This window comes from Phyllostomus hastatus, unplaced genomic scaffold (assembly GCF_019186645.2).
Source record: "Phyllostomus hastatus isolate PE091 unplaced genomic scaffold, TTU_PhHast_1.1 phas_contig_17, whole genome shotgun sequence".
Lineage (NCBI taxonomy): Eukaryota > Metazoa > Chordata > Mammalia > Chiroptera > Phyllostomidae > Phyllostomus > Phyllostomus hastatus.
The window spans coordinates 29,932,867-30,077,045 of NW_025333664.1; the positions used below are offsets into that span (position 1 = coordinate 29,932,867).

The 144,179-nt window shown below is 39.3% G+C and overlaps 1 protein-coding gene across 4 annotated transcripts; it reads left to right on the plus strand.

The window, feature by feature from the left end:
• The first annotated feature begins 18,876 nt into the window (after positions 1 to 18,876).
• SNAP25 (synaptosome associated protein 25) lies at positions 18,877 to 97,953 on the plus strand. 4 transcript variants are annotated; one of them, XM_045833319.1, is made up of 9 exons: positions 18,889 to 19,017; positions 48,608 to 48,697; positions 68,839 to 68,974; positions 70,746 to 70,787; positions 77,863 to 77,911; positions 84,639 to 84,756; positions 88,399 to 88,524; positions 91,215 to 91,359; positions 96,672 to 97,953. In XM_045833319.1, the coding sequence occupies exons 3-9, from the start codon at positions 68,903 to 68,905 to the stop codon at positions 96,738 to 96,740; spliced, it is 621 nt and encodes a 206-aa protein (XP_045689275.1). In that variant the 5' UTR covers positions 18,889 to 19,017; positions 48,608 to 48,697; positions 68,839 to 68,902; the 3' UTR covers positions 96,741 to 97,953. The 4 variants fall into 4 exon arrangements, with proteins under 4 accessions (XP_045689277.1, XP_045689274.1, XP_045689275.1 ...); XM_045833321.1 differs by lacking the exons at positions 48,608 to 48,697; positions 84,639 to 84,756 and adding an exon at positions 84,360 to 84,477 and having other exon boundaries at positions 18,877 to 19,017; XM_045833318.1 differs by lacking the exon at positions 48,608 to 48,697 and having other exon boundaries at positions 18,877 to 19,017.
• The last annotated feature ends 46,226 nt before the right edge of the window (positions 97,954 to 144,179 follow it).

Here is a 144,179-nt window from a genome sequence, read left to right on the forward strand (position 1 = left end):
AGTAGTCACTAGCCACATGTAGCTATTTAGATTTAAATTTAAACTAATTAACATTAAGTTTATTTTTAATTATATTTTATTGATTATGCTATTACAGTTGTTTCATTATCCCCCCTTTGCCCCCCTCCACCCAACACCCCCCTCACTCAAGCAATTCCAATGCCATTGTCCATGTTCATGGGTCATGCGTATAAGTTCTTTAGTTGCTCCATTTCTCACACTGTACTTTACATCCCCATGGCTATTCTGTAACTATCTATTTGTACTTTTTTAAATAAATATTTTATTTATTTATTTTTAGAGAGAGGGGAAAGGAGGGAGAAACAGAGGGAGAGAAACATCAATGTGTGGTTGCCTCTTGTGCACCCGCAACTGGGGACCTGGCCTGCAACCCAGGCATGTACCCTGACTGGAAATCAAACCAGCAACCCCCTGGCTCACAGGCTGGCACTCAGTCCACTGAGCCACACCAGCCAAGGCTTATTTGTACTTCTTAACTCCTCACCTCTTCACCCATTTCCCTGTGCCTCCCTCTAATCTGGTAACCATCAAAATGTTCTCTGTATCCATGATTCTGTCTCCATTTTTCTTGTTTGCATAGTTTATTCTTTAGATTCAATTGTTGATAGATATGTATTTATTGTCATTTTATTGTTCATTGTTTTAATCTTCTTCTTTTTCTTAAATAAGTCCTGTCAACATTTCATATAATACTGATTTGGTGATGACGAACATCTTCCGTTTTTTCTTGTCTGAGTAGCTCTTTATCTGTCTCTCTATTCTAAATGATAGCTTTGCTTGGTAGAGGAATCTTGGCTGTAGGTCCCTGCTTTTCATGACTTTGAATATTTCTTACCAATCCCTTCTAGCCTGCAAAGTTTCTTTTGAGAAATCGGCTGAGAAACTTATGGGAACTCCTCTATAGGTATCTAGCTGCTTTTCTCCAGCTGCTTTTAATATTCTCTCATTATCTTTAACCTTTGGTGTTTTAATTATGTGTTTTGGAGTGGGCCTCTTTGCATCCATCTTGTTTGTGACTCTTTGCTTCCTGGACTTGCATGTCTATTTCCTTTACCAAATTAGAGAAGTTTTCTTTCATTATTTTTTAAACATATTTCCAATTTCTTGCTCTTTTGCTTTTCCTTCTGGCACCACATGTGGATATGGGATTAGCCCATTCTGCATCTACTACCAGTCTGGATGGATGTTGTTTCTTTAATTCTGTACTTGTCAGACTTTCATTCAACTCGATTTCTGACAGTTCTGAGGGATGGTTGTTCCCTCTGAGGGATGGTTTCATTGTAATTTTGATGTGGTTGCGCAAGGAAGTGAGCTGTCATCTTGACCAAAATTTAAAATTAAACAAAACTTAACATGCTGTTTCCCAGTCACACTAACCATATGCCAAGTGCTAAATAGTTCCATGTGACTAATGGCTACTTACTGCACAATGTAGCTATAGAACCTTTTCTGGCCTCACAGAAAGTTCTATTGGATGGCACCAGTCTAGAAATTGTTTCCATATCAGTGTGTCCAGCTTTCTAGGTGAAGTTATCTCAACTGTATTGGGTAGAAAACATGATAAACACTTTTTAGGAAGTCAAAAGATGACCTATATTTTGCAAAAAAATTAGACAGAGGCATGCAGCTTCTTCAAATCAATTTTACATATTTGAAATGTCAGTCTACCATGGAAAGCTAAATTTCACATCTCTAATATGAACAAATTCTAACTTCCTGGAGTTCAGTGGTTATTATAGATTAAAGGTTTAGAAATATAAACCTTACATCTTCTAGATAAAGAGGGAAGACAAGCAATGTAAGCCCCCCCTTTCAAGTAACAACAGAAACAGGAATAAACTGGAAAAGAACCTTGCCTATTTTTAAGGGAATTAACTTCAGGTATTTATAATTTTAAAGAATAAAATTCAATATTACCTTATTCAAAGCAATGAAACATATGTATATTCCTTCTACATGTTAACCTGTAAAATATTGCATGATTTTTTTACCCAAGGGGAAGAGTTAGTCAACCCCAGACAAAAATCAGTTGTCCAGGATCCTACTCCATCATTGTCTCAGGAGAGGCAAGGACTCTACCTGACCATCAGAGTGGCCATCTGGGCTAGTTGTTAAAACTGTTTATAAAACCTCTAGCTCCACTTCTCTAGGAATGCAAAAGACTCTACTTTCCCACTACATAAAGTAAGAGAGGCCACATAACTTGATTTTCACAGTTCAATATGAGCAGGAATGACATATATCTCTTCCAGTGGAAACATTTAAGTGCCTGTGCTTGGCTGATTCCCCCTTTCCCCAACACTGACAGTCATAGAAGCCTATACTGTAGGCTATAATGTTCATCAGTGGAAACATGTTAGTGATTATAACAAAGAAAGTTCCTGCTAATCTGTATTGGACAAAAAGCCAGTAGAAGAATAAACTTTTGTTAGATTAAGCCATTATGAACATGAGGGTGTTTATTATCACAGGATAATCTAGCCTATTCTGACCAATACATCATCCAAATCCAAGTCATGTGTTTAAAAATATAAACAATGGGTTTTGAGTCCTTTGTTTCTATGACTAAAAATGGAAAAGCTATAACTAGTGGGACCGAGAATTAGAGACAAGCGATCACATTTAACAAAATTTGTCCTGGGCCTGATTTCCTATAGGCATTAAGTGCAGGAAGAAAAAATACTTTGTCTGTTTGAGTATAAATATGTAGAGAGGTTTATTTAAAGTCTGCTATAAGCTTAGGCCTCTTTTCCTGCCCAGTTGAAGTAAACAAAAATAGTGTATAAGCTGTGTATTTATAAGATGCCTATTTTACAAAAGCCTTAAAATCTTCATTCCCCTATTTCTAGATATGCTGCTAAGAGAATTTTTTTTTCTCTAAGAATAAATAAACCATCAAGATTAACATTCAACTTGCTGAGTCACTTGCCGTCTGCTTGAATTTTAACTACAGGGATCTGAAGGCAGCAGGGAAAGAGAGAGAGAGAGAGAGAGCCTGATTCTAGAAAAAGAAGAAGAAACATTAAGTCAAATGGAAAAATTTGGCTAAGACATCTATGTTCTTACTCTGTAGTAGTATCCCCGAATGAAATATTTTAATAAAAACAGCAAGGTTTGACTGGGTTTTATTAGGGGAAAGTACAAGGTCATTAGAGTGAACAGACCTAAGCTTTTTCTTTCCCAAGGCCTCTAATATTAGCTGTCTGATTTTGAAAAAGTCAGCTTACTTTTCTGAGTCACAGTTTCCACATTTATAAAGAGGGAACAATAAAATTTACCATATAAATTGGTAAGGAAAGATATAATGCTATAAAATATATTGAAGGACATAGGAAAGTGCCTGATACCAAGAAGAAATCATAAAATGTTTCTCTCTTCTCTCATTTTCACATCATTGATTTAATTCTTCCAGAAAGTTTCTTTCGCATAAGGCTTCTTGAAGACTAGCTGTAGAAGGTCAAACTATAGTTCTAATTCTGCTATTTATTGGAATACTGTAAGCTTTTTTACCTTCCTTATCATTTAATAGTCACATAATTCTATAGGTTTATCCCCATTTTAGGGAGGAAATAGAGGCTTGAAGAGAATTAAAAATTTGCCTAAGTTCATGCATAGAATCTCCTAGTAATCTATTGTCACAATAATGTATGTTGGATGCTTCCCCCAAACTCAGTGAATCATAACAACAGCCATTTGGTATGGCTTGTCAACCTGTGGGTCAACCAGGCAATTCTGCTGATTTGAATATGCCTCAGCAGGGCCCACTCAGGCTATTGCATTCTCTCTCTAGTTTGAAAATCTCTCTAGTCTACAGCCAAAAGAACAATAAATGTCTGGCTCCTTTATTGAGTAAAATGCTGATCATAGGCCAGCTAACTAATCTCCCTGAATCCTAAGCTAGAAATTTCCTTTGCTCCAATGCCTTAAACCAGTGTAGACCTGGAGCAGGAAAATGCTGAAGTCCATGGTTCTGATGGAAAGGCTGCCTTCATCCCTATGCTATCCCTGAGAGAGGTGACTGATAACAGGACAGAGCCTGCTGAGGACACACAGACCCTTCCAACCCTCACCATTCAAGAGAAGGGCAATCAAGATGGGGAATTCACCACAGCTAGAGATGACTGAATGGAGATTTCCTAATACTTCAGCACAACCCCACACCAAAATGTGGTCCATGAACCAGCAGCAGCAGTACCACTTGAAAGTTTGTTAGAAATGCAGACTGTTGGACTCCACCCTAGACCTCCTAAATCAGAATCTGAGAAGCACTGCTGTAGCAAGAATTACCATAGGAAAACACCACATCTGCAGTCAGATTTGCTCTCCTAGGTTAGGTAATCCTTCAAGCCTCAGCACTTTGATGAGCCTCTGACTTCCCACACGCACTTTAAATGCCTTCAGTTGCTCAACTAGCCCCACTCTCTGGAATAAGTGTGTTATCTTTTCTTATTCAGCATGCATTCTCTTTCTTGTTTACCTCATTCTGATTTTCGTGTGGGTCAGCTCTCCTTCCCCACTCACAGTACATATATTTTGGATGGGGCTTATCATAGTTCTGACCCAGGCGAGCCAATTGGAGCAGAATAGCCTTCTAGCCACAGTGGTTGATTATGGAAGAAACACATGACCCAGTCTGGGCAATGTAAAAGTAGTCAGGGATTTTTCACTATTGGGAAAGTGGTGTGTTTGTTGTTGTTGTTGTTATTTGTTTGTTTGTTTTTTGCTGGTAACAGGAGATAAATTTTGAATGGCATTGTTTGAGCACCTGAACTCACTTTCTTGAAGCCAGACATGACTCAAACTTTTAATTATGTGAGCCATTGTTGGGAACCACCTTCCTGGTCTCAGAAGCTGTAACCCCCCATAGCTAAGGCTAAGTGAGAGACCTTGGAACCCTAAGCCACTAAGGAGACAAAGCTTATCCCTCTGGCAGGAGCACTGCCTCTGCCCACTTTACTTCACCCTGCCTGGCCTTCAGTGCATGACTAATTAGCCAATGACAGGTAAGCTTCCTCAAAGGAGGGATGACCTAAGACAGGCATGGTCATGAGGGGGCCCTTGAAGAAGGACTTGGGGGACTATGGAGAAAGGGGGTGATGGACCCTCACCCCTTGGCTTTGATACAGCCTGAGTTGTCATCCTGTCTGCAGGAAGTCTCCTAATCTCTTGGCTGCCTTACTTTCCATGTTTGACCTAAGCCTGAAGCAATGCTGGAGGTGGGTGTGGCCCTATGCTGGAAAGGGTGGGTTTCCCAGGGCAATCATGTCTAAGAAATGCATAAAATCCTGTGAAGCCTGCTTTGCTAAATACCCTCAGTTTAAATGAAGGGCAGGCAGATAAAGTGCTTCTCAGATAAGGTCAAGTTAAAGGAGTTCATCATTACCAAGCCCTTATTTTATGAAATGTTAAAGGGACTTATCTAAGAAAAGAAGATTAAAAAAAACAAGTATAGTAAAATGACAGAAGACTCACAATTATTAACAACCACACCTAAAACAAAACCAAAAGAAACTAAGCAAACAACTAAAACAGGAACAGAACCACAGAAAGGAAGATCACATGAGGTTAGGAACAAGGGGAGTGGGAGGAGGAGAGAATAGGAAAAGGTACAGAGAATAAGTAGCATAGATGGTAGGTAGAAAATAGACAGGAGGAGGGCAAGAATAGTATGGGAAATGTAGAAGCTAAAGAATTTATGACACATGGACATGAACTAAAGGGGGAAATGTGGGTGGGAGAGGGTGTACAGGGTGGAGGGGAGTGAAGGGGGGAAATGGGACAACTGTAATAGCATAATCAATAAAATATATTAAAATAAATAAATAAATAAATAAAGAGGGTCCAAGCATAAAATGAGTTTGCTTCCCCCAAATTTTATGGCCCTTTAGCTATTTGACCCTGACTCAAAATAGGCCCTCAGGGTTCTTTGAATGTTATTCATTTGGTCATTACTGCCTGACAATGACTGATGAGCTTTCCACACACGCCCTGTATTCCTTTGCAAATTAAAGGCAATAAAAGCCTGTCAAGACAAAGGTAGGGGCGCTCTCCCTTTGACAGAGTGGCTGTGCCAGCCCTTTTCCTCCACAGGACTCTGTAGTCCATGTAAATTTGTCTCATCTCAGCCATATTGCCGGGGACACTGTGAGCCGGAGTTCACATCAGGCCATTATGTTTCCTTTTTGCCTAAGGTATTATTGTTACAGAACACACAAGGGGGGCCTGGGACGATATAATATAATTGAAAAAATGCCCCCAGGTCCATCATGTCCGCCGTCAGAGGAAAGACGTCTCTCAATGCCAGAGATTCATGAAAAGGAAAGGAAATGTTTATTTAATGCTATAAAAACTTAAAGTAGTGACCTAATGTCTTTATCAAAAATCCCAAAGTCCCTTAAAACACCCACAAACAGACACAGTCATTCCTTCCTTCCCCCTTTGCCCAGTCCAGAGTACCACATCTCAGGAAAGGAAATAGAAGTCCATGGCTCAGGCAGTCCTCTGGTTCTTCCCAGTTAGTACTCCATCTCGACTGGGAGACCTCCCTGGGTTCCCGGCACCCTCAGCTGAGTCGCCAGAATCTCTGCTAAAACCAGGTGGTGGTTCCCCCTTCTAAAGCTGCGGGGGTCCCCACTCTGGCAAAGGCATGTGGTCCTCTCTCCCAGGGCCACGGGAGTCCCCACTCAGCCAAAACTGCGTGCTTCTCCCCCTACGCAATGGCTGCAAGTGTGGGGGCGGGCAGGTCGCCACTCTGCCAAAGCCGAGTGGCGGTTCTCTGCTAAAGCCGCATGGTGGTTCTCTCTCTCAGGGCTGCAGGAGTCTCCACTCTGCTAAAGCTGTGTGGTTCTCCCCCAATGGCTGCCGCCTCTGGGTTTAAATCCCCGCGCCTGTCTTCCTCTGCAGCCCCATTTCCGACTCCTCTCACACTCGGCTTCACATGCCAGAACTCACATCCTTCTAGCTTTACTGGATTGCCATCATGAGTCTGGGCAGGTGTGGCCCTGTGTCATGGAGCCAATCTTCTCCAAGCTCCCACAGCAGGCCCTGTTAACTCAGGGGACCTGTCCCACAGTTACACCTTGGTGGGGTAGTTACTTCCATTCCCCTGGCTCAGAGCAGGGCCACAGCTATTTAACATATCTAAGTGACCAGCCAAAGGCTATGGATATGTTAAATGACCACACCAGAGGTTAGCTGCAAGGCTGTTGCTATGCAAAACAGCTCTCAATGGCCCTGCTCCATTTATCCCTTCCCCCAACCCACACCTGGGGAGTGGGGGTGAAGACATCTTAAAATCTCCTGGACACCTGAGTTCTGGACCCCATTTTAAATGCCTATTTGGGGTCTCCACCTCTTGGCTGCACCCTGTAACATTATGATCTGGATTTCTATAACTTGCAAGCAAAATAGTCCTAAAATACAAAGCTGCCCCATGTTCCATCTTGTTGATCTTGCACAATGCCTGGCTCAGCTGCCAGTCTCTTTAATTCCTATTTCATTTTTAAGTAATATCTATCTCTTTATTAATATTCTCTATTTAGTGATTCATCTTCTTAATGTTTTTCTTTAGTTCTTTAGACATGAGTTCTTTTGGTTCTTGAATATATTTATAATCACTGATTTAAAATTGCTCACCATTTAGTCCAATGCCTAGGTGTCCTCAGGGGAAATTTCCGTTGTTTTTTTTTCTTGCTTATGAACCAAATTTCTTTGAATGTTTCAATATTTAGTTAAAAACTAGACATTTTAAAGAGTATAATGTGGTAACTCTGGAAATTAGATTCTGCAACACACACACACACATACACACATATACATACTCACCTCCCAGCATTTGTTGCTGCCACTATTTGTTTGTTGAGTGACTTTCCTAAACTGCTTTTATAAAGTCTGAATTCTTTGTTATGTGTAGCTGAAGCCTCTGCTCAGTCACCTAGTGATCTACTAACAAATGAATGAATGGATTTCTTTAACTGCCTTGCACCAATAAGTCTCACAGTCTTTGCAGAGAAGCTCTGTCTGTGTATTAGGGTAGTGTTTCAACACTCTGGCAAGCAGTTCACCACAATGCCTTAGCCTTTGCTTCTTGCTTATGCAGTCTAAAAGTCATGAGGAGAATAGGGCCTTCTCAGTAGAGTGCTAGATATATATTGGAGCTTTTTGAAGCCTTTATGGACATCTCATTGCTCAGCATTTTCTTTTAAGTTTTTAAAAAAGATTTTAGAGAGATAGAGAGGGAGGAATAAAAAAAGGATAGAAAACATTGATGTGTGAGACAAACATCAATCAGTTGCCTCTCACATGTACCCTCCAACAGGGGGCCTTGTCTGCAACCCAGGCATGTGCCCCGACCCAGAATCAAACCATGAGCTTTTGGTTTGTACAATGACTCCCAACCCACTGATCCATACCAGTGGGTTGCTGATCCAGTCAGGACTCTTTTAAGTATTTTTATCAGCCTCTTGTTTGCTCCAACCATTATCACTGCCTCAGGCAGCTGCTATACTAAACATTTGCTACTGATTATTTTTGACAAATGCCCTGAGAGGACACTGTTCACGCAGATTGAGTTCTGAGTCATGTCTAAAGAAGACAAGCCCTGAGAGTGGAAGTTTCCAGAAAACTTTTAAACAGGTCAAGTAGTGACAATTCTCTCTGAATGAGAATCTCCAAACAAATAAATGTCATCTCCATCTAGGCTCCTGATTTCAAGGTTACTATAGAGCCAGAAAAAGGGATGGTAATAGGGAAAGTCAAGCGCCACAAACTTTGCTATTCTTACATAGACTCAGAGTTTTCTTGAATAAATGCTCCTCAGATTGTTGCAAACCATAGGTTAATTTCCAGTGTTCTAAAAAAATTGATTTTGACAATTTTTGTTGATGCTCTCATTTCTTTTAAGGAGGAGCAGATTATAGAGGTCCTTACTCCACCATTTCAAAAGTGGCTCTCCTATAGCCACAATTTTATTCTTAAAATGTTGAGTCCAACATGCCTCCTGTCCAGATATCAGCTCTCACATCTCACTTTTCAATTTTAATTCAGATTCTGTCCTAAGCATTGCCCCAAAAGAAAAGGGGTTAAGTATATTTCAGAGAATACTTTCTCTGCTCCATTAAAAGAGGATGTTAATAGATAAACGGAGTAAACAAGTTTTTAGAATTTCCAAGGTATTGTGAGATACACACTGCAGGTAGAACATTGCAGCTCCATGAACTAACATTTTCACTTATATGTATTTTGAAATAATTTTAATATATCTATTCTATTTAAGAAGAATAATACAATTACATGAAAAAATTAATAAAATCATGCAATTTAGTTTTTATCCTTTAGTTTTATCCTTTAGTTTTTCCCAAAAAGACCATCTTTAAATATGTCAGTTTTAAGTTCTTCTTGGTGTTTATAATCTTAATTTTAAATGATATACTTCTATCTCTTGATTTACCAACTGTGGATAATATGTATTAACTCTCTCTTTTAAAGATTAGAACATGATCTAATTGACTATATTTCCTTATTTGAAGACTCAAACTTTGTTACAAATATTAATTTTAGGTTTTCCATTGGTTAATTTTATAATTTATGTATAATTTTATGTGTAATCATATAATATAATTAAACTTTATTTTTTATTCTATTGACTTTATACCAACTCTCTTAACCCTTTACCATGTAAAATGAGTAAATTGGGGATTATACATTAAATAATACCTCTTCACTTTGTATCCTTCCCAGCCCCCTCTTTTTACTAGCACATTACAACAGTTCTACCACCACTTTTATATGTTAGGCCTCATAACATTTAGATTCCATCAGGTAAAGGTCATTTTTGTGCTTGATCTATAGCTTGATTATAAACTTTAAAAATCAATCAATAGCATTTATAGCACTATGATTATATAAGTACTATTCATTGAAGAACAAGTTAATGAATTCTTATATATTCCTATGGCACTAAATCTTCACACAAATAAAATAATAAGAAAAAGGCACTTGGAATACTTTCTTTGCGCTCCATCAAAAATTGCTTGAAATCGTGTAATATTTGAACCAAAAATGAATGGGATAGCTTCTGTTTTCCTGGCATTTATTAACCTTTTTTATTGCTGTTAAAAGATGTTCACGTTATTGTCAGTATAATACTAGGATCATTTACCTTTTAAATGGCACTATTTGTTAAATGATCTAATTTGAACTGATTTGTTTTTAGACTTGCTTCCCAGTTTTGATTTTAGAAAAGAAATCCTACATTACTTCTAATATTTACTAAATTTCTTTTTCTTTTTACACTTTTGTGACTTAACTGTTTTTGCTGAGATACAGTCCTCAGAAAATGCTTTTATTTGTAGACAGAGTACATAGAGAGTAAGGTTCCTGAGCTTGTGTATGTTTGGAAATGTCTTTATTTTGTCCTTTATTATTTATTAACATTTTGGCTTAGTATAAACTTGTAGACTAAAATTATTTTCTTCCAACATTTGAAGACTATTTCATTGACCTCTACCATCTGGATTTGCTGATGAGAAGTCTGATGTTGGTGTGATTCATGTTTCTTTGTAAGCAACCATCCTTTTCTCCTCTATAGAGGCTCTTAAAATCTTCCACAAGGAAAATGGGAAATATTAAAAAGAAGCATATTTATTGTGTGGTACTAACTTATCCATGAACAATACTTAACTCATCATATTAATGGCTGAGTGATTATTTAACAGCAAATCCTGGTATTAAAAAAATGAGAAGAAAAGGAGATGAAATAAGAGAGTCTGAGTATCATTGATTGTAACAGAAAGTTAAATGATAGCCTATTTTATAAATCAAGAATTAGCAATGTCTGCATATTATTTAGAAACAAAAAGAATTTACCCACAGGAAAAGCTAATGTTATTAAAAATTTTTGTCTTTTGGAATAAGATATAGATAAAAATATATATATACAAATATATGACCTCAAGATGAGAAAAGTTCTATGGAGAAAAATAATTCAGGTTAAGAGACTAAAGAAATTGAATGTTAGTTGGTTTAGCTAATTTAGATCATCAGAGAAGCCTCCTTTGAAAAAGTGGCATTTGAGGAAGTGAGACTTGAGAATTCTGGGGAACAGTGTTTCAGGTAAAGGCAATAAATATGCAAAGATCCTGAGGTGGGAATGAGCTTGATTATACAATGAATAAGAGACCAAAGTGATTGTAATAAAGATAAGTAGGTGTTGGGAAATGAGTTTGGAGAGGTGGCCAGGAGCCTGATCTTATAGGTGAAGACAAGGATTTCTAAGTGTTACAGGAGTCATTAAACATTTTTGAGAAAGAGTTGTCTTTTAAAAGTATTATCATGGCAGCTATGTGGCAAAATAGGGAATAGGAGACACATTCAGAGGCTACTGTTATAGCCCAAGTAAGACATGACAGTTGCTTAAACTAAGGTAGGCTCCGTGGAAAGTTGAAAAGTGGTTGGACTTATAAAATGTATTGAAAGTAGAGCAATATTTGCTCATGGATTAGATGAGCACGTGAAAAAGATCAGTGAAATAAGATAGGTTTTCATCCTGAGCAAAGAGCTGCAATTTACCAATATAGGTAACACCAGAAAGAGGAGCCATTTTGGAGTTAAAAATCATGAATTGTACTTAGTACATGATAGCTTACATGTCCATAGTTGCTTTATATTTAAGTTCAGGAATTGAATTGAATAAGAAGTTGAATATACATGCAAGCTGGAGTTCAGGAGATAAATCAGGGCTGAATATGTAAATATCAGAATGTTAACATAGATGGTATTTAAAGTTCTAGAATTGGATAAAATCACCAAGAAATGAGAGTACAGAGATTCAGAGAAGCCAGAAAAATAGAATAAAATTAAGATGCTTCTGAGTGGTAGTTTAGTAACAGAGACAATTAGAGATGTTATTAATTACAAATCTAAGAAGACGAGTAGAGGAAATCAGCTGAGATGCTTTTGATCCTTAGATGAGAGTATTTAGTATGAAGCTAGAAATATGACTCAGAGGCTCATGAGAGAAGATGAGACTGGGAATATACAATTAACAGTCATACATATATAAATGATGGTTAAACTCAAGGACATGAATCAGGTGTTTTTTAAGACAACACGTAAAGAGAGGAATGGGACATTGGGTTCTCTTGAAGTACCACGGTCAGTACATAGAAAATCAGTCAGAATTCAATAAGTAATTTATTTATTTTTAAAAGATGTTATTTATTTTTAGAGAGAGAAAATAGGAAGGAGAAAGAAGAAGAGAAACATCAATGTGTGGTTGCCCCTTGCATGCCCCCTACTGAGGACCTGGCCTGCCACCCAGGCATGCACCTGACTGGGAATCAAACTGGCAACCCTTTGGTTCACAGGCTGGCACTTAATCCACTGAGCTACACTAGCCAGGGATGTTAATTATAATTTAAAATAATAATTACTTTTATACATACCTCAGAAGATTATGAGAATAAATTGAGATCATGTGTGACAGTGCTTTAGAATTTGTACAGGGCTGTGTAATTGTGATCTGTTCAATACTCTTCTTTTTGGCTTAAGAGTACAGAAGTTTTCATGGTGGAGAGTCAGAACATGTTCAACAGACATATGGTGCTCCCAGAGGGCTTGTGTGGAGCTCAGGGAAACGTCCAGCTTAACCTGCTGAGCACTACAATTTTTCTGCTTCAATCCATCTGCTATGGAAAATGAGAAGCCAACAAAGCAGGAAGAGAAACAGAGGTGAGGACACCTGATAGAGCACTTTAAGAAATAAAATGATTGGTACAAAGTATCAGGTAAAGCTAGAGGTTAAGAAAGATGGAAACTCATTGGATATGATGAAGAGAGCACCAATGCTATCTGCTGACATATTAGAATGTGCCTTGCTCATCCTGGTTCCCATTAGCTGACAGAACTGCACTGCCCTTCATGGTCAACACGAATAGAATGATCCCAAGCCTCCTTATTCTATTCCTAGCCAAAATCCTGAATTATTCACCTTAGTCCATCTCAGCCTGATTTTCATTGCCAGAGTTGTTAGCCCTGAATATCAATTTTTATTTAAGACCTCATATCATCCCCTCAAAACCAGTGGTCAACATTACTGTTCTCTTATGACTCCTGTCTGATTCTCTCAAATATTTTTGAGTGCAAACTGATGACCCAATTCTTATTTATGCTTTTTACTAAGGGATCTCTGACAGAGGGATCTCTGAATTCCCTCTTTGATTATACTCGGCACTCTTCCTTTGAATAAGTTGCATCCATTTATTCCAGATAATCATATTGCCATAATAGATTCCTCTCTTGCAATTCACCCTAACCAAACCTTGTTCCATAAACTCATTCCATTGGCAAATGGCCCCCTAAAGCTGCTAATGAAAAAAGGAATACACAAACCACAGTACAAAGTCTGCCCAGAAAAAGTCCAGCCACTGTTAACATAATGAGAATGGTTTGTGTGACATCAATGTAAACTGGCAGCCAAGGAGAGTGGACTGGAATGTGCATGCCTGAACAATGATGACTTCACTGTACCAGTCAGTGGGGGTGGTAGACAGCACTGAGTGAACAGTGTATTGTGTGGGCATCACATTCAAAATGATTGAATGAGTAGAGCAATGAATCTGCATCAAATTTTGCATTAAGCTTGAACATTTCTCTAAGGAAACTATTCAGATGATTCAGAAGGCCACAGCTATGGGCATCTGGTGATTGACACCTTCCTCATGACAATGTGCCTGCTCATATATCACATCTTATGCAGAGATTTTTGGTAAAACATCAAATCACTCAGCCTAGATTTGGTGCCCTGTGACTTCTGGCTTTTCACAAAACTGAAATCACCTTTGAAGAAGAGATTTCAGACTGTCGAAGTGATTCAGGAAAATACAGTGCCGCAGCTATTGGTGACTGGGAAAACTCTGAAGTCCCAAGGTGCCTACTTTGAAGGGGACTGAGGCATCATTGTCCCATGTACAATATTTCTTGTATTTTGTACTACTTCAGTAAATGTCTCTGTTGTTCATATTACAGGCTGGATACTTTATGGACAGACCTCATATGTTGAAGCAGAGAGGTTACATATAAAGTGAGGGTATGACAGTTACTTTTATGTCAACTTGACTGGGCCAGGTACCCAGATATTTGGTCAAATATTATTCTGGATGTTTCTGTAAGAGTGTTTTTTAATGAGATTCATATTAAATCAGTAGACTGAGTAAAGCAGATTGCTTTCCCTAATGTAGCAGGCCTCCTTCAGTTAGTTAGATAAACGCCTGAATAGAGCAAAAAGGCTGATTCTCCAGAGAGGAAGAGAAAATCACTCTTGCCCAGCAACCTTTAAACTGGGACACAGGCTTCTTCAGATTCAAACTTAAACAACCACTCTCTCTGGGTCTTGAGCTTTCTGGTCTTTGGACTGGACTCTGCCACCATCAGCTAACCTGCATCTTCAGCTTGCCAACTCACCCTAATCACTCAACCTAATTCCTTATAATAAATCTCTTTGTATATATATCGAGAAAGGAGGGGGAGAGAGTGTGTATGTGTGTGGTGCACACACAAACACCCATTTTAGTGGTTCTGTTTTTCTGGAGATCCCTAACTAATATAGAGAGGATGAGTCTGAATGGGCTGGAAGAGTCTTACTAAAGAATTGTGATTATGAACTTTGACACTGAGGTTCAAATTCCAGCTATACCATATATTAGCTGTGCCTTCAGTCAGATTATTTAACCTCTCTAATTCTCAATTCTCTCTTCTGTTTTACCTGAATCCCAGTATATTCCAGTGCCAAGTATACAGCAGGTATTAGATATTGAATAAAATAATTAATTAATACAGATGAAGAAACCAAAGGTCCAGAGCCATTAAGTGATACATATATAGTTAGTAGCTAATAAAAAATTAACCCTCCATATTAAAGCAGGTACCTGTTATTACTTGGAGAAAGTTAAAAATCTCATCAAATTGATATAGTTATTTTACTTAACCAATACTTCATAATGCCAGACATGATGATTCAAAGTAGTTCACAATTGTCTTGTGAGTTAGTTATAATTATTCTCAATTCTACCTATGAGATAACTGAGGTACAGAGAGGATACAAAGCTAATAATATTCTTAAAAGACTTACTGAAGGAATACTGTGATCTCTTACAAAGAGCCCTTTTGAGGTTTGCTAATTTTAGCTACTATTTTCTCCTTCCCTCTAACCCTAATTATCACAGGGTTCTTCCTCCCTTCTTGACTACAGGCCTGTTTCAGAATTGAGGAGGCCCTAAGGTGAATTCATATACAGAAGAGAACCTATAATTTTGACACATTAAGGAACAGGAATGCATACATGCCCAGCCTCTGACTGCTGAATGCCCTTCTCCTTCCTTCCTGCAATGCTGTTCTTTGTAAAATACAAAGCGTTGTTTAAAATTCTGGGTGTGTAGTCTTATTTTTTTCTTCAATGTAGCAAGCCAGAAACTGAAACCAATATTCCTGGTTCTTTTTCTACCTCTCCTGAGAGGCTTTGGGGAACGGCGACAGCCTGGGCAGTTTAGATCTAAAGCAGTTAAGCTTTTGACAGGCACTATTAGGTCATTATCTATAAATGGGGTGGGGGTTCTGGTAAAAGATGAAAGAACTATAAAGAGAAAGTGACAAAAAAGCAATGTGGAGAGCAAACCAAGGAATCAAAACAGTTGATCTGTCAAATTTTATATTCTTGTGTTCAAGACTTGTGCCCTCAATGTGTTTTGAAATATTGTCACAGGATACCAGGCATGTCACAAAGGAGGACCTTGGAGAGAGGGGTTATGAGCTGGGCTCTTTCTAAACTACTTGCAAATTGACTTTGGAAAAATCATATGATATCTGATAAAAGCTTTTATCATTATTCTTTATGAAGTTGTAATTATTGATTCAACCATGAATCTTGCACATTACCTGGGAGATACAGCTAAATATCTTGTATCTAGAGCTATAATACTTTGGTGCATGGTATATCAGAAAAAGCTTTCAAACACTGAATTAGTATAGTGCAAATCTCCATCCAGCAGAACTGGTAATTTTCTCATTACTCATCAAATGAGTTCCTAAGCATTAGTTACTCTACATGTTGGCTGTTTGTAGAAATAACTCACAGGCAGCTAAATCATTTCAGAGCAAATTTTTCATCACTTTCCTTCTCTGTGGGATTTAGGGTTTTACAGATCCTGAATAACATGAATCTGCTGGTTCCCTATTGGCAAGGATGACTATAGATTTTTTAAAAAACAAACATTCAGAAAGCCTTATGTGAAAAATCTCATTATCATATTAAAAATATATTTAGGGCTATCTGGTCATTCTTAGTAGACTTATATATATCCAATGCTTACGTTTCTCAAATTAGTCTGCTACCTTTCCCAGAACAAGATAAAGAGCCTCTCAAAGAGCATTATTTTTAACACAAGCACAGGAGAATGAAAAATGCTGCTGCCACCATGAGATAATCTTTAAGGGCCTGTAGTATTTTCTGTGATGCTTTGCATCAGCCTAGTTCCTCTTATCTGCAGTTTTTAAAAATGTCAGTGTGGAAGATCAGCAGTTGAAAACTCTGAATTCCAAGCCATCCTTCCCTGTGACTGGCACATAGCTTTTGCCTGCAGGATGAGAATACATCACTGACATAGTTACTTTTTCACTTTTATTTTTTTAATTCTGGGAAATCCCCCACCTCCTCCATTCCTTCACAAAGTTTCTACTAAATGACTTTCAATCTGAGGACCATAAAAATGTTTTATTTCTCCCCACAACAGGTTTACTCATCTGAAGCCTCTGCATGCTAAAAAACATGGCACATTTTAGAAAAAAATCCTGACGGTGAAGGATGTTGTACTGACATTGCATTCGGGGCCACTTCTCCCAGCCCATTCCACTTTGCTTTATAATGAAAGTAAGAACCATAACTAAGAGTTTTACTGGCAAATAAGTGTCTAAGGACCTTGCAGATTTTGTTCTTTTTGTATAAGAATCCTAAATGTTTAATAAACATTCAAGCAAACGAATTTAAGCAACATGCCCTGTTTTAGGAATCCAGCTTTAATAAAAATTCAAACACTACTTAATTATTATTATTGAAAACATTAATATTCAAAATACCTTTTGGGTCGGGGAATCTTTAAGAAATAATGACTTCTACTTACATATTCAATTAAAGGCATCCTTGATCAAATTCTTATAGTCTGTTGGCTCTAATCCCCCCCTTCCCCCCTTTACAACTCTGCTTTCCTGGGATTCATTCTAGTTGTCTCTCTCTGCCTTCCCCACTCTCTTTCCCTCCCCTGCCTCCCCCTTTTTTACACCCCCTGTCTATCACAGTGTGCAAATCTAAGCTGGTTCTCAGGCCAGCGAGCACGTGTGTGTGGTGGAAGTGTGTGTGTTGGGTGTGGGAAAGGAAGGAGTGCGTTGTTTTCCTGGACTGGAGACAAGGATTTCCCGTCGCCTAAGAGAGACCATCAAGTTTCAACATTGCAAGGCACGACTCCTAACCACGTCCTTTCCAGAAAAGTACAAACAGTTCCTCAGCCGAGGTCCCCCACCTCCCACGCGCTTCCCAGCTCTCCCTCCCCTCGGAGAACCCCGCGACAGCCTCCCAAACACCTGTGAATCATCCAAAAGGCTGCCACCGCGGAACATTTGCATACCCGCCCCCACCCCCCCCCCCGCCACGCCTAACGCATAGCAAAGAAGGGCAATTCGGATTATTGCCTTATGATTATTATTTTTAATCTGTGATATGACCACACAGGTAGCCTTTCTTGCTCTCGCCCTGTTTTGAGCATCAGAGGGCTCCCAAGTCAGCCTAAACCTGTACCCAGGTTTGCGACAGAAAAAACCACCAGAATTTCTTTCCTAGCTTCCCAGCGAACCTTGAACGCACAGCCCTCTGCTTCCCCTCCCACCCCAGAGGTCGGGACGATTTTATGAGGCGTGCACGCGCCTCTGTGGACTAGTCATAAGAAATTCAGCATAAAAACCCAGGCTCTGATTGCAAATTTACCCGAAAACAGCGTCATCTATTTTGCCTTCAGCAAACAAGTCTCAACTCTTAAGCCTTGAACTCAAGCAAGCCCACGCCGTTTGGGTTAACTGCCCTCCCCCTCTCTTCCACCGACAGCGCCCAGCGATCTGCTCTGACGTCCTTTCAGATAACGTTGAGCGCGTCCCTCTCCCTCCGCTGACCACGTTAACGCCAACTCCAAGCCCCAGACGTGGCTTTGATAAAAGGAAGAAATCACTCATAAAAATAGCAACCCACGTAGCCTGTCCATATATGGAGCTGGTGAGGGTTGACAGGGATGCCCCGTCAGGCCCATTTCTTTAGAAAAACAGAAATTGTAGTTGAAATCGGCGCACCCCCAGCCCCCGCCTTCTACTCCTCCTCTACCTACCCCTCCCCCCTCGCTATGATTCAACCAAGGAGTCAATTCACCAGGGGAAAATTTTAAAATGTATAATCGCAAATATGTCATATGCATGCATATACATATCACACATACACACACATACACATCATGCATAACACATATCAAAACAATATCAGAAAACCAGTCTCGAGTTAAAAGTGTTTGTCCGAGACCGGATGTTAAAATGGAGTTATAACAATCGTCCCGTTCCGGTGTTTATAAAAGACTAAAATACAGAGGTTTGCAGTAAAGCGTACAGAGAGCTGAGTCAAGCGCGGGGCACCTCGCGGCTCCTCTCCTCCCACCCGCAACCTCTCCCCTCCCTCCACGCTCCCCCCGCCCTCCCCCTAATTCACTCCCCCCGCCCCTCCCGGAGGTGGCTATTAAAAGCTGCTGACGTCAAAAGGAACGGCCATCTTTGATGAGGGCAGAGCTCAGGTTGCATTGAAGACGAAACCTTAGCGAGGTCAGGCGCTGTCTTTCCTTCCCTGCCTGCTCGGCGGCTCCTCCACTCTTGCAACCTGCAGGGGCCGGAGGAACAGCACTCGCTGGAGAAGCCAAGGTAAGGAACCTGCTCCCCAGGTCGTGGAGCTGGCTGGACAGCAGCATACCCAGAAGGGAGAACAGCTGGGCAGACCGGGTGAACTTGGGCAAATACAAGTATTCGTGCACCTAGGGTGCGGTATTCCGTGTGTGCGCGTTGGCTGGACTCCCGCCTGGGGCTTTATAAAGTGTTTTCGAGGTGAGCTGCTTGGGGAAGGATGAATGGGGACGCTGCAGATGCAGCAATTGGGAGGAAACGCAAGGATACGTACTGAATTAATAACTTACTCTTTTGAAACAGTATTGGGATTCTCTCTCCATTTTGCGATGCAGTCTTCACAGATGCTTAGGCTGCTCTTTTTTCTCTGTACATCAAAATAAACAAACCCTGTCGTTCTGACCCTGTCATTTTGACTGTTGACGTTAGAGCGCTATTACCCAGGGAAGAACTGGGGGAAGGCAGGGTGTGGGCGCCGGAGAGGCGAACGGAGAAGCGGGAGTTCCCGCCGCGGGCAGGCTGAGCTGCAGCAGCGACAGCAGCTTCCATGACCCACGGACTTGATTTATGCCGGCTGCTCCTCGTCCACTGAGGGCTGGCGGGAGGCGGGCGGGTCGTGCTGGGTGGGAGGGCTCTGGGGAGAGCTAACGAGGGTGGGCTCGCCTCGGGGACTGGGGCGACCGCACTCAGCACCTTGGACAGCAATACAGAGGGACGACGCTGGCACCCTCGACCTTTCAGCACCGCGGACAGTGGTCCGGCCGCAGTGTTGCATCTGCGGCAGAGATGCTTAGCCAAGGCTAGATGTTCCAGGGCTGCGGGCCAAATTGCCTCTCTGAGACCTGGGTCTTACAGAGACCCCTAATGAAGCAGACACAGTAGGTTAAAAAGATAGGAAAGAAAAAATAAATCCTGCCTGCAGGGACTACTTTGCAGGCAATTATCTGCTCTCATCCCCTCAGCTCCTGGGGAAGAAATTTTATGTGTTGCCTTCTTCCTCCACTTTTAGGTAGGAAATAAACACATTTTGAAAACAATTTCTTCTCTTACCCCTTAGTTATATATCAAGGGTTTTGTTTCTTTTTGTTTTTATCAAAGAGTAGATCTGTCTGTAAATCTTGGGTGGTTATGAATGAAGTATATAGAAAGATGCCGGTACGATCTGTTTATGGGAGAGATATATCTCCATATATATGTTTCTATTTGATAATAATATAGGGCTAGTTGAACTAAGCAGAATCAACTTTAAGAATGAATCCATCTTCCTCTTCCTTCTCCCCCATCCTTATACTTAGACATGAAGCCAATCACACAGCCGAAAAAAAAAAAAATCTCTAAGAAATATTACAAGTCCTGTAGGGTATAGATTTAACCTCATTGGCCATGGTTTCAGAGTGAGTGAAAGTATTTCCCATGGACTTTAGTTATCTCAGGTGATAGTTTCTGATTGTGACAACATTAAGACTGGCTTTCCTTGGGAGAATCCAACTGGATTTCCAACTGGAATCCAACTGGATTGTCCTTCAGGGTTATGTGGTGAAATGACCATGGTATTAGACTGAAATTGGACTCTGACCTAAAGATCTACTGCAATTTCTATTACAGCACTGCGGGATTTTGCTGAGGTGATGATAAGTACTTTAACCATTTTTTTACTCTGAGGCTTGGAGCCTCTGAGTGAACACAAATCATCAAACGGGTATTTCCAGCTGTTTGCTATAGATAAAATCTGCATTAAAAGACCAGGAGCAAAAGTGGACTATCTGAGTAGTTAAATAAGAGTAACAGTGTATTATGTAAGGATACATACGACGCATTAAAGAAATGCTACCACGAGATCCCCTGAAAAAGCCTCAAAATAAGGTCTTTGATTGTGTTTAGTTAGCTATAACTCTAATCATTTGTGTACTACAGACGCCAAAATTCCCTGTCCACATACAAAAGGTGCTTTTTCTCAGCTTTTTTATTTTTTATTTTTATGGATAATCATGCAATTCCATGTAAATATATATTAATTTGTTATTGTATATGGATGTAAAATTATTATTCAACAGTATTTAACTGCATGGAATAGTTTTATAACTCTTCAACATGCAGATAAAATAAACAACTGTATTTTAGTGATGGGAGGATGGGAGAAAAATGAATAGGAGTTATCAAAAAGCTTTGACTTTATTCTGCATGTCCAGACAGCTCTCTGCGTAGTTGCGTCAAATGAAAAACCCTAGCGCTACCGGAATTACGTGCTTGGACATTAGTAATTACTGCTGGGTTTGTTTTCTAGTGGAGGACTGGGGTGGGGGTGGTGCGGAGGTAGAAGACTGCAGTGAAGCTGGCAAAGGGCACAGATCTAGGAGGAAGTGGCGATGTGCACAATTATGGAGCTAATTCTAGAATAGCTTACTGAGAAATTAAAGAAAAACATAATTGAAGCATGAATTTAACACATCATTGATAAGCTTCAGGGGAAAAATCAAGAGACTTCCTATTTTAAGTTTTAAATTTTAAAAATTCAGGTCAATACAGAAAAAAAAAGAGGCAGGGGAAGATGGACTTAGGGATGAGCCAGGAAACATTCATGCATACCATCCAATGGTACCTGCCTGCTTGCTCATTGGCATTTTCTGCATTACCACCTTGGCTTTCAGAATACAAAACAATCATCTCCTTAACCTCTCCATGGTAAAATTTCTCAAGAATTCACAATTTTATTTTTGCATTGTTAAACATGCACAACTACGCATGCACAAACACTATACAAACTGTCCCTTAATTAGCTTGTCTTAAGACATTCCTAAGCTCTGAGAGTTAACCCTGAAGTGATGGTTATCAACCAGGAGATTGCTGTCTCTGCCAGTAGCACCTCTTTCCACAGCAACTGGCCTTCGACAGAACACACAGATTTTGATGATGAGTAGAGATGAGAGATAATTTGAGAAATAAGTTGAGAGAGGAGACATGAAGGATAAAATAGATAAATCTGCTTTTTACATGATGTACTGTGAATATTTTTCCCACACTACAGAGTTGCTTTACAATGCTATATAGATAAGGAAATTGGTGTTTACAGCCTCGGTGCTAGATATGTTTCTGCAGTGTCATCCCTTGTCAGCAGGGACCAACCTGATAGGAAGATATTGATCAAGCAGTGAGCACCAGATACAAATATGAGCCCCCTGGAGGATATAAAGTCTCATATTTATGTGGTCTTAGACCTCAATACACTTAGCACTAGTAATCTTAATGAAACAATAAATAATAAAAATTAATAATAATACCAGAATTAAATGCATTAAAACAGTAGAACAAACATCATGAGGGACTATATAATTATATGCCAAGTGAGTGTGACCAAAACTAAGGAATGTAAATTCTGAGGACAGTAGACTGGTACAATTTGAGAGAGGAGGCAGGACTTGAGCTGGCTTTTAGAGATTAGAGAGAAGGGGGAGGTCTGCTAAGTAAAAGTTATAGCATAGGCAGAACTGAAGTTAAGCAAGCCCAAGTTATGGTCAGTAAATCCTAAAAATACCTGTCCATTTGGTGGAATGTGAAGCTAGTGTAGAGGAATATGCTGGAATGAAGAGTTGGAGCCTTCTGTAGAAGACCTTGAATACCAAACTGAAGACTTGGTACTCTATTCTCTAAAGTTGATTTCTGAGCAAAAGATGATGTAGGTCCTTTTTAATATCTAGGAATTGCTATTGACAGAGTGGATGAAAGTTGCATTCTTCCAGAAATAGAGGGAAGCAATCGGTGTTGTAAGGGATGATTAATTTTGAAAAAGAATCAGTCTTCATTTAGGCATCTTTTAGGATCACTCTTCAGGATACAGATAGATTTATAAGTCCTACCCAGAAGTTAATTGTAAGTTTAGAGTTTTTCATTACTAACTAAAACAAATTATTCAAGATTACTAACTAAAACAAATTATTCAAGATGAGCACCTACTAGAGAGAATGAAAAGCAGGCCAGGAATTTGGTGATGAGAGGTACCCAGAAGGTACACTTGAATAATAATTATATATAACACTCTCTTGCACCTTCTGAGTATTCTACATTGTCAGATACACTGACTGGATGAATTAAGAATATGCCAGTTTTTCTGTGCATGTTTCAGGCAACATGATACATAGAGCCAGCCCCAAATGGCTAAAACTGAAAAAAAAAAGTAAAATTTTGGAAGACTGAGGTGAAATGGGCATTATATCCTACCTCTTTCCCTACCACCCTTGCTGACTTTTGTTGATTACCCTCACTTTAGGGCTAGCTTGAGTTCTGAACTATACCCACTTCCTTTTTCATCTTTTACTCTCACAGCAGAACTTCAAAATTCAAATGCTGAAGGAACTGGTGAACTGAGAGTCAATGGCTTTGTGTGGAGGAAGAAATGGCAATTGAAGGCATAAATCTTGTTGCTATTTCAGTTCTGGCTCTGAAGTATCAAGGGACTATTCTCATCTGTCCTTTACCAAAATGCTGGCAGAAGAAACATCCTTAGGCTAACGTTTTTGTTTTCAAGCTCACTCCCTGGGGGAAAGCTGGAGGTGATGCCATTTGATGCTATAGGAGGAGGTCATCTGGTAGGTATTGTACTGAGTGCAGAGGGCTTTCCAAATAGCAGTTAAGAGGGAGGGAAGAGATGTGACATAGCAATGAAGAAGGAGGACATGATGAATGGAGAAAGAGGTTCTTAAAAATCAGTCTTATAGGAATAAAGAGACTTAAGAGAAACTTCCAGAGAACTCCAGTTACACTATGAACTCTTTAATTATTGCTGTACTGATTGTAGCTTCTCATTTCTACATAATTTTTTTCACAAGGCTCTCAAAGCACTTTACCTAATACAAAATCTAAGAAGTTTCTGATTTCTAAATGAATGAAAACAACCATAGTTGTATGAGTTCATGTATAATATCAGATAACATTTAGTGAGCCATAAATCTGATTTAGAAAAACAGAAATATCCAAAGCAGTGAATAATCAGAATAGGCTGTGGGAGAGAGGAGGGAACCCTAATTCTGAAAACTTTTACCTATACTAGCTCACTGAATATTCATAACAACCTTGTAGTAGGGTGCTATTATTATTTGCATTTTACAAATAGGGAAACTGAGTCAAGAAAAGGCTAAACAACTTGCCTAATATCACAGAGCAGAGCCAGGATTTAAACGTGATCACTCTGACTCCAGAGACTAAGCTCTTAACTACATACTGTGCTACCTCTTGCATCATCCACAATTTTCATAGTAGCCAAAGGAGGCACAGAGAATATACATAATCTTTTTGCAATCTCTTTTTCCCCTCAGTTGCGCAGCAGGGAGTGATGGCAAAGGATGCTGATCAGGAGTCAGGAGACCTGATGTTAGCCCTGAAGCAACTGCTTGTAATTTCCTGTTTTGGAATCACACCATCTTTAAATAAGTCACTCAACTACTGTGGAACTCAGTTTCTTCATCTGTGGAATAACAGAACTGGACTAATGTTTTCCAGTATTCCTACCATTCAGAAGTCAATAATATCAGTGTGAAAACCCTGGGTAATGGGCATGGGTCTAGTGACCTGATAGTTTCAGCTGGCACTGCCTTAATACTTGCTTAGTGACTGACCAGACCCCCTCTCCCACCGTAGGATTAATTACATTCACAGTTTCCCTCTTCCTCAATCTCTCTTTCTCTGTCTTTCCCTCAATAACTGCTTTTCCATCATCTTTCTGAAGATTTTCTGGTCAGACTTAAATCCTGTTTTCCCCCTGCAAAGCCCTGATCTGTGTCATCACTGCTTTGGGGATCTCCCATCCTCCCAATCAGATTTAATTGCTGCCTGGCACTATTTTCTACAACCTGCATAAACTTTTTATCACTCTTTTTTCAGTTAATTAACTATTTTTGTTCTAGACCCCCTTTTGATCATCTTCTATAGCTACTTTAAGTCTGAATTAAAGTAGTTTATTAGCTATTTCCTCATTCCTTTTATTTCTCTGTCATTTTAGAAAAGAGAAAACAGAAACTTTTATAGAATCCATGAGCTCTTAAGTACTTAAAAAGTAATATTTCCATATGACCTGAATCACATGGTATTAGTAGCTAGCTCAAAAACTAACCAAATCTGGAGTGAGGGGTGTGTGTGGTAGATAACATTTCAAAACAGCTTTAAGGATAAAGGATGAGGAGAGAAGTTAAGTTTTAAAGCCTGTGAGTTTCACAGTTCAGAGGCTAGCAGTTGGTGTTACAATATTAATTTAATTCATAGTCACATGAGAATTAATTCACATGTTTCAGAAAAGCCGTGCTTTTGTTACTATAACCCCCTTTAGCATTTCCTGAAGTAAAGCATGGCATTACAATAGGAGATTAATATTTTCTTACTGCTAACTCACAGAGGTTAGCCGTCAGTAGTGATTAACTGATGCTAAGAACAAATCTGTATCCCCCAAAAGATGAGGGGAAGCCTGTTTAAAGGATTTTTCTTTAATGTTTCCTTTTAAATGCTTAACTACCATTCTAGAGAAACTCCAAGTGAATTGCCATGCCTGCAGCAATTGATGCTGAATGACAGCTGCACTAGCTTTATGGATTGCTTTCTTTGGTGTGGATAAAATATATTTGATCCTTTTAGTTAATTAAAGCTGAATTCTGATGCAGTGAAGGGAAAACTAAAACAATTTACTTATCTTTTCTTCTGTATCTGGGTTTTGTTGATCTGATTTAGTTTCTACTACCCAAAGATACCTAATTATCATGTCTTAAATGGAGACTGTTTGCATTTTCTGCTGACTCACCTCATCTTGTCTTCCAAGATGGTCCATTTTATACTTGAAGAAAAGGTTATTTTCCTGCTAAAAAGGTAGGTTCTATAAAATGACCATCTGATCTCAGCTTCCCCATCACTTCCTATGTCCAAACTAGTCACAGATTTTGAACTTGGTAGATGACTTTTCAGACCTGTAGGCTTGTATTAGTGCTTCTATTGTTTACTGATGACAGCATGTAAGAAAATTAAAGTTTCTTAGGTGTTCCCTGAGGCCAGAGTCACCCTGCTCTCCTGCCTAATTCTTATTTTGGAGAAATCTCTCAGTTGAGCTTAGAGAGTCTCTCAAATTAGAATTCCTTTTCCACAGCAAATCTCAGACCAAATTGCTGATCTCCTTCATTCTATATATCTTTTGTACAGTTTTAAAGAATATTGACCGACAAATCACAAAACAGTATATTTCTTATATTTCCCTGCAGTTAGTCTGAGGTTGGTCTGACAGCTAGCTATAGGTAAATCACACTGTGACTTCTCCATTGATAAACAGAAAGTAGAGGGAAATACCAATCAGCCTTGTAGAAAAAAAAAAACACTAACAAATGATTTCAATAGGCAGTAGTGCCATAGAGTGAATTTTCCTTTTAATAGGAAAGTTTATTATAACTTCACTGTAACACTAGAAATCAAGGCAGTGTTCCAGATAAAAGCCCAAAAAATTGTTGAATTCCAAGATGACTGTCCCTGTATTCTTCAAACAGAAATCACCTATTATCACAGCATTATTCATTAATTAATTTATTCAACAATTATTTATAGAGTATCTGTCATGTACCAGAAAAACACTATATTGGTTACTAAAGATAGAGCAATAAGCAAAATAGGCATGTTTCTGCCCTCAATGCATTTTGCTGGGCATCCCCTTTTGCAATATTATTTTAGAAGATATGTTCCAAATGGGATCCTTTTTAGAATCTAAGACATTAACTCAATTTAAAAAAAGAACTTAGTTCACTGTCTAAAATGTTCAATTTATTGAAGTTTCTACTGAGTGGTTAGTATTCACAGACAGATTGCTACATCATAAACAGAATGTGTATGAAAAAATAGCCTCAGCCATCAAGAAACTTAGTAAACATTTCAATTAGGCCCTTGTGTAAATTTGTCTCTTCACATGACACTTAACTAGGACTTCACTAAAATTTTCCTCCAACACATGTTTATATTTCAATATCTCAGGCTATTGGGACCTCTTCCTACATAGACCATTTCCCACCACTGTAGGGAAAACAGATTAAGCTTTGAGAAAAAAATGGTGCTTCCGAGACCAGAAAACCTAGTCCAAATCAAATTCATGAGCAAGAACAGGGTAACAGAAAAAACTGCAGTAGCTTATTTTGCATGGCAGTACCTTCCAAGCCAATCCACTTCCTACCATTAAATAGGGTTCAAAGATTCAGGATCAGTCCTCCCTCATGTTAGTCACCCTGTTCTTATCAATGAGCAATGTTTTCCTCTCCTTTGTAAGATTTATCACATGGCTTTGCAATTATGTACTTATGCATTTCTCTTTCCTAATGGCCCATGGAAGTCTTTGAGAGTGAGGGCAATATCTTAACCATCTTTGAGTCCTCAGTATCTCTAACAATGCCTGTCACACACCAGGTATACAGGGAAGGAATGAGTTATGAGGGATATCAGTTACCCCTTTGCAGAGAAAAGAATTCTACCACTGTAATTCCTCCTTTTATTGATCAAAAGTTATAAGAACAACTCATCTAAATGTTGGGATAAGATTCTGTCCCAAAGAAATATTTTGGTTCACCCCAACTAGCTGTCAAATTTTGACAAATAATTTGTTTTTCTGACCTGCTGCTGTGTCAGCTGTGAGTCAGGGGTGAAAATGTTAATGAAGAATCAGAAGATACTCCAAAAAACATTGCTAAAAGTAGGTTTATACTCAGAGATGAAAAACCATTGCCTTTGGGTGATTAAAGTAAATTTCACATATAAAACCAAGCTATTTAGCATATATGAAATACACACTTAAAATTCTTTACTTTTCACTGAGATGGCAAATGATATTTTTGATGCCACACATCCATTGAGACATATATTATAGTTGCCAGGGTCATAGATGGGTGGCTTAGGACAACTCTTGCTTTCAGGATCACATCTTTGTTACTGTTCTGTTAGAACTGGTGGCATGATATATGCAAACTCTCCATGTTGATTTGGCTTCCTCTAAGCACATCAATCTCTAACTTTTTTCATAAACATTCAATGCCACTTGTCTAGGAAAGAATAACAAACCTAGCTATGATGTGGCAAATCAGTCCCATTTATCTTTTTAGGATATATGTATATTTAACATTTCCTTTATAGACCCATTTATCCTTAAGAAAAACCCATCACCAAGTGAACACTGAATTTTGGATTTCTTTTATCCAGTCCTTCTCTTGAACCAAGTCCAAAACCAACAGTCAGTTATTATGCACCCTATTTTCTCACCTAAGAGTGAAGATATTACATACTTGATGACCACAAAAAAAACCCCACAATAATTAGCTTATTGAATGCTTATGGTGGCCCAGTGGACCCTTGGCATACATTATCTCATTTAATTTTCATGGCAACCTTTAAACTGTTGGAAATCTTGTTTTTCTTACTACAAAGTCCATGTTTTTTCCCCACCAGCCCATGAGTTTTTCAGTGAGTTGTACACAATCCATTAAGATCTTCTATTAGAAAGCATGCTCATAACATGTAGAACATAAGAGAGCAAAATTCAAAAACTCAGTCCTCGGGCCAAAAAAGGCAGGTCAGATATGATCGTATGAATAACCAGAAAAACTAAGTATCCAGACAAGCTCATTAAGCCCTAGATTGAGAGTCAGATGCCTGCATGCTTAACCCACCTCTGCCACGTCAACCACATGACCCTGACTGACTTGCTTAACCTGTACTTAGCCTCAGTTTTCACACCTGTAAAACGAATGCAGTACTGCCATGCATATGTCACATGGTTGTCATGAGACCTAAATGAGCTAATGCTAGTGAAGTAGTTACCTCTCCCATTCTGAGAGAGAGGAAGGGACTGTTGTCATGTTTCACAATCTGCCTTTTGCCATGCCAGATTTCCAATGTTCTTTATTGCAGGTTATGTGAGGGCCATATGCTTCAATTTCTCTTTCTTATGTTGAATTTGTTTTAAGAAACAACAAGTCTTGGTATCACATTATATTTTTTAGCTTGAGCAGCATGTATGCTAAAATGGGAAAATGTGTCAATAGTCTATGATTTTTCTATTTGAGGGATGATTTTAAAAATGCCTCTGGATAGCATCTCTGGGAGTGTTCTTTTGGCTCTCAGGATAACATTTGGAGACCAAGAAGGTTTGGTTATTGTTTAAGTAAATGCTGGTCCCCTCTTGCTTAAGGGTTTTCAAGACCTTCAAGGAGTTAAAAGAGATGATATGCAAAATTTTATGCTATTCTTTAGCGTAAGGAAAAGAAATTTGCTGTGAGCTATTTAGTGAACCATTATTAAAGCTACATCTGTTAGCCTTATTTTGTATTCAGCTTTTCGTTAAGTTTTTTTGTTGGCAGGCTTCAGTTTCTTATTAAATATTGTGTGTGTGTGCATGCATGTTCTTGTATGTGCACACAATATGAAGGCAGAGAGATGGAAACACAGACTTTCTCACAGCCAGGCTTAGGTACAAGATCCCTAGATGCATCACCTCATTCAAAACCTTTAGCTTTATTTATAAACCAATAAATATAAAACCTGCATTGGCTAGCTATACAAACTGAGAACTGTATGCTCCTAAGCCATGCACAGAATGGTTTCCCTTCACAGTTGGAAAAAACTTCCAAAACAACCCTGTATACAATGATGACCTCAGATTCTGCTTTTGGGAGATTTCTGCAAGTCCAGGACTACAAGACAAGAGAACACTCTTGAGCATCTACTATGTGCTGCTTATTATATTGTTGTCTATTGTGGTTAGTGTTATATTTAATTTGTACAGCAACCTCTTAAGTGGTGGGTATTATTTTCCATACTTGACTAGAGATGATACTATTTGGTCAAGGTTCTACCAAAGATTCCAAGAAGCTAATTGCCACCATTAATCCCTCCAGGAACCAACCAATACACAGACAGGGGTACTGATGAAAATATCAGGCCATTTGTTAAAGCTTGACTGGAAAAAAATGGTTAGAACCAGCAGTAAGAATAAGCCTACTCTTCCTACTCCTAATCCTACTCCAAGTATAGACATTAGGGCCCACCAATGGAGAAAGGGCTACAGATATATGTGTAGTCAGACAGGACAGCTAGAACACCTTAGGTATAACCTCCCTCACCCACCATCCCTCCTGAGGTGCAGAACATGCCCCAGGATGCATGCAACTTAGAGGAACAGTAAGTGTCAGCTTACTGTGGGCAGGCACATCCCAGAGAAAAAAAGCCAAGTGGGGGGGCTGAGTTATGCTTGCTCACTGCCTATTCTCATTTCACAGAGCACTTAAGTTGGGATGGGAGGGACAAATAAAAGAAGAAGTGGAGGTGATGGTGGAAGCTATCTTCTCAATACAGGCCTTCCCAAAGAGTAGAGGTTCCCATCTTAAGGTATAAGGTAGAAATTGGGTCTTTGAAAGGAACAAAATGGTTCCTTATACTTTCACACAGCTAAGAAGAGAGAGAACTTGAGTTTGAATTTAATATCCCAAGTGCAGTACTACTGACCCTCCACAATCAGTGGTGCATTATTCTAGGACACATTCTCAAATGTGGTGTTAGGACCAGCAGCATCATTATCACCCAAGAGTTTGTTAGAAATGCATTTCTTACCCACACTCCCCGTACACACACCTACTGAATCTGAAACTCTAGGGGTGGGACCAAAGTGTTCGGTGCTTTCATCACCTCCAGGTGATTCTGGTGCATGCTCAAGTTTGAGAACCAGTGTCCTAGAGATCTTAGTAGCTCCCTCAAGTGTTCGCGTTGATCTTAAACTGGGTCTGATGAGGATGTGGTGTTTCCACCATTCTCTGCCTTGCAAAAGCTGTAAGTACGTGGAGAGTGAAAAGCTGTCCTGGGACACTGGATAGAAGCCTCTACTCACCTTTCTGAGTTAGTAATAAAGATGCCATTGTTTATAGGAATGAATTGAAGGATGAAGAAATTGAGAGTCAAAAGAAGAAGAAGGGGGTTCTAGTAGTGGGAAAGGAGGCTCCTTTGTTATGCTTTTTCAAAATTTAAAGTTTTATCAAATGATACAACAGCCCTTCCTTCTTTCTACAGTCCCAGTCTGCAGCCTCTGAAGGATACCAGAGAGGGAAAGCACTCACTGTGCAAAGGATAAAGCAGTTGCCATTACTTCTCCCCTGGGGCCTTCAGTAAATTGTCTCAGGTACAAAAAGGACCTGGACATTTTCCATTCATCCCTGCAATTTCTTGTTTTCTTCCCTGCATCAGAGCACCAACTGACCTTGATAGCTCACATCACCCTTCTTTTCTGCCCTCTTCTCATTCAGAATCATAGATTTGGGTTGCTTGAACAGACCTTCCAAATGGCATTTTAAAAAATGACAAATAACTAGATCCAGAAATAAATTACTTGCTAAAGTCACAGGGTAAGCATTGCAGCCAGGGCTGCTGACTCACAGTTCAGTGCTCTTTCTACTGCCCTTTGCTGTCTTGCCACTTCCACTTTCATGTCTTTCTAATTTTTTTCTCCAGCACAGGTCCACACTCCAATCAGGAAACCTCTCTGTTGGTTGTTATCCTCAGAAGTATTTGGCCTCAGATGGTGATACAACACCTATAAAAGTAGGGTGCAGACATTCCTATAATTCTGAGCTTCCAGGCAGAACTCCCTGAGAAAGTAAGCCATGTTGCTTATGTCTATTTGGATTTTGTACATGACAAAAACCCAAATATAAGTGGTGTAGGCAAAAATTAAGATTGATTGGCTCAAAAATCTGAATAGGTGTTGCGCAGACAAACCAATGGAAAAACAAAGAGGTAGTTGGAATTCAGAAAAGGCTCAAGCTCAGTGTTCAAACACTATCAAGACTTTCTCTCTGCCACCTATTTCTGTCATTACACTGACTTCACTTCTCTTGTTAAAAAGCCAGTTTCTCCCTCCACATACGAGAAACATGAACACTCAATTTGTACTTTCAACACATCCACTATGGAAAAAGGACTGCTAATTGTCATCCATTCCCCATGCTCAAAAATCTCAGGTAAGGGGTCTGATTGGTCCAGCTGGGCTGGTCACTCAGCTTATGCCAATAAATAGTGGGTGTGGAGTATTACGGAAGAGTACGTTTTACATGCTGGAAACACACAATTCTATTGAGGGGACATCCAGTTTCAAGGCAGACATAGTAAGTCATCATTCTTTCTTTGCTTTAAAAGCTTGGGGTGGATTACAAACCATAGGCAAAATGTTGTTTTAGAAGAAGAAAGTAAGTTGCCCTCAAGAACATAGAATAACTTAACCAAAGTGAAGGATGGCTATTTCACATCTTTCTGGGCTCAGACTTTCCTGATTTTTGTAGGATGTTCCCTCCTTATTATAATTTATTCATTTATCAAATATTTATTTCCCTCTACTATATGATAGGCACTGTTCTAAGCAATGGAAATAAGCAGAGAACAAAATCAATCATGTCCTGCTGTAATAGAGCTTACATCTTAGTGGGGGATGATGAGTGTAAGCCCTTGCCCTAGCCAATACTGAATTTGCCACAAATCTCCTTGGGCACAATAAGGGGTGGAGAAAGGAACAAGGTAAAGAGGGGGAAAGAAATGGAGAACCTTCTGCCTCTGCATTCATTGACAAGTCCATCTTTCCATTAATCATCAAAAAGACCCAGTAGAAAGCCAAATCATCTCCAATCCAATGACAAAATAAACATGAAGGGTTGGCATCTGATTAAATGGTGGGGTGCAAGAAGGAACACAACCTTAAAAGAGGAAGTGAAGCTACAGATAGTATTAGGCTACAAGATCTTTATTCTGGACAGAAAATTCAGGTTCAAGCTCATATTCTGATTCTACTTGCTTTAGTCCCTTCTCTCTCTAGCATTTCAGGAGTCTATTTTTTTTTTATTTGAGCTTGTTGTCAACTTTGGATTCCTGAATAAAGCTTTTTGCATTATTAAATTAGAAATTAGCCTTTCACATCAGGGCTTTAGTTTCACATGAGTGTTTCCTTCATGTTTTTTTCTCTTCCTAGCTCTACTAACAATTCTGACCAAATGGGATCAGAGTTGGCCTCTGGGTGAAGCAGGCAAAGGTGCCTTGATTGTTACTGAGATGGCTCTTTTGGTGCAACAAGCTGGTAACTTAAAAAAAAAAAACATGTCTTATATACAGAGACTGAATTTTTATCAGGTCACTTACCAAACAGTTGTAATGATTCACCCTTGCATCTATTTAATGACATTTTTTCTGCCAAATTCTTTTTCCCACTATGATCTAATTTTTAAACTTCATGACAGCTCTGGGCAAGAAGGTAGTAAGGAAACCATAACCATTTTGCAGATATAAAAACTGGGGCATAAGAAATTTGACTGTCCTGGAAAAGAGTGCCTCCTTATTGAGTGGCAGAAGCAGCTCAAGGATGAAAGTTGGCCAGATGTCCAATTTTGTTCCTAATTCATGGATAAAAACCAGTGGCTTCTTGGTTTAATACTATCCGCAAACTTGTTTTATTTGGCTAGTGAAGTATCTTAAATCTGAATGTTTTAAGGCAGGATATTTCCTTTTCAGTTTACCCCAGAGCCTAACACTATATGTCTTTATATATGTTGTCTAATCTACACATTTTTATTATCTTCTTAGCCCTTATAGGCATTTAAGTTTGTTTCCATTGCCTACCAAAGTGATGACATTCTTGGTGATCTGCCATAATCAGATATGACTAGAAGTTTTCTGACTTATTTTGCCACAATTTGTTCCTACAGTTGTCTTCATAAGTTATGTCAGTTTTTAAGAGACAAAATTGAGCAAATATGCATTAAATAGATCAACCAAGTTATTTTTTATCTGAATATAATTAGTTTTTTGCTTTTTCCATTGACCCTATTGGCAATTTGGTAAAGACAATGGATTCCTTCTCAGAGTGATATTTCTAATGTATAAAGTAAAATACATAGGAGTTCATAGAAAACCAATTATAGTGAAGAACAGTCATCAAAATATTTTTTAATTTGTGGTATAGTAATATATAATCTTTTTAATTAAAGCATTAAATAACCATATTTGGTGGCGAGTCTCATACTACCATATTTAAAGTTCTGATGAGAATATACAATATTCTGAGATATCGACAACAACTGTGATATGAAGACACCTGAGATTTCTACTGGTGATGCATCAGGATTTGAATCCTCCTCCAGTCCTCCAAGGGTTGGGTAGGAGGAAGTCAGTAGAATAGAGAGAGGAGTGGACCTATGTGTAATCCAGACAGCAGTAATAACTGGGAAACCCTGATGCAGGTATTTTTTATTGTATAACAACCAAAACTTAGTGGTTTGAATAGCAACTATTCAATTTCTTATTGCTCATGGTTCTGTGTATTAGCTAGTTGGTTCTTCAGTCAGTTAGTAGATTAGCTAGTCTTCACTTGGTCCATAAAAGGTGGTTGATGCTTGCTTTTGGCTGGGATGACAGGGGTGATTAGACTGTATATCTCTTGTCACCCAATAACAGCAAGAGAGGGTAAGCCCCAGTGCATAAGCACATTTCAAGTCCATTTAGGCTACATTTGCAATTGTCTCATTGACCAAAGTAAGTCACATGACCAAGCGCATAGTATGGGAGGGCTGACCCAAAATTTTGAATACTGGCAGAGGGATTATTGTGGCCATTTTTGAAAAAGAAAGAAAGTGACAGAGAGAGAGAGAGAGAGAAGGAGGAGGAGTAAGAAGAAGAAGGAGAAGAAGAAGAAGTAGAAGTAGAAAAGGAAAGAAGAAAAGGAAGGAAGAGAGAGAGGGAAGGAAGGAAGGAAGGAAGGAAGGAAGGAAGGAAGGAAGGAAGGAAGGAAGGAAGAAAGAAAGAAAGAAAGAAAGAAAGAAAGAAAGAAAGAAAGAAAGAAAGAAAGAAAGAAAGAAAGAAAGAAAGAAAGAAAGAAAGAAGGGGAAAGAAATCTTCCATAGCCCCCACCAATTTGGGAGCTTAAGTCAGAGAAAGCCCCACTATATACCATAGGCTGGGGACTAGGCACTTGCTGTCCATTTGGGGCAGTGTAACTTCCACTAAGTTCCACCACGCAGGGGATGTAAGCATGGGTTTGCATTACCCTACTGTCATAGGCTCTCTAATATCTTTTCCAGCCAAACTTGGAACCTTAGGGTTTAAGTTTAAGGTATTTTGGAGTCAAGAGGAATATCTCACTGCATCTCTCCAAGCTAAGTAATCCCAGACTCAAATATCTGGTAAATTCATGGTAGAATCAAAGAGAAGTTTTTTTTCTTTGAACTTTGAGGGCAAGTAAGCCTTTCTGGATTCAAACTGAAAAAAAAATCAGCTTCCTCTTGTTTCGTGATGATGTTTCTTTATATGAAATTTCACTTGGCCTTGTCTTGGTAGGGGGAAATATATTTGAAGATTTTCTCTGTCCTTCCAGAAATACCCACTGTTTAAGCAAGCCCTGCTTTGTCCCCTAATTGCAAGAGCTTCCTATAATGGTAGAAACAGTTCTCTGCCAGCCCTCTGCCCAATGAGCGCCTTGGAAACAGGAACCCAAGGGAGGAGGCAGTGGAAAAAACCCTGAAGGCTTTTTGACTGTGCTGCTGCGTCATGGAAAACAAGCCAGGCATCTGCACTGGGGCCTCACAGCAGGCCCACCAGAGCCTTTGTCTCAGCTATTCCATAGATTAGCAGGGGATGTCTGACTCACCCAGTTGTCTGTTTGGGCACTTCCAAAGGGAATGCTGAGTCCTGGGTGTGTATTTTCTCAACTCACTTCAATATCAGAGTGCAGACCCCATAAGGTCAAACCTTGTGCAGAACTGTCTACTCTTTCACCAGCTTCAGCTTACTGAGCTCCCAAAGGACAAAAAGGAGGGAAGGAAGGAAGGAAGATGGAGGGAGGGAGTAAGGAAGGAACAAAGAAAAGAATGAAGGATAGAAGGAAGGGAGGGAGGGAGGGAGGGAGGGAGGGAAAGGCTTCTAAATTCTTTAGTCAGAATACTCTCTTAGGTTGGGTCCTCTCAGAAGCAGACCCTGAGAAAAGGGTGAAGGCATATTTTTTTACCCTGAGAGATGATCCTAGGAAGCACTGGTAGGGAAGCAGGGAAGCTAGATGGGATGGGAAGGAAGCCAATACAGGGGGTATTAGTGAGCAGGTAATCGCCTGCTGGAGCTCAATCCTGAATTGCCTCACCCTAAGGGCAAGGAATCCAACTCCCATCCTTCAGTGGCTAAGAGATGTAAACTTGCACCCAGCCCTGTGTAAGACCAACCCTACTCCTGAAACTGGAGAAATCCCTAAGGTGGTGAATGGTAGGTGCTTGCCTCAATATCCAGGAAAGGTTGGTGTCAAGGAGATGTAGGTAAAGCTTCAAGAATGGCTGCTACATTTTGCAGTCTGTCATCTCCAGACACCCTAGGTATCAAAACAGCTGTGTCCAACTTTGGTGCATTCACATGTCAACATATGTTCAACACATGTTCATTGGGTTCCTACTGGGTACTATTTATTCACCACCCATTTTTCAGACAATAAGCTAAGGTTTTTGCATAGATCATCTCATTTGATTCCCATGACAACCTGCAAGATATTATTAGTTTCATTTTATAGCTGAGAAAACTAAGATGCAGTAAAGTTAAGTAAATTACCTTAAGTCCCTCGGCTTGGAAATGGCAGAGCTGAGATTCTTATCCAGATCCATCATCAAGACTAGTTCTACACACTGTAATGACTATCCCTGTACTACCATTTCTCCAAAATCCTCCTCATCTCTGCCTCTCTTGTTCCTTTATCTGGGATTCTCAAGTTGGATCCAGGGAATTAACTTCTATCCCTTTGGTGTTCCAAACACTCTCTCAAGGCAATGGGTTGTCCCTCAATCCTCTAGCCCCTGGACCCTGGACACTGTGACCACTTTTCCCAAGCTCATTACATCTTTGAATTTCTGAGTCCCTAAACATCCTCCCACTCACACCCACTCATGATCTGTGCTCCTTCAGCCAGCATCTGTCAGGTGCTTTGGCAGGTCCTGCTGCCTCTGGTTTCCTACTGGAAGAATCAGAGAACCATCTCTTTGTGGCACCTTGTGACTTTAGGGCTGATTTCTCCTGTGAGCCCAAAGCAAATGTAGCACAAGGATTTGTTTTTAAGCATCAGACCAAAATGTAAGTCCCAACTTATTGTTGTTAATATTTAAAAAATAAAACAGCACAGGGTAAGGACCAAGAGAAGGCATGATTAGTTCCAGCCTGCCAGCAGGAGAGTGGGAGGGAGGCGGTAGCTCGCAGTCTCAGTGAGGACACTGCAACAGTAAACACAGAACTTCAACTTCTAGGTGGCAAAAACATGTATATAAAAGGATGTGGGTGGGACACTTCACAATGCTCTACAGCTCCATTTTAGAAATAATATACCTGACCTGATGGGAATCATACTATCATTTTGAAAAACAATACCAATAGAGCATCAGTGCCAGTACCACCTCTGTTGCTCTGGAGCCATTGGAGAGCAGCTGATTCTCTCCAGCCCTCCCAAGACAAAACAGAAAATAAAGCTGTAATTGAAAAAACTTAAAGAATGGGGCTGGGTCTCTGATGGAAAATGCCCTGGTAAAGCTCAGTGAGTGTGAGTTTTATACCATGGGTTCAAATAGGCCATTGACAAAATCCAACGTGTTTTAATGGAGAAAACAGGGTAGGGGCTTTGTGTCATTCAGACCTAGTTTTGAATCCCACCCTAGACCCCAGCCCTAGGTGCTTTGATCTTTTCAGTGTGCCTCACCATCCCTGTGCCCCCACGTGTAGGGTCTTACCCTGGAGTTGTGGATGTCATGCTGCAAGAAATGTTGGGAAGCCTCCAACTCAAACCCTTCGCTCACAAGTAAGGATACTGTGTGACTTTGTTAAATTAGTGCTTGTTGAACAGAGGTGCATGTTAACCAAAAAACCCATAAGTAGAGGAGTAAAGGGACACAAGGCAGACAGAAGCCCTGATTTCGAAGAGGTAGCAACAGGAACCTGCAGGGGTCTTCCTGGAACCCAGGTGTGTTCTTCTTATCTATTACTATACAACAATATTACTGTAAATCTAGTGACTTAAAGCAACACCATTTATTATCTCACACTTTCCTTGTGTCATGAGTCTGGGCACAGCATGGCAGGGTCTCACAGTCTGCCCTCCCATCGTCAGCTGGGGCTGCTTTCTTGTCTAGAGCCTGAGGTTCATTTTCAAACTCATTCAGGTTGTTGGCAGAGTTCATTCCCTTGCATGGAAGGACTGAGGGTGTACCCTGGCTGACTGTCAGCCAGGGACCACCTTCAATTCCCTGCCACATGGCCCCCTTACTTTTACAGAAAGGACCAGGTCCCTCTTCAGGACTTTCAACTGATTAGGTCAGGCCCACCCCAGATAACCTCCCTTTTGATTGTCTCAAAATCCACTAACTGGGGACTTTAATTACACATGCCAGATTTCATAACCTTTTCATAACATAAACTCATCACCAAGTGACATCCTGTCACATTTGTCACCCACTCTGGAGGGAAGGAGATTACACACAGAGCCTGAATACCAGGGGTGGCAACCTTGAGATCCATCTTAGAATTCTGCTGCCCACATGGGGAAAGCCCAGCTGTGCTTCCTTTAGCTGTCTGCATGCTCCAACTCTAGAGGGCACATGGATCCACAGCACACAGTCAGAGGTCCCCCAAATGACCATTTGTCAGCAGCCAGGCCTCCTCCTGACTGGGTAATTGTGATGTTTGCAGACCGGCCTGCCAGCCTGAGTTGGAGCCCGCAGGCATTTTTCTGACCTGATTGCCTCAATCCACAATCAGCGTTCCAGAAGAGCTGAGGCCTGCAGAGCCCTGGAAGAGCAGGCAGGGGCCTCTAGAGCATTCAGCATTCAGTGTTTGCAGTTAGCATCCCTGGGGGAGTGAGGTGAATGGCTTCATCACTGTGTGGAGCCAGCAATCACTGTGGGCTTTGGGGGTCCCTGACATGAGCTACAGAAACACAACTGGGATGAGGCTGCTGGGCATAATGGGGATGCCCTAATGCCTCACTGAGCTTTCACAGAGCCAAGCAAAAGGGCTGGGGCTACCCACCCAGCTAACGGAGGCCAGTGTAGGCTGTGGGGCCCTCAGCATTCTGAACCTTGCCAAAGGTGGGCTGCCTTGAGCCAAAAAGAGCAGCAAAGGCCTTAGCCAGAAAGACAAGATGGGACTGCTCAAGGGAGAAGGTTGAGAATGGGGAGCAATCAGGGGGCAAGGATGGCATCTTTATTCTGGAGTTACAGGCAGCCTGGCAACAGCTCCTGGCCCTCAGAGGGCATAAATTGGGTTCAACACTGTGGACCCTCATTGTGCAAAGTTGGAGCCTGTAGCACTCGACAATTCTCCCTCCATCTTTCTGTCATTCACCATGCATTTATTGAGCATCTATTACATGCTTCGTGCTCTAGGCACTGGGGAGACAGGGATGAACTTGTTAGGCAAGAACTCCTCTTGTGGAGGTTTTAATAGGAAGAGAGTCATCAAAGAAACCAACAGACAGACAAGAACAATATCAGATGAGGATGAAACTAAGAAGGAGATTAAAATAAGGTAAGATGGTAACAAGAGACAGGGGGCAGAGAAGGCCTCTGAAGAGATGAGAGGTAAGCTCCTGATGAGAAGGGACCAAGGGGGCATGGTTGGTGTGTTTGCAGAACCACAGTGGGCCATGTTATTGTGGGGGAAGTGGGCAAAGGAAAGGTGGTGTGCAATGAGGCTGAGGGTTAAGGAGGAGCAGATCATCCATGGCCTGGAGCATCTGGCTTTTGTTTGAAAAGCACTGGGAGGAGGGTTTTAAGAAGGGGATTGACATGTTGACTTTTATCATTTCACAAGGTCACACTGGATTGTGGTGGAGCAAGAGCAGAACTGGACCCCAATAGGTGGTAATTGCAGTTCCCAAGTGTGGTTTAGACCAGGAGAGATGACACTACTTACTTAGGGGTTCCCAGCTAGACAGGGGTGGCTAGCACATCAGCAGCACCAGGCGGGGCCACAGGAGACCCCTAAGCTGATGGAAGTCAGGTGCTCTGGTTGCAGTGTAATTCGTATGCAAGGGATTAAGTGAGGAAGGATTCCCAGGTCAGCCTATAAAAATGTGACTGAGTCAGGAAGGGACAGAGGAGAAGGCTGACAAGGATGTGGTCTTAGCTGGGGACAGGCCTCAGCATGATCCCCTGGGGAGCTCCAGACTATAAGTTGCATCACAGTTTGTCCTACCTTGATGCAAGGAGGTATATCTGCATCAGTTCATCACTGGCCAGCCAGCAGTGCACAGGCGCCCAGAGGAGGTGGCCCCTGTCAACCAAGGGCAGGTCTCAGGAGAAGTAACAGGTGCACCTGCCAGTACAGTGTAACAGGGGTCTGGGAAGGGCACCTCCAGTATCCATTATAGTAGTCATGACCTTCCTGGGTAAGGGAAAGGGGATGGCTAGATTAGCAAATGCCCTGCTACAAGAAAACATTTTTATTTTTTAAATGTTTAAATAAATTAAATGAGCTAACATGGGGGGCCTGTTACAGGAGGAACTTCTTATTGCTCACAGGTTCTCTTCAAAACACCTTTAAATAGACAGCTCCCACTATGTACTGAAAATAGGAATTTATTCATGGGTGTTCAATTCACATAGCTTATTAAGAATAAATTCATTGCATGCTGGGTGGTGCCAAAACCCCAGCTCTGCATACTGAATAAAACAAGGTGGAAAGATGAGTTCATTACAAGGTGTTCCACTGGCAAGTCAGGAAACTCCAGGCTATGGGAGCAGTGAGTTCAGAATTGCTTACAGACTAAGGGGATTTTAATGTGAGAAATACAAAGTTATTTGGGTTTTTCATCTAATTAGTTGTCCAGAGGTCTTCTTCCCTATTTGGATCAGAGCAGCTGAGTCAAGGGAACAAGGAAGTGCAGAAGTGGTGTGAACATCCTTGGAGTTTGGGGATTGGACGCTGTCCTCTGCGTAGTTCTGAGAAAAGCTGTAAATTCCCGCAAGGTCAGGTTAAGTTTCCTTCATGTGCCTGTGGTTGACTGTCTCCATTTTGTCCCTGACATAAGTGACTCTATGTTAGTTTGGTTCTACAAAGGTTACATCTGAATATCTATTTAGCCCATGTAAAAGGAGATTAGGATTAGGTTCACCTAACCAACCAGTATATTAGACTCACCCACCAAAGAGATCCAATTCTGATTCTGAGAATAAATGTGAGAGTAAAGGTGGCCTATTTGCAAGGAGGGCTGTTCCAGAAGGCATCATTGCCCTGCAGTCACAGAGAGGGAACCAGAGCTCAGGAGTAGCGGCCCCGTATGGCCTTCTCAACTGTGTAGCTCTGAAGAATGTAGACCAGTGGTTTCCAAAATTAGTCAGCATATCAGAATCCCCAGGGTCTTATGCAAATTCCAAAGCCCAGGCCATGTCCTCAATCAGTCAAATCACTATTTCTGGGGGTATTTTTTACTAAACTTTCTATTTTTGAATAATTTTAGATTGGCATCAAAGTTACAAAGCTGATACACCTCTCATCCAGAGATGGTATGCCTCTCATCCAGTTCCCCTCATTATTAACACCTTACCTTATCATGGCACATTCGTCCTAACTAGGATAGCAACATCAGTTCATTACTATTAATCAAAGTCCAGATTTTATTTGGATTTTACTAGCTTTCCCATTAGTGTTTTCTTCCTGTTTCTGGGTCCAATGCAGGAACCACATTGCATTTAGTTGTTATGTCTCCCCTGTCTCTTTTGCTCTGTGACAGTTTCTCCATCTGTCTTCTTCATGACCTTGATAGTCTTGAGGAGCTTTGGCTGAGTCTGGCATGTTCCCCCATCAGGGTTTGTCTGTTTTTATTCTTATCAAAGACTGGGGCTATGGGCTTCTGGAAAGAATATGGCAGAAGTGAAGTGCCCTTCTTGTCACCTCATGTCAGGGAGTAAAGCAAAGTCATATAACATCACTGGTGATGTTATAGTTTTCCACTTGCCCAGGACAGTATTTGCCGGGTCTCTCTCTACTGTACAGCTTCTTTTTCTTTCCATACTCTAATCTTTGGAGATGTGTCCCTGAGTCTAGCCTACCCTCAGTGTGTGTGTGTGTGTGTGTGTGTGTGTGTGTGTGTGTGTGTGTGTAAGAAGGTGGTAGTCAAGCTCCACCTACAGGCAAAAATCTGAGGGACATATTTTTATGGCCATATTGTTACAATCACTTTGCCTTAGTTCCCAGTCACTATTGTGCAAACTTTCTCAAATGATCCAGAACTTTGAATATTCCTCAGATCCCCTGGGACCGAACAAGCACATCCTGGCTGTATTATCTTGAGTAGATTATTTAGTCCTTTGTGAGCCTTAGTTTCCTCATCTGAGAAATGGGTATCAATAGAGTACCTATTTCTAAGAGTTATTGCAGAGATTGAATTAGATAATGCCTACAAAGTTTTGACTACAGTGCCAGACAGAGAACAAACATTCTATAAATGTTAACCACCAATAGTAGTAATAGTAGCAATACCTTCCTTACTCCTTCCTTACTGTATCAGATATCTAATGCCACAATAGTGCACCTCAATGACATAAAACAGTAAGTTGGGACTTACATTTATGAGAGACATATTAAACAACTCATTCCTCAATGTTTATTAAATGAATACCTATTTAGCCCTAACTATATGTCAAGCACTGTTCTAATCATTTTCATAAACACTTATTTACTCTTCACTAAAAACCTGTGAGGTAGGAACTATTATTATCCCAGTTTTACTGATAAGAAAACTGAGGAATAGTAGCTTGCCTAAAGGCACACAGACAGTGATCCAGCAGAGTCAGGGTTCAAACTGAGGCAGTCTGACTTCAGAGTCCATGCTCATAACCACTGCACTACACCAAGTGTTACCAGTGTCCAGTATTGTGAGACTGTTTGAAAGGGGGCTTGGCCTGGTAAGGGGCAGGGAAGTCCAGTAGGACAAACATCTGTGAAATCTTGGGTAAGCTTATACACAGCAAGTTGGGGGCAGGGGTGGGGAAAAGAGAACTAGAATGTTTGGAGAAACTAAGGAACCTCTTTGCTCCCCCAAAAGCCAGAGGGCATTAAGCATCCCTTCCATGGAAGCCTCCTTTTCCCTCCCTTTGTCTCTTATTTTTTTCAATTTCTGAAGGTGCCCTTGGGAAAATTCAGCATGTCTTTGATTTTAGGGATTGGAGAGAGTAGGGCACCTCTTTAAATAACTGCAACTGAAGGTCAGCATAAAAGAATGTAGACCAAATACATTTTCATGCTTTGTCTTCCACATCTAAGAAAAGCAATTTGCATAACTTCATTTTTGTGTCAGGGATTGGTTTGCAAAGAAAGTATCTGATTGTGAAAATTTACATTATATCCAATTATGTTTTAGGAGAATGAATGTTCGTTGAGCTCTAAGAGTCTAAAATAAATACTTTTTTTCTGACAATGTGTGTTTCAAAGTATTGCCTTTAGTTTCTTGCCCTAGGTGTGTCCCAGATCCATATTCTTGCACCCAAACTCAACTACAAACTTCTTGGTGACAGGAGCACTATCTTATCCATCTTTTTACATGTACACACACTGAAGTTCCCATGCAGTAGGTGCTCAATATATGTTTTTAAATGAACTTATAATTAAATAGGCTCATGATAATGTGTTGTGACTTATTAATGTTTGAAACTACATCCAAATTTGAGATCTCAAGAGCACATGTAAATTATCAGCTATGTCCTTTCCTTTGTTCCATTTTGTCCTCATATAAAAATCATCTTTCTACTTCCAAACTTGGCAAGGAATAAAAGTATGTTAATTCACATCATGATTGAACTTTCAAACATACCTTTACCAACATCTGAGACTTCAAAGCTTCAGCCCAGGTAACAAGTGTCCTCGAGGGTTGGCGTGTTCAGTGAAGCTCACTGGAATTCATCTTACCCTTGAATATGTTGACTCCACTTCTGTCTGAAGCCTGCTGGGAAAACTCAGAATTCCAGCAGTTTCACTGGGGACGTAAGGTTCTGAGCAGATTCTGACCCATTGTATTTAGGATGTCACATTGAATTTTCCTGGTTTACGGCAAATGAAAGGATAGTGGGCATATGTGTTCTGTGCAGATTTGTACATTGCGGTGGGGGGCAGGAGATGAAGGAAAGAGATCAAAAGGACTGATCTATTTATTGAGAGGCAGAGCAAATTGCACTTGTAAGGTTCTCCTTAGCAATAAAGACTGAGTGAACCCACAAAATGTTGACGTTTGGCTAAAACATCTTACATAGAAGAAAGAAAAGAGGCAAGTCACCTTGACAATGGCAGATGAGAGGCAGGTGTGATTTTGTTGCCCTCCATTCCCAGAATTTCCATCAATACCCAAGCCATCATCACCCATAGAACCTGAGTGAAAACTGTATGCTTCCTGAGAAAACTCACTTTCCAGACAAGTCTCCTAAACTTTCTACCAAATTACCACTTTTAAACTGTAAAGAATGTTATGGTCCCCTTGAACTCCAGAAAGAGTGGCCCTTTAAGGGGAAAGAAATAAAAGAAAGGAATGGTGGATAACGACCCATCACTAACATTCATTCTCTAAGAGTGTTCACAAACCCCAGGTGAAACATCCTTTTTAGGGCTCATGTGGTCAGTCAGACACAGTATTTATTAACCATCCACGATGGCCCAGGCCCTGTCCTAGTGTCTGGACAGGTTCTGACATAACAGTTAATGGCAGATACTCTGGCCTCAGACCTAGGGGGCAGTTATTTAACCTTCCTGTTTCTCAGTTTGTTCATGTATAGAACAGGGATGATGATAATAAGGGTGTTGTGAAGATTAGCACACACAAAGAGGTCAGACACTGCCTATATGCAGGGAGTTAGCTATGTATTAACAATAGTGCTTCTCAGCACTCTAGATGGACTAATTTATCTAATTTAAACCACTATGTCCAAAAAGTTAGAAAAGAGTAGGCAATTTCTCAATGACAAAGGCAAGGGTCTTTCTTACTCCCTAAAGTTGCAGAGAACGTGTTAGTTTTGCATCTGGGCTCTCATTAATTGATCGCCATTAGCAGAGTGAAAAATAGTGGCATACCACCAATAATCACTTGGTCAGATCAGTGGGATCCACTCCTACATCAAATTTTTTCAGGCTCCTTAAGTGAAATGGGATGACAACACTTTCTTTTACCAACTATGTGCTTCCTTTCCTGGCCCACGTCTTCAGCATTTCCTTTCAGACCAAGAGACATTAAACTGGAAATAAATTTTAGCTTCAATAGAGGAACAGACTAAGAATAGAATTGCTAGTTGTTCCTAAGATGACATATGAAAAATTTATATTGAGCCAGGCTTTTTTTTCCTTTTGGCCTATTTTTTTTATTAAAGAATGTGAAGGCAGCACCTTTCATTACTGATGTGCCTTTCAAGCATGCTTCATTTCTGCTCTACTTGCTGCCTGGTGCTTACTCAAAGTGATAGTCCAACTGTCGTAAAAAGCTTAACATAAAAGAGTGAAAAGGAATTTCACTCCTGGATGTGGAGAAAAGAATAGGATAATGGCACTGTAGCACTCTTAAGGGTTACCCAGTATATCAGTTAACTTTTGCTAGATAATAAGCAACCCCTCTTAGTAGCTTCAAATAACTTTCATTTATTTAGCTTTTGATCCTACAAGTCAGTAATCTGGGCTGAGCTCAGGTGAGAGGTTCTTCCAGTCTTAACTGAGTTCACTCTGTGGTCAGTTGGTGGGTCAGCTGAGAGCCAATTGGTCTAGAATGGCCTTAACTAAGAGGGCGTATTTCTGTTCCATGATGTCTGTTTCAGGATCAAACTAGGCTTCCCTGGGTTTGTTCACCTAGTGTTTGCCTAGATTCAAGGAGGGATGGAGAACACCTCAATCCACCCTGAGCCCATGCCATGAGTAATGAGGCCTAGGAAGTTGCTCTTCCTGATTGAGTGCATAAGAATGATCAAACACACATATATACAGAAGCCAATAAAAGGTATGCTTGGCTGTAAGCATAAAGGCATGGGTGCAGGGAGCCTCATGAGTATCCAAAAATATTGCATAGTCAACCCCAACACCTCATCTAACTCAGTTAATATTTTCCCCTTTTCAACACAAAACATTTTATAATGTTTCTTCTGGTCAATAAGGTAATTTATGTTAATTGCAAAAAGTGTATAAAGTATAAAATATAAATAAACAACCATGATTTCACATTTTGGAGACAATAATTATAAATAAGCATTATACATACAGTATAACATTGGTTTTGTTTCTATCTATATTTAAATGACCGGTAATACCATTTATTGAGCCCTGCACGTCAGGCCTTCTGCTAACCACTTTATGTGAATTAACTCATTTAATCCTTACAATAACAATTTCTGAGATGAGGAAAATGAGGCACAAAGAGGGTAAACATCATACCTGAGATCAAACAGCAAGTAAAACCAGAGCCAACATTTGAAGCAGTGCAACGTCATTCCGTAAACCATTCTTGACTACGAGAATTTACTGTCAATTTTGTATGCAGTGTTACTCAAACTTTGGTGTTTGTCAGAATCCCATGATGACTTATTCAAACACAGATTGCCGAGCCCCCCTCTGAATATTATGATTCAGTTGGTCTGGGGTAGGGCCTAAGAATTTGCATTTCCAACAGACTCCCCCTGCTGTTGATGATGCTGGTCCATGAAGGACACCGAGTAGCTCTGTTCACAGCAGCAGTTAGGTATGTACTGTTAATTTCGCTTCGTGAATAGAAGAACAGAAGTTCAGAGAGCTTCATTTAATAGGCCATGGACACACAACTGGCCAATTTTGTCTTATATCACTTTTCCAGTTTACTCTCATGGAAAAAAATGAAGATGAACAATTTTTACCTAACTTTATAGCCCACACCTTTATTCCAGTGAGGTTATAGTGCTTACAAAGACAGTTTAGAATTTAGAGGCAGCCTTTTTGAGAGTCAGGCATTATTGTGAGATGCAGGGATTACAGTCATTCATTCTTCATTCATTCATTCCCTTGGTGAGGGGCTGTTGCTGGGAAGCCCTGGAATGGGCACTGTTATGAGCCCTGCAGCCAGTATCCTCTACATGCTGCTATATAAATGATTGTCCTCTTCAATAAAAGATCTGAAAGAAGAAAATACACAAAGATCTTGCCTTTTGAAGCTACAGAAAGAAGCCTGCTCTTAAGGTCTCTATGCTGTTTTTAAGAAGCAAAGAGCCTGGTGATATATCACTGGGTTTTGTGCAAGGAGAAAGTAAACCTTGTGACCACCAAGCCTTCATGATGATCTGACTAGCTGGAGTGTAGCTTTTGTAGCCATGTAGGATTAGTTCATAGGTCTCTAGGTATCTGTCCTCATTACTCAACATGTGATCCAGGGACCGGCAGAAACACTATGCATCTGGATAGAAATGCAGATTCTTAAACCCACTCCAAATCTTTTGGATTATAATCTCTAAAGTTGGAGCCCAAGAATCTGTGTTTTAACAAATTCTCCTGGTGAATTTTACATGACTAAATTTTCAGAAGCCTGGTCTACTGAAGACTCTGTGGAAGTAAGTATTTTGCTTTCCAAAGAAGATAGCTAACTATCTGGGAAGTTTTAAGTCTTCGCGTCTCAACCTAGTGACCATCGGGACCATGTGGAAAGCTTGTTAAAACATAACTTACTGGACTTCACCCTCAACTCCAGTTCAGCAGGTCTAGGGTAGAACTCATGAGTTTCCATTTCAAACAGGTGCCCTGGGGAAACCTATGGATGCTGCCAGTCCTGGGCCACACTCCAACCAGCACTCCCTTAGCCAACATTCTTCTTAAAGAAAGCAAAACAAAACACTGACTTCCACTTACAAGACCTTTTCACGATCTCTGATTCTATAGTTACATTTTAAAATGATAGTTTCTTAATTAAGGAACTAATTTTCTTCAGAAAACCACTTTCTTTAAAAACTTATTTTACAACCAAGTTTACAAACTGCTTTGAAAGAGATCTGGTTTTGTGTCCAGGTCATGAAAGAGGTAGTCGAGACTAAAAAGGTCAAAGAGCACATGGCACAGTTTCATGATTTCATGTTCGGGAGACTTTGATCACCTTCCATCTGCTGAGAACCGGAGCTCTGGGATAAACATGGCATGGAGCTACACTCTGGGTGTGTTGATCAGGCCTGCAAACATGACACCTAAACGGACAAGAGTGGTCTCCAGATTATCTGTAAAGGACACCTTGACCTGTTTCTCCAACACTTGCCTTCACTCTTTAGCCTAAGTACTTCACGTTTGACATTGAGGCCAGTGATTAAGTGTGTGTGAGTGTGTGTGTGTGTGTGTGTGTGTGTGTGATTTCTTAAATTGCTTATTGGACTCTCATATATATTAACATGTTCAAATTAATTGAGAATGTATTGTCTTAAATGGTCAAAGGAAGACTGAAACCAAAAACTGCAGAAAATAATTAAGGACCATGTATGTGAGTGCCTACTCAAGTTTGATAACCCAGAATCAAGTTAAACAAAAAATGTTATAAAGAAGTGTGATCTATGGTTTTTGTTCTAAAAAATATTTACTCAGTGTTTCTCTGTACTAGCTACTGGGACCAAAAGGTACCCTATGAGGACCTGTCACAGGATGGTGCAGAGGGCGATAAAGATCCATAAAGAGGTCAATGTGGCATGAGGTGAGAAATATACTAGGACAAGATATTCGATAGATTTAAAAGCATGCTGGAGTCCAGAAGGGTCTTTGCCCAAGACACCAGCCTCCTCAAGGAGATGCTATTTGTGCTGAATTTGGAAGGCTATGTGGAAGCTGGTCAGGAAAAAAAGGCAGGGCAGAGTTGAGAGGTGATATTATGGCAAATGAAATAATGGGTATTTAGAGGATTACAGTAAAAGTAAGTAGATAAGCATTTTCATCAAGTTTGCTCCTGATGGAGCAGTGATTAAGAGGCATGAGATCTGATTCCTTGGAAAATGTTAAATAAACCTGCTGCTACCTCCAAAGAGGAACACATAAATCTGTTTGAAGGAGCCATGTTTGCACTTGTGATTAAAGCAGCCTAACCTTTCCTGGGCACCTTTGTCTTTCCATTTTGTTATTCATGAAATCTTTCATTTGCATCACATTCCTCTGAGGTTCTAGCTTAAGTGAACTTCAAGCCTAGAAAAGCCTGTTTGCCTATAATACTTGCCCCTTAGAAAGTGAATTTATGGAAATTTTAGATATTTGTGCAGCTAGAGAAAAAGAAATCTCAAGTCTGGGAGAATGGAAAAAACAAGAATCTGCAAAGACTCAAGGCACAAATTTTCTGTATGCTGTTGTTTGCCAGGGCACTCCACCGGTACATGCCAAATAACAAAGAGTAATTACAAACTTGCTTTCTAACATGGCTGCCATGACCTTCTAGAACTATCTAAAGCTCTACCACCCTTAGGTGGGTAAGACAACATGTGCCCTGATTTGGTCTCTGGAAGAGTCTGGGGACACAGGGAAACACCAACACATTCTGAGACGCACACACAAACTCGGTAGTGGCCAAGTTTAATTACTGAAAAGTTAAAACATTATTCTCCTATCAACATATAAAGAATACATGTCAAAGTTCATTTATGTTGTTAGTGAGAAAACCAGTAAGCTGATAAAGCTTATTCAGAGTATTTGAGGAACAAAGATTTATATAGACAATCGGGAAAGGAGTCTTAAAATAAATTTGTTAAGTGTGAAATTGATCAATGTTCTATAAGGCCATAAAACTATAACACTTGGGATTATCTTTTCTACCAAAGAGAATTATTTGCATCTCTACTGGACAAAAATCATTTGCTCAGTATTTTATAAGTAACTTCTAACTTGACAATCTGGTCTCTAATTAAGATAAATAGTAAAAACTTGGGTGTGATGGATATGTTTATTACCTTGATCATGGTAGTGGTTTTATGATGCTGTACATGTGACAAAATGTGTCAGGTTGTACACTTTAAATATGTTTATTTATTGTATATCAATCATGCCTCAATAAAGCTCATGAGAGAGAAAGCAGAAAATGAGTAAGCCAAACAAAGGCACATTCCCCTAGAAAATTAGATAATCAGTGGATGAGCCAATAAGACAATGCTCCAGTATGATATAAAAGGATGCTGTCATTATTTTGCTTTAGTTCCCCGTTTTGGATAATTTTCCTTGACACAAATTAAAACAATTCAATCTAAAATCAAGGAGATTTAGATTGTGGCCACTTGTTAATTGTGTAACCTTGGGCAAAATATTTAAATTTCCTTAAAGCTCGGATTTCCCACTTGAAAAAAAATGAAAGTAACATAGATTCCTATGTCATAGGCATATTACTGGGATTAAGTAAAATAATGCATGTAGAGTGCTTAGTAAAGTACCTGATGTGTATTATATTGAGGACTTAGTATTCAATAAGTGTTAACTGTTTTTCAGTTGTTTCTAAGGAAGAAGATACATAGGAGGCTGAGTGAGACAATATGGATAGAAAGGCCCTACACCAAGAATGAGGTGCTAAGGATACTAAGAATTGTGTGATCTTGACCAAATCACTTTTCTTTACCTTATCTTTCATTTTTCACCTATGAACTCTGAGAAGAGTAAATGAGGGCTACAGAGGGATCTAACTTTTAAAGTAGAATCATTCACTAGGACTGAACCAAATCCTGGTGGAATTCTGGCTTCTCCACATCCAGAATCCATTCATAAGCTCTAGGGCTGTATACCCACCATGCTGTAACTTCATGGTCAGTGACAAAGAGCCTGGATTTCAGTTCTCTGGCTTCAAATTCCAGCTTTGCCACTTACTGACTGTGGAACACTGGGCCATTCACTTAACCCTCTGTGCCCTGGTTTTCTGTGAAACAGAAATAAAGGCACCTATTTCATAGAGTTGCTGGGACTGTTGCAGTGAGTTATCACATACAAAGACCTAAACATGGCTTGGCAGACACTAAGCCCTCAGTGATCATTTTGTTATTGTTAGAGCCTTTGAATGAGAGGTTGAGCACCCAAGAATCCTGGACATGGAGCAAGACTGAAGAGTACTGTTAAACTTCCCAGAGTGATGAGGGTTAAAAATGTAATTGTATTATGTAGAACAATTTCTCTCTGGGTGTCATTCAGTAGTAACTCTGAAGATGTATTTAGGGTAGTAACATAAATCGTCTGAGAGCTGCATATAAAGTGTATGACAAAAACGTTCTGTGATCGACGTGTTAGGACTGGAGAAAAGGTGTTGATGCCCGCCAAGAGCCTGGCAAGGCAGGTTCCAGGGTGACCTGGCCAGGCCTTCCACCCTGCTGACTGGCAGTGTTCCCTAAGCAGGATGTGCCCTCATGTTCCCACAGAGCCACAGATGGCTTACCACCTGCTTTTGGCAAGATGGCTCCTCTCGATCTGGGGTATGCTCAACACAAAGCTACAAGAAAATCTATCCCCAGACAGTTTCTATGGCAGGCCCTGTGGGTCCCCCATGAGGTGCCCATGGGACCTTTTTACTAGCCCACAACACAGCTTCTGCAGGTGTTTTTGCTAAAGGCAGTCTATGACTCCACCAAGCAGAGGGCTGCGTGTGTGTAACACCAGAGGATTACCCTGCCCATACAGACAGCCAGAAATGCCTGGGAGTTTGTGTGCCCTTGCCCCAGGCAGTAGCTTTCACCAGTAACTGACTGGTGTGGGAGGGATTCCAAAAGCCCAGCTCCATGGCCTTAAGGTATGACATGCTCTAAGGCATGTTTTCTACTCCAGGGCTCTCTGCAGAACAGGCTTGGGTTGCTTGGTTTCTTGCCCTATCTAAACCTACTTCGTCTACTCCCTCCCTGGTCTCTGTGGTATCCCTGGGAGCATTTCCCAAATAAACCCTTTGCACACAGATTCTTGGCTCAGGGTTGACTCTTGGGAGAGGCCAGCCTAGGAAAACCTCCTTTTTCCTTCATTCTCACAGCCAGGAGAGAAGTGTGTCTCTGCTGAGACCTGGTGGAACCCAAAGGAGGAGGGTCCTCTTTGAAGTTCCTACAAAGCGAGGGCTCGCTTTGAGTAATTGGTCCCACCTTCAGCTACTTGCTTTGTAAGCACTATAGTGGCAAGAGAGGGGCAGGACTGAAACCCCAGACACTTGGCAGTGGGTGGAGAAAGAAGTATTTGGAATCCTGCAAAAAAAAATTGTGGCCTCAAGGTGAGGTGTGATCTAGTCAGGTGTACCTGGAGTCTAGAAACTTTTATCCAAGCACTGGGAGATCCCAAAGCCTCAGAAAACAGAAACAGCCTGCTCTGTGCTTCATTGACCTCAGGAAAGTTCCCTCAGCTTTCTTCTCCAACTCAGCCATAGCAGGGACTGAGGCTTTTGCTGATTCTTCATTTGAAGTAAAAAAGTTGCTGAGAAGCAATAGGACTCCTTAGCACAGCCATTTACTGTCTAAGGGCACTTGAAATGACATCAAGGCATCGCTTCCCTAGGAGGTGTCAGGGCAGCCCAGAGCCTGGCTTGTGAGAAAGGTAAGAAAAAAGCCTGAAAGTTTGCCTATTTGAGTCTGCCAGATTTCAAAGTCCAAGTGTGCCCGTCAGTGAGTGTGATAACTGTGACCACCACCTGGCCAGGTTGTCAGAAGTCAGAATGGTCTTACATGGACTCACTCATGCTGGAAAACACTTAAAGTTTGATCACTTATAGAGCCATCAAGCGATGCCTGCTCCTCTGGACATAGATGACACCCTTAAATCTTTTCTACCACCTTGGGTATATCCTTCCAATGAGTAGTTAACTTTTTAATCAAGATAGAGGCTGGATGGGAGAGGATGAAGTCATGGTAAGCTGCCCCCAGAGGCACAATAACAGTTTCTCAGACTCAACAAAGCTAAGAGAGAGTAGTAGTGCTAATGGAGTATAACTCATTAAAAAACTTAGTAGGAGGGAGGACAATTGAGTTCTATGTTCATTGAAAATGTTTCTGTTTTCTTGAGCATAATTAAAATTTCTGGCCTCCTTTTCCTTTGTGTAATATGGCTTTGACAACTGCAAGCTTCATTTAATTATTTTAAGTAGGGCTATTAAGCACAAAACAATGAGACTTTAATAATATATACATAAATAGAAATATATAAAAATTGATCCCACTAAATTAATAATTAGTAATAAGTCAATCTGGGACATTATGTAGAAAAAATCTTTCCTCATAGTAATTCAAGAGTAAAACCAATATTACAGAAGGCAAATATTTAAAGCAGAACAGATGGATTTAGGAAGGTCTGTTATTGGCAATGCTATAAGCTGCTTGAGGACAGATTAAAGCCATCTTAGGATGAGCTTTGAGTTGTTTTCAACACCTAGGAGTTCTGTAAGTGAGTGAGAGTTATAACCAGAACTAGATAGCTCTAGGAATGGTAATGGTTAAAATTGAAACAATAATACACTCAATATAGTTTGCACATAGTTTCAACCTTTTTCATGTGCTTCTGTGAGTCTCCTCACTATTACAAAGTACACTTAACTAACCTACATATTATATTGTAAGCTTTTTTGAATCATAAACGAATAGAAAAGATATAAAGTATTTCAGAAATGATGTTGAGAAAGGGACTGTTTGGAAAAAATATCTAATTAGAGTTTTAACTCTTTCCTTTTATGTGCTAAAATAAGTTTTAGCTGGATTAAAAAGTTAAAGTAAAATGACCGCTGACAAAGACTAAAAAGAAATTTTTAACTGTTTTTTGGAATGTACAAATATCTTATAAATAAAAACACTGAGGAAATCATCAATTAAAAAAGTAAACATTTATAAAACTTTGTAGAGAGCAATTTGGTAATATGTCTCAGATGTCTTTAAAACATTTATTTTCTTTGACCTGTAAATTCACTTCCAGAAATTCATTGTAAGGAAACAATCCAAGATGTAGATAAGGTTTTTGTATAAATATGTTCATGGCAGTCTAACTTATAATGGCAAAAAAAGAAAAAAGAGAGAAAGAGAAAAAAGAAAACAGAAGGAACATCCAGGAATTTGCCAAAAAAATCATAATACATTTATGTAATCAAACACAATAGTCCTTAAAAATGGCATTTGAGCAATGTTTAATGATTAATAAAAACTTTCAAATATAATGAATAATGAAAGAAAAACAGTATATATATATATATATTAATATGATCCCAATTTAAAAATAAATGTATGTGTACACATACACACACACATACACACATATATTGATTCTAAGTAGTACAGTGTTTCTCAGTCTTCATGCATATTAGAATCACCTGAAACCAGATAAGGGGCTGTGGGGAGATGGGTGAAGAAGTGAGGGGATTCAGAAGTACAAATAGATAGTTAGAGAATAGCCATGGGGATGTAGAGTACAGTATAGGAAATGGAGTAGCCAAAGAACCTATACACAACCCATGGCAATGAACAATGGTGTGGGGATTGCTTGAGGGAGTGGGCAGTGCTGGGTGGAGGAGGGAAAGGGGGGAAAATTGGGACAACTGTAATAGCATAATCAATAAATTGTAATTTAAAAAGAGAATCACCTGAAGAACTTTAAAATATATTGGTGTCTGGGACCCATTCTCAGAGATTCTCATTGATTTGGCCTGGGATGTTGCCAGGGCATCTGGAATTTTTTTAAAGTTTCCCAAGAGATTTTAATGTTCTGCACCCCACCCCCAATTTGAAAACCATGAGAATGAGGTTTGTTTAAACTCATCTTCACTAAGCACACTAGGAGAAGCATGAATATCCACTCAGCTTTCCCAAACAAAAATTCACCTGGTGGCTGTTAAAAAATTTCATGGTAACATGTGTCCAAGGAAAATCTCATCTGTTTCTGTTATGATGGAAAATTATCCAAAACTTGGAAATAAAGCAAAAAGCCTGGATACATGTCTAAGGGATCCATCCAAGAATTACATAATTTTCTTTGTTTTTCAACTATTCACTTTTTATCAGACTCCAGACTCTATGAATTTTATGTTTGTTAACTTGGAGATTTTTGTGTGCTAAAAACTTAAATGTTTCCTGTCTAGTAGAAAACTATAAAAGTTACAGGGTTGGGTTTTTTTCCCTAGAAGATATTAACCAGCTTTATATCTAATTTAGCAATCTCATTCCAGCATTATTATATATGAATTTTCTTTGAACCAGCTTTATCACTTGTTGGTTTCCTATGTAATAAGTTAAATAAATCTTTGACATGGATTCACTGTATATTTTTACAAGTCACGTTTTTAACTTTTTTGAAATTGTACCTTGAAACTATCCACGATCAAATGCATTCAGTTGATAGAAGTGCACATCGGGCACTCAAAATGAGTGGAGATTTATCCAGCATGATCATCTCACCATATGGCTAGAAAGCTTCCTCTTTCTGATGTTCTCAGTACATGCTCTCTGTGTGGTTTGTAGAATTCCCCAGGCCCTCTGTGCACAAAGTCTAATCCAAAGTGCTTTTAAATCCACTCCATATTAATGGTAGTGAATGCCAAATTGAGTAACTGAAGAAGCCAGATTTATACACTGAGGTAGTTGCAGTCACACTAGTTACTCATCTTCAGCAAGCAGAGATTGCTTGGGTAAATCTAATTTTACAAATCAGTCTTCTGTTTCCGTTGACATTACACAATCACTTCAGAGACACTTTAACATCAATTGGAGCTCTTCTGCCATCAGCTGGGACTCCTGATACTTTGGCTAGACTTTTTAATTTTTTTTGTTCCCAGCCTCTTTTTCAAGTATTTAATCATCTATAAAATGTTAGATTGTAAACTAGGAGCTTTGCTATTTAAGAAACCCTGCAGGGAATTCGTATTTTAGAGCAAACAATTTCCTGTGAGTTTCCCAGCTTAACTATTTATTAAGTTGGTATATGGTGATTTGTTTGGAGTGGAGTTGTGTCTGTAGGTCCTGGTTGCTTCAATGAGAGGCCTAGAAGAACTGTTATCTAATGCCAAAAATATTATCTCCACAAAAGTGAAATGTAAGTCCAGGATGAATGCCTGTGTTGTTTGATATGAGATTATTAGAGTAATCTGAGAATAATGTTAGGTTGGCACTTTTTTTGGCTCTCCCACCTCTATGAAGCAGAGTTTGCAAGTGAGTCACCAAGTTCCTGAGAGTTTGTCCACTTAGGAAATATTCTTCTCTTGTCAAAACACAATGGATCCTTTGATATCAAGAAGCAGATGGTGGTGTTTCCCACATGGCAAACCTTTCCCAAAAGGGACAAAAGAGTAAATTAGCTGCATCAAAATTTTCACCTCCATGTCTGTCTGTGGACAAAGTGAATATTGAGGAGACAGAAAGGATTTTCCCCCGCTACTCAAGAAATCTCAATTCCCATGGCTACAAAGAAATCATTCTTATGTGGGGACCTCAGCTTGTGGCATCAACGCCATAAACACACCTTCATTTCCTTCATAGAGCCAGGGGCCTCAGGCTTGGAAAGGAATGTGCACATTGCATGATCCAGGGTCCCTTCTCTTCACTAATTTTCAACACCAGAGGCCATTAGCCATTTTTGAAGAACAGGAACTCACTTCATCTAAGATTTCTCACCCAGACTTTGGACAGATCTTGTCAAGGTTCTTTATTGAACCAAACTCTTATTTTCTCAAAACTTCCTCCCCATGCTGATGGTTTTGTTCCTTGGAGTCTGTTGCAGATTGTTCTCTGCCAATTTGGTGATTCGCAGTAATTATTTAGTAGATATCTACCACCCCTAGTAGTTAAAGTAGGTGACATGTATAGATCTCCTCTCCCATGACATTAAAATTAGGCATTTTGTTGTAAGAAAAACAAACTTCAGGATGAATCCTTCCCTCTGTATTTATTACAAATAATACACAATCTTAGTTGGACAACCTGTTCTACCAACACAAAACAGTCCCAGCTTTCTGTTCCTTTGGGCACTCTGAGAAAGCAATTTGCATAAAAGGCTTATCCAGTGAATATATAATATTATAGTGGAAGAATTAAGGTGATCTAGTAGTCAGAGCAGGTAAGACTAGAGGTTCTTAAAGTGTATTCTCTGAATCAGCAGCAGGGGTATCACTTGAGAATTTCTTAAAAATGCAAACTATCAGACCCCATTCCAGAATCACTTACTGCCTCAGCAATCTGAGTTTTAACAAGCCCTCCAAGTAAGAATCAGTGAGCAAGAACATTCCCTAACCATAACAGAATGAAGGGCCAAATTTAAGCCTTAGGCCAACAGCATAGTCCTGGACCAACTATGCACACACACAGTTACACATACTCTCACACACATGCCACTAATGGTTCATGAAATGAATTTAAGAGGATGATAAAGTTTGTTTTTTCAAATTTTATTAGTTGCATTTGAAACTCATGTTTCAAACTTAACTTCATTCTAAGCAATACTATCTATAAAGTAAGAATTTTTGTGTGCTATGTTTTCTCAATATACATTACAAATATATAAAGAATATGTACCATATTCTTTGGTGCATATGGGAATATGGGGAATTCTCCTCAACCCTTTTTCCTGATGCAATGTTTCTAGATTCCTTTTAGCACCTAGTTTACAGTCATCCATACTTGATCAAATATAGCTCAAAAGCCTGTGGGAAGTCATCTCAGGCGGGGTCCCTTTGAAGCAGACCCTTAGGCAAGGATCTTTTTGCAAGTGACTTACTAAGGATGTGCTGATGGGAAAAACCAGAAGTGAGGGGGAGACACAGGACAGTGAGACAGAGAAGAAGCCAGGCAGTGGAGCAATGACATATGAGTTCCTAGCTTTGGCATGATCCTGAGAGAAGCTTTGGAGTGTCCATTATATGTGTGAAACCAGCCATATAGCAGCTTCCTTCTCACTGTTGACCTGGTCATGTGGGCACAGAAAGCATTTGTTTCGGTGAAAGTGAGGGCTCTTCTGTTTGGTCTTGGATTCTGTGGTTTCATGCACTCCTGAGGAGAATCATTTTATGTAGTGCATAATGAGACTTATTTTTTGTGTGTCTGAGTGATAGTCCAACATGGATATCACTCTTCTCCCAGAAACCAAGTGAGGAATTCTCCAAAGAGACCCTCCTTCCCTGCTCTATTCTGGGATTAATGACAGCATAGCCAACAGGCAGCTTGGAAAACAAACATTTTCATCAGTCCTCTACTAGGCAAGATAGAGCAGCAGACCTGAAAGCAAAAGGCTTCTAGCCATAGCCCCTACAGCCGTCCTTAAGGGGCAGGCATTCCATTCGGGCAGGCATTCCATTCCGACAGCCAGCCAGATGTGGCTGCTCTAACAGTAGCCCTCAGTAAATACTGGCTAAATGGATGAACCAATTACTGTGGTTTGCTTTGACTATGATCAGAGTAAATGGGATGAGGTTGGTTCTGTCCTTCCCTCTCTCCTGGACAGTGAGTCCTCCCTGTTTCTGCTCCAAGTAAACAATCAGGAACTGTTGTATAATACAAACCTCAGTGCTACATACCCATTTGGCCACATTTGCAAAATAGACAAAGGAAACATTGGCATTTTTGAAAAGGGGGTATTTAGGCATAATCAGTGTTGGTTGTGGCTGGCTGCACTGTTACAATTACAAGATGCCAAAGCTAGCTACATTGAAATGCCAGGCCACCCCAAACCCAGGTTCCTAAAAAACAAAATCCAAGCCAAAGCCGCCTGTCAGCTTTTCTGTCGTTAATCCCAGAATAGCCCAGAGAATGATTTTTTTGGAGACTTCAGACTTCCCTTCTCAAAAGAAACAAGATCAGGACTGTATCTGCTTATATATCCAAATGTACAGACATATAGTCCCATTTAGGAATGAGGTGGGATGCGGTGGTTTGGAAAATAAGTAAACCAAGCTTGAAAGGAATTGGGCTCTAATGGTGGTCAGTGGCCCTGCTCAGAGACACAGAGGGTGATGATAACACTTCTGTGAGCTGGTTGAAATATTTGTCATTCAAGCTGGTTCTTAAGCCAATTTTCTTATAAAGAATGCATTTACAGTATTTTTAACATACTATACACTATGACATCAAATATTGAGAACAGTATGATGGTGACAAAGTTTGTCACCTCAGATCAAGATGGCCTCCCAAGTGCTACAGAACCATGTGCTTGCGTGTCTAGATGGTTTTGACATAAGATTATCAGTTTCCCATTGATGTTTGGAAAGCCCTTAGGTCCTATGTGATGCTGCACACAAATTCTCCCATTCTGGGGGCATAAGAAGGACCCATGGTTATTGTTAAGAATGCAGATTTCAGCCCCACCTTCATATATCTCTTTCTACAGGTTGTGTGCTTGGGTGTCTGCATTTTAACAAGCAACTAAAAAGGTTTTGATGCAAGGAGACCTCAGACCATGCTACTGAGAAGCTCTGGTATGAGCACTTGTGATTTATCCATGAACCAGATAATGGGCATAAAATGGATGTAAGGTAGTAAATCAGTCATTCATGGGCCATTTATTTTTCATATTTGAAAGATAATCTTTTGATTCAAGCATGAAAGTTATTAAAACCAGTAGTGCCCACTATGAAAAGAGAAGAAGGTTGAATTTCATGCATAAGAATGTTCAAAATAGAAGAGCAGGGAGCCAAGTCCAGCCCACACTTTAAAGGTCTTATACAACCACAGACACAGCAGATTTAAGAAATGGCCATTTTTAACAATAAAAGCGTAAATAGAACCTTACTATATGTTATCTGCTGAAATTATTCCTTGCTCTGGACCTTAAGTTAGCATTAAAATTTGCATCCTCATTCTCAGAGGAAGAAGAATTTATCAGGACAATCAGTAGAGTCTCCAATACTCAAAGTCCTCATTATTTTCTCCCTTTTGAGCTCTAATGATCTTAAACTGGTCTTAGCCTTCACAAACTGTTATTTGGGGGAAGTGGAAAATCTCCAGGGTGCTTTTCCTGATAAGCATCTTCCTCTTGTTTCCTGAATGAAAGACTGTTTCATGGAAATCAGCTAGCCAGTCCACCAGTCCCCATCAGAGTGCAGGACACTGTTGCAAGACAGTCAGAGCTCATGGCCCATAGAGCTTTCAGTCTGCTTGGGTTGCAAATGCTGCTGGCAAGTCTGTAGGTCTTTAATAAACTTTTGTTGAATGAGCAACATGAACTAATTAATGGCAGGCTGTGCAGCAGAGGATTTTATAGGCACAAAGTCAAGCTCCCCAACGTGAGACACTCAGCCTTTTCCACTGACCAGCCCTGTGATCTTGTTTCATTATCGAGTCAAGTTGTACCTCATTCTTTTCATGCTTATTGTGGAGATAATGTGGTTTAGAGCAGCACATAAACTTCTGATGCTTGGTGATCTTGTGCAGTAGGTGATCTGACCTGACCCAGTAGGTGTGCAGCAGAGCCTCAGTTCCCAGGTGAGGCTGATGCTGCTGATTTGGTTTTGAGTAACAAAGGTTTGGGGCTCTAAATAAACCCCCTAATTTTATATAAAGTTCCTGGTTTGATTGCTATCACATGACAAGCTCTCAATAAATGACTATCATTGTGCCTAATATTTTGACAAGACTTATGTGACATAGACTGTTGGAACAAATGCAGCAGATTTTTCTTAGTTGAGAAAGGCTGCTACAAACCTGGGGTGAATTCCTATTATTCAGAATAGAAAATTCTCCCAATGCACTTGAGGAATCTTTGGGGCTTGTCTCAGCAGCTGTCACTGTGCTTCACTATTCCCTTCAAATAGGCACTTTGGGCCTTACAGTTCCATTAACTCCAAGGAGAGATTTTGTTCAGTGAAAATAAAGCATTAAACACATCCTTGATCACATATCATTACAGTTGGGGAAAGAGATGATTAGCCCCTGCCTCCAAATATCCAAGTGCTGGCTGCTTCTGGAGGGTGAGGATGAAAACCCAGAGAAAGTGGGTCACTGCCCCACTGTTAGATTCTGAGCCATGAGGCAAATGAGAGCTCCCACAGTGCAGAGGGGTAAAACTGGTTTGTTGCTGTTGTTTTGGCTTTGTTTTTACAAAGATAAAAGGGATAGGTCTAAGAAGTATATTCCTATTCCTTGAGTTTGACCAAAGCTGTAACATAATAACATAGTGAAATGGAGTATACAGGTGCAATACTAATCTTTAATATTGATAAAAGCTACAATCCACTGTGAAAAAGTAGCAATTATGGGATATTTGAGTGTGTGTGTGTATGATTTTGCAGCTGCAAAGTATAAAAAGCAAAAATAGGCTGAAATATAAAAAGAAAGTGAAAAAGCTACAGTTACTATGGGTGATTTGAATACACAGAAATCAATAAATCAAGTTGACTCAAGATTTAATGGGACTTGAATAATAAACCTTCCTTTTAAGCCTGACTTGATGTAGGTAGGTAGCTAGATGGAGTCAAAGATAGAATAGACTTCCTTTTCAAATACATGTTAAATATTCTCAGAAATTGGTCATGTGTTAGGGTACAAAGGAAATCTCACCAATTTCAAATAACAAAAATCACATGGGTCACTTATACTGACCATAAAAATAAAATTCCAAAACAAAAAATGTGTATTATTTAATTACAAAAAGTGCATTATTTAAATTTTAAAATTATACATTCAAATACCTCTTCAATTCCAGAGGGAATAAAAGTGAAATTTAAAGCTAGTTAGAAATAAATAACAGAAGCTGTACTATATTCCAAAACCCATAGGATAGGGCCACAGTAACACAGAGAGGATAATTTATAGCAATAAGTATACTGTACTCAAAACAAGAAAAATGCAAAATAAATTAATCTTTTGTTAATTCAAGAAGATATAAAAAGGAACAACACATGATTTATCTTAGGAAGAAAATAGAAGTAGGCCCTGGCTGGCATAGCTCAGTGGATTGAGCGTGGGCTGGGAACCAAAGTGTCGCAGGTTCGATTCCCAGTCAGGGTACATGCCTGGGTTGCAGGCCATGACCCCCAGCAACTGCACATTGATGTTTCTCTCTCTCTCTCTTTCTCCCTCCCTTCCCTCTCTAAAAATAAATAAATAAAATCTTAAAAAAAGAAAATAAAAGTAAAAATAAAAATGAACACAAGGGGGAAAAGAACTGGAGATTAGAAACGTAGGTGGAGATGATAAATAATATCAAATGCTGGGATATACTGAGATGTTCCTGTCAAAACACTCCATATTATTTTTCAATATGTAAATGAAGTTACAAGTAAAATATTTCCAATTTTTAATTAAAAGACAAAATATCCACAAGATGTGCTTTGAGAAAAATATGCTTTGAAAATGACCTAAATTCCTGATCTGAAATTCATCTGTGTGTCAGTAGTTACCTCTAAGCTTATTTCCTAATCTACAGAGTGGAAATGGTAATAATACACACACCTGTGTCATATAAGGTTTATGTATGTTGTTATATGAAAAGACTTAAAGTAGTGCCTGGCAAAGAGTAAGCCCTCGATAAGTCTTGGTATAAATTTTTATTAATAATTAAGAAGAATTGTCCCACATATAAAGCTCCTTTGTTCTTCTTTGGGCTTTGTTGAATATAGTGAGCCTTTAATAAACTTTTGCTAAATTTTACTGAGTGTTTAATGAGCTTTTATTGAATTCCACCAGCAGTGTGGACAGGAGATCTCCCCTGCAGAAGCTTCATTGGAGTAAGTGGTATGGGGAGATTTCAAGGTGTAGATTTCAGCTCTCTGTGATAATTCAGCCAATAGGTGTTGAAATATGTAAGTGTGTTGGTTTATTTTATTAGTTAAAAGGTGAAACATGGAGAGAATTATACCTTTTCCAAGACTTTCTTGCCCTATGATGCTTGGACTAATCGCCATTGTTCTCAGCAAAGTAGCCATCTACGTCTATGCCCCCCTGGAATATCGAAAACACATGCTCTTCTCCTCTGCCTAGGTCTTAACTCATATTTGAGTTCAGACTCTGCATTGAGAAAGCAGTCTTAACCTAATGCATGTAAATGGATAAGCTCCTTGATAAGAGAGAAAGGGTCGTCTCCAGAATCCATCTGCCCTGTGTCCATTGTGGGTCTCAATAAATGTGCATGCAACCTTAGAAAATGAAGAGCTTTACAGATTACCCTTGACATCAAGGAGTAACTGAAACCTGCTGACTTTGTACCACATACCTCAATATGACAGACCCTCAGAGGATTCTGTTTCTGATACAAACCGTCCAGTGCTGCATCTAGGGCTGAGATCCTTCATTTGCAGATGGTCATAGAAATTAGGAATCTTTGTAAGAGCTGTGTGAGCACCCCAGCAATTAACCTAACAATTAATCACATGGATTAAATATGATTTGCAGTCCTAAAGCCCTATAGGATTATCTATCAAAGGCAAATTCATGTATATATTTTATGCCTTGGATCACTTCTTGTTTACAACATGGTCCAAGAAACACAAACACTGTCACAGGAAGCCCCAGGAAAAGGGAATTCTACAGTCAAATACAGACAGAAAAAAACAAAACAAAACAAAAACACCACACATGTGTCTGTCTACAGGAAATATTTCAATGATTTGTGTATATGAAAGACTGATGAGAAATGCTTTAAGGATTTCTGTTTAAATTTATTTAGCCTAGAGTTCAGCAAATGTTTTCTGTATAGAACCAGGGAGTAAATATTTTCAACTTTGCGGGGCATGTTGATCTTTTGTAGCCAGTCAACTCTGCCGTTAGGTACTAGACTTATCAGGGCGATCACCTCTTAAGTTATATAAATGTCTGATTACTATGCTGTACACCTGAAACTAAATAACATTAGATGTCGACTACAATTGAAAAATAAAAATAAATTAATTGATCAAAAAAAGGAGTCATAGACAATAGGGAAGCCAATGAGCATGTGCGTGCTCCAGATAAATTTTATTTATGGACCCTGAAACTGGGGTTTGACATAATTTTTACATATACAAAGTATTCTTCTTGAGTATTTTTAACCATTTAAAATATAAAAATCCACCTTTTGCTCATGACCAGTACCAAAACAGGCAGTGAGCTGGATTTGGCCTTAATTCCCTGAAGCACCCTAGTTGAGCCCACTGTTTCCCTACTCTCACCAGAGAGCCTCGTCCCCACCTCACCTGGTGACACTTATGAACATTCCCAAAGATAGGGCTCCTATAGGTCAGAGTCACTCAAAGTGCGGTCTGGGACCAACAACACCAGCATCAGCTGAGAGCTAGTTAGAAATGCAGAATCTAACCCCACATCAGAGCAACTGACTCAGAGTCTCTGAGACTGGTATCTACCAATCTGTTTTAACAAGCTTCCAGAAATTCTGATGCCTGTTGAAGTTTTAGAAGCATTGCCCTAGACCACACAAGGCAAACTGCTGACTTGGGAACATTAAATGCCACCTGGAGGTGTTAGAACAGTTCATTCAGTCATTCATTCAGTAAGTCAATTAACATAAATTGAACACCTACTAGGGCCCAGACCCCAAATCACTGGTGACTTGAAATAATTAATAGAATACTGTTGGGCCCTTAATGGATGGGAGATGTCTTTCATCAGAGCCCCAGGGAATAGTTTTGAGTGGCTCTGCTTCTTATTTCCTCATTTACTCAGCAGGCTTTGCTGGCTGGGGCCACACTCTCAGCTCAGGCAACACACGGGATGGGGGTTTAATGCACTAATATGAGTGAAGTGTTCCACATTGCCTAGATAATAAATGCCATTTCACTATTAACATCCTTTTAGCTACTGAAATTACCATTAAGTGCTGTCTCTCAGAATGTTAATATGCTGGGCTTGGGTTTTGTGGGACAAATTATCAAATACTAGCATTAGACATCCCAACAAAGGATTTGAATGTGTGTCCCATGCCTGCTGTCCCTCCATTCTTATTAGGATGGGAGATATTGTTTTTACAGCTTTGAAAGGATGTGCATTTGAAATCTGTCAGACTCATCAGCCTTCCTCCAAAATCTCAGACATGCCCCCACACTTTAGAGCAGGACACAAATATAGGAGATTCTGGGGAAACCATGAAAACAAGGGTATTCACCACATGGCTTCTCTGCCACCTCCCCAGCTGCCCATCCATCAGCTTCTCATAGGGTGCTGTCAGTGTGAATCCAAGGGGCCCAATAACTGTTCTTCAGGTGCTGAAAATAGCAACTTTGAGAGGAAATTACCAAGGAAACACATGAGATCAGAGACAGAGCAAGAGAGGAGAGAGAGCGTGCAAGCAAGCGAGAGTGAGCATCCATCAGCAAACAGACCTGGAGGAGTAGGAAATTGCAAGTCTTACAGGTCTGAAAGCACACAGACTTCTGCCTTCTAATACTCTGACCTATTAATTGGAAAGGTCAGTTGCCTGCTTAGACTGAAGGAAGAAGTTCCGCTAAGGAAACTGGCAGCAAAATACAAAGAGGGAGAAGAGGATGAGAAGATGTTCTTGTTTGTCACTATATAGTAATCCCATGACAGGTGCTGCTGAGGGACTGGAGGCTCAGGCACCCTGCTGGTTTCCCCGGTTTCAGACTTCCACGGGTGCTCAGCATGCCTCTTGCCCAGCAGTTAGTAAAGGAAAACTAATTAATAAGTGTTGGATTTGTTCCACTCTTGGCAAAGGATATAGGCTTATCCAGAATGAGCAAGGCTTATCAATAGTAAGCCCCCACATCCTTACAAACAAGGTAGATCTGAGCTTCTTATAACATATCCCCTCAATGAGCCTGTGAGACTGGTATTATTTACCTTGTTGAGAAAACTGAAACTCAGAGCCAGTGATAAACTTGCGCAGAGTCACCCAGCAACTGAGTGCCAGAGCTCCCAGCCCAACCAGGTTTTCTGATAGCCGAGCCCTTTTCCACTCCAGGGAGCTCCCACCAACAATCTACTCATTGTTTCCATGATCTACCATTTTATTCTGAGGGTCGATCCCAGTCACTCAGGGGACATGGGAATTGTGCTTCTGCTTATCTTAAGGTCTGGAAGTGACTTGGTGTGAGTTTATTCTAATTTCTGATTCCTAGATCCCTAATTTCTAAAGTGGAGGCCTGTATTTAAATAAAACACAAAACATTTAAACCCCTACATGAAATCATCAGTACATATTCTGGTGGCAGCCTATATTTCTAATTTCTAAAGTGGAGGCCTGTATTTAAGCAAAACACAAAATATGTAAACCTCTACATGACATCACAAGTACATACTCTGGTGGCCAGAATAGGTGTGCAAAAATTAGCATGCTTGTGGCGTGATGCCCAGTCGGTATTTTAAATGACTGCCCATAAAACTAATCTATCTTAAGCTTACTACCTTTCTTTTTAATGTCACTGGTAGAATGCAGCCCTGAAGCTCTTTTCTTCTTTTTTACTATGATTTCATATTTGATGTTTTGCCCAAGATTCACTGGGAACAAAAGAACCATGAAATCTATTATTTCCAAAGAAGTTTTACTTTAGGATTCCTCCTACCTAGGAACTCTGAATAGTCTGTGTTACTTCACAAATATGGTAAATGTGAAAGATCCTAACAATATGTACTAAATTAGAATAGCAGAGAAATTCCACCTTAGCTGTCAAGAAAACACTGTAGCCGTGGGCCTGGGAGCTAGGGTCATAGAGCCGCCCTCTGCAGCTCATGGTGAGGGCCTGCCTCTGTGAACTTTGGTTTCCTTGCCTCCCAGTGGGTATGTTCCTCATTATTTTTGTTTTGTTTTTGCAAAAAAAGCTTCTCATACAAATCATAATAGCAATAATAATAATAATAATAATAACAACAACAACAATAAAAACATGGTATTGCCCAAAAGCCCTAAATCTAATTTCCTCTCCCAGCTTCAGTTTTTAATGGAAGGACAAACATAACTGTGTTTTTCAGTTAGGAAATCCTGTTTCTATGAAATGCCTCCATTCCATTTTAACTTTCCTCAGGCCTTTACTAGTGCAACATCAGCTGCTATAACAAAACAAGCCCTCACATTTCAGGAGTGTAGTACAATAGAAATACATTGTCATCTTATATGAAGGTTCAGGTCTTTCTGGTCAACTATCAAGTTTCCTTCAGGCATAGATTTAGGGGGCCCAAGTTCCTGCTGTGTCATGGCCTGGCCATCCTCCAGCACCCTATTTTTCCTGGCAAGGGAGAAAGAGAGGGTGTCAAAGGAATTCTTGCTTTTGAATTGTGTTAGTCTGGCAGGTACACACAGAATTTTGACTACAACTCATAAACCATTTCTAGTCACATGGCACCACCTCCTTGCAATGGGGATTAGAAATGTAATTCCCAGCTGGGAAGCCTTTTCCCAGAGACTGTGCCCTACCATGAATGGGGAAAGGTAAATTCTGGTGCATGGGTGGACTTCTTAGCCACAAGACACAAGCCCATGCCTTCTACCATTGTGCTACTCACAGAGAAGTATTTATCATTATCAAATAGTTATCTTCTTGAACTCTTCATCTGATGGCCTTTTCTGGGTACATGACTTCCTTTGGGAGGCCTGATGAGACCCATCGCACCCATGATATGTTCCCAAACATAATTAGCTTCGCACTGAATAATCTAATGTCCTTATTTCCTTCCCATCTTCCCAATTGCACTGTAGTTCTGTGACAGCAATGAATTTGTCTGTCCCATTCATCATCATATTTTTAGTGCCTAACACTATCCTGCCATATTACAGGTACTCAATAAATATTTGAGAAGGAAGGAAGCATAGGAAAAAGAATGGAAAGAAGAAAGGAAGGGGTGAAGAGTGGGGGACTGGTTAGCTTTGGAGGTACCTCAGTCAGGCTACCTGTAATTTGTACCATAGGGGATTTCAAGAGAGTAACCAAAAAATGGGCTGGTCACATTTCAGGGCCAAGGACCCATCCCTCTTTTAAGAAATAGTTGTCCATCCCCGTATAAGTGCTCTTGGCAATCTCTGATAGAAATTTTAGAAGACTAACCCTGACCAGTGTGGCTCAGTCAGTTGGACATCATCACTTCACAAAGCAAAAAATCACCAGTTTGATTCCCTGTCAGGGCACATGCCTAGGTTGCAGGTTTGGTCCCTGCTTGGGGCATGTATGAGAGGTAACCAATAAGTGTTTCTCTTTTGTATTGAAGTTTCTCCCCCTCTCTTTCTCCCTACTGTACCCTCTCTGAAAAGTAAACAAAAAACTAAAAATTTTTTAAAAATGAAAAAGACTAAAGATTGTCTGTCTTTTGTTTCTAAATGCCTCTAAATAAAATGGAATATTACTCAGCAATAAAAAAGAATAACTATTAATACATGCTACAACACGAATGAATCTCAAAATAATTATGTAAGTGAAAAAAGTGAGGAAAAACTAGTACATATGGTATCACTCCATTTATATAAAATTTTAGGAAATGCAAACTAATTTTCAGTAACAGAAAGCATATAAGCAGTTGTCTCAGTCTAGGGTAAGGTGTTTGGTGGTGGTGGATATGTTTACTTTCTTAATTGTGGTCATGGTTCTTTGGGTGTATACATAAGTCAAAACTTCTCAGATTATACACTTCAAATATTTGAGATTTGTTGTATGCCAATTATACTTCAATAAAGCTGTTAAAAAGAAAAATAAAGAAATGTGAGATTTAAAGATACTGACCAGAACCACTTCCCTCCATCCCATCATTCCTAATTCTTGGGTGGTCTGTATCTTACAAGATACATCATAAGTAGACAGGTATCTTCCTCCATGGTAATGTTGGCAAGTATGCATTCATGGTGTCTGTTGGAGAAACAGCGTAATTCCCTTGACTCCTGTTTGAGTAAGGCTTCCAGCTCAGAAGATGACTGAATCATGGAGACGGAGTATGGGCCACTTATATCTCCCATTTATGCATACCTACACATACACATATAAGCTCTTACATGTTAAAATCTGCTTCTTCCCAGGTTCTGTGGCCAAACCCACCACTGACTCCCCAGCCCAGGCACCCAGCCACCCCCTACCACTACCATGGCCGAAGATGCAGATATGCGCAATGAGCTGGAGGAGATGCAGCGAAGAGCTGACCAGCTGGCTGATGAGGTGAGGGATGGAGAATGAGAAGGGAGTAAAAGACAGGGAAAAGGTGGGAAAAGGGCTACTTCTAATGTCTTGATTAAAATTAACACACACACACGGGGTAGTATAACTCCATTTCCTCTATACTTAAGGCCTCTGCAGACAACTATGGGTTAATTATAAAACCTACATACAAATTAATGTCTTAGCCCAAACTCTCAGTTTCCAGAAATCTAGAGAGCCAAGATCCTCTAAAATAGCTATGTCTTTGGGTGTTTTGCACTCAGTAGTGTGCTGGAGCTGGCTCAATTCTGAGAGCTGATTGTTACATTTTCCAGAACTTTGCAACCTGGTATTAAAATTGAATTATATAAACTAAGGATTAAATAATTGATATTAAAATCAGAGGTACTAAAGACTCAAAGCTCATCAATTCCTAATCATTTTACTGTATTTTACCACTATCTATGCTGTCAAATTTCTTGACATGTTTTTGCTCTGTAGTGTGGAGATAGGATATAATGGTGCGTTACCAGGAATCTGCCCAAGTTCACTGTCAGTCACACCATATGTACTTACAAATCAGACAGGGTAAGAGTATTTACACGGTGGGAATCTGCAAACACTACAAATCATAGCTGGACTCATTGTTTTGAAGATTGTTTGAAAACTAAAATTCTCTTCTGCAAAGCAGTCTCTTGTATCATTGACAAATGAGTAAAGTTTTAACATATGTCTTCATTGTTTCACTTTCCTCTTACTTACTAACATAAGTTAAAATATCAACCAGGGTTCATGCCAGAAATAACTTGTTCTACCCTTACTTAGCTATGGGCACAGAGATCAGTACAAATCAACAAAAGCTGTTAGGGAGAACCAACTGGTTATGTGGAACTTCTAATAAAGAGTATTGTGTATTTTATTACTTATAAATTTTGTGCTACTCATCATTTATAAACTTAAATCATATATATATATATACTCATATTTTCTTCTGGAAAGCCAGATGTTAAAAGCTTGCCAGCATACCACTGCCTACAGCCATTCTACTCCAAACAGCAGTCTGCTCACAGCTCTTCCAGGAAATGTAACATTCTTCATATTTGCAAAATCTCGTCCCCCAAATAAGTTCACTTAAAAGCATAGTTTTGAGGAGTCACACAGGTTGTTAGATTCTAGTAGTTTGAAATGGACGAAGAAAAAAGTAACAACACAGCACCTGATGACCCAGGCTTCCAACTAATTTTTTCTTATCTAAGGATGAAGATATTTACTATGGCTGTCTCCTCCTATAGTCTAGTTACTTCAAATATGCTTGATTTTTTTCACCCTAAGGTGACAGCTTAATTTGTTTTGATAATAACTGCTAATTGTGTTTTTAATCTAAGAAACTCAATTTAGATTCATCTCAATTCATAATTATGTTTGTTCTTAAAATTCAGTATTCTTATTCTAGGGTGGTCAAATTAGTCCTCTGAGTATCTGAGATCATTCTTCCCAGATTATCCTTTCCAGATTATTTTTTCTCTGATATCCAGATCAGCTTCATATAGTTTTGATTTTATGAAGATCACCTTTAATGTAATTGCTTTAGGGAATCTTATTAGGTAGAAAGCCTGATAGGAAAGAGATTGAAAATGGGAAGAACCTTTGGGATTCAGCTACAAACAGAAAAGAATATGTGATAGTAACTCTTAGGGTTTCAGAAAAGGGAAAAATGTAGTTCTGTTTTCCCAAGACCTCTGTTCTGAATCCTGTACTTATGATGTTTATGTTTTTTTTTTTTTAATCTTAGTCGCTGGAAAGCACCCGTCGTATGCTGCAACTGGTTGAAGAGGTAAGGATTGACTGTCGTTTATGATAAACTAATCCTTTCACTCACATATTCTTTCCCTAGACCCTACTGCCTTTCCCTAAGTCATGATCCCATTGATTCCAGGCTTAATTGAGCCTACCCAGAAGCCATATGGTAAAGGAGATGCTGCATTGAAGTTGCCAGGTAGCCATTAAAGTATCCACTCTCCCAGCCCAGGCTGTCTTTACAATCTGAGAAGCAGAGAAGGATAGTATTTCCAAGTAAATGCTCCCATGAAATCATAAAAGATTCAATCACTTTAAACAAACCAGAGTGATTATTAATATACAAAGGAATTATCTATATAAAAGCCTATTTGTAGTGATTTTGATGCCCTTCAATTGCGTCTAATTTTGACACTCCCTTCTGTCTTTAGCCACATGTATGACTTTTTAAAATATGTACCCCTATAGGTATAACATTTTCAGAAATTGTTATGTTTTGAGTCAGGCACTGAAATTCATGAAACAAGAGAAATAACATAAAATTCATAAAATAAGAGGATAATTCTTTAATAAGGGGGAGATATTAAGACCAATCATGTAAACATAGAAACTCTTTTATATTCCTGACTCTGAATTGAACATCCATTGAAAGGCATGGTTAATAAATCCCAAACTATTTTTAAATGGGTAAAATAGGTCAGATAGCAATTACCGAATCAGAAGGCCATTTACAGTAAAATTCACTGATTCCAATTTGGGAGAGCAGCAGTCAACCAGGAAGAATAAATAGATTAATTGAACTTGTCCTTTGGGAGAGATGAAGTGGGAAAAGAATGGGGTGGGTTATATTTATCTTAAATGAATGAAATAAGCCTAATAGTTTTTATTCAGTGAGGTGCTATTTTAGCTATGGTTTGAAACTGATAATCAATATGTAAATGCATGTGTGGTTATCATTTTTTGAGATCTTGGAGGTTCTCTACCAGAATAATTAAATGAGCCAACTTGCCTCATGTCACTATAAATTGCTTATGCAATGACATGAACAAAAAAAAAAAAAAGATAAATTTTACAATGCTGAAAGGAAGAGCAGCTGCCTTTCCCACTATAGAAGCCAGCATCTCTTGTTTCTGCAACTTTAGCTTCTCATCCAGGAATGAAATATGATGGCTAAATGAGAATTGCCACAGGAGAAGTAAAGAGAGGTGAAACTAGGAGCTCCCAGGACACTTGAGAAGGGCAGGGAGATGGACTTAATAAAATCTGTTACCACTAAAAAGGACAATTTGAGTCTGTGATGTAGCACAAATTGGCACCCATAGGAGGGCAGGCTATTAAGGGACCCTCAGCAGCACAGGAAAGCAGCCTTTGCTTTCTAAATGAAGAGAAATTTTCCTTTGCTCTATCCTGGGAACTCCATTCATGCAGAAATACTCGAGGACCAAGGAGGCATATAATCTAATTCTAGAAATGCTGGAGAGGCTTTCAGGTGGATTTATTGTCCCTCAATCTGAGAGCAAGTGAAAAGAACAAACATTAGTAACATTTCTGTGTGAGCTCTGATGTTGACCTGAAGGGAGTCCAGAGTCCACTGACATAATTATCTTGATGCATCTTTATCATCTTCAACATAGCCTCCAAGTTCATCTTTTAAATTTTTTATTTACATGTATGTACATGTGAAGTATATTTCTAAAATAGCAGAACCATTACCAATTTGCTCACCTGAGCAATGTCAAAACACTGCCCAGAACGTGGAATGAAGTGGAGCGAATGCATCAGAAGGCATGACTTTGGCCCTGGTCAAGTCAGGGCACACGCGGGTTCGGTCCCTTGTTGGAGCATGTACGAGAGGCCACAATTGATGTTTCTCTCTCACATCAATGTCTCTCTCTCTCTCTCTCTCTCTCTCTCTCTCTCTCTCTTTCTCTCTCTCTCCTTTCCCCCTCTCAAAATTAAAAAAAAAACCCAAAAAAGTGCCACACCACTTTAAGCTGGCCCCTCACCCATCAGAGTTATTGAGCCACAGATATTTCTTGTTTGTGTCTTCTTAAATTGCAGGCATTGTCAGCCAGTTTTGAAAAGGGAGTGTCTGCTCTAATTTATTCTGACAGGAAGAAAGAATCTCAAATGCTCCATTCATTGAAGTAGGATTCTTGAATCATACATGTTTGCTTCTCTAAAGTGTTTCTTGATCAAACATGAAGTTGCATCTTAGAACAAAGAGCCAAACAAGTGGAAGCTCTCTCCTACCTCTAATAAGTGAGAGGAGGATATTAGACTTTCCCTGCTGAGGAAATTAGGAGCAAGCCATTATTACAGTAGATTGATCTGTTCTTACTTCTTTTGGGCTTATTTTATTTTTATGGTCAAACAGCTCTTATGTCTAGGGCATTGGCTATTCAGATGATATTCTGCTTTTCAATCAAAAAAGAAATTATCTTTAAAGAGAACGAGCATTAAATATTCATCAAGGGCAGAAATGATTTGATTTGGAAATCTGAGCATTGAAATACCGGGACCTTGCCCATGATCCCAAAGTGCATCACTGCTATATAATTTGAATTGAGCAGAATTTCTATTGAAATTCAGTCTCAAAGACAGAAAAGGTTACTCCTTGAATGATGTCTCCCAAAGACAAACAGTCTCACTTTCAGTGGAATGTCCAACTTCAAGCATTCTCTCATAGATTGTAGGGTATAACAGAGCTGCAAGGTACAGTCTTGTTTTTAGTAGAAGCCACCACATCAGCATTTCAAGGGTGATGTAAAGTTACACAGAGGTCAGTGGGGAAAGTTCAGAAGAGCTTAATGCCTATACAGATAAAAAGGTTAGAAATAACATAGCATTCGGTCCCCAGACTGGAGGTGGCTACTGCCTCTTTTGATGGATGCATTTCAACGAATGTGTATGGAATATCTAACTATGGAGATGGGAAGGAGATGAAAATTTATCTCATGCAGGCAAACAGCTGTGAAAACAGCTCTCCAAATTCAAGGCTGTACTTGCCTTAAGTGCATAAAGGAGACAATTACTTCTGGTGGGAGAGTCATGAATGTATCCTAAAGGAGTATTTGATGCCAGACAAGAAGATTAACTCTGCTATCACTAAATGCCATCTATACATGAATACATTGGGTTATGAAAACTCAGCCCAGGAAAAGCCACACTGTTTCAGGGGAGCTGATTCAGAAGCCTGGAGTGGTGCCTGGGGGTTCCCCAACATTTTATGGCTGTTTTAGCTTCTTTTCTTTTTATGCCAACTTATCTTTCAAGACACTTTGGCCATGAAAAGAGAACTCCCATTCCAAAGCTATAGCTGTGTCACGCCTGCCTTTCTGCTAAAATGGAAAATTCAGGCAGGGCAGCTGTTTTCTGACAGGCAGATGTGGGTCTTTTGGAACTCTGGCAGTGGCAGAGCACCTGGCCTCTGCTAGTTTGGGCTCAGATGTATTGGGCTGAGGGGAAAGCATCTCAGAATGACAAAAGAAAGACTTTAGAATGTTCTACAAACATGGTTTTAGTTCCTGTGCAAGAAAGGAAAAATAAAAATTGAGGGAAAAAGAAAAACAAGGCATGGACAAAAATCATTCACATCTCAAACTGCCCTGTTTTTAGGTATAAAATTGTCCTAGCAACCTAAAATAGAAAACAAGAATTGAGCTAAGATAAAAATAGAACCACCTCCTCTCACTCTTAACTATTAAAACATAATACTCTTTAAGGAAGAGGTGAAAATGATATTCTGCCTCCCCTGAGATACTGTCCCCAGCCCTGCCCAGCTCTTGCACAGCTGATAGTTTCCCCAAAGAACAATTCAGTTAGTTTGATAAAAGATGTCAGCAAAACAATGTAAATGTACATTCTAAAATGAAGCCAAATGTGCATTCTAAAATTTATTGAGAACCTACTATGTGCCAGGTTCTCATCATCAAGCTTTCATCATCAAGCATATGTTAGCTCACTCAATCCTTGCAGCCACCTTTCACTACTACAGTTGACCCTTGAACAATGCATGGGTTAGGTGTGCCCACCTCCTGTACTATCAAAAATTCAAGTAAAATTATAACATTTCGATCTCCATCTTACCAAGGAAGAAATGGAAGTACACACCAGTTAGGTACCTTGCTTGACACACACAAGTACAAATAGCAAAGATGAAATTAAAGTCCAGGTCTACCTGATTCCAGAGTGGGAATTTTTATGCACAGCACATAATTTCCTGTCCACCAGCAACTCTTACAATATTTCCTTTTTTTTTTTAGAATTCCACAAAAACCAGAAGGATCTAAAAATAAATTAAAATAAAATAAAAGCAATTCATTCTAAACTGATTGAGATTCCATACAAATTAAGTCCTTTATCTTAATGTACTCCTTCTTGAACTCACTCTCTCCCTTGAAATTGAACTTGTAGAAGCCTTTGCATTCCATAGCTCATTTTATCCTCCTAAGTAATCTGGGAAGTGAAAGAGCACTTTTTATTCTCATCAGAGAGCTGGGAAAGCGGAGAAACAGAACAGGTGACTCTAGAGCAACAGAATTGCTCAGAGAAGTCTAGAAATCAGACTTACTTACTCCCAGATCCCTGCTCCTTCCACCTGAACAAATTGTCACAACATGAAGCATAGCTGAGAAGCCATGTATTTGTCTACCTACCTTTTATTCTTAGTGCCGGTGCAGAATGGAGGCTCAACAACACAGTGAATGAATGAAGGAATGTATGTGTATATGAATGAGCAAGTGAGTGAATAAACAACCTACCAAACACCCAATCTTATTTGGCATCTCTACCCTTCTCTTAAAGATGAGAAAACATCCTGAAAGGTCAGATGACTGTTTCAGTCGTGCAGGTAGCTGCTGGCTGAGCTGAGAGCACAACCCAGCATTTCTGACTCCTTGGTCCCTGTTTACTGCTTCTGTTCTCCCAAGTTGGGGTAAACTCTTGCTCCTTTGGATTAGTTCTGTGAATCATTCCAGTATTGAAACATTTAGCACTAAATGGAACAAATGTGAAATTGTATTTTCAGAGCTCCATATAAAATAAAGGGCATAAGAGCATATCAAAAAAGTATAAACAGGTGAGAGATAGACTGACCCCACTGAAATCACTAACCTATTCCCACACACTGTCCCCCAACAGAATGGAACAAGAATCTTATGCATGGCCTGGAGTTGGGTGCTCTGAGGAGAACATGCTCTGTAGTGGCTCTGGGCTCATCAGAACTTGCATTGTCACATGCATATGCCTGAATAAGCCATCTGCTTTTTATAATTTGTTATCATAAGCAATAGCTAAAAATTGCAGAAAGGGGCAAAGAAATCATTAAAATAAAGGCTAGAGTAGACACATGTCCTTACAACATATTTAAGAAGAAGATTTTGAAATGTCTTCTGGGGTCTAGAATCTTGCTGCTCAGTGTGTCCTTGCACCGGCAGCATCAATATGGGAGAGCTAGTTAGAAATGCAGAATCTCAGGATCTATCCTAGGATCAGCGATCCACGGAATCAGGGTCCACATTTAAACAAGGTATTTCCTGTGCAGGGGACTCATGTGCACATTAAAGTTTGAGAAAGAGTGGTCTAGAAGCTTCTGATGGTAGTGGATAATAATGGTATTTTTAGTTTGTCTAGATATCCTGCTATAGATGTACTTTCTGAAGGTACTTATTTTATAAACACTTCTCTAATGCTGAATATAGGCCTGGCATCATGCTCTCACATGCCACATATTAACTCATTTAATTTGCATAATAACTCAATGACCTAGTAACTATTATTATATATGACAAATGAGAAAACTGAAGCAAAGAGCAATTAAGACATTTGTGTGAAGTATCATAGCTAGAAAATGAAATCATGAGGAATTCCAGAGTAGAGTCTGGCTCTAAAATTGGTGCCATCCATCAATCTCCAAACTATAGCCTGATTTCACAATTAAAGCTGAGCCAAATGTGTTCAAAAGTAAGGTAGACTTTTGTGTCTGGGAGAGTTAACTCATCACATTCTCTGAAATGCGGAATTATAAAAGGTCACAGAAATCACTTAGTATTTTACTTAATTTTTGGAAGCACTATTGGAATTGAATTGTTAAAATGCTGTTTTTTAAAAAACACCCTCTGTTGACCTCCACTAAATATCTCTCTCTTTCTTAGCTTAAAATAAGCCATGGAAAATAAATGAGGTTGTGATAAATGTCTTATTTTAGAATTTATTTTAGATGATACAGGAATTTTCCTTGAAAAACAATTAACTCAAACTGTAAGCATCACCATTTTATTAACTGTTTGTACTTATTAACAGTTACCTTATGAAACAGAAGGTCTTCCATTGAGAACTGTAATGAAGACTGTTATAAAGCTCATGAGTAAATTACTTCATTATATTATTGTGCAGAATTTTATATTTCATAATAAAGGAATTTAGATTTCATCTGAAATAAAATTATATTTATTTTAGATTATTCCAAAATTCTTTTCTTCTGAAATTTTATCAGAATAATCTTTATTTCTCATCTGCCAATTCCTTTTCTAAATCTTACAGAAGAATGAGTTTTCTTCTGAGCTGTCTTTCTCAGTTTTTTTAAAACAATCTTTTCCTTTGATAAATCTAAAAATCTCACCCCCCCTCCCAGGACTCGTACACATCTTTCGCGTAGGTGGCATTCCTCCCCAATTTACTGAAGAAGGCTTTCTGATATATGGCTCCAGAAAAGAAGATTTAGTCTAGAAGATTTTGTAAGATTAGCTTTCTGTGGTTGGTGTTATGAAAATGTAGGTGTTTGTATTTTCCAAATATAAAATTATTAAGTATAATATTAAGTATATGTATTCCAATTCTATTCCAAGCCCTATCTGCAACCCTGTCTGTGGAGACCGAGCTGTAGCCCCCTTCTCCTCACCTGAGAATCCCTGATAGAGCAAGTCCACAGGTTACCCATTCCTCTGAGTCCCTCCTGAGCCCCTAATACTCTTGCCATGTTTCTTCCCTTTTTTTCTTGGATCCTTCTTCATTTTCCATTTCTAATAGAGCTAATTGTCCCCTTACTGATTTTTCTTTCTCTCTTTTCTCTCTAACTCTTTTTCTACTTTGCTACCATTCTTGGAATATAGAGTAAAGATGCTGGTATCAGGACTTTGGTTATGTTGGATGAACAAGGAGGTAAGTCGAGATTTTTTCAGTAAGAACAATTTTTCATCTAAATGAAGTACATAAAAATACATGCATACACAGATAGTCATTTTGACATGTATTAAAGACACATATGAATATGAGTACTATAGAGTTTTTATTACCTTGCCTTTTTTCATTTTGTCTGTTGAAAAGATTGGTAAAGGTAAATGTATGGAAATGTTGAGGCCTTTATGATTAAATGCATGACACTAACCTCCCTGTTTTATATGGTGGGGTAATATTTATTATTTGTTTTGTTGGTTTTTAAATTATAGTATTTTAGACAGCGTGAGAATCCTTTTATTTCCCTATTTCCAATCTTTCCCATAAATTTCATTTTCTTCTAAAAATTGTTAGAATGAGAGAATAGTATATATATCATGCTGTCCATTTCTTTTTACCATCCTAAGTCAGTAGCTGGCCATTCTGATTTCTGAGTTATTATGGAGATGCCTTAAATAACTGTGTGCTATTTTTAACATGTTATATGCTAATGGGGATCATTGGAAGATGGGAAATTGAGCCAATTGAAATATTAGACCTGTTTTTAAAACTATGGAGACTCTAGAAGCAATGAAAATCAGAGGGCCAACATTTTAATGTAGCATCTGCAGGTGGAATCAAGAAGGACAGTATAGAACTTTTTCTTTGTCTCAATACATGTAGTCATATGGTGATGATTTATGTAATTTTAGCCACAAGTTAGTTACCTGATTTCATTCTGAGTTCTAATAGTAATAACAGATTTTTGAGAAAATTTTATCTTTATCATGTTTTATGAAAGCATTAGAAAATTCTTCAGAATCATGAAAAAGTTTTATAGCATCAAAGATAAAAATATAAAACTCATAATAATTTATTCACAAGTTGTTAAATAAGCTGTTGTGAGATACCATAATCAAACTTGTAAGTTGTTATGAATGTTTTATATTTTTATCTTTGTTTATGGGGTACCATAAACAACTCTAAGCAAAAACCTCAAGCTGGGAAAAATGTTCCCATGCAGATAAAAGACATAAAGCATTTTTCTGAAGTAAAAGAGTCTTTGCATATCATCAAAGAAAAAGGCAACAAACTGAAATAAAAATGGATGTCAGTTATAAATCATCAGTTTACAAACAGACATATGAAACCATGCTTCAACCAGCAACAATAATAACATACCACTCTTTAGCAGACTGACACAGATTTTTTAAATTTACAATCACCAGTGCTGTGAATATGTTTGAAAAACACTAACTCTCATTCTAGAGATGGGCACTATAGTCTATTAACAAATGTTTGAAAAACAGTTTAATAATATTTTCAAATTTTGAAGTGCAACCATCTTTGACCAAGACATTCCACTGCAAATGTACATTGACAATTACATAAAGAAAAATGTACATGACTTACCTGTAATCATGTAAAACTGGAAACAGCCTAAATGTCTGTCAGTGGAGAGACCAACCAAATGAATTATGCTATGAAAAATACCTTGCAACCATTTGTTATAGGGCAGGGGACATGCAGGGACTGGCTAAAGGTGTATCATTGGGGTTGTCTGGGAAGCAAATGCTGAGAATCAGTTAAAAGTGCATGAGATTTATCAGGGAAATGTGTGATGAGTTGAGGGGAGAGGAGGTGTAGTCAGGGAAAGCCTCCTGACTGTGAGGTGAATCTGACACAAGAGGAGAAGAGGGGAGAAGGAAAATTGAATAGGAAGGGTGTTAAATGCAGTACTGCAGTACTGAGATGATGACATCTCAGCCAGGCCAGCTGGAAGCCCAGGAGCAAAGACTACCCAAAGAACAGCTCCACATTGGGCAGGAATGCTTTAGCTCTGGTAATGCCATTGTGCTCAGCTGTTGGCTAGAAGCACCCTGGGGACAGCATGGACTCCACGCAAATGCTGTGGCAGATCCCACTGGTGCAGCATCTGGAGGTGTCAGCTAAACACCTCCTCCCAGTAGGGTCCCTCTTGAAGGGACATATAAGGGGCGAACCCTCATGGCTGTCATGTAAGGATTTATGCTTCTATATTATTTGTTTGTATTCAAAATCTTCAATAAATATATACCAATCAGTCAATAAAATAAAAAAAATATTTGAAAGCAATTGAACATCAACCCCAATGTTTCCCCCAATTTTTAAAATACAAATTGTCAAGATTTATATGCAAATAAATGAGTCTAGTGGAGTTGTAGTTTTCGGAAATTACAATGGCTGTGGCAGTCTTCAGAACTCCCCAAATAATTTTGCTATAGTTGTAAGATTTACTGGTTTAATCTCTGTAGTGGTGTTCCAGACTTTGAAACTCAGGATGCAGCTAGACATTGTTTGTTTTTAAATTAAGCAGCAGATGTCCATATGGAAGAGTGGCACCCCATTTCCAGAGCTAAATTGATACATATACATTCAAATAATTACAGTTCTGCCTTATTAACTCTCTTAGGTAACTATTTGAGTGTGAAGAGGGTAAAAGAAAAAGGAGCATTGCAATAGAAGAAAAGGCTGGGCAAAAGTTTAGGAAAATGTCTTTTATCCCCTTAACTATAAAGCACTGACATAAAATCATGGAAAATAATATATACAAATATGAGATCAAAAAGAGAGAAAGTGAGTAACATGCTTAATGAATTGCAAAGTTCATTTTACTTTGATGAAAAAAAATCTAGAGATAAAATTTGCCAAATTGTCATACAAATGCAAAAATGTATTATTCTTAGCACAAATGATTCCCAGAAACGTCCACATACTGTTCCCTGAGAAGCAAAACAGAATAGCAGATTTTCCCCACAAGATAGTTAATGTTCTCAGCTAAAACATTTCAGTTGTAGCCACACCACAGTAACTGCTGAATTCCTCAGTTAAATGTGCTTCACACGTTCTATTTATAGTATAATAGGAGATGAGGACCTTTTTAAAATTATGACTGAGCATAAGTCAACAACTATCTTCACTACCATCATAAATGCATTTTAATTCTGCCTATGCTGTATTTAGTTGTTTAGATCAGTAACTGCTTTAAAATTTCTCTCCAGTTATGCCCTAGTACTTCTGTCTATGCCTGAATACTAAAGGTGTTGACTGTTTCAATCTTCAGCTGCACAGGACACCCTGGAAACCATCATCCTCCTAAAGAACCATTCCAGGTTGCCCAGCTAAATGAGTCCACTCAGAAATTCCTTACTGAATATTTGTTTTATACCCAGGTATCAGGAGACACCAAGGAGCACCAAGCATGACAGACAGCCCTGGAAATGTACTGAGTCCTGGGACTTTTCTTGTCTCCAAGAGAATCCCATTGAAACAACCTTAGCACTAATGTGTGATGACTTAACTTTTCACTTACTTATTTCTTGTTCCTTTTGTTGGTCTTTGCTCGGATATATGTTTGTTTTGATGCTGAAGCTGTAGCTTTTGGGAAAAATCTCCTGGGATCAACTCTAAACTAAACAGTAAAATCATTGACCCCTGGTTAGAAAACTAAAGACAAAGTAAAGCTTCATCCAGAGAGCTTGCTGACTTTCTTAAAAGGTGCAAAAAATGTAGTATTTGTGAAGACATCCTTCTTGCTAAAGTCCATTCACCAATATGTTATCAATAACTAAAGCTGTAACTGTCCAATATGGTAGCACATGTGGTTATTTAAAATTTATTTAAATGAATTTTCATATGTTCAACAATGCCAAGAAAAATGAAAATCATATAGACAGCATTCATTTTATAACTGGAGGTACTCTTGAATGCTTGCACACTGATCTATAGCATTGATGTCTTGCTATTTTTTTACCAAGTTGGGGATTCCAAGGGCCCTGTATGCCTTACTTGAGTAAGATTAGTAGAACAGATGACTAAATTTTTATCTCTGGGCATACTGCCCTTGGTGGATTTATCACAAGTATCCAGTCATCCAAACATGGTAGAAAAAATTTAAGCTCTTGTCAAAACACATAGTGTTATCTAGTGGAATACCTCTTCTGGCTGAAAATGTTATTGTCCTTCCCAGCTCCAAAAACACAGAGACATGAGCCAGAAAGCAAACTCAGGGAGTGAAAGAGCATTCAGCCCTAGACACTGCATGACTCCAGTCTCCAAGAAGCTGCTGTCCACCTCAGAATGGAATGAGGATATTGGTCATTTTCAAGGATTTCCTGAGAAATGTCTTCATAGAAATTATTGGTGTGCTCAGAAGTCCCAATATGCTTAACATAGCCACAAACATAACATATACCCTAAAAATTAATATTATTGCTAGAATATCTGTGAGAAAATGGTTCCATGATATTTTTTAAATTAAGCATTTGACTTACAATTATGTATAAAGATGCACTCAACCAACATTCGTAGCTATAAAATAATTTTCTGAATCAACTTTTCTGAAAGAGCTTTAGAATCCTCTCTTAGCTGTGACCTTACTGAACAAGCCAGAGACCATGGCAGAACACAGCTCTCAGAACATGGATTTGGATCTGCTTGTTTTTATCTTTTAATTTGAATTATTTAGTTCAGAAGTCCAATTCTTGTGGGCCAATTTTTCTGTTACCTCCTAATCCCTGGAGACACAGTGCATGGATTTCCTGTAATATAATCAGAGTTAATATTTTGATAAAAAATATGAACTCAAGAGAACTCTCCAGGAAGAGCAAATGTCTTAATATATACATATCCCCAGGCCAGAATTTGTATGTATTTCAGCTGTCATTAGTTGAATCCAACAGGCTTTCTTCCCCCTGAGCCCAGCCATTCCTTCAATCTCATCTCAACCCAGAACTCCAGGAAGCCATTAGCAACTATTCGATTGGGGTTTGGCACCCTATTTTTGTCTGTACTTACCATGGTTCTTCTTTTGATTATGTTGATTGGTTCCAACCCCCCAATCTCTTCATTTGATAGTTAATTTGACCTACAAACTAATTTATTTCATTTTAGCTTTTTTTTTTCAAGCTAGTCTTGAAGACCTTAATTACTATACCTGCATTTATTCAGCAAAAGGTCACCAGCACTACACTGTTATTTCCTAAAGCTATCTAGTACTGGATGAACATTGAAATTTTGTGTTCATTGGTCATCTGAAAAGCATAGCAGAAACAGCAGGTTCCTAACAATCTGAATTCTGTTCCCCAGCCTCACAAAATAGAAAACAATAAGCTCTTGTTTTCCAAATGGACAGTCTCCCCAGTTCGGGTCACTAGTGAACCTTTGTTTTTCAGAATGACAATTTCACTGTACCATTTAATGTGAAATTGTTTTTAAGTGATTATTTATGCCCATAGACTAGAAACGTATTTGTCAGTTTTATCCTAATCATGCCCTTACTCCCAGAAGTATAGGCATGCATGCATGAAAGTATGGACAAAAAGAGGAATGGAAGTGTAATTATGTTTTGTAATTAGACAACCAAGATGTCCCATTGCTGCTTTCCTTTAATAGTCTTAAAAGCTATTTTAAAAATCCTTTCATTGAATTTGTAGTTTACTCAACTTGGTGACGCAACTTTTGAAAAATTAATCAAGTCAGTGTATATAACTCTGGCAACCTAGAAGTATAATTAGTTTTTATAGCTATCGATCTACGTCTTCAATACACTGAGGTCAGCTTTGCTGGCAACGATGATTCAGTGCTGTTCTAAGTTCCAGTCCACTGCTCCTCCTCCTGAGACTCATGTGCTCATTTCCTCTGCTCTCCAACTGTGGCTAGGATCTAGCAGGCCCTCCATGGTAGAGAATGGAAGATCAGAGGACAGAGAAGTGAAACACCTCCCAAGGCCCTCATAGCAAATAAGTCATACAAAGAAGGATGAACTGAAATATTCCAGTCCTTGTAAAGTTGTGTGCAGGTGTAGCTGTTTTTACAGCTTCTCTTAATTAAGTATTCAAAACTAAACACTACCCACAAGCTGCTTTTAGCTAGATGGCCACAGCTAGGAGAAAAAAGGTCCAGAACCCATTGCCAATGATCACTTTAGTTGTTGTTATCCACCCCTCTCCAAAAAGATACATTCTACTTCCAACCCTTACATGGTTGAGGATGCTTAAAAAAACCATGATAGAGACATTGTTAAGGATGAAGCAAATATTTTGTCTGGTAGCATTAAATCTCAACACCTATCACACGAACTAACGCTCTGTTTTTCATTCACTTGGGTTTCACTGGCATCTGAGTAAGTGAATCTGCTGTGCTTTTTTCCTGGACACTCAAAATCAGACAGGCTTACATACCCCATCCCATCATGTCTGAATTACAAATAATTTTGAGCATCATTTTTGTTCATTTCCTTCTTTCCGTGCCTACATAGGGCAACAGAAGTAGTATACAGCAATGCATCCACTTGGACAATGCATTGTAATATCTCTCCTTATCTTTCAATTCCATTTCACATAGTCATTTCTCATGTTCTGTTTGAAACCCCCAAAAAATTCATTCCACACTGTCATCCCTCTGTCCTAACCAGAACAACTCGATCGTGTTGAAGAAGGCATGAACCATATCAACCAAGACATGAAGGAGGCCGAGAAAAATTTAAAAGATTTAGGGAAATGCTGTGGCCTTTTCATATGTCCTTGTAACAAGTAGGTACTGGGTACCAGCTCTAATCTGTGGCGTCCAGTTTTCTTTCTTTCTTTTTTTTTCTTTTTTAATGTCAAAGTGAATGTCTGAAGTTTTGTCTTTTTTTCTTTGTCCTTTTCCATCTGCTTCATTCTGTGGGGATAAAATACTTGTGTTTAATCAGAACAACTGGAACGCATTGAGGAAGGGATGGACCAAATCAATAAGGACATGAAAGAAGCAGAAAAGAATTTGACGGACCTAGGAAAATTCTGCGGGCTTTGTGTGTGTCCCTGTAACAAGTAGGTGCTGCCTGCCTGCCTGAAGCTTTGGTTTCCCAAGGCCCATCTCCAAGCCTTGAAAAGCTCATTCCTGCCAGGCACAAAGACAGGATGAGCATGTGGCATGCAGAACAGATCAATACCGTCTCCAATGCATTCATCTCATAGCATAGATGATATTAGTGGGAGTTACTGTTGATGCATTAAAAATCAGGCATACTACAGTGAAAGCTTCACTGTCAGCAACTTTTATTGATGAACGTTTCAACATTTTCCAGAAAGTGTACTTCGAGGCAGAGACTAGCCTCAAGAGAGAGTCACCCAGTGAATTTCATTTTCTCCCAACCCCAAAAGTCAAAATTGCAGATTTAGAAAAGACTGGGACTAAGTTTAGAAGATGAGAAGCACATATATCAAGGTTTGATTTTGCAGAAGTAAACAAGACAGGAAATTTGGCCCAGGTAAGCATTCTGTAAGTTAGAGTCTATGACAACGATTCACCCTCTCAACTGCCCGCCAGTTGCCAAACTTGATCAGTGATTAGACAAGAGATGACGAAGCCATACCCAAGGTGGAGGGAGGCAAGTAGTCCTTCAGCAAGAAGTGCTCAAGCCTTACCCAAATTGGACCCATCCCTCTCAAATTCTCCCTCTTGGAAGATCTACCTGTACACTGGCCGAAATGTTGAAATGTGTAGATTTTGCATGCACAACATTACAACACATTCAACTGTTCTCAAGGTTCTGCAACGCTTTTTTGGAATGTAGCAGAAATGTGACATGTGGTTATAAGGGTTTGCGACAGAAGGAACCTGAAAATGAGGGTTCTGGAAGATAGTCTCATTTGACTAGCTGTGGAAAAAAATGCATGAGTGGATTGTCCTACATGCATTTGGAAAATTAAACCCATTACATGACCTCCCTTACCCCTCCCACTTCCCTTTAAATAGAAACCTTTTTCCTAAAAGCTTTCCTGATCTTAGCTTTTAGAATAGAAATTGATGTGATTTCTAGCTAATTATATGACCATTCACGTCCTTTAAACTTTGAGGCTGATCTAAAATATCCCACTTCCTGTTTAGGAGGGGGAGGGGCTCAATTTACAAATAAATTTAAAACTTCTTTTTAAAAAGAATGATCTACAGTAAAGCATGATTAACTGGAATCTAGCTAACTGGAACCCTCAAATGTATTTACATTTTTGTTCCCTTCCACTTTTGGCAAAAAGAGACAAATGAACAAAGGGGGGGAAATTAACATCAGAAATTGAAAATGGGCAATCTGGGTAGCTTGGATTCTTTCACATAGTCTTCGTTCTGTAACTTCCACATCTAGGAGAACCAAACAATAAGAGGTGATCTTCAGAGGAAATGCCATTAGACACATGAAGAGAAACCATAACTGAGAAAAGATTTGATCACATTCACTACCCTAAGACTAAGGCAAGAAAGTGGCTCAAGAATTTAACTGATAATCACCAATTACCCTCAAACAAAATTTTCCTCCATGGCCCACTGTTAATTAAGAAAGTCACATAATTCACTAAAATGACTTGTTTCAAAGCATTCCAGTTAGTCAAGATTTCACTGTATATCTTTCAGTGGCTACTTGCCACCAAGGGAGATTTCTACCTGTTTTATAATAAATTCCAAAAGACATATTTTCCCCATTCATCAACTGAGTATAGAGAAAGAACCGAGGCAGGTCCCCTTAGGATGGATTCTAATGTTTGGATGAAATGATGACCCCTACAAATTCCACATATTAGTGGGCACAGATTTCTTACTGCACAGGAGACCCTATCTGAGCTTCAAAGCTTGACCGAAGTGTTCCCTTTGTGTGTAAATAATGCTGTAAAAACCATGTGTCACAACGCAGTGTCTGGTGGTGCCCTGGACTCTCTGGGGGCTTCGCCCTGTCTCGGCATGTTTCGAAGGATTATGGTAGATGTACGGCAGTTATGTGAGTCTATGTGCAGCATTGTGAGTGCAGTGATTTGCCTTCTTTCGGAAACGCAAACTTTCCTACCCCCTTGACTTTGCCAAAGATGGTATACCAGACATTTACATAGCAGAAAACATCACCAGGTCCAGGTAACTTCTTTTAATGTGAGGAAGAAGGGGATGGGAAATTGGCGGGGGGGAACAAAGCAGACACTGAGCTCTATTAAATTAGTTTTTGGATCCTGTCCCACTGAGCCCATGGCCCAGTGGCCCATGGTTCTTTAGCACAGTAAATTATGACAGCTCTAAGGGCTGTGGCTTTATATATTAGATTGTGGGAGTTATTGAGATTGTATCTGTACAATTTTCTAATATGTCTCCAGGGTTGTTTGTTCTCCAATTAAGTTTTAATAGTAGAGCCAGTTTTAAGAGAGAGCTGTGGTTGTCTAGTTAAAATTTTAAAAAGTAGGGGTAAGTGTCTTTAATAGAAATTATGAAAATGGGACCAAAGGAAGTGTTTTCATTTTTGGACTACAAGGTGTATGATTTCTACTATGCAAAGAACCTAACAACATCTTTGATTGCCTTAAATTACAACACACACACACCAAAATAAGCTGCACATGTTTCTATTGGGCACAACAGGTATGCCTGGATTTTAAGTTTCTCTCCAAGGCAGCTCAGTGAAATATGGCCCGTGAAGACCACACCAGTTCCAGACCACTCCCCTCGTGCCACATCCAGGATAGCTTGAAGTAGGAGTTTGTACTCACTCCCACCCTGCCCTTGAGACCGACAAAGAAGCAATTGAAACTGCGTTTCAAATCCTCATGAAGGCTATTACTGTCCTGCTAGTGCCTTTTTCGAGAATGGTCAACTTCTGGAGTAGTTTGGCTTAATGAGAATGCTTCACTTTCTACTCATGCCTGTAGCTGGTGCATGAAGATTATGTAGAGGGGTTTTCCATTTTGATGCTAGATGGCTTGTTCTTTCTTCTATTTTCCTGCATTCATTTCACTACGCCTCTTTTACTTTTTGTCTCTGTGGACAAAGGTTTGTACATCAACTCTGGATGTATGGTGACTGTTTGGAAGTACCGATATATTATCTAATTCAGATCATGTTAGAGGCAACTCAGAGACCATCACCCTTGGCCAACCACCAATCCTTTATGTCCTTCATGCAGAGTTGGAATAGTTAGTTCCACACATGCATTGGGGGAAATAATTCAACAGGGAATTCTTCATGGCAGTGTGTAAAAACTCAGTCAAGTATGTTTTTCTTGAAGGCAGTGTGTTGCTGTGGTGTTGTACACATTATACTTGGCAGTCTTGTTTTTGTGTCTGTTTGCCAGTATGTTTTCCTGTGTGCTTTGTGTCTCAAAATATAACCATGTCACTGAAATAGAACTGATTGTCCTCAAGCTACCTTAATCCTTGTCTTTAACTAAACCACAAAAACAAACCAAAACAAGAACAAACTGTGGGCAAAGGTTACAGTCTCGACAACTGCAATTGACTCAATTGGAAATGAAATGCTGAGTAGTTGAGGCATGGTGGTGGCCAACTCTTTGGGTCCATATTATGATATATCGGTATTCTCTAATGCCTCAAATTAAAACTCATTTGCTTGGTTCGGTCCTTGGCTTGAAGAAATAACCATTGCTGTGAGCTTGATGCTCCACCCTCTTGCCTTCGTTACTCACCCTCTTTTTTGCATAGGCTTAAATCAAGTGATGCTTATAAAAAAGCCTGGGGCAACAATCAGGATGGAGTGGTGGCCAGCCAGCCTGCTCGTGTGGTGGACGAACGGGAGCAGATGGCCATCAGTGGTGGCTTCATTCGCAGGTGAGCCTTGTGCAGCCAACACTGTAGCAGCTGTCTACTTTTTGCACAACAGACAACCCCAGGCTGACTGGTTCTTAAAACAACACCCATTGAATCTGTACATTGGCTGAACAGTTCTTCTGACAGCCTCTTCTAGGCTCACTCATTACAGGTAACTGGGTGTGGAATGATCCAAAAAGGCCTCACTCATTTGTTTGGGGCTGTCAACATTCACTAGGGTTGGCAGGGGCTGCAGCAGAGTGCCTCTGTTCTCATCCTGTTTCCTCCAGCAGGATAGCTCAGGCTTCTTACAGGGAGGTAGAAGCATTCCATGGGGCAGGCTCCAATTCACAAGCACTTATTAAGCCTTTGCTTGTGTCATGTTTGCCAAAGCCTCATCAGACAAAGCAAGTCACATGATCAATATCCAGGGTCAATGCTGCAATAGACAGGCATCTCATTCTGTGAGTTTAATTGAACAGAACTATTAAAGAGATTGTTTAGAGGTGTGGATAGGGTTAGTAACAAGAACTGATAAAGCATTTAGGGATTAGCAACAGCAAGAAGAGTTCTGAAGAGACAGGAGAGAGCTATTATCACAACCTAGCAATAGCTAGGGCTGTGGGCAGAGGTAATAGGTAGAGAAATGCAGCTGCTGCCAAAACTATTAACAGTGGGAAATGAGAAAGGCAATAGATGTCCCAACTCATTACTCCTCTTGCCCTCCAAACTCTCATTGGCCATTTGCCAAAGTCCTTTGAAAGCTAGAGGTGAGAAAACCTGAGTGATATCTATGATATCTCAGTGATATCTGAGCTGTAGAGAGGTCAGCCTCTTGGGGCAGAGAGCAAAGGTCAGAGAACAAATCTGGGAGTACAAAGACAATACTGGGCATACCTGGCTTCTCATTAATCATTTCCTTTGAGATCTGGAAGCAAACGCCAAGTTAAATATCTATTTTTAAAAATCTGGGCCCTGGCAGGCGTAGCTCAGTGGACTGAGCACGGGCTGGGAACCAAAGTGTTGCAGGTTCAATTCCCAGTCAGGGTACATGCCTGGGTTGCAGGCCATGACCCCCAGCAACCACACACTGATGTTTCTCTCTCTCTCACTCTATCTCCCTCTCTTCCCTCTTTAAAAATAAATAAATAAAATCTTTTAAAAAATCTCATGTTACACAGATCTGTCAATTAAGAACTCAGCTTTCAGGAGACCAGAAAACAGTTACAGTAATAAATATTTCTGTTGTTGAAAAGAAAAAAATACCTATCCACTTTTATAGGTTACTATACCAGGACTCATCACCCAGGCCACTAATGATGCCAATCAATAATGCAGATTCAAGGGACAGGTCACTGTCACTTAGGTATTAGGTTTAAATATCTACCTAGAGCCTCATAGATGGCAATTTTATTCCTGTTGCTATCTGCTCCCAGGGAAACTAAAGCAGGGGATCTCAATCCTGCCTGCATATTAGAATAACTGGAGGAGTGTTTTGTTTTGTTTTGTTTTAATACAAGTGCCTGACCCTAATCCACACCAATTGAATCAGAATCTCTAGAAGTGGGACCTAGACAGCTGCAGTTTTTAAAGCTCCTCAGGTGATTCTAATATGCAATCAAGGCTGCTAACCATCAAATAAGAATATGCCTTAGCTGTTGACAATCATTTAAATAAGCTTCTCTCCTATGTTAAAAAAAAAGCTACGAAGTTCCCCCCTAATTTTTCTGGACTGGGCTGCTTTAAAAACCTCAGTGGGCTAGTCTGCATTAGGAGTTACCACAGGGGGAGGATTTTAACCCCTCTGAATACTTTTAGCCCATCACCATCTATAGTGGGAATATGTTATTTAGCCAGAACATTCTGGAGTAAGTGTAAGTACCTACCATTTGCAATAAGAATTACTGCCTTTTTAACTTTCAAGCTGAGCTATAGAAAAAAAATACAGCAAAATGGCAAAGCACTTTGAGAGCCAACTCCTTTCTTTCTACTCACACTGGAACAAAACCTTTTATCACAGTTTTTTTCCCCCTGAAATAGCCAATTCACAATGCCACCAAAAATCCCATAGCATTGAAATCTAAGCAAATAAAAATCATCTTAAACAAGCAGCTCCCTTTGGAGTTCTTGGGAGCAAGCAAGATTAGGAGGCAGTAGAAATTATCGTTACTCTTCCCGTGGACATTGGTCCCCAACGGGAAAGAAGGGAGCAGAGACATGCTCTGCCTTAGCACAACGGCTTTTTCTTTCATTCTCAATTTGGCCCCTGGAGATTTTGGTTGACAATTTAGAAGGAAAAATATAGTTCCTAACTAGCTCCATCTTCATTTTCTGACCTGGAATCCTCCCAACTAAAATAATTTTATTCTTAAAAAGTGAAAATTGGGATAAACATTTGAAGGGACAAAATTATATGCTGGCAGAAGTGACAGAGGTAAATAAATTAACCTATTTAATAATAGAAATTCTTTAAAACTAGAAATTCAAGGGATCAAAATGCATTATAAAATTTTCTAATAAAATAAAGAAAAACAAATAAAAACTATTTTCTAATGTATACAAAATAAATATTGTCCTCCCTTTGAATGGAGATTTCAGATAGATAAGATTGATACCTAGAGGTCTTAGGATTTTTTTCCTAAGTTTTGGATCCTTGGCATTCAAGTTTTCTCTCAACCTTTATCCATCAAAAATTGCGATTTGTTTCCAAGGGTAACAAATGACGCCCGAGAAAATGAAATGGATGAAAACCTGGAGCAGGTGAGCGGCATCATCGGAAACCTCCGTCACATGGCCTTGGATATGGGCAATGAGATTGACACACAGAATCGCCAGATCGACAGGATCATGGAGAAGGTGAGCATGTGGCAGTCAGCACATTTCCTTGTTCATTACTTCTTCTGAAGTAATCACTGAGAAAGTGGAAGGGCATAAATTGACCCTCACACCATGGCAGTGGATTCAGGCACAATGGTAGACAGAAAATTTTGATCTACCCCAAGATAAAAATTCAGCAACAGGTAAATAAATACAGGATAGAATTTAATCTAGCAGGTATTCCTCAGGGCACCTCTATTTTAGGTGTTGTGCTAGGCTTCACAGAACATGTAAAGATGAGAAAGATACCATCCCTGCTACCTAGAAACTCTCAGCCTAGGGGAGGCTATTAGCTTCCAGATGAATTTATTACCAGAGAAAATGTAATTCACTGAGACAGCCACACATGAAATGCTAAGTAGGTTAGATGAGGAAATATTTTAAGGATCGAGGGGTGGGAAAATCTAAAAAAAAAAATAGTTGAATTTGAACTGAGTCTTGTAGGATGGTTTGGACCTCGTCAAGTGGATATGATTTAGAAATAAAAATCAAGAAATGGGGAAAAGAATAGTTACTTTAGTTTAACCAGAAGATCAATATAAGCTTTGATTTTTATAAATGCCAAAGCTTTAATGATAGTTCAAAAAGGCCCAGATTCCATTTCTGGTCCAACAATACACATATCCAGATTTCAAAGTAAGGAACATAATGTGACATAAGGTTGAGTTCACACAAGGGCACCAGATGCAACTCCAAGACTGATCCCATAGTGTCACCAAGAGGCATAAGGAAGAGTGGCGAGAGTAGAATCGGGAGGGGTGGGGTTGGGGGCCTGAGATTACAAGGGAAGAGAAAGGAGCACTGGAAAGCTTTTATAAAAAATATTTGGGACACCAAAGCCTAACATTCCACATTATATAAATCTGACATAGTTTCTATGTCCTTGTATTCCACCCCTCACCAATCAGTAGAGTCTTGACTGTTACTTACAATATCTTCAAATGTCCAAATGACAAAAGGAAACAATAGACACATTATAAGTTTAATGATAACTATGCATCTGTAATCAGTTATAGGTGACTAATCTTATCATGTGTGAGTTTATTCCCTGGGAGATATTGAAGTTTTGAGCCTGAGATCCCAAATCTCCTTTTAACAATTTATTCTACTTTGGTGAACAGAGAAGGATGTTTTTGAGATCTCTTTAATCATAAGGCTAAATATTCAGTTTCTTGGTACCTAAGCAATCTCTACTGATGTGAAAAAGGAATAAGCAGATGGAAAGGGAACACTTTGTCCTCTTGTGCTCTATGGGCTCCATATTAAAAATATCTGATTGCATAATATGTTACTTGATCAATATTTAGCTACACAAATGTCAGTGTTGATTGGCAAAATGCTTGTGCTTTGCCTTTACTTTTACAAGTCATGACATACTTACCATTGTTTAGAGCCTTTGATACTCTAAAGCTTTTAAAGCTGAGCAAATCAATAGGTTTTAGAATGATATTGAGAGTTTTAAAATGCACTGGAGTCAACACAAACTGACCTAACCCATTACAGCCAAGAATAAATGAACTAAGGAATAATTGCTGAACTACCTTCCAACAGAAAAATGATTTGAAAAAACAAGTAGCCCTTTTCTATTAATGGACTCAATTTACTCAAAGAAGTAGGGAGATAATATACCTCTAACTCAATTAGAGTTCTGGAGGAGAAATTTTACTGAGAGAGAGGGGTCAACCTTTATTGATAGAGTTGGACTTTAAGCAAGAAAAATTGTTCCTGGAAAGGCAAGTGGCACTTTAATTCTGCCACTTTGCAATTCTAGCTGTCTTTTTTAGGGAAAACCTTTCATTCTGGGCCCAGTTTACTACAAGAACAAAGACATATGCAGCTATATGGTTTAATCAAAAGTCAGGGGGAAATAGCCATTATGGTTGGTGTCATTCCTTGAACACTGAGTTGCTTAAGGGGTGGGAAGAGGTCTAATTGCCTTGAATAACTAGCTTTTTCTCCCCCCCCCATAATTACAGTCTGGACATGGTTTAGTTAGAACCCAGTTCATCCCAGCATTGCCCTCAATGCATGTTATGTGGGCTTCACAATTCACAGACTTTCACCTTCTCACATATGTTCTCACTTCTGATCATAGAAAATGGTGTGCAGAGTCTCACCATTAGTATTAGTATGCCTAATACTAAATCAAAATCACACAGTAGGAGGAAAGAGAATTTTCTGGTGTTTCTCTCATATGCTGTCATGACCCCAGCAACAACTTTCAGCTAATTCCATCAATAATGATCCTTTCTCATCACTTTGATTAAAAATAAGTTTTGGGAGTTCAAAACAATGAAATTTTCAATATGTGCCCATAGACTGTCAAGAAATGACTTTGCCCTTTTAAAAAGCTTGCTTTCTAATTAGGATATTTATATATACAGGTGGGCAAAAGTAGGTTTACAGTTGTTTGTATGGACAATAATACAATAATTAATACATAATAATATAAGAATAAATTTTTTTGCATGCCCATAACTGTAAATCTACTTTTGCCCACCCCACATATATGTTTTCTAAGGTTAAAAAGGTACTATTGTTTCATAACACTAAAATAGGGCAAGTTTACATCAGATATTTTATGGGAACTGTTGCTAAAGAAATAACTTAGTGATGTTCAAACTTCAATTTAAATTTGTCAGGGGCAGATGCCACATGCATGGTGGAATACAGTTAGGCTGAAGCCTTAGCAATCCTCAGATTCTCCTACCAATAAGGAAACATGGCATTTGAAAACTAAGATCTTGAGTCCAACAGGGTTTTCCTGCACTTCTCATTTAAAAGATAATACGAGAATAGTTCAAACCTGGGATGAGAACTGGCTGCCATGGTGGATAATAAACCTCTACTTCTGGGAGTCTGAGCTGTGGCCTAAAAACTACCTGCCATGGTCTGAATCTGAGATTTCCAGCATGTTCAGAAGGGTGGGCTAATTGGCTCCTTCTAACTCTCTTACTGGCTTTCCAGTGGGCATCTTGGCTTTCCCACAAGGACAAATCTTGTCATATCTTGGGTATGCCAGCAAGTTCAGGATCCTCTAAATAGAAACATGAAAAGTGGGATGAGATGAAATCCATAAATACAATCCTAAAGCCTATAAATAGAATAAACACAGGAGCATTCTCCAAATACCAGGAAGATATCTAAAAGGAGATTATTTCGGGATTTTTTTCTAAAAGATACTATTTCTGTTATACTAATTATAAAGATGTGGCATCTTTGTGTCTGATATTGTATGGGTTGGAATTTTGATATGCTTCATAAAAAATTTAGGTGGAAATCACAGATGCTCACTAAACACAGGTCTGTTTCAGCTCCTCCCAGATCCTTTGAAGATGTCCAGAGAAACTTCATGCTCTCCTTTAAAATATCCTCTTGTTCCACCATGTGAAGGTCACTAATGCATTCTTAATGCAGGAGGTCCTAGAACATTTGCCTACAAAAATGTCATTCATTTTGAAATGGATAGTTTTTTTCATTTAAGCTTTTCTCAGTCTGGGAAAATAGCATAATTCAATCTGCAGGAACATTTCACATTGGTCTAAACCTGTAATTTTTCTTTGCACCAACATGTCATTATTTCTGATAGGGATTGTAGCTAAAGAAGGAAGATTTAAAAGCCAAAAAAATTGCCCTGGCAGGTGTGGCTCAGTTTGTTGGAAAATTGTCCCATAGACCAAAAAGTCATGGGTTCAGTTACCTGTCAGAGCACATAGCTGCGTTGCGGGTTAGATCTCTGGGGCTCATACACAACTGATACTTCTCTCTCACATCAATGTTTGTCTCTTTTTCTCTCTCTCTCTTCCTCCCTCTCTAAAAAGCAATGAAAAAAAAATGTCCTAGGGTAAGGATAAAAAAAAGCTAAGTAAAATTGAAGAGAATATTATTTTCCAAATTAGGAACCCAAGATCAAAAATATGAGTCTATGGATTAAAATAATCAAGGAAATTTAATGCTCTCCCTGACTTGTTTTGAAAGTCAACTCTTGATAATCTAAACAGAGGTTGGAAACTATTGCCGGATAATTTAGAATTATGAATAATCTAGAAATATTTCTGTTTCCACTTGGCAAACTTCTATTTGAATATGGATAACTCTTGGGTCCTGGGACTCCACACTTAAACTGAATATAGAAGACCCAACTTGATAGAGATTGGAATGCACAAAGCACAGTAGTAGAAGTAAAATCAGTAATCAATGAATAAATATTGATTGACAGAAAAACAGTTCTGTTTCCTAGAATGTTTAATTTTTGCCTCTATTTGCTGACTCCTAGGTTTCTCAGTGATATTAGCAACAGTTTATTTTCTGGGGTTTAAAGGTCTGTCTTGGTAGCCCTGGGTTTCATGCTGTATATATAACGAAAGTTAGCTCAAGCAGTGAGGTTATCAATCAAGGCATGAAAATACGGTAAATGTGCTCGTGTTAAAACAAGTCAGTTTTCAAACTCATAGAAGTGGGTCTTCAGAAATGGGGCTGTAAAATAATTAAAAATCCCAAAAAGCAAGCCAAATTTTCACCTAATAATAATCTCAAGATAAGATATATTGAACACTTAATTTTTGCAAAACATTATTCTAAGCACATTGTGTGCATAAATGGATTTCCTCTTCACAGCAAATCTAGGAAGTAAAATGATTAACATAATAATTACCAGTGTGGACTCTGACTTCAGGCTGCTTATCTTCTGACTCTGGTGTCCCCACTTACTAGTACTATGACTTTAGACAAATTGCCTAAGGTTTTAGGTTTTCTCACTTGGAAAGGGGAGCTAATAACAGTATACACTTCATAGTTGATGTCTATCTTGCTGTTACCAAAGTTGAATGAATGAAATAGAGTATACACTGGTGCTTATTAGCAGTACTCTCTATTGCCCCTAGCTTACAGATGAGACAGCTGAGGCCCCATGATGTTAAGTAATTTACTCAAAGTAACACTACTAATATGTTATCTATGATTTGAAGCCAACTATATAAATAGTAATAGTTCAATTCAATGCAACAGATGTAAGAGCCCACCATAGATGTCATTAGGTGTCATTTCAGGAGAGAAATATAAATGATATAACTCTGTCCCCAAAAGGACACTCTCTGGTGGGGGAAATAGTCATGAGAACTAAGATCAAGTTTCTATGATCATGTCTAATATAGTAGAAACACAAAGAGATGGTCAACTCTGGTAAAGTTGCGAGATGCCTTCATCAAAAAGGGTGCATTTGAATTGGACTCACAGGGGTGAATGAAATGTTAATGGCTAACCTGGATTCTGTTTTCTTTTTCCTTTCCTAGGCTGATTCCAACAAAACCAGAATTGATGAGGCCAACCAACGTGCAACAAAGATGCTGGGGAGTGGTTAAATGTGTCCACCTGTGTTCTCTTCCAAATGCTGTCAAGCAAGACAGCACCTTCATGCTTTTCTCATGGTATTATCTAGTAGGTCTGCACACACACACATCAGTCCACCCTCATTGTGAATCTTGTCTTGTGTTGTCCATCAGTTTCCCAAAAATATTATGTCTTTTGTTCTTTCTGAATCTCTTTCTTTCCAAAGGTTGTATATAGTAGTCATTTGGTGGCTCTAACTCCCTACATAAGATGTCTTGGTTTTCATTTTTCCCTTTATCTCCTCAGTGGTGTTTGCTGAATGACAACAATTTAGGAATGCTCAATGTGCTGTTGATTCTTTCAATCACAGTATTGTTCTTGTAAAACTGTGACATTCCACAGAGCTACTGCCACGGTCCTTTCTTTGGGTGTCAGGCTCTGAAACTCTCAAAATTTGCTGTCTTTGGTTCCTCATGGCTGTCATCTATGATTTCATGATTAGACAATGTGGAATTACATAACAGGCATTGCACTAAAAGTGATGTGATTTATGCATTTATGCATGAGAATTAAATAGATTTTTAGATTCCTACTTAAACAAAATCTTTCCATGACAGTAGCATACTGATGAGAAAACACACACACACATGCAACAACGGGAACAACAGAACAACAAAGCATGCTCAGTATTGAGACACTGTCAAGATTAAGTTATACCAGCAAAACTGCAGTAGTGTCATTTTCTTTCTGTCAATATATAGACTTATTAATCATAATCATCCTTTTTTTGAAAAAGAATTTTAAAAAAAGATGAATTTGACACACTCACCATTTAATCATTTCCAGCAAAATCAACGTTTGGCTGAAATTATGTCAAATGGATGTAATATAGGGTTTGTTTGCTGCTTTTGAAGGCTGTTTTTTGGAGAAAGCTATCTTGCTGTGAAACTGTGGAGATGTAAATTTTATAAGGCTGACTCTTACTAATCACCATTTTCCCTGTGGTTTGTTATCAGTTCAATTCTCTGTTGCTTAATCTAGAGCTATGCATACCAAATTGCTGAGATGTTTAGTAGCTGATAAAGAAATCTTTAAAAAATAATATAAATGAATGAAATATAGATAAACTGTGAGATAAATATCATTACAGCATGTAATATTAAATTCCTCCTGTCTCCTCTGTCAGTTTGTGAAGTGATTGACATTTTGTAGCTAGTTTAAAATTATTAAAAATTATAGATACCAGATGTCTGCTTTAACTTCTTCATGGACCCCATCTGATTTTGCACTCACACAAGAAGGGAAAGTCTGGTCACTTCATCCCATTGCCCTTAAGAAGCCAATTCTGTGTGCTGAGGACACTGAATGGAAAAAACAAAGGTGTCTCTTAGACACAATTCCAGTAGCAGTTGAAACTTGGCTTGATTTTTATAATTTGTTTCAAAAATACTTGTGTGTAGATTCAGTATTGGCTGTGGGAAGATATATAATTTTGCAGAAGACATGGGAAAAATAATCTGTGGTGCTCAGACATGGACCTAAATAGATTCAGGTGTATCATTTGTCAGTCTTCCTTCCACTCCCCCGTATATTCCCACCAAAGCTGAGCCCTCCGCAACCACCACTGCCGCCTTGACTTTGTAACAGTTTTCTGACATATCATACAAATCACTTATTTAAAATATAGAATTCAATGGTCTTTAGCATATTCAGAATTTTGCGGTCTAATTTTAGAATATTGTCACCCCAAAAAGAAACCCAATACCTATTAGCAGTCAGTCCCATCCCACTATTCCCAGCCATAGACAGCCACTAATTTATGTTCTGCCTCTATATATTTGCCTGTTTTGAACATGTCATATTAATGGAATTAGACAAGATGTAATCTTTCATGAGTGGCTTCTTTTATTTAGCATAATGTTTTCAAGGTTCATCCATGTTGTAACATACATCACAGCTTCATTCCTTTTTATGGACAAATAATATTATATGGAAAACACACTGTGTTTATCCATTCAGCCACTGATGGACATTGGGATTGTTTTCACTTTTTGGCTATTATGAGTTATGCTTCTATGAACACTCATATATAAATTTTTGTGTGGACATGTGTTTTCAACTCTGTTAACATCGCTATTTTTCCACCATCTTTGCCTTGACCACCTACACTTCTACTACCTATACTTCTACCACCATCACCTTCACCATTACCTGTGCCCCCTCTATCTCCACTGTAACTATTGCCTCAACTATCACCACCTTCACCCTCCCACTGCCTCTGCCACCTCTCCACCATCTTAACTAGCACATCCACCATTATCACTGCTACCTTCCCAATGATCTTTAGCCCCTCCATTACTATTGCCATCACCACCATTGCCTCTGCCTCTGCCGTCTCTACCACCTTCACCAGCCACCACCATTACCACCATCACCTCTGTCACCTCTACCACCCCCTCTGCCTCTCCTATCCCATAATAGCAATCAAATCAATTTATTCTGGATGTTCTGGTTGGCTGCAGATCATTTCACCAGCAGCTCTTAAGATTTTGTGAGAACAACTAAGAAGTAAAAACAGTGAAGACAAACTCATCCTCAGTAAATGTTTGCAGTTCTTTACCTTCTTTCCAAGCCTCACAACAGGTTCTAGAGATATTCTAGATGCTCAGGAAAGTTATTCAAAGAGCCAGGCATAAAACATCTATTTCCTACAGAAGATGCTGAAAGACATAGAAAGTGAATAAATACACGGCATATGTCAAAACTGCTAAGGGGGCAATGTATGGGGCCATGTTAGAAAACTCTGTTCCAAATTCCATGTGTTCTCAGTCAGGTGAGTGAGTGTGTTTCCACATTGTCTGAATAATTAAAAACCCAACTGGATACATGAAAGGTAAGATATGGGCATTTTGCTTTAAAGTCCATCACATAGTTCACTCTGAAGCATATTTCTTTGATAATTGAGTTTATTCAACCTCAGCTCTAATGCAATCGACTCCTTTTGGCTAAAGGAGAACATATACCCTGTGGATGAATTAGCTCTGGGTAATGTGCCAACTCAGGAAGTACATTAGAAATATAATGATTATGGTAAGGAGGAACTGTGTCAAGGCTAAACCTTCTGCCTCCCTCTTCCATGAGCCTTCTACAAAAGACAGGCCAGACAAAGTGAAAGCTGGTCCTGGATCCTAACAACAGAGTCCTTTCCTTTGTTTGCCTATTTCTAGGTTCTGTTATTCTTCTTCCATATCCTCCCTCAGCATCTGATTTGACCAACTTTTCCCAATGTTTGTGTCACTGCTTTGTCATCAATTGGATGATTACACTGGAAATTAAGAGAAAGGGAAGAAAATCTATACTTTGTTACCATCCAGTACATGCCAGGTCCTGTGTTTAGTGCCTTATATAGGTAGACTCATTAAAGCCTCTTAAAAACTCCACAAAAATAGGCATTAATAGCTCATTTTTCAGGGGAAGAAATTAATAGTTTATTTAAACAAGATCTCCCAGCTAGTAAGTGATATAAGCATGATGTATGTGTAACTCCAAAGCTATAGAGAAGTCTGGAAAATAAATTCAGGATGGTGCCTCCCTCAATTCAACCAGAAACTCCAGGAGATATTTGGCTTCACAAAAAAAACAGCAAAGACAAGTATATTGGATTTCTTAGCAGGAGTTCTTGGTGAACCTGCCTTTTATCATTTATTTATTCATTTGTAAAATATTTACTGGGCTTCTATGCCAGGTCCTAAGTATTGAGAGCAGAGCAGAAAGGGAAAAAAGTAGAAAATTCCCTGCATTTACTGAACTTACACTCAAGCTGGAGAGAGATAGATAAACGAACAAGTAAAATACAAAGTATATCAGATGGTAAGTGCCAGAGGAAAATGCAAAACAATGAAGAGGAAAGAGTGCAGGAGATAGGAAAGAGAGTGTTATTTTAAAATAGAGTGATGGGGCCCTGACTGGTGTGGTTCATGGAGTTGGGCATTGTCCCATGAACCAAAGGGTCACTAGTTCAGTTCTCACTCAGGGTACATGCCTGGGTTGTGGGCCAGTCCCCAGTTGGGGGCAAGCAGGAGGCAACCCATTGATGTTTCTCTTGTACACTGAAATTTTTCTCCTTCTCTCTCTCCCTCCCTTACCCTCTCTCTAAAAATAAAACTTTAAAAAAAATAAAAATAGAAGACCTCACAGATAAGGTAAGTTTAAGCAGAGAATTCAAGTGTTAGAATAACTAAAATTATATGTCCAGAGTAAACCCATTTAGGAAAGATGGGTCAGGATTAATGAAATAAATGTACAAGCTACCTATATCTTTTCACTTTGTAATCCTGGAGGACCTCCTCTGCAACTCAGTCAACAGCGGTTTAAAGTGTTTCTACCATTGTTCAAAAGACACTTGCAAAATCCTTGGCCCAAGCAAGGAGGCAAATTCAGAGGATAAAACGGTATGCAAGGGACAAATATCAAGTCAAATTTTCTTAGAAAAGTTGGAAGTGTTAACTTTAGGGTCTAAAATTTAGGAATTCTTCCTTTATGTGATTTTTGTACAATCATCAACTTAGTAATTTACCTTCAAGTAGGTGAGTCACATACCTCAGGTTTTCTATCTAGGTTTTAGAAACTCAAATCAATCTTCTACATGTAGAAAGCTTTGGGAAACAAAGAGGCTAAGGAAAAGTAAACTATAAACAAGTCATTTAACCATACTCATGACTATTGTCATGACTATTTCCAGGATAACTATCTAACATTCTAGAATTCTAGAGTTCCAGTCCCAGGCAGGGTTCAACCAGCTGGTGTTCCCCACCCACCCTTATACCCATCCATAGCTCCTCCAGGCTCTTATAACAGGGGGTTTACTGCCTTGAGTTCATGATCTTCTTTCCACAAGCAACTCAGAAAAATGTGGCCCATAATTCTTCTACAGGACACTTGGTGCCCAGTCTACAACCTCTGAGCAATTTCCTCTATTCACAAAAGGCTGTTGCAGTGAAGAACCCTGTAATTTTCTGTCGTGGGGCAGGGAACACCAGAAATGTTAAAGTTTTAATGCCCCTGGAAGCAGTCCTCAACCAGGATGGATGGGGATGGGTGAGTGGATACCCAGTTTCCTTGGACCCAGGTTGAGACAGCTCTACATGTGTGTTCTACATTATCTCTCAGAGATGTCCTTGCAGAAACAATCCCAGTTCCTCACATGATAACTTGACTGATGATTATCACTCTCTTTCATGACTTTCTTTTCTTCTCTGTCTCTTTCCCACCTCACAACTTGTGTTTCCTAGAATCTCTTTTCAAATAAACTACTTGCCCCAAAACCTTGTTTCAGGGTCTGCTTCTGGGGAAGCCCTACCTCAGGCAACACTTTCTCATGAGATACATGCCAGCTTCTGAGAATCTCCCCCAAAACACTGCCATACAGAAATTTCTATAGGTGCTGCCTTCCACCTATTTCCAAGCATTCTTTGGACCCATTCATCATCAGTGAAATTGACCTTAATTCTTACAACCTGCATTTAAAAACTGGTATTCTAGCCCTGGCTTGATGGCTCAGTTGGTTAGAGCATTGCCCTGATACACCAAGGTTGCATGTTTGTTCCCTGGTCAGAGCACATACATGAAGCAACCAATGAATGCCTAAAGAAGTGAAACAACAAATCAATGTTTATCTCTCTCTCTGTTTCTCTCCCTCTCTCTCAAATCAATAAATAAAAATTAAAAAAATAAAAACTGGTATTCATCAGTGGTGATCAAGGAGCTGCATGCAAAGCAATACCAACTATTGCCTTAGCACATTGTTCTTCACCTGTGAAATCCAGCTTCTGTACCTATGCACCACCACACTCTCCCCTAACAAGGGTTGGAGGAATGAAAAGGAAGTTTGCTGCCTCCCACAAAGTTATAAACTAAAGAGTAGTGTCAAGGTGCTATGGAAAGAGAATTTTCAGACTTTCCTAAGGCTTAGTCTATGTAGATCTAAGCAAAAGGGATATAATGATGCTTGTCTTGCCTGTTTCACTGAATGGTGTAGAATATCAACTAATGTTAATTAAATGCCTTGTAAATCTTATATGCCACAAACATAACAATTAAAGTGAAAGAAAACATGACCAAGCAATTCCACTTCTAGTAATATATCCAAAAAAGAAAGAAACACTAATTCAAAAAATATATGTGCCCCTATGTTCATTGCAGTGTTATTTACAAAACTAAGTATGGAAGCAGCCCAAGTGCCTCTCAGTAGATGAGTGGATAAAGAAGCTGTGGTACATTTATGCACTGAAATACTACTTGGCCATAAAAAATAAGGAAATCTTACCCTGTGAGACAGCATGGATGGCCCTGTAGAGCATTATGCTAAGTCAAATAAGCCAGCCAGAGAAAGACAAGTACCATATGATTTTACTTACATGTGGAACGCAATGAACAAAATAAACAAACAAAATGGAAACAGACTTATAGATACAGAAAACAGACAGGCAGCTGTCAGAGTGGGGGTTGCAGGGTTGAGTGAAAAAGGTGAAGGGATTAAGAAAAGAAAAGCTCAGAGACACAGACAACAGTATGGTGATTACTAGAGGGAAAAGGGTAGGGGGGTGTAGAAGATGGTAAAGGGAGGATAAATGGTGATGAAAGGAGACTTGACTTGGAGTAGTGAACACAGTACAATATACAGATAATGTATTATAGGATTGTATGCCTGAAACCTATTAATAATTTCATTAACCAATGTCACTCCAATAAATTCAATAAAAAAGTGAAAATAAATTAGTAATTAATTAAGTGAAAGAAAACACAATCAACACCATCAGAGACAAAAACAGGCCTCCCTCCCTTGCCACTTCTAATTAGAGAATTCTTTCACTGCATATATGTATGCATGATTTACACAATGAACTTCATCTTAAATTTATGTGAACATATTTCCACATCAAATATGTTTCACTACTTTGTTAATTCTACCAATCAACTGTCCAAGTATCTCCATGTACCAAATTGTAACAGTTGATGTGTTGAATTTTTTCACTATTATATTTCAGTCTCTCTGACCTTTACCCAAATGTCTTAAAGTCAAGGATATTATCCAGCTGTTGATCTCATCTAAAATAGAAATTATTCTCTAGATGTTATTGTGAGAACCAAACGACTCATAGAACTCTACAGTTCTATCCTAATATTACTATTGTTTTCATTTCTGCCAATATTGTCAATGGTAATAAGGCAAACCAGACAAATGATTCAAGAAATACAGTGGAGGCTATAAAACTTCTGTAACAGTTAGCTACAGCTATGAAACAAACCACCCCAAAACATGGTGACTTAAAACAATGAATGTTTATTTAGCTTGCAGTTCTACAATTTGATATTTTGAGCTGGGCTTGCTTGGCAGTTCTTCAGGGCTTTGCAAAGCACCTCATGTTACATAGTCAACAGCACGTCAGCTGGGCAGCTTAACCATGGGAGTTGGCTAGCTATTGGCTGATGCACTTTACTTCTCCTCTCTGTGGTCTCTTCTTCTCAAGTAGTCCAAGATTTAGTCTCATGGAAGAGTCAGAAAAATTCCAAGAAATAGAGTAGATGCACACAAAACTTCCTCTAAGCTCATTGCTTTTACCATACTCTATTGGCAAAAACAAGTGACAAGACTAGTTCAATCTCAGGAGATAGGGAAATTCTCTCCAGCTATATTAGGAAAAGTTTCAAAGTCATACTATAAAGGGTGTGGATACCAAGGTGGGTGAATCATATGACTATATTTACAATCTGTTGCCAGTGGAAGTGGGGTTCTTTCACAGGATCACAAAAAAAGCATTTCATGTACTCATGCATGGGAGATTGTGGTGTGATAAGATTTATTTGGGTGGAAATAGAGGGTTTTCTCTTTGTCTTCCATCTCTGTCTGTCCTTCCATGGACAACGTACAACCATGTCTTCAGCAAGGCCAAAACAAAGGCCAGTGTCCACAGTTTCCATTTCATGTTAAACCTTCGTCCTTTGGAGCCTACAGGAGATAGCTCAGCTGTCTCAATCCCCACCCAGGTAGCTTAGAACTTTTTCCAGCTTCACTGCTATATTCAGGCTCCCACCTAGAGCCTGCATTTATGGTCCCTGTGGCTGCTAGATCCAGATGGTCACTACAGAAAGAACATGTGAAGAACAGGGCAATGCATGTTTCTGAGCATGAAAGAAAGAGAGAGCTTCTTTGTGAAGCTGAGTTGCATTATCTTGGGCCTGGAAAAGACCAGGAGCTTTTTCAAAATAACCAATCAACTTCCCCAGCTTTCCTGGGCTTATGATGGATCCATGACCTAGTCAATTGATCCCTTTCCCGGTTAGACTGACCAGCCTCTAGGGTCAAGCACCTCTGCCTACACCATTTTGATTTCAATTGCACATGTACTTACCTCCCTCTGCTCCCTGCAACAATCCAGTACTGGAGCAAGAAGGGAGGAGGTTAATCCTCGGCAGGGCAATGCTATGATTCTCCTGTAGTGAAGCTGTAGCATAAGCCTGCTTATGCTCTCTGGTTGATTATGCTCAACAATGTCTGATTCCCTTTCCTACCTTTCTTTATTAATAGCTAGCTAACTACCTACAGTAATCTACCTCAGCCTCAAAGAGGCCTATGAATTCTCTCTTCTGTGTGCTTTGAATTTTATGGGGAAAAAATGCTTAGGGTGAACCCTCTGTGTGTCTTAGAATGGACACTTGTTAACATTCTTCTATTTCAGTAGTATTCAGAAGAAAAACTGTAGGGCGCAGCTGGCTAGCATCCCAAGAGAGGATTTGAAAAGCATGAGCAGAGTTTCTGCAGGACTGGGGAGTGCTGACAGGATGTGGCAGCCTGTCCATAAGATTGACCTTAATCCTGAAATAGTAAAACAAATCCCTCCTGTTCAAAGCAATAGGGTTTCAGTACCATCATTAACACCAAAATAACAGAACTTGAAAAAAACCATTGCAAAATGTTCAAAATAGAACTAGATCTTCAACCAGCACTTGACAAATACCCTTATTCTAGAAACTTCTGTGGTTTTTTTCCTGACATCTTTTATTTGTTGCTATTTTCTGGGAATTTACCCTGAAATTTCAGGGAGTGAAGGGCTTTCTTTTATTTTCCTTTCCTTCCAATCTTTTCTGTACAAAAATATACTGTTCTCTTTGCTAAAAGGCTGATTACTCAGGATGAAAAAGAAATTATGTGTGTCAGAGACAGCTTAAGTATACACAAGATGTATCTAAGGTATCTGGGGGAGTGGGGGTGTGGGAGGTGACTGCTGTCTTCCAAGGCACTGCCTTACTTCTTTAAGGGAACCGTGACAACACCAGTTTAGGAAAGATGAGGCAAGTGCTAATGGTGTGTGTTTTTAAACTTTCAGAGGCTGTGGAGATAGAAAACCCTGGAGACCTAAACCCATACTGTTATCTTTTATAAAAGGCAAAACTCCAAACTAGGCCAAATAGATTCTCCAAGGGGCTAGAGCTTTTATACCTCTCCACTAAAAGTCTACTTTGTTTTCCATACAAATTGATTTGAACATGACAATGGTCCATTTGAATTTCTGCCCACTGAACTTTCATCTATGCACCTTAAATTCAAATAGCCTGCTCAACTCAAGATATCTGAACTATCTCAACATAATTTTATTCCAGAGCAATGATTTTACCCCCAAGGGCTGAATTATGGGGTGTTACAATCTGACTCTCAGAGAACAAAGCCTGAGATAAGGGCATAAGTCTATGTATTTTATCTGGAAGTGTGATTCCAGGGATCAGAAAAAAGGGATGGAAGAGTGAAATGGTGAAGGGAGGAGATTCAATGCAAGAATGCATTATGGAATTAATCAATGCTACAGGCATCTGATTCCTGTGGGAAGTTGAGAATCCTTATGAAATGCACATTAGGACCATCTTCCTGGAACAAGAAAGGAAAATTTAGCCACCCACTTCCATGGTCCTTTGGAAGGACCAACAGGACAGAATGGTAACTCTCTGTACTTCTATGTTGTGTGCATGAATCTCAAAGGGTTCTTTTCAAGGATGTCCTGTACTGGTCATCAAATAAGGCCCAGGCAGAAGTGAGAGGTGGAATTGAGGTGGGCACTGTCTCTTTATATTTTTGTAAGGCTGGTTGAAGTCTACATGAAATTAGTCACCACTGCTGGGGCTGGGAACAGAGACAGGGACACAAGAATTTGAAGGTATGTTTAAGAAGCATCGGATGTGCCCTGCATACAGTTGTACAGGTTATATACTCCTCAACCCTAGAAGGCACAATTCACATCATAAGACTAGTTTCCTATTTTCCTGTTCCATACATAAGGTCTCAATTGAGGTTTTGTTTGAAAGAGCTTTCATGGCTAAAGAAGAAAATGCAAAAATGACAGAAAATGAAATCTTTAAAAACCACTGTTTAAGAATCATTTGGAGGACCAATGGAAAGGACAAACTGCAGAACAGATGGGAAAAATAAAGTTCTAAATATTGGTAGCAGATCAAAGGTTTTGGATGACAGAAGAAAGTAATAAGGCATTTTTAATTTTGTTTTTGAGTTCTGAAGACCCAGAGGTTAAGAGCCAAAAACTTTAGCATGAGGTGGAAGATAAGAAAAATGGACACCAAAGAAGGCAGGGTTGAAAGATTCTGACAAAATAACTCAGAAGAGAAAGGGGGGCAGAGAATGACATAGCTAAAGGGAAACAAGAAAAAATATAAAAGGGAACTTTTAAATAATAATAGTAGCTGAAGGATTGGAAGACAGGGGCTAGTTTGGACTCAGTTACTTGTTGCCATTTCCAGGCTATTTCTCTTTCAGCTTCCTGATGAAATTGTGTTCCTTGATCCCCCTTTTCGCCTTGATTTTCATGGCTATCATCATGGTGACCTTGATTACAAGTATCTATACCACAAAGCCACTCTCATCCTCAGTCTCAATCCATCCAACATTGCCCCAAAGTCCTGAGACCTTAAACTCATTCTCTGACCAAAAATTTCACACTTCCATTCTCTCATGTTCTTACATCTCTGCACATGCCCTTCAAACTTATCTAAACTTCTAGTTGCTTAAGTTTCCTCTAAGTCCAACTTCCCAATGTTTCCAAGAGCCATGGTATCCATGCCCTCCACTCTCATGTCAACATCTTAAATTTTCTGTCATTCAACCCTGGACAATATACCCCAAACTCTAGGTGAGGTCCTTGGGAACACAGGTTGTATTCATGCAAATAACTGGACTAGGGTCAATAAAGAGCAGTGGTCCCATGGGCACTCTGATGCCCAGCAGATGGAAGTATAAAATGATAGAAGCACTTTTGAGAAACGATTTGGCAGAATCTAGGAAAGCTAAACATACACATACACTATGATTCAGCAATTCCATTTCTAGGTATCTATACACAGAAATGTGTACTTTTCTTTACCCAAAGATATGTGCTAGAATGTTCATAGCAGAAGTACTCACAATAGCCCCAGTTGGAATTTATCCAAATGCCCATTGACAATAGAATGAAGAAATCTCATGGTTGTTTACACATGGGACTCTTACAGCAATGAGAATGAGCATATCACAACTTTAAGCTGAAGCAACATGCATAAACCTTACTAATTCAGTGTAGAATGAAAGCCAAATACAAAAAATATATTGTGTGATTTATATACAGGTTTCAGCAGAAGTAACACTATTGAACATGGTTGGTAGGGTACATGAATATCTCACACGAGGTGGACAGCAATTTTAACATTTCACCTAAAAAGTCATAGGTGTGCTTGAGTGTGATATTGTTATGTTACAGAACTACATGCTTATGATTTTTTAATAAAAGATTTTTATGTAATAAAACAGGGACATTATTTGTGCTGGGCCCTGTATATGAAGTTCAAAAACAGGTAAATTAATCCACAGTGTTAGAAGTTAGGATAGTGGTTATCCTTGAGGTGAAGGGTTAGTGACTTAACCAGGACACAAGGGAGGTCCCTGAGGTATTGGCTATGTCCTGTTTCTTGATGTGAGTTGCATGTGTGTATTCAGTTGGTGAAAATTCACTGAGCTGTATAATATATGTATACTTTTCTGGATGTATGTTATACCTCAACAACAAGGTTTGAAACAATTTTAAAAAGACAACAAAATACATTTCCTAACATATTATCTGGTTCTCCTTCAGCCCTAGAGGCATTTTAAATACAAAAAAAATAACCTCCCCCCATCCATGCTTTTCCTTCCTTCTCTTGGCAAGACTTTACCTTATGTTTTAAGGGAAAAACTAAAGGTCAGTAGGAGCAGAATTTACACAATTCCTTCGTAGTGTGAAAAAAAATGCCTCCCAGAGTAGAGCAAAGTGTCATTCTGCAATTATTAGGCACAAATCATTTGTTCATTGTTGAGCAAGCTCTCATGGGTGACCGTGACATTGGAAAAGCCCTGGACAGAAGGGAGAATTCAAAGGACACATTAGAGGCAAGATGCTGTCTGCCTGAAGTGAAGCTAAGCCTGCACAGAACTGTCTACCTATCTATGGCTGAAGGCAAACCTGGGGCCAAGAGACCATGAATGGTTCTTCTATGATGAAGTCAATAACCATTCTTGTTTACATTTTCTTGTCTATTCTATGCAATATATCTCTCACCCTTCTTGACCTTTGAGTCAACGCTTGCTCAAGTCACCATGAAACTAACTCATCACAGTTCCTGGATACAAAACAAACAAACCACTTTTTCAGTCCTTTATGCTCCAGCTTCTCTGGGATATTTGATACTGTTAACCTTCAACTTCAAAACCCCTTTCTTGTTTTATGTGAAACCACTTTCCTTTGCTTCCTTTCTTAGTCTCCTTTGCTTTCTCTTCTGCCCATCTTCTATGTGTTGTTGCTTCCCTGAGGTACTAAATTTGGTTTTCTTCTCACTCTACATAAACCCAACCTTGTCTATAGTAGCTTCAGCCATTACATTCATGTAGATAATGCCCCAAACGAGATGCCTAATAGTGGCTACTCTTCTCAGGCACCAAACCACATTTCTGGTTGCCTACTAAACAGCTCCCTCCAGGTCACCCACAGGCACTTCAGACTCATCATGACCCTCGTGGAAATCCTCACCACCACCCCTGTCCAAACTCTTCTGCCTCATGACTGAAGCCAGGTATCGCCCCCTCACTGAATTGGTTGCCAAGACTTGTCTGCACCACCTCTTAATATCTCCCTCCTCTAATCCCTTCTTGCCCATGGCCAAATCTGGAAGAGCACAGGTTCAAGACTAGCCTCCCCAATTCCTGCCTGGGTCCATACCATTCCCAGAGTTTAAAAAAACATCAATCCGATCATGTGGTGCCTCTTCATTCCTTTAGTAGTTCTATTTAAGATAAAAAACAAACTTTTTAGCAGGACTTATGAAGCTATCCATGAGCCAGTGGCTGCCAACAATTGGAACCCATCCATTGCTATGGCTCCTTAGTATACTAAGACACTTGCAGTTATCTAAAAAGGATATGCTTCCCCCACCCCAACTTCAGTCTTCACTCCACTCTGGTAAACACCTGTTCATTCTTAGGACTTCATTTAGGTATCAACTGAAGTCTTTGACTTTCCTGATCACCCTGAGGTAGATTTAGGCACTTCCTTCTCACTCTTCTCAGGACACCCCATTCAATCTTCAAAGGTGATATGTATCATATTGCATTGCAAATTTTGCCTTTATGTTTGTCTCTTTCATAACACCCTAAACTTGTATGTTACTCTTGCTGCATAACAAACAGTCACATAAGCTCAATGGCATACAATAAATATTAATGCCTCACATTTCTGCAGGATTCAGCAGTCTTAGCCTAGGTGGTTCTGCTGATCTGAGCTGGGCTCACTCATGCATCTACGGTCAGGTGGGGTTCTGTCTTGGTGGGGCTAGGCTGAGGCAGCAGCAGCTTAGCTGGGATATCTCTGCTCTGTCTGTCTCATCCTTGAAGGCAAGGATTTTGTGTGATAATTGGTGTCAGATTGTTGAATCTAGGAGCACAATGAGATAGCTAGTTAATAGTGTACATATTAAACAGAAAGTACTAAACTGATGTCAATGGTATCCCCTACACTTCCCAAATCCTTTCTTCTGTTACCTAAGAGAGCAAAATAGCCTCTCACCCATCCGCGTTAGTCTTATTTTTTCACTATTAAATGCTATTAATTTTTAGCTGTTCCAATGATCATGACGTAAGACTTCCAAGCTTTTACAACCTCTCAGCAAAACTTTCAAATACCAGGTGATAGTTTATCTAAAGGGTAACAATGATTTGTTTGCCATCTCTAGAGCTATTTGAAGGAAAGCCACTCTGGTGGCTAAAAATATATCTGCAAATTCTTTGATGTGCCCTCCAATAGAAGAAGCTTAATTCTTTTCCCCTTAAGTGTGGGTTTAGTGACTCACCCCTTAGAATAGAATAAGTGTGAGTGTGTAACTTCAGCAGATATGAGTGTGTAACTTCTCAGACTAGGTTATCAAAAGCCATGTGCTTCTTTCTTTTTTTTTCTTGGGTCACTCACCCTGGAAGAAGCCAATTGCCATGTCATAAGGAAACTCAAGCCACCCTGCAGAGAGGTCTGTGTGACAAAAAAATGGAGGCCTCCAGCCAACGGGCATATAAAGAAGACTTTTGGGAAACAGATCCTCAGACCCTTCTGCAGCATGTAGCAGCCCAACCTACATTTTGTCTCAACTTCATAAGAGACCCTGAGGTAGAATGTGTTTCTCCTGTGTCCTGATTCTCAACAACTTTTTGAGGTAATAAGTGCCTGTTGTTTTAAGCTGCTAGACTTTGGGATAGTTTGCTCTGCAGCAATAAAAACTAATTCAGCTGATTTGTTAATAAACTATACAGCCTCCCCCAAAGCCCAGGTTTTATAATTACAACACTACAGTGGCTTCTTCACAGAATAAAGGGAAAAAAAAAAAAACAACACCACCCCTGTCTTGGAATCCCTCTACCTAGTGTCTAAAAAGAAAAAAAAAAGTGCACTTGAAACCTATGCGATCTTATTAACCAATGTCACCCCAATAAATTTAATTAAATAATAATAATAATAATTTTTAAAAGACAAATTAATTAACTACCTTCCTTGGAGGCTGATAGAAAACTGTTAGACTTTAGGAAGGATTGTTAAACTTGGCTGCAAATGTTGTCCAGGAAGTCTGAGTTTTGGAGCAAATTTGCAGAAGAATTTTAAAATTCTAGCATCATCCCTTTGTCTAACATGAATCCTTACTCTTCAAATTCCACGTTTAGCCTTCACCCCCTCAGCAGACAGATTTCTAGAACACTACCGCCACCCCCAGTTTATTGAACTGTCACTTGCTCTGCATCCCCTAGAGTGGCCCTGAGGAATAAAACACAGCAGGCCAACTCCTGTTCTAGCCCTCAGGCGATAATGAGGGAAACCATGTGGCTCCTAAAAATAATGGGAAAAAGGAGCAGCATTTGAGGTTTTGAGTCACTGTTGTTTGGGAGGCAAGAGAAGGAGAGAGGAAGAGAATATAAAAAGAGCTGAGCAGAAAATAAACACGGGCCCTGCAGACACAAGCTGAAGGGAGTACCCCAGGTCTGAGGTCTCAGAAAGCTTCTGAGCTGGCTGAGCTGGAGGGTTTGAGAAACAGGTTCACAGGGAAGAAGCCTGCACGTAGCTGGCCCAGCCAAGGGACCTGCCACCCACTCATGGAACACAGGTTTGGGTCAGAGATATGAAGCCTCACAGGCCCCCAAAACTCCCCTTTAGCCACTAAACAACAGCATCTCCCTCCTCTTCATGGGAAGAAACAAATACTCACCAAGAAGCCACTTTACATTCAGCATTGTGCCAAACCAGGGAATACAAGAATAAATAAGGCACATGGAGTTTTTTAATTTAACATGGAGATTGACATGCAATGGTCACACAAAAGAATGAGGAAAAGCAATGTGAAGGAGCTGTGGGAAACAGAAGAGGAGTCTCTACTCAGACTGGAACCTGGAGAGGGTGGGAGGACATCTAGGAGGCTACCTGGAGGAGGTGGCATGTGAGCTGCAAATACAGGAATCATCCTGATGAAGTATGTGTTATAGGAGGAGGGGGTCAGGTAATTCTAGAAAGAGGTAATACCACAACTGTATTAGTTGTCTATGGCTGCTATAAGAAATTACAAGTGTGTGGTTTAAAACAACAGAATGTTATTCTCTCAGTGTTCTGAAGGTTAGAAGTATGAAATCAAGGTGTTGGCAGAGCCATGCGCCCAATGGAGGCCCTAGGGGAGAATCTGTTCTTGCCTCTTTCAGCTCCTGGTGGCTGCAGGCATTTCTTGGTTTGTGGCCAAATGGATCTCTGCCTCCATCTTCACAGCACCTTCCATTCTGTGTGTCAACTTTCCCTCTGCTTCTGCCTTAAAAACACTTGTGATTACATTCAAGACCCACCCAGGTAATTGGGGATAATATCTCTATCTTAAGATCCTTAACAATCACATCCACAGAGATCCTTTCTCCTTTTACAGTAAAATTAACGGTTTCCAGGAGGTAGGACTACTACTTCTGGGTGGTTGTTACTCAGTGTATTACAATAACCTAAGATGTGGACATGCAAAAACCCTGGTGAGTGGACACTTCAGCATCCCTTAAACTTAAAGAGGGGTGAGAGATGAGGTAGCAAATATCTGAGCATGAAGAATCTTACAGACCAAAACAGGGTGATAGGACATGCTTAAACATTTTATGTGAGAGAGAAGTGATCAGGCTTCCTTCACTGGAGATTCCCCCAACTGCAATGTGGAACAGGGTAGGAGGGAGCTAGACTAGAGGCAGGCCATTCAGTCTCACACTGGCTAAATGACAGGTGTGTAACCCCAGAGAGAAAATGCCAGGGTTCTCCCTGTAGCCAGCAGGTCACATTTCATTATCAAATGATGTTACTGTAGACTTTGAAACAGAGAGGTTAAGGTCCTAAAAGGACCTCACAAATGCCTAGAACCTAGAATACGTGTGAAATACTTTCTTGCTAAATGAAACAAGGAAAATGTGTTTTTACAAAGATTGTGGGAATCCAAGTAGAAATGGGAGAAGGTCAGGAATCCACTGAACCACAATGGAGGGGCCTGTTGACCTACAAGGTCCTACTGAAAGTTCCAGTGCCAGTGGGAGCTACCCCCCACCCAAGTCAGTCCACCATCAATGACTGACTGATATTGCGTTATAAGAGGCAGCACCCGACTCAAGGTGGAAGAGCTTCAGGTGCTCTTCATGCTCCAGAGCCCCAGGCTGAGGCTATCCTTGAGACCACATCATTATTTCGCTTCCACCCTGCCTTATTCTGCTTCACTCACCTTGTCACAGGTTCTTCCCGAGAGAGTCCTCCCTAAATAAATCACTTACACAAGAATCTTCATCTTAAGCTCACCTATGAGGAACCTACCTAAGAGAGCCTCTCTTTATGATGATGTGGCTCTTAAGCCAGTCTTGGCTCAGTGACAGATGAGCAAGCAGAAGTTCTAGTCAGCCATCAATCAGTTCTGGGAGAATGTTAGTCCAGCACCTGCTAAAATGCGGGCACAAGGTTCATCAAAATTAATATTCAATAAGTAGATGACAAAAATCCTACTGTCTGCACTAAGCAGAGTGCTGTTTTCCCCCAGAACTGGTTTCTAATTAAAGACTATTTCCTTGACACTTATCTCACTCTTCCGTGCACTGAAAATTTATGTTCTTGCAACACACGTGTTGTTTTCACAAACTAAATCTTTAAGCCTTCTTGAATTAGGCCCCTACATTGTGTTTTCCCTCCACAATACCTATCACCACAACTGGCATTCAGTAAGGGTTTCATAAAGACTTAAAGTTCACATTCTCCTGACTTTGCATGGGCTTCAGAGTTTATAGGGCACTTCGCACACCTGAAGGGTGGTCCATGAACTGGTAGCATTGGCATCTCCTAAGAACTTGTTAGAAATGCAGAAATTCAACTCCCAGCCAAGATCTGCTGAGTGAGAATCTCTGGGGTGGACCTAAATACCTGCATGACAAGATGTCCAAGTAATTTTGTGGACACTACTTTTTGAGAGCCACCAACATACATCCTCTCATTCAACTGTTGGGAGGAGGACCGGAAACAGAAAGCCTCAGGCCAAGAAATGCAATAGCAACAGGAACAGAACCCACCCCCAACATACTTGCCTCCACCTGTTCACATCCCCAGGGCATGCCAGGTTAGGTCTGCACTGCCCCACTCCTTGACTGGATCTTGGACACTAAGTTCAACATTGGCTGGCTTCAGCAAAATAGCTCCCTCAGTCTCTCTTTCCTCATCACTAAAATGGGAACAACCTTAGTACTAGGTCTCACTGATTAAATAAATTATGGTATCTGTACAAAGGAACACTGTGCAATCTTAGGGATGAGAGAAGCCTACCTCTGAGATTATAAAAGATGTTATATTTGTATTTTTATGCAATACAAGATTCTGAAGAGTAAATTGTATATGTGCATGTGTCTGTCAGTTTACAAATAAAAGCCTCATTACAAGTGGTACCTTAGTACTCGTTTATTCATTCTGGAACTCCTGATGAGTACCAAATAAATTTCCCATTAGAAATAATGTAATTAGGCCCTGGCTGGTGTGGCTCAGTAGATTGAGCACCAGCCTGCGAATCAAAGGTTTGCCGGTTCAATTCCCAGTCAGGATACATGCCTGGGTTGTGGGCCAGGTCAGGTCCCCAGTAGGGGGTGCACAAAAAGCAACCACACATTGATGTCTCTCTCCCTCTCTTTCTCCTTCCCTTCCCCTCTGTCTAAAATAAATACAATCTTTTTTAAAAAAGAAATAATGTAATTAGAAATAATTTGTGAAAGTTCCCCCAAATTTTCTCATTTTAGTGGGCTAATATTAAGTAATGACGTTGTTTTGTAATACAGAACCTTAAAACTAAACAGATATAGATAAAAAAAAACAATTAATTAACAAAAATAAAATAAAATTTAACTTCACTTTACCTGTACTGAGAGGAGTTCCTGGCATAATGGGATGGTGATGAGATAGAGGAGGAGGAAGAGGAGAGGGGTTAATTGTTGAAATAGGGTTCCTCTTCCAAGACAATTTCAGACAATTTCTCAGGGATTTCTTCTGATTTTTTTTGTCTCTTGGCTTTACTGAACACTGATGGATACTCAGATTTACAGAGTTCTGCTAAAAATCTATTAAAAGAAACGTGTTTCTGTCTGTTTCAAAATGTTTCTAAAGTGTGACATTGTCTGTTCATTAAACAGGTCCACATTTCAGCTTGCAAGAGCTTTGTTTGGGTGATACATTTCCACAGTTTTGAACTTCAACCCATTTACTGCACATTTCTTTTACCAGTGCAGTAGACTTTCCCGCTTCCCTCCTTCTCACCTGAAGAAGTTTCCTCAGCCACTGTCTGTTGCTGCTCTTTCTGAAGTTCCTGCAGCTGCTTAGTGCTGAGCTCTGCTCGGTGCTCTGACATGACCACTGGCCTGCAGTGACCGCAGAATGGTGCAGATGGCTCTTGGAAACATGAGAAAAACATACACAGAGACAACCGGGTCCTGTGGGGAAATAGGGACAAAAACAGCCACTCTCTCTAGTGGAGAGCGCCCCGAGCCCTCACCTGAGAAGGCTTTTTATTAAGAATACAGACACAGTTTGTGGATTTACAGTCTGGCAGCAAAGATAAAAAGGAATAGGTAACTTTCAAAGGTGCTGGTGGATATCCCACTGGGATTCTGGGCAGAGTTTGGGATTCTACCAACTTAAAAAGGCTACAGGACCTAAAAGCTAGTTTCGTTTCCTGCTTGTGCCTTCAAATTCTAATTCAACAGCATCCTCCAGCAAGCAGATCTCACAGGATCTTGCATATTCTATGTCCCAGGCCTGATTACCCCGGGGGTCGGCCGACTCTGGTCTGGGCTGCACCTCCCCTGTTATTTCCACAGGCCTGAGCCAACACAGGAGACAAAGGCAGCCAGGAGACTTGGAATTCTCACAACTTAGAACAAGGACTCAGACTTTGACAAAGCCGAGGCGGCAAGGGTTGATGTCCATCACCCCTTCATTTCCATAGCCCCAAATCTCTTCCCTGAGGCCTCCTTGTGATCATGCCTGTCTTAGGCAATTCCCTCCATGGGAAATCTTACCTGTCATTGGCTAACTGATCAAGCATAGGAGGCCAGGCACAGAACAGGCAGCATTCATGCCAGGGAAATAAGTTTTGTCTCCTTAGTAGCTCCTGGTTCCGAAGTCTCTAACTCAGCCTAAGTCATGGGGGGTTACAGCTTCCTGAGACCAGGCAGGGCGGACTCCAACAGTGCTCCTTTACTAACTCTTCGACATCTTCATCACTGACCTCCAGGCCCATGGACTTGCCCAGAGACACAATATGCTGCACTGTTGGGCTACCAGGATCATCTTCTAAGCCTTCTAAGTCCCTTGGAGTTACAGCTCCTGGCAATAGTTTCTTCCAGGCAGAGTTCAGAGTTCATGGTCTTTTAAGAGACTTCATGTGAGGAGGCCTCATCTATGAGCCTAACACAATTAAAATGGTGCTTCTAGAACTCTCTGAGTGTCAACTGTGTATCCCAGGTTACTCCAAACAACTCTGTAAAAGGACCTTCTGGGCCAGGAGCTGGAGCAGACGAGCTGTGTTAGGGGGCAAGAACTTCACAGTTATGAAACTGATCTCCTCCAGTAAGTCGCCCTTCAAGCCTGGAGGGTGAGCAGGAGCATTGTCCAAAATTAACAAAGCCCTTCAGAAGCAGTTTGTTTTCCTGCAAATATTTTTTCACACTGGGGTCAAAAACTTCCTTCATCTACTCTAAAAAGAACTGCCTCATCGACCCAAACTCTACATCAACTGGCCCTCCATATCATACTTAAATTGCTTTTTATCACATTCTACCTCCTGAAAACTCATGGATTTTCACACGAGCAGAGGCTTAAGTTTTAACATTCCAACACAACAGAGTTAGCCGGTCCTTCATTGGCTCGTGCCCTGGCAATGCTTTCTCCACCTGAATGATGTAGGTTCTGTTAGGCATTTTCTTCCAGAACAAACCATTCTCACCACAGTTAAGCACCTGTTGGGGGACAAAATCCTTAGCCTCTTCATACTCCCTAAACTCAGTGACATAGCATTTGACAGCTTCTTTGTTGGCACTGGCTGCCTCTCCATGCCTCACCACACTAGGAATGCCAGTTCTCTTTTTAAATCTATTGAACCATCCATGACTGTCTTTAAACAGGTCAGTGCTCTCACCACTTGTTTCAGGCTTGCCTTTTAAGAGATCAGCATGCAATTACCTAGGTTTTTCACAAATTATTGCCTCAGGAATGCTGTCACCTGCTAAATGTTTTTCATTAATCCAGATGTAAAGCAATTTTTCAATTTCTTCCAATGTCTGTGAAATTTGCTTACTCACAGACTTTACATCCTTAGCAACATTTGCTGCTTTAATTGCTTCCTTACTTCTCACTGTTGTCGAGATTGTCATTCTTGGCATCTTGAACACAAGAATGCTATCAGTCACACCTACACCAGTCTCATACTTAGCTATGATCTCTTTTTTCTTTTTGATCATAGTTCTTATTAACTACCTTTTAGGCTTAGTAGTATCGGTCTTAAACTTTTTGTAACCCATGATTAGCACTTAAAAGTACAAGACAGTAACAAGGAGTATGTGGGGGTTCTGCACTGTTCACAAGCTACCATGAGTCTGACGCATGGACCTCTGTTTCATACCAAGAGAGGGGAGCTGAGTGGTGAGCAAGTGAGGAGTAATGAAGCATTTTCTCTTGTGAGGCGGCAGCATGACTCATACAAGTTTTAGCAAATGCAATGAGTCCCGAGCAAGCACCAAGTACTGAAACACTTTTTTCTCATCAAAATGCGATGAGTACAGGGTTTGATGAGTTCTGAAGCTGAGAAGTACTGAGTTATGACTGTACATATATATGTACATTATACACATAAGTATACATTGCATATGTGTATGTTCCACATATGCATTACATATATATGTGAAGTTAAGGGAATCGTTACCATATACCCACAAATGCTTATTACATGTATAGTGTGTGTAAAAGAGTCCTCTAGTTTTTACCTATCAGTGAAAATAAGGAAATCAAGATCTTCTCTCTGAAGAATTTACCTGGTAGCTAGGAAGGCAGCCAACAGTGAAGCAAATAACTAAATAGAATATAACAGATTGTGATTAATGTGATGAAAGAAATTATCTAAATGGTCTAATTGCAACTTTGGAGGGGCTTATTAGATAGAGGACAGAGGGGATCTCCAGGAGGAGGTGATGTTTAATCAGAAACTGATGGAGGACATAGAGCTGGTGATGAGGATTACCAAGGAAAGGGTTTTCCAGGCAAAGTGTGCAGCACCTGCAAAGGCCCTAAGATGGGAATGGGATTGGACACAAAAGATCAGACCAGTGGAATGGCATCTAGTAAAAGGATGAGAACATTTTACAAGTTCAAGTGAAAAAGAAAGCACAGTATGTGAACCTTGAGAACTTTGTAAGTGTATTGGATTTTATTCTAGGAGCAAGGAGGATCTGTCAAAAGGTTTATCCAGGGGACTAATATTATCTCATTTATGTTTGTAAAGACCCCTTGGCTACTGAATAGGAACAACTTTGCAAGAAAGTGTAAGGTAAACCAGAGGCCCCATCTAAAAGACCATTACAAAATCCAGGTGAGATACTGTGTAGGTGACTTGGACTAGGAGATAACTGTGGAAGTGGATAAAAGAGGGTGAACTTGAGAATTACCTTGGAGGTAAAAACCAGAATTGAACAATGGGCTGAAAGGTAAAGGATTGGTAGGGGGATCAAGTGGCTGGTGGTTGATCTAGATCAGCAAGTTTCAACTATTGTGCCACAAGAATTTTTAAAACATGCAGTACCTGACAATGTAGTCAGGGGCACTTACTTCTTTTTCTTTAGATTGTTAAAAAAAAAGACAACAGCCAACACAATAGCCAATAGCTGTCCAATGTAAATGAATCAAAATTATACTTATTTTTTCCCTGGCTGGATGGCTCAGTTGCTTGGAGTGTTGTCTCGTACACCAAAAGTTTTCTGGTTTGATCTCTGATTAAGGCACACACCGAGGTTAAAGGTCCAATCCCTGGTCGGGATATGTAAGGGAGGCAACCTATCGATGTTTCTCTCTCATGTTGATGTTTCTCTCCCCTTCTCTATCTAAAAGGAATAAACATGTCCTCAGGTGAGGATTTAAAACAAAATGTTTCTTAAAAAGGATTATACTTACTTTTTGTCAGATTAGCAAACTATATGATATATTTTGGGGAGTGCCACAGAATTATAGTAATTAGTTTCTGAGAGCCATGAGATGAAAAAGGTTGAAAATTGCTGATCTACACTGTCTTTACCTGGGACAAATGGAATAACTCAGCTTTGTTGTATATGGCACTCATTCTCCAGCAGGTAACTGGGCACACACTTGTGCAGACAGGAGATACAAGCCACAATGGATGTGAAGAAGCTCTTTCTCAAGCCTCTGCTTAAGTCACATCTGTTAATATCCCATTGGCCAAAAGAAATCACATAGATTAAATCAGAATCAAAGTACAGAAAATAGGCTCAACCTCTTGATGGCAGAAGCTGTAAAGCCACATGACAAAGGGCATGGACACAGGAAGAGCTAAAAAATGAGATGATGCTTTTCAAAGAACTGAAAGCCCTTCTTCATTAATAGTCAGGGACAGGAGACAACAGAGGTTAGTTAACATAGTTGTGAAATATTGAAAATTTCAAGTGCCTATCATTGCCAGTGAAATCAGTAAGATTAGGAAGCCAAGAACTAAAGTGGTAAATAAATGCTAGATTGTGAATGCTTTACGGCTCAAGAGTATGTAAAAACTAGGGATTCTCTGCTCTCTGACCAGTTTTGTTTTATCACATTGAAGCAGACATTTCAGGACAGCATGGGATAGGCTGGCAAACAATTCTATTCTCCCTTTAGTTAAATTATAAGTGCTTCTCAATTATTAGTTACCTCATGCCCTCCTCGAGTGGGATTCTCCTGAGCCCTGCAATCAGATATGCTGCCCTAAGAAGATAACAGTAACTCCGCTACAGGAAGAAGGATTTCTGCTACTATCCTCAGGCAATCCATTCCAACAGTCAGGTGGAGGTGATGGTGGTGGTGATCATGGTGTGTTTTCACTCTGGCTTCTTTTGTTTTTTGGTTTTTGTTTTTTTACTCAGGACAAAAGTCATGAGCCCTTAATAACATCAATCATAATTTTTAACCTTTTTGGGATAAGAAGAGATAAGTATCTCTCTGATTTCCAGAAATAGAAATAACAAGGAAACAAGATGTTTAAACAAACAAGCGCTTTCCACAGAAGGTCTGCAGATGTTGTGTGCTTCTCTCCATCGCTGTAGATCAGTGGCCTGCTGTTGGAAAGGTCAGGAAGCCCTGGGGCACCTTACTTAAAAACCGCAGATAAAAGTCAGTGTCTGGTAAGCCCATCTGCTTCTTGAAAAAGAAAATATTATAAAATAGTAACGTCAGGGCCCCATGCACTGCAGTTTCCCAAGGGTGTCTGAGTTAACTCAACCAACATGTCCTCTTACGTGTAAACTAGGAATCATCTTGAGGATGGGGCAGTCAGCTATGTTGGCATGCGGTGCAAATGAAAAGGTACCATCTGTGCCTCCGCTAAAAAGTGATGATGCATAGGTGTGAATTTTTAATGCTCCATCTGGGTATAATCTATTTGCCTCTTTAAAATAAAAAAAATCCACATTTGATATACATCTGTACTTAAATGCTCTCCATCTATCCTTCATTATTTCTGTAGGATTTATTTCTTGAGAAGTATGACGTGAAACATTCAAGCTTAGAACAAAGGTCTTTGGGGGATGACTGCAGTGTTTTCATTTCTTTGGCTAACTTGTTCTTTATTTTCTTGTCATTTCACAACACTTTCCTTTTGCCCTCCTGAATAAATGCCCTGACTGGATAACTGAATAGACAGCAGAAGGAGAATGTCAGTCTGTTATCTACACACAGGAGGAAAACAGGACTTGAATTTGCCAGGAGAGCCAGTTCCTACATTTCCACACCAAGAAAAGCTGCAATTAATTTTCTTCCCTAAAAGCCATGTTGGTTTTAAAGAACATCCTGAGAATAAGAAGAAGAGTAATTAGGAGCACAATTTGAATTCAGAGTGACTTGCTTCTGAAACATTAAAAACATGAGGAAACAAAAATATGTGGAAAGGACTATTAGATGCCTGTCTCCAGGTACAATTACAGATTTGTAATTGTAATTTTGAAATCTGTTGTTACCTTACCGTGGCAATCTTCATATTCAATTTCCCAAATGTTGCTCTTTTATCATTGTATTCCTTTGGGGGAGCACTTCAACTACTGCTTTTCCTGAATTCATGTCCTGTCATTGTCCTCAATCCCTGATGTCCCTTCAGACACATGCTATGATCTCACTTCCCCAGATCAAGAACAACAGCAAAGACCAGGGAGAATTTGGCTATGCTCTCAGCAAAAGCACTTAGATGTGTTCTTTCTGGATGATGGAAACTAACAATTGAACATAACTCCAAAGGATCAGTGCCAAATTTGAAAGTAGAAATTTGGCTTCTTGTTCTATTTAATTTTGTTTAAGTAAATAAAACTTACTTAAGTATACTTTGTGTGCTGGGACCTCAGGAAACACAAAGATAGAATAAACCACATTGTCAAGAAGTTTACAATGTAGAGGGAGAATCAGATCCAGAAAGCAGTACTCAGTGTGTGGTCCCCAGACCAGCAGCATCTGCATTACCTGGGATTTAAAGTCTGGGGTTGGGTCAGATCCTCTGAATCAGAATGTCTGGGAGGTGGTCCCAGCAATCTATATTTTCATAATTCTTCCAGATGATTATGATGTCCCCTAAAATTTGAGAGCTGTAAAGCAATAGCACACAAGCACCATGAGAGAGAAACAAAGTGCTCTGAGTAAAGGGAAAATAACATCTTTTTTGCAAGCAGGACTTTGAGGAGTGACAGTACAGATGTGAAGCTTTTAAAGTTAACTAAAGCATTGAAGAGTTAGGGAGTGGTGTAGGAAGAGGACACTGTGGGTGAGTGAAACATGAGCCAAGCAACAGAATTAAGAAAGCAAATTGGAGAGTCCAGATTGATTAGCATAGAAGGAGTCGGAGATGAGGATTACAAAACAGGTTGGGGTCTCAAGTACCAAGCTAAGGTGTGTTTCTAACCCAGTGAACAATGACAGCAACTCAAGTTTTTAATCAAAGAAGTAACAAGATTAGAGCAGTGTTTTTGGAAGATGTCAGGGTTTCTGTAGGATTATTATGAGTAGGAAGGCACCCTGGAAGCAGGAAAACAACTGAGTGGATGATTGAGGTAGTTTGGGGAGGTGATAATGAAATTTTACCTGGGGAGTTTGCAGGGAAAATAAAAAATGAGGAAATTAATTAGAGAAAATTTGAAGGATTAGATCAATAGGATTTAGCAATTGATTCAGTATTAGGAGGAGAAGAAAGAAGAGAATCAAAACGTTGACTAAAACAAGAAATTAGGCTTGTCATAGCCAAAAACTAAGGCTATTAGGAGGAGGAGCTGGCTTTGGAAGGGTTTTATTTTGGGCACATTTGGCATGCTGTAGTATGGTGCATCATGACATTGAAAATGAAAGCATAGAGCTTACAATAATAATGTCTGTAATATCATGACCACCTAGGCTATACCTGGCTAGGCACATGAGCTAGGCATAAGACCTATATTATATGTAAACTTTACACAGACTTTATGAGAAGGCATTACCCATTTTATTATTTAAATTAGATTCTGTTGTACATAACAGAGAATATCCAATAACAATGGCTTAAACACACAAGGTCTATTCCAACACATAGAAGAAATCAGGAGATAAGTATGGCAGAACAGATATGGCAGCTTCAATCAAGTCACCACAGGGCCAAGTTCCTTCTAATGTCCTGCTTCACCATGCTCCATTGGGGAATTCCATCCTCAAGTGTACTTCACTGGTCAAGACTGCTGCTGATGCTCCAGCTATCAGTGAGGTAGTCACTGAAAATATGAAAACAGATGCATGTTGAGAGGATGAATATAAAGAATGGGAAGTTGGAAGAAAAAATTTTGGAGAATGACTATAGGGGACAGCCAAGAGAATGCATAGAAAAGAGAGAAGTACCATGTCAATAAAAGGCAAGAAAACAAGACTTCCCAATAGATGGTGAAGTGGGAAGGTGGTGTTCAGTGGTGTCATCTATCAAGATTAAAAAATGCTTATTAGGTCGGAGAAGGTGAGGCACTTGGTGACTTTCCAAAGAGCAGTGTCATGCCAGTGTTCTATGGCAGCAGATCTTAGAGTTAAAAAATATTAGGCGGTGAAGTACTGGAGCAATAATTTCTCTTCCATAAAGTGTGGTGCTACAGGCAAAGAGAGAAATTGTGGCAGTGACTAAGCTGAGCAGTGTTGAGGTAATGTTTACTTTGATTAGGAGACCTGAACACAATATCCCTTTATGATGTCAGGTCTCTCAGAGACTAGATCTAACTTGCTGGAGTGTGTGAGTCAGACAACAAAGTTACTTCTTCATGGTCAGCAGCTCTAATTCAATTCCTCCCAGGGAAAGTGAAGCAAGTGTTGGCTGATATTATATCATAATAAAGGGCTGATGTTACATGTTTTAAAAACTGTCTGATAAGATTATTTAATTTATTTTTGTTTTTCCCACCAAAAGCTGGATAGAAACTCATGTAGCTCTCGCTTGGGTTCTTAAAGAAAAATTAAATTGCAGAAGATGAAATACTGCCATTTGCGACAACATAGATGGACCTTGAGAATATTATGCTAAGAGAAATAAGTGAGCCAGAAAAAAGCTAAGAATTGTATGATTTCACTCACATGCATGATATAAACCTGAAACACACAAACAGAGAGACAACAGTATGGTGGCTACCAGACGGAAAGGGGTGGAGCGTGGTAGAGGGTAAAGAGGGCCAAGTGTATGGTGACAGAAGATGATTTGAATTTGGATGGTGGGTACACAATGCAATAGACAGATTACATGTCATAGAATTGTACATTTCAAACCTCTATGACCCTATTAACCAACATCAACCCCCAAAATTTAATTTTCTTTTAAAAAAGTGAGGCTTTTTTAAATTAGCCTTCTGCACTGCCCCAAGGTCAGAGAAAGCTCTCTGGGTGCTCTGCAAGACTGCAGAAACTGGACTGCCAGGCCTGAGGCTACATTTCAGCAAAAATAAATATCAAGTTACAACACTGTTTTTACAGCTGACTGAGGCTTTGGTGTGGTGGATATTTCCTTCTACAACTGCAAATAAAGAGAGAAGTTGCTGGCAGGGCAGGGTGCCATGTTTGCATCATTTCTTTATGAGCCATTTTCTCCCTTCAAGGAGTAGGTTCCCAAAGGAATTTTCCCTCAGCAAAGACCTGGTGCTTCTGCAATGTTCAGCATGTGTGACTGTTTTGAAGGCTGATAAAAATGAAGGCAGATAGTTGGGCCTGTTCTCTTGGTACCTTTCATTCCTTCCTCCTACCTTGCCACCCCACCTCTATCTCCCACACTCGGCACCCTTGTACTACAAAATTGTGAAAGACTGAAAGCACAGCATGCTTTGCAATTCTGATTTTCTAACCTGAAACTAGTGAGCCATAAAACCCTCTATGCTAAAAGCAGCCTGAAGCAAATCCACATCTTCTGACTTTAAATAGCAACACATCTTTTACCAGTTTAGTTACTTTGAGGTACATTTTCATGCCCATGTATACTTGTTGAAATTAAATGCATTTTATTTCTTTTATTTTTTTTTCTTCTAGGGAGATAGCAATTTTGAGACATGCACTTGCTTTCTACCTCTTAAATTAAAGAATCAATCTGAATGCCCAGGGTATGTATTAAGCTACCCGACTGTGAGTTTTCTGTATAGATTGATTAGGCCTGATCTTACACGGGAAACTGGGAACATATAGGAAGTGGAATTTCCTAACTGAACCTGCCTTTTAGTATACCAGTAGTGCCAAGGTCTGTCTTAAATTCCCCTCCCCCAACTCTCCCATCCCCCAACCCTCGCCCCCACCAAAACAAACCTCAAGAAGAGGTTTTGCCAGCAGTAGTTTATCTGGAAGGTAATTACAGGGAACTCTGGTAGGGGAATGGGGAAGTCAGATGGGAGAGAAGACCGCCAGCAAACGATGTCTGACTGAGAAGTTACCACTGTGGGCAATTGGTGCTTGATGCTGCTGGGGCCTCTGGGAGTCACTGTAGAACATCCACACAGACGTCCTGCCTAGGGGCTGGGAATGCTTGGGCATTTATCAACCAACACTCGTTGGTCATTGCTTGACATTCCTGTCCAGAGATGTCATTTCCTCCCAATGAAATGGGAAGGTGCAATGCAATTCTAACTGAAATCCCAGTAACTATTTTGTAGATGTCAATGAACTGATTCTAGTGTGTATACCAAAAGCAAAAGATGTAGAATAACTAACACAATACTGAAAAGAAGTACAGAGTTGGCAAATGTAAACTACCCAATTTCAGGATTTACTGCAGAACTACAATAATCAAAACAGCATGATGCTAGCAAAAAAAAGTGGCACATAGATTAATAGAACAGAAAATAGAGAGTCCAGAAATAGATCCATAAAAATATTACTCAGTTTATTTTTGGCCAAAGCTGAAAGACAATTCAATGAAGAAAGGACAGTTTTTTTTTCAATAAATGGTGCTGGAACCTAGATCATACCTTTTCACAAAAATTACCTCATGCACTTCACAAAAATTAACTCAGAATGTATCATAGATCTAAATGTAAGGTACAAAACTATAAACTTCAGAAGAAAATATAGAAGGAAATCTGTATGACTTTGGGTTGAGAGATGAGTTTCTGGGTGTAATACTAAAAGCACAGTCAAGGAAAGGAAGCATTGATATGTTGGATGTTACTAAAATTTAAAACTTCTGCCTGCTGAAGATGCTGTTAATAAAATGAAAGACAGAATGGGAGAAAATTATTGTAAAATACATATCTGAGACTTGTATCCAAAATATACAAAAAGAATATTAAAACCCAACAATAAGAAAAATTACAGCTAAAAATATAAAAATTGCCAAAATTGATTTTAAAAAGTACAGTTAGACCCCTGGCTAGAAGACTCAGTTGGTTGGAGCTTTGTCCTATTCACCAAGAAGTTTGCAGATTTGATTACTTGTCAGGGCACATGCCTAGGTTGTGGGTTCAATTCCCTGTCAAGATATTTGTAGAAGGCAGCTGATCTGTTTTCTTAAATTCATCTCTCTCTGTCTCTGTCTCTGTCTCTGTCTTTCTCTCTCTCTCTCATTTACTCTCTCTCTAAAATCAATTCAAAAATTATCAAGTGAAAATTTTTTTAAAAAGCTGCAGGTAGAGTATGATCTGATTTTGTAAATAATAATCAATAAATAAATAGAAAAAATAATTTCCAGTAGTCTATTTTCCCTTTTTTCAAAAGAAGTTTTTAACCATAAACCTTTCCCTTCTGAGCTCTGGTTTTTAAAATTTGAGCAAAAGGGGTTATCCTACAGGAGAAGGAATTGCAGGAGAGATGGACAGCCAAATAAAGCTTGTGTTCTTTAAACAGGAAGTGGTGAACAGTGAACTGGAGGACCCATGCCTCACAGTAAGTACCCTTAGGCAGTGTAAGTCCTCAGAGGGAAGTTCAAATTAACAGTGAGCCTCCCATCCAAAGCAGGACTCTCTATGCTCCTCTGGGCCCTGAAGGGAGTAGAATGCCTGCTCTCCTGAACTGCGGTAGACTAGACAGTGATGAAGGCTGTCATGCTGGGCTGAAGATCAAAGGTTTCCTCCACTTTCCTAGCAGTGCGTAAGTCTCCCATTTTTCTCTTTGATCCCAAGGAAGATCAGGACCTCCATCACTTACAAGGATCTCCTGGGAATCTGGCAGGATGAAAGTCAGAGAAAGACAATTTTATTTGAATAAAATATAGAAGTATGACATTTCCTATAAATTGAGTTTATGTATATGAAGTCACGCATGCTTGATACATGTGAATAGGAAAACAAATGTAAGAGTATATGCCAAACATGATTATAGTTGGTGACCTCTGAGTGTGAGATTATAACTGATTTCTATTTTCTCTTTATTTGGCTGTGCTCTTAGATTTCAATACAATGAGAATGAATTACCTATGGGAAAATAGGGTGGGGAAGGCTGGGCAATGAGATATATAGGTGTGGGTTTTAGACCCACACAGACCTGGGTTTGAATAACCAGTGCTTCCACTCATTGTCTGTGTGCTTCTGAGAAAGTTGTTTTCCATTTCTTAGCCTTGTGTCTTCATCTATAAGAATGTTATCAACCTCATAGAGCTATCATAAAAATTACAATAAATTTACATAGAGAGTACAGAATAGTTTCCCACATAACTGCACACATACTTATGATAATAGTACACTTTAGACTGGTAAAATATAATATGTAAATTCAATATAGTTGTCAAAAAGTCACAAAAATAATTGTGTTGCTTTTGTATGAATATTTAGATAACTATGGAAATAGCTAACCTGCACACGCTGAAGAATATTTATAAGGTTGGACAGAATAATGATCTGTCCATCATTTATATCTTTAAAGACAAAAACAAAAGCCTTGCTTTCTTTAAGCTTATTCTATAATGCTAACTCTGAAACTCCAACAAGTTCTACACTCTAACAACTCTTTTTTCCAGGAATGATTTTTTTAAAGATTTCATTTATTTATTTATTTTTTATCTTTAGAGAGAGAAGGGAAGGGGAAAGAAGAGAAAAACATTGATGTGTGGTTGCCTCTCATGTGTCCCCTACTGGGGACCTGGCCCACACCCCAGGCATGTGCCCTGACTGGGAATGGGACTAGTGACCCTTCGGTTCACAGGCCAGCACTCAATCCACTGAGCCACACCAGCCAAAGCCTTAAGAATGACTTTTTAAAAATCTACAGTACAGGTTATCAATTAGAGGTGCTGACCATGTTGCTTGATGGATTGGTCAGACGTCAATCAATCCCTAGAAACTTGACATTCTTCTGCTATTAGAATGAAAAGAATAGACTTTGTCTTGGTAGGAATTATGTCTCCCTAGAATTGAAATTTTAGCCCCCAATGCCTCAGAATGTGACTGTACTTGGAGATAAGGTCTTTTAAAAGTAATTAAATTAAAATAAAACCATTAGAGTGTGCCCTTAATCCAATGTGACTGATGTCTTTATAAGAAGCAGTGAGAACACAAACAGCACAAAGAGAAGACCATGTACAGAGACAAGGAGAAGATGGCCCACTGCAAACTTGGGAGAGAGGCCTCAGAAAAACCAACACGGCCAGCACCTGGATCTCAGACTCCTAGCTGCCCCCCAAGTTTGAGAAAACAAATTTCTGTTGTTTAAGTCATCCAATCTGGGGTACTTTGTTATAGCAGCCCTAGCAAATTACTACACTCCTTTCATCTGTGTGAATTTTGGAACTGTTGGGAGGAATCTGGTTGACGTTTAGAAAAAGCTTAGAAATTCCTTTATATAAGTTCAATAAAATCATTGTCATTTATGCTTACCTACTTAAAACTATGATGTGGCAGCTATTTATATTCTAAGGTACATAACAAAGACAATTATTGTTTAATTTGAAATAAAGTGTGGCATGGGGGAACATTTCAAATTACAAGTTTTTGTGAAAGTCTTCTCCATTCCCTTCAACGGGTAAAGACCACAGTATTTGCTTCCTTTATCAGGACACCATGCTGACAGGGGTAGTGGAAGGAGAGAAAACCTGAAGAAGTTGAGAAGACTTTTTATGAAAACAACAAGAGAAATGATAAGGGAAGTAAGGAGAAGAGCTAGCACAACTAAAGACATCTGACGCATAAGTAAAAGAGGGGAGATTCCAGAACAGCCATTAGGAGTGGTGGAAGTTTGGGGTGGAGAGATGGGTGTGTAAGAGGGTTGCTGGGAAGAGGTGCTGGGTGGAATGTAATGTAGTGTCTCCTAATTCTTCCATGAAAAATTGTACTAATACACTTTATTTTCCAAGGTTTTTGATTCAAGGCTTCAGGATTCCTGATGTTCCAAAATGTTGAAAAGCTTGTGAAATGAAAACAAGGTAGCTTAAAAGACAGCTAAATCTATTTAGTATGTTTCTCTTAAAATTTCCACAATATGAAACACAAATATACTGTAAAGACAATGATTAAGCAAAGGGTATTTTGTCAAGTTTACTTTTCCCTTCCATTTGATTTCCCCAGCTTACAAGTATCTGCTGTTATTCAGTCCATCTGTTGTCTATTTCAATTGCTTCTGGCAAACAGTTGTAGGAAGCAAACATTATTGCCTTTTCTGTTTTATAAAACCTTAAAAATACAAAAATAATATTAGGTTTTCTTTTGAAGGAAAAAATTGCAAAGGTCTAGAACACACTAAAAATATTGCTAATGTTCTGTGGGCATTGCGTAGCATACCCCTCCAGGTTATCTGATTCTATGGGGTTTTTATACTTTTTATTGTATTGATGCTTTATATAAATCTGTAGGTTGTAGATAATTGAAAGAGATGCAAATGATTCTTATCCATGAATATGCAAATGAGTTGAGGAAAGTTCGATTAATTTCCCTCCCTCTCTGTTAAAGAAAACATTTTAGCACCCGCTAAACAAATTCAAATGTATTGCAACATTCCAGAGAGCCTACATACATGTACTGTCTTTGGATTCTCCTTTGAACAGGTCATAACATCTTACTGGTTACCTCATTAATTAATGAATTAAAAAATCTTTGATATGTGCCCATTTTATATATGCATGAGAGTCATGAGCTTACCTATTCTAAAAACTTATCCATCAGTACTTTCATATAATTGACTGCTTCTAAGAGCCCAGCTGAATATCAGTCTTACCTGAGCTTCATCTGGACACATAAAGTGAGTTACTCTGTTGGAGTGAGGAATAGCAGGGGCTGACTGGGGGAATAGCATAGCTGAACTGACCTATCTATACCTCAGTTAAGAATCTTAACTGCATACATCTCCTGTGAGCCCAGGGAACCGAGTTGTAATCTACATGACACTTTTATCCGACATTCAGTTTGACTTTCAAGTATCATAGCACAGAAAAAAAAACATGAATTCAAAATGAAATAATGTTTTTCAGCTCAGCACCTCACCATCTAGTCTAATGTGAAAGAAAATCCATTTCATTTTGCCACTGCCTGCTGATTGTCATTAACTCAGCTGACCTTCAAAGGCTTAGCCTCCCCTCAGAACAGGAAAAGTCACTGCAGTGAACCACAGAGGGAAACAGGAGTGGGAATTCTCAAACTCCCCTAAGGGTATTTGCGGTAGCGGGGGGTGGAGGTGGGGTGTATTTAATGAATGATTGTGGCTTACACTGAAAAGTTACTTTAACTGTGTTGCATTTTTATGTATGAAAGTAAAGGTAACATCAGAGAAGTGTGCTGACAACTTCCAGTAGCAAAATTACTTGCCATCTTGAGATAAATGTTGCCAGAAAGTAGAAAATGGTGCAAGAGGTTTACTCTGTACACATTATCCTATCAGAATTTGAAACATATGCCATATGCTTTGGTAAGAGAGGACAAAAAAGGTTTTCTTTCCATTTTTCTAGGTTCTTTACTGGGGCCTCTGTAACAAAAGACAGATTAACAGGAGAAAGAAGTTTGTTAACATGTATATCTCCTTTACACATGGGAGAAAGTCAGGGATTAGTAACTCAAAAAGGTGGCTAGATCTTGGGCCTATATACCAGCTTCAGCTAAAACTAAGGAAGAAGGGTATGAGGCAGATAAAGGTGGTGTGGGGGCATTGGGGAGTTATGTAAAGGTGACCAAGGGAAGTTTGTAAAGAAAAAAAGGTTTGTTGTGCAGATTTAAGTCTGTGCCTTCTCTATTGATAAGACTCCCTAGTGATTTAGAGTCACGCTTCCCTATCTGGTACAGAGCGGGAAACACCTTTACAAATGGAGATTTTATTCATAAATATAAATTTCCCATAGGAAAGAGCAATTTATATTCTGGTTTTAGAATTTCCCCTTTGTTGGCTATTTCTCAAAAATAATTAGCTCTATATAATGGTTATGCTAAGGAGGCATATATTGGAGTGGCATATTCTGGTCTCCTATACTCTCTACTTGCCAAACTTCAAGCCACATCCTGGTATTTGGTTTAAATGTCTTCTCTGTCCAAGGCACCCATTTCTTCTTTATTATATTCACATGATTTTTGCTTGTCTTCATGTGTCGATCAGATAAATTTAGAGTCTTAAATTGGATTTTGAAGTCAAAGTGGACACTTTTTCCTTACCCTTCCTGTTTACAAATGTGAAGAACAGGAACATAGGATTTAATATAGGTAAATAGCTTAACAGAACAATATCCAGGATAATTTTCAAAGTGTTTAACATAATACAATTCTCATGTAAAATTGTAATGAGCAGAAATCAAAGTTTTATTAAACACCTTCATGAGGGAAGCAGCAGAGTGACAAAGATGGTTCAAAACAAGACTCAAGGAACTGATTATTATAGTCAGTAAATAAAGGAAGAATGCTGCAATAAATCACAAAGTTAGATGCAAAATTGGTTATTTTCCTACCAATAATAAGACTATAACCTTTGGGCTTAAGTTGTCTACATAAGAAAAATCATTTGTGTTACTATCAGGCAATTAATTTTCATTGCTCTTGGACAACAATTATAAGTATAATATTGGAAATACCATTTCTATCTTATTGTTCCCAGAAAGGGACTGGGCTTGGAGTGGTGTGCCTCAGGCCAGCCTGTAGTGGGTGGGTTCTTGACTTCATGCAGGAAAGATTTCATAACATAAGTCCAGATGATTTTGAGAGCACACTTATTAAATGTGGACAGTGAAATAAGGAATGACTTAGGTGAAGGAAACAAGAGGAGAGAGACTAGGTGAGCTGCTTTGGTTCACTGGAAAGTCAAAAGATTGAAGCAGCAACAGGAGAGCCCAAGCAGGGTTGCTTTGGCTCTCTAGAAATGTTATAGGAAAGAAATTACCCTTGGTAGGGCTGCTTCAGCTCACTGGAAAGTCAGAGAAAAGGAGGCCTGGGGGACAAGTTTAGGAGGTCAGCCCTGGACCAGCTGCCATGCTGCTCCCCTGGTTGCAAGTCTCTTGAGGGCTCTTAGAGTTTAGGAGATGCATGCCTAAGGGGGAAGAAAATGTGGGTGTGCTTCTGATTGGGAGAGTGTGTCCTGGGTCCTTTGTCTTGAGGATTTTAATGGCTTGGAGTTTAGGGGTGGCCTTAGAGAAAGATCTCAATAAAATTTTCATTAGCCTTGGCTGCTGTAGCCCAGTGGATTGAGTAGTGGCCTACAAACTGAGGGGTTGCCATTTCAATTCCTGGTCAGGGCACAAGCCTGGGTTTCAGGCCAGTGCCCAGTTGAGTGTATGGGAGAGGGTTAGGCAACCAATCACTGTGTCTCTCTCCCTCTTTCTCCCTACCTTCCTCTTTCTTTATAAATAAATAAAATCTTTAAAAAATAAAATAAGATATTCATCAGCTTTATGCCGATAGCCAAAACTTCATCATTTCCCCTGGGTGTGGTTAGCACAAATGACACCAATTGAATTTCTGCACTTTATCTCCCTGAGTAGGGTGATTTAAGCTATTTACCCTTTGGTTGGTGAGAAGAAGTATAATCTATTTACTCTTAAGTGTCCTTGGTTAGGAGAGACAGGAATTTGCAATTTACTAGATGGCTGGAAATGGATTAGCCATTTAAGTATCTGTCTCAGTTTTCCTATTCCACTTGTCCTGGCTTACTAGCTTGTCTTATTACCCGTTTCTAATAAGGGAGCATTTGACTTTACAGAGTTGCAAAGTGTCTGAGCCCTAATTAGTAGTGTGGGGGCTGAAAAAATATTAATACTTTTTCCTTCTACCTTCTAAGTTCTTCTTGCTGGGCTAATAGCCAAATTAACAGAAACAGAATAACAAGAGAATATCAAAGTTTAATACATGCATGTAGGGAATTCACATAAACATGATAAAGCCATGAAAATTCTGAAGACAGTGAGGCAACATTAAGTACATAAGACATTTTGTGAAACTGGGAAAGTTGGCCATGGAGCTGCCTGTCACTACCAGAACCAATAAGTAGAGACAAGGATTGAAAGTTTATGGTGCTTTATTCAGATGCCAGTGATCTGAGAAGATGGCAGGTTATGTATCCTCAAAAACCATCTTAACATCTCATCTCAAGCTGACCTTTTTATAAGAAAAAAAAGTATGTAAGAGGTTTGGAAAAAAGGTTAATTAGAGTTGCAGTCTGGTGGCAATTTTCCTAGTACATTTTTATCTGTTCATCAGAATTTCTTTATCTGCAACACAGACATTCCCTCCCTGGGAGCCCAGTGGCTCAAATACCATCCCCACTGTCACTAGCAGACCCCTGGGACACAAAGGTTGGATTGCTTATTGACCTCTGGTCATGCTTTCCAGCTCCTGGAATGACAGCTTTCCACATGCATTAATCACTTAAGCCTACCAACTATGACTAAAGCTAAAATCTTTAACTTTTGAGTTCCCCTATTATTCAGACAATGGAGAAAAGGGGAGGGAATGGGGTATTAGATTTCAGAAGTACAAATGGGGAATTTACAAGTAGTTGAGGAATCACTGAACACTCAAGGAAGGAAAGTTCTTTCGAGGTGACTCAGAAACAATGAGAATAGGGATATCTAGCTAACCGGCACCTGCCTGAAGTTCTCTTGTTTACCACATTTAATTTAAATTAGGCTAAAGCACCATCCTAAACTCTCCTTCCTGAAGCAGTTTTCTCTGTCTAAAGCTTGGATAGGAAAAGGGTCAAATGTTCTTTCTGAGTCTTTTGGTTTGTAATAAAGAACTTAAAATAAATATCCCTGCCCTGGCTGGCGTAGCTCAGTGGATTGAGCTCGGGCTGCGAACCAAAGCATCGCAAGTTCAATTCCCAGTCAGGGCACAAGCCTGGGTTGCAGGCCACAGCCCCCAGCAACCGCACATTGATGTTTCTCTCCCTCTCTCTCTCTCTCTCTCTCTCTCTCTCTCTCCCTCCTTTCCCTCTCTAAAAATAAATAAATAAAATCTTTTTTAAAAATAAATAAATAAATAAATATCCCTAAAAGCAACTTCAAGGTGGCATAATTTTGGTTCCTTCAATAGTAAGTGGTAAATCAAATAAACATGCATATGGTGTGCCTCTAGGGCAAGGGTCAGCAAACTATAACAGGCCTAACTCACCACCTCTTTTTGTAAATAATTTATTGGAACACTGCCACAGCCATTTGCTCGGGTATTCTAGATGGCTGCTTTTGCTGCAGAGTTGAATCATTGCAAAGGAGACCGGATTGTCCACACAATCTCAAATAATCACTCTCTAGGCCTTTATAGAAAAGAAAAAAAAGAGGTTTGCCAACCTCTGACTTAGGAACAGGAAATTGAAATGAAGATGATGCAATCATTTTTCCCCTTCTTTCAAGTTTTGGATAATATTTTTTCTTTGCAACAATGTTAATTAAAAACAGGAGAATGAAATAAAATTTTCTTCAGGGAAAAGGCACATTAGAATTTAAATAATGACTGAATATAAAATGCATACATGACTGAATATTATGTGCATTGCATTCTGCATGGGTTAGTCAGCTTGACAGAATAATAGATTCTCAGAATCTCCTTCAGAATTGTTGTGTTGACATAAGAAATGTCCCAACCTATAAGAATGTTTATGAGTTTATTTGAGCCAAATTGATGACAATTCCTAGGAAGCAAAATCTCAACAGACTGAGAAAACGTTCCAGAAAATGGCCTTTTTGCCCCTTGTTTTGAACATTACAGTCAAAGAATGTAAGATGGGTTACATGGAATTCTTTGTGATAGATTAAGAATACGGAGGAAAGCAAAATGGGGAAATTCTATGGGATTGAATACAATGTAAAGCAAAATAGACACATACTTCTTGTACATTTGTGGCTATAGAAAGTTAGCAGTCGACACTTAACACAGTAACAGTAACAGTTGAGGTTTCTGTGGTCTCATGCTCTTGTGCAGTGATTGTGCCCTGAGGGATCTGGGAAAATTCCAAAAGTCTGTTATTTTAGATGCCAAAAGACAATAGGCTCGATTAAAGTAAAGACTGACCATTTTTAAGGAAGATACTGGCCTGGAACACAACTACCTGCCATGACTTACTTTTAATGAGAAAGTTTTCTTTTCAGATCATCTTATGTGATTACTTTAGTTCTCTGAGTTTGTAAGACCACAAGGCAGGCCTCCCCTGAGCTTGTCAGATTTAGTGTGCGGTCCTGTAGTGGGCAGCTGAATGAGCATGAGCAGAACAAAGACAGTGGGCCAGAAAGGAAAGGCCACCAGAAAGGAAAGCCCCAAGTGCCTAGCAATGAACAAATAGAGGGTGGGACTTCACACCCAGGATGACCTTTGCTTCCCTGGAGTATCACTAGTCATGCACTTTAGATCCCCTGACTTTCCATATACCTGGTTATGTTGTTCAGATTCTTCCCTGATCTTTTCTCCCCTAGAGTGTCCTTAGTCATGTGGTAGACCTCCTTACAAGAAGAACAAGGGGGCCAGAGAATGAACTCATCAGACTCCCATACATACCATTGCACAACCATTCCCTTAAGCATTCAGCCCTCAGGACAATGAGGTTGTGACTCACATCAAATAATATTAGGAACAAAGCCTTGGGTCTGTTGACCAGGATACAGAGTTTTGGTCAAACTACAGATAACACCTAGTCCTTAGTTGTGTTTTAGCTACAGGCCCAGAAAAGCAGCAAAACCAGATAATGCAACACCATGGCTGACACCAGGACCAGCTGCATTGACTAATGACCCCCTGTCCTGGCACCAGCCAATCAGTGGAGACCAGGACCCTAAAAGGACACACCTAGAAAGCTGATGAATATTCTATTGAGATCCTCCCCTGGGACCTCCCATAAAACCCCTACCCTTAAAAGTCCTTAGGACAGAAGACCCAGGGCAGCTCTCTCTAAAGCATTCATAGCTATTCCCCTCACCTTCCTTCAGGGACATATATTCTCACTTTCTTTCCCTTAAGTTACAGGGGCCTCTCTTTCCTCTGTAACTTGTTTCCCGAGTGCACACAGCTCAGATGGCTCACTTATTTCATGGCTCACTTTTTCTATCTATGTGACTTTCTAAATAAAATTTTGCTTGTATTTCAGTCTTGACTCTGAATTCTTTCTTAGCCAGAATTCAAGTACTGAGGTTGCTGAATGGAGGTACAAATGTTACCAAAAAGTTCAGGTTCTTGTCTTCTGGTATAAAAGAATTTAGACCAGGGACACTGAATAAAGCAAAGGCAGATTTATTGAGGCTCTGCAGAGGGTGAGAACACAGAGATAAAGTCCTGAGTTTTGTGCCCAGAATGCCAGGTTTAGGGGCTTTTATTCCTTGGGAACATGGACATTGTTGGGTTTAACCAATCAGGATGTAAGCTTTTTCTTTTTTAGAACACTGATATCCTGGTACATGTTAACCAATGAGGGATTCTGGAATTTTGCAGCACTTATAATAGGATGCAGGAAGGGACATGGCTTGGCTTTTGATCTGAAAAACAAACGTAAATGAAGTCAGGTTAGTTCTGGACCATTGTTTTTATAGTCACATATTTATAACTGCCATTGTTCTGGCAGGGCTTAACTGGATGGAGCAATTTGTTCCACCACCACTTGAGTCAATGGAGCAATTTTGGGAAACATTTTTTTCTACCTGATTCACAATTGCCAGTAACACCTGCTTTTGTTTTATTGCTAATAGCCTTCTTATAGTCCAAAGATACATATATTGAAAACCAAGAAATACCAAGTTCTTTATTTCTAAGAAGAAAGCTCGTGGCCTATTTTAAGTGCTCAGCATTCCCAATCATTCATTTTCTTTGAATTAAAAAAAATATCAGCTCAGATTTTGGTATTAAGCCCATCCATATTCTGGTATTTCTTTTCAGGAATTTGCTATGTGTGGCCCACATCAGGGAATTGCACTTTAAGAAAAAGTAGCTCCTGACTTTACCTTGATAACCTTGTATACAAAATAGAGGAATAAACACACACAACTAATTATTGTTTGGGAATAGTATTGGCTCCAGAGTTTCAGATATCAGTCTAGACTAATCCAGTTTATGTTGCCTCTTTAGAGGTCATTCCTCCTACAATCACTGTGAATCACAACCAATGTGAATTATAGATATTTGGGAGATTTTGTACACTCCCTGGTTTCCATCTACAAAGCAGGTATAGGCAAAATGCCAACCTAAACCCAATTCAAAGAAGTAAATATTAACAAAATTTACCTGGGTTTCAGGGCTTAGTTTCAGTAAGTACTCACAATCTGTTAAAATATTAGGATATTTAAGTACCAACTGGTAATGAGCCATGGCTACGAGCCCTTTAGATAATTTCTAAGTTACTCCAGTTATCCTAGCCTCTCCTACCTTGAAGCCCCAGAAACAACTACTGAAGGGTTAACCCTGGCACAAAATGCAGACCTTGTATTAAGTCAAGATTTTATGAGGATTGGCTGGGTGTTTAAACCATATTGTATGCTAAATATTTTACATTGTACTGCTTGTGTTATATTTTTCACATTACAAAAATATTCACAGTCCCTTTCACTTAAGTCCCTCCCTGTACCCATCAGCCATATTACAGAATTAATGCAAATCTCTTTTAAGAACAGCAGGGGGAAATTGCAAGGAAAAACAGGAGGAACAAGCTTAGAATAATACATATTAACTCTACATCCAATGCTACCTGAATTAGAATAGCTTGAGAAAGCTGTTCTAACAGGGGCTGCAGACATAATCAAGACAAGACTGAGTATTCAAGGACTGTGCAGTCTAGTCTAGTGAAAACTGGAGCATTTATACAACAACTGACAGAGAAGATTTCTCTCTGGGAAAAAATAGCAATAGAAAACAAAACAAGGGAGCTTTGGAAAAAACCTCTGATGTTATAATTCTGCTCAATATAGATTATGTGCCCAGAAAAACTCACCCATTTGATTTTTAGCTTTCCCCAGTGATTTAATGCTACACTTGCACACACTGAAGATCAGATGCTGTATGCTCTTATGTCTTTTAATAGTTCAGTACACACCAGCCCAACTTAATAGCCAACCTCTGCACCAAGCTCTTTCACCAAGGACTTCACTGTCCTCTGGAGGCCCCTGGGAGTTGGTATATAAGTGTCCTAGTTTCTTGGCTTTCAAGCAGGGTAACCCTGAAGTATTCTACATCAGCTCTTTTAGTTTTCCCAGCAGAATGAAGCTCCAGACATTTATAGCAGGTGCTGGCTCAGTAAGAAACCTATCACTGGCTCCTTTCTCTTCCCTGTCTCATAAAATACTCAACTTGTGTTTCCTTCAACCCCTAAATAATCTCAAAACTATCACTTTCCATATTATTCTCAAATCCTTGTCTCAGGACTTGTTTTCTAGGAGAACCCAAAATAAAACACAGTAAGTGCTCAAGAAATAGTCATTCACTCATTCAAGCCTTTCAAGTATTTCTGCTTTTTGGAATTTAATGAGGTTTTTTATTGTGCCCTACATTTTTTTAATTTGATCAATTTTTATGAATATTTCACTGACAGAAAGAATGCATATGTTCTATTTTAGGGTATGGTTTGATATATATATATATATATTTCAAGTTATCCTTTCCACTTAGACTTTCCACTTATCCTTGTATTTTTCATCCACTTAAACTATTTCAGACCAAAGACATGATTTGCAGCCCTCTACTACCAGAGTGTTTCTATTTCTTTTTATTTTCTACATTTTCTGCTTTATGATTTTTCTTGCTTTATTTGATACTTAGATATTCATAACATATATTTTTATATGCATTGCACCCTTCAAAATTATAAAAATGACCATTTTTCTAATTGCTTTTTGGGCTCAGTTACACCTTTTCTGATATAATCATAATTCCTGGGGTCTTTTGTAAATAAGCCTTTCCTAATAGTTTTCTGTCCCTATTTTTCACAATCCTGAATCTTTTGGTGTGTCTCATATATGACATAGAATTTGTATTTGCTTTATAATTCAATCTTTAACATGTAGGTTAAATATGTTTCCTTTAACATGTAGGTTAAACCCATTTATATTCACCGAGATGGCATATACATTTGGTTTTGATTCTGTCATATTGTCTCACATTTCCTGTTTTTATGTATTTCAAAGACTTTCTTTATGTAGTCTATTTCCTTTGGTTTGCTCTCTGTGTAGCTCTGAGTTCTAGAAAGTTCTGCAATTCTGTCCCAATGATTACACTTACTAATTCATTTAATCAGAGCATAAGTCTTATGCTACAAGAAACAATAAAAATAGTGTTTTCTTTTCTTCCCTATTCCATTTTTCTCCTTTACCACCCAACTTAAATCAATAATACTACCTTTCTATTATTAGAAAATGTGTTTGTCTATTACTTGATTAGTCAGCTTTTAATGATATCATTTAAGTCAGAGTTATTATAGATGTGACAATCAGCATATCTATTCACACTTTCATCTTCTTCACTCCAATTTTTATAAGTTGTAAAATTTCTATTTGCCCATAGTCACTTCAGGGTGAGCCTATCACTTTCAGCAAGTATATGGCAGTGCTTTCTGAAGATCCATTTTTCTCTGTATTCTTTAACTAATCTCTTGCTTTTTTCTTTCTCTTTTTTCAGCTGCTGCTCCCTCTCTGTTGCTTTATTTATTTTACAATCTATGAGTCATAGTCTCTTACTGTTACAGAATAGACCCAAGGAAGGGTACAATAAACTATTACTGAAAGGACCCCCCACTAGGTTTGCTATGCCCTGCCAGAGGAAAGATGTCTCTTAATGCCAGAGATTTGTGAAAAGGAAAAGAATGTTTATTTAAAGCTATACAGACTTAAACTAGTGACACCAATGTCTTCATTAAAATATTAAAAATTCTTTTAGGATAACCACAGATGCACACAGTCCTTCCTTCTAACCTCTGCCCTAATCTGGGGTACTGTATCTCAGGGAAAGAAGTAGAAGCCCATGATTCAGGCTCCCGACACCATCAGCTGTGTCTCCACCATGATCTCCAGCTAATCCAAAGCCATGTGGCACCTTCTCATGGCCCACCAGCAAGAGTCCTTTCACCCCTTTTCTTCCAGGCAACATCTTTCCTGCTTAAGCCATGTGGCAAAAGGGAGTACCCCAAAGCCGCAAGGTCCCCGCTCTGCCAAAGCCACATGGTTTTCCCCTCGCATGGCTGTCCAGTCTGGGTTTAAATCCCAGAGCCAATCTTCCTCTGCAGCCCTATTTCTGACTTCTCCTACAATCAGTTACACCTGCAAGCATTCCTGTATCCTTCTTCCAGCTCTACTGGGCTACCACAGTGAGTCTAGGCAGGCGTGACCCCATGGCATGGAGCCAATCATCTCCAAGCTCTCAAGCAGGTGTTATAACCAGAGGGAAATTGCCTCCCGGTTGCATCTTGGGTGGAAGTCACTTCCATCCCCTTGGCTCAAAGCAGGGCCACAGCTATTTAACATATCTATGAAATCAGTTAAAGGTTATAGATATGCTAAATGACCATGCTAGAGGTTTGCTGCAAAGCTGTTGCAGTACAAAAATAGCTCTCAATGGCCCTGTTCCATATGTCCCTTCCCTCAACTCAAACCTGTATTGGAGGAAGGGGTGAGGACATCCTGTATATCTTTCTAATATTTCCTGGACACCTTGAGTTCTGTACCCCATTCCAAATCCCTATTTGGGCCCCCTCTTGGCTGCACCCTGTTACATTACTTTCACATGAGATGGACTCTATGGGGCTGCTTTTTCATTCTCCTTGTAGATTTTGTACAGTTTTCCGAAATTGAAAAAGGAAGATGCTTTCTTACGCAGACTTGTTCATACTAGAAGTCCCTGGGTCTGTGTTTTCATTGTTATTTTTTTCCCTGATCCTGTAGCCCTTACTCATGCACATTTAGAATTAAGCCTTGTAAAAAACAAAAGGAATGATTCTAATCATAAGAATTGTAGGTGTCTTAACAAAACAATAAAGGAATTATTGGTGGGGCAACCTTTTCTTGTACCTCTTGAGGTACAAAAGTAGATGTTGCTCTACTCTGGCTATACAATTATCTAGGTCTAGGCCATTTCTAACTGTTCTATATCTGGTATGTAGGGGCTAAAAAAATATTACTACTTTTCTTCCCATCTTCTACATTCTTCTAGGCTGGGCTAATGATTAAGTTAACAAAGATTACCAAAAGAAAAATCTGTACAACCACATTTGTGTATGGGAAATTCACATAGGCATAATAATTCCATGAAAATAGCAAAGACAGTGAGGCAACATTGGGTGTGCAAGACATTTTTGAACCAAGGAGACAAGTAGGTGAAGGGGCAGGATATTGGATTTCAGAGGTAAGAATGGGCAAGTGTAAGTCGTTAAGGAAGAGCTGAACACACATAGAAGGAAAGTTCTCTCAAGGTGACAAACAATAGCACACAGGGGGCAACTAGCTAACAGGTCCCTACCTAAGAATCCTCTTATTTACCATACTTAATTCAAATTAGGCTGAAGTGTACATCCTAAAATCTCCTTTAAGGATGTAGGTTTCTCTGTGTGAACCTCAGTGGTAGGAAAGGGAGGGAGAATGAAAGGTTCTTTCTGAGTCTTTTGTTTAAAAAAAAACAAAACTTGAAATCAATATGCCAAAAAGCAGCTTCAAGGTAGCCAAATTTTGATCCCTTCAAGTAATAACCAGTTTCCTTTCAGCTCAGTTTTACAAGTCTGATGTCCCAGAATTAGAGATAATTAGCAATAAGAGTTATGCTGAAGTTTATGTTCTTGAAGGAATTTCTGCCATCATTATTTTTTTTCTTGAAAGAAAAATGTCTTGTGCTTAGTCTTAATTATACAAAGATTTTAAAAATTTGGACATAATTGTAACTGTCAAGGTAAAGATGGCAGTCAGTAATCATTTTCATTTTGATTACTTCAGGAAAGTTAATAAGATTGTAAAGCATTGCTTGTCGATAAAGTTAAGGAACTGTGGAGGACACAACCTATTGGTTAGGTTACTTTTACTCACTGCTTATTTCCTCCTCCTTTCTGAAATATTTGTCCAATTCTTATAAAACTGTAACAGGTGTCTGATGGCAGTTGATTAGTAAGAAAATCCAAGTCACTGTCTACTACAGGCCAGAGAGTATGACTTTCAGCATAGTCTTAATGATCAACTCCTGCAAAAGAAAAGGCTTTTCATGACTTGATGTTCACAGGGAGAATACTGTGAATATCTGGTACAATCCAGTGAAACAGAATAAAAAAAGTAAAAAGTAACTCATGTATTGAATCCTCGCTCCACCACTTATGGGTCCTCAGGTACACATCTAAAAAAATAAAGAAAATTATACCTACTTAACATAATTAATGTGAAGACTGAATAAGATGATGTATATAATGTCAACATAAGAAATATTCAAACCTGTAGAGAATTTCTGTGAGTTTTTTTGAGCCAAAGTGACAGCAATTACTGGGAAGCAAAATCTCAATGGATTGAGAAAATGCTCCAGAAAATGGTAGTTTTACACCTTACTTTATATATTACAATCCAAAGAGAAGGTGTGAGTTACACAAAATCCATTGATGGTAAATTAGGAAGATAGGTGAAAGCAAAGCCAGGAAAACTTTGGGATTAGATAAAAAGTAAAATGATAGACACATAATTCTTTTATATAGATAGGTTTAGGATAATTAATAGTCAACAATTAACATGATAACAATAACGATGAGGGGATTTGTGGTCTCCCTCTGGTGGGGTACCTTTTTCTTGAGGAGTCCAGAAAAAGGAAATTACTTGGACATTCCCAAGATATGTTATCATAGATGAAAAAAGACAGTAGACAGGTTTAATTAAGATAAATATTGACTTTTGACAGGGAAGATTTGATCCTATGCATATGACTACCTGCCATAAACTGTTTTTAGTTAGTAAGTTTTAATTTAGGACCATCTTTTGTGGTTACTTTAGGTCTCTGAGTTTGTAAGGCCATATACATGCTTCCCCTGAGCTCATCAGATTTGTACATGGCCCCTTTGTCCACAATAAAATATGTAAAACATAGTAGGTAGTCAGTAAAAGTCAGCAGTCCTCCTTTGTATACCCAGCCCCTACTCCAATTCTTTCTTTTTTAATGTAGTTTATTTTTAATATATTTTATTGATTATTCTATTACAGTTGTCCCAACTTTTCCCTCTTTGTCCTCTCCATCCAGTACCCTCCATTCCCTCCAACAATCTCCCCCACTTAGTTCATGTCCATGAGTCATGGGTATGAGTTCTTTG

Coding starts and splice junctions, on each gene's coding strand:
- SNAP25 (XM_045833321.1), top strand. CDS start 68,903: ATGGCCGAAGATGCAGATATGCGCAATGAGCTGGAGGAGATGCAGCGA. Junction 68,975..70,745: donor CTGACCAGCTGGCTGATGAG/GTGAGGGATGGA, acceptor TTTTAATCTTAG/TCGCTGGAAAGCACCCGTCG. Junction 88,525..91,214: donor AGTGGTGGCTTCATTCGCAG/GTGAGCCTTGTG, acceptor TTTGTTTCCAAG/GGTAACAAATGACGCCCGAG.